The sequence below is a fragment of the Tachypleus tridentatus genome, chromosome 2 (assembly GCF_004210375.1).
Source record: "Tachypleus tridentatus isolate NWPU-2018 chromosome 2, ASM421037v1, whole genome shotgun sequence".
In the NCBI taxonomy this organism is placed as follows: Eukaryota; Metazoa; Arthropoda; class Merostomata; order Xiphosura; family Limulidae; genus Tachypleus; species Tachypleus tridentatus.
In genome coordinates, this window is record NC_134826.1 from 86712052 (window position 1) to 86834647 (window position 122596).

Consider the following 122596-nt stretch of genomic DNA (forward strand, 5'->3'; position numbering starts at 1 on the left):
TTTCTGTATCTGACATCTTATTATCTGTATCTGGTTCAAAATTCAATTAATTTCTCATTCACATTACGTTTATAGTTAATATATGACAGAGTGAATTCACATTTTTAGAGTTAAAAACATTTCACTTTAATGTAATAATAACCAATATCGTATCAATGTTGCATGCTTAAAATAAGTGTTGTTAAGAGCTTGAGGCATCCAAAACTACTGAAAAACATGCATTCAGAGAATCCTTAATGTTCAGAGTCATTTGAATACGTGTGATTGTTCTTCCAAAAGAGACCTATACATGTTCGATATTACTGAGGTCTGATAAGTCTGTACTCTAGTTAAACTGGTCAATCACTTCTTCAATATTATTACATGTGGGAAGACAATTATCATCCATTCAGCTGAAGCCAGAACCAAATATTACAATATATGATAATGTAAGAGGTACTTCCATTGCTATTATGTATAGCCTTAATGACATCTGGAAAACATAAAGGTCAGAGTGTCCATTCGTGATTTTTCATTACCACACATACTTCCACTACTGACATTAAAGTGAGTTATTTTGTGTCTTACTATAACTAAAATATACCTTTTATTTGTTAATATTGCCAAGTGTCTTGTGTTTTTTAACTGTATGTACACTGAAATGACGATCTGTTGTAACTACGAACATCAGATTCTGTTTTTAACAGTTATCACGTAATTGCAACGAATCGTTAGATAACGGTAACTTACTTAAAATGTGGATTTTATTATTCTTAGTCCAGTACCAGTGTATTTGTACCATTTGGTTACAAGTGATTCCACCATATCTTGTTAATAACACTTTGAGACATTTTACAACAGTGTCTGTTTTATAGTCAGCCAACTTTCATAGATCTGATGGACATTTAGTGAAATATCCAGTTGTCTTCTTTTAGACTTTACTAACATTATTGAATATTTTAAAGTACTATAAACTGCGTGATTTACTTCAGTATTACAACTATAAGACATATCGAAAATTCTACCTCTTTTATAATCATTTGTAGTTCAGATTACGTAACTTTTCATGTTTAATTTATACAACAATGAAATGGGGAGAACAACTGACATTTATTTATAACAGTAGTTTTATCTTGTTTTAGCAAGTTAGTATTTGTGAACTTACAAAACATAAATGTAAAACATTATTTAAAGCTATTGTCTGCTGTATATTACCTTCCTCACTATTTGGGACAATGCTCAAGATATATTTCGTAGTTTCGAGTAAACGTTTATCAGATATCTGAAACCAATTTCATAACTTTCAATTTTCATATAAACATTTATTTGTTTTTACTCATATTATAGTAAAATAATTGCTACATAAAGAATAAATTATGTATTTTTAAAATGTTTATTAACTGAATATTGTTATTAAAACATTTTTTTTTCGATTGATGAGTGTTGCCTCACTAATTATGATTTACATCTTCAGGCAGAAACACCAGCTTCGAAAAAAATAAAAGATGATGAACGTATCCAGAGGAAGGTGTCAAGCAACATCAGGCCTCCGTCTACTGAACTTGTCTACAATGCTGATAAAATTGTCACTGTAAGACTTGGCAGTAAACCAGAACATTACCAGAGACACGTTTTTATTGTTATTGAAAATGCTGAAAACCGAAACAAATTTATTACTGGGAGAGCTGCGAAACCAACACCCGTGTGCCAATTAAAACGTTGCCAAAGCAAACATAATCTTATTGGACATGAAACTAAAAATAATAATCAGGTTAAATATGTTGACATCCCTCACAAGATTGTTTTTACAAGAGATCCGAAACTGAAACCAAAACCCAAAATTAAATAATCCATGAGCTGCACTCAAGCACACCATATTAAAAAAAATTACTTTATCTTATCTCATAAGTTACTATTTTTTATATTTTACTCAGTGATATAAATAATAAATAAAACACACAGAAGAAAAACAAAGAATATAATATTCTTTTGGGTTTTATCTTTTTCGCTGTTAACTGTCATGAAACTTAAGCTCACTTTTCTGTTTACTAAAGGTATTGATACAATCAATAATGTTTTTATGTAATTAAATAATACAACTAAGAACAGAAAATAATAATACACAGAAAACACTGTCCTATAAATGTGATATCCTTTAAGAAATTAAGCTTAGCTCTCCTGTGTAATTAGTAATTTCCATCAGAAGAAATTTGAAACCAAATGATAAAATAAACAAAGCTGCGTAAAGAAAACAACAAACCAGATCGCTTGATAAATTGAAACTTTATTTTTCACTTGGGTATAAATAATACAGTGTAAAACACTAAAAGTAACTATTAGCATTTGTGAAAGATGGAAGTGCAAAAGGTTGGTCCGATTATCTAGTTAATGGTTTGTAGACGAATAACAAATAGAGCTATATCACTGTGTTAAGTTTGGTGTTAATTGAGCAAGAAACGTGGAGATGTATAAGAAACAGACACATACTCACATACTAACATTTATGTATATAGATTCAATGATAGTGAACATTTTAAAAATTCAACTAAAGCCTAGTAAAGTATGGCTGAAAGCTTCATTGTCGAAAACAATAGGTCGTAATGAAATTCCTTCTTTACAAATATAAGGTAAACCATAGAAAATTATGGCTCATACTTAATGGTATAATATTCAAATTGTTTTTATAATTAAGAATGTCATCATTATTAATTTCAGTGAATATCTTGGCAGTTTTGTCATCACTTTCATTAATAGGGTTTCTATACAGCTACTCTGCCTTTACTTTTAACGAAAGTTAAATGTTTATAGGAATTAGATAGCTCACACATCTATTTTGTTTGATATATTTGAATAAATAGTATATTTCTTTTTATGTTAAAAATGCTGAATTCATCACAACTCAGAACTCCTGTTCGTACATTAATTTGAAAACTAAGTCGATCACAGATACAAAACATTAAATATGTAATCGTAACATCTTTTTTTTTTTAAAGATTCGATGGTTCTATAAAAGACCTTTAAGTGTAACTTAGTAACTAGAAAAAATTATTATCACCTTGTACAGATCCTGTCAAACCTGTAGAACAGAAATATAACATTTTATATTTGAAAGCATTTAGGCCCTGTCTTTGCCCCCCTTTCAGCCCGCAAGTCCCATATAACTTTTAAAAGATGCTGTCATGAAGGATGTGTCATTTGATGTAAATTAGATAACATATATATTTTTATTCTTAAGTCATTATCAGGAGTGTCTTACGAGGGCTGTTCAAAAAATACGCGGACTGACGTCATAAAACAAAATGTACTTTATTTAGAAGTTACAGGTCTGGAACCCCTTCAAAGTACTCTCCTCCCCAACGCACACACTTATCCCAACGGTGTTTCCACTTGTTGAAACAGTCTTGGTACGCTTCTTTTGTAATGTCCTCCAGCTCCTTCGTCGCATTTGCCTTAATCTCGGGAATCGTCTCAAATCTTCTTCCTTTCAATGGTCTTTTGAGTTTGGGGAACAAGAAAAAATCGCAAGGAGTAAGGTCAGGTGAGTAGGAGGGTGGGGAAGAACAGTGATCGAGTATTTGGCCAAAAACTCACGAGTTCTGAGGCACAAATTTCGCAGCAACGCGATGCATCTTCAATTTTTCGGTCAAAATCTCGTAACAAGATCCAACTGATATCCCACACTCTTCAGCAAGCTCCCTGACAGTCAAACGTCGATTAGCCCGCACCAGGGTGTTGATTTTGTCGACGTGTGGGTCGTCAGTTGACGTGGAAGGACGTCCAAGACGCTCATCATCTTTAATGGACTGTCGACCATCCTTAAAACGTTCATGCCACTTAAAACATGCCGTACGATTCATAGCAACATCACCGTAAGCCGTGTTAAGCATAGCAAAAGTTTCAGTCGCAGATTTTCCAAGTTTAACACAAAATTTCAAAGCAAGTCGTTGCTCCTTCAGGTCATTCATTCTGAAATCCGCCAAACTAAAAAATCGCACTTCACTTAAAACCGCGTAGCTAATACACAAATGAAGATATCTGCAATCGGGAAATGGCGTCGTAATCAGCTGATCTGTGTGAACCTAGTGACACCAAGCGGATTCCCCTGGAACCAACTGGAGCCGCGCAATTCAAACAGTCCGCGTATTTTTTGAACAGACTTCGTTCTGGAACTGGATGGAGAAACAGCATACACTAACACAGAAAAAGCCGAGATATTTAAAAAACACCTAGAAAACACGTTCAAAACACATCATGAACCAGACATGAACAGATACTTTTATAATACAGTCACAAACTTTATTGACCAAAACAGAAGCATTTTTACACCTAAATTTCCAGTCAACAATATTACACACCAAGAAAAAACAAAAGACTGGAGCACTCATCAACTGGTAAAACATATCACTGTTACAGAAGTAGTAACTGCTATTAAAAACACAAAAAACAAAGCTCCTGGAGAAGATGGTATTCAAGCTATCCTCCTAAAACAAGGCACTCAGAGATTATATGAACACCTAACAGCGTTATTTAATCTCTCACTATCAGCTGGATATATCCCCGTTTCTTGGAAGGAAGCAATAGTATTAATGTTCCAGAAAGAAGGAAAGTCAGCGAATAAACCAAACAACTACCGCCCGATTAGCTTAACCAGTTGTATTGGCAAAGTATTAGAGAGGATAATTAGTAATCGTCTGTCAGTTTACTTAGAAGAAAATTCAAAATTACCAGAAATTCAAAACGGATTTCGAAAAACCGCCAAACTACAGACCACCTGATTCGACTTACAGAATCAATTACCGACAGCTTCAACAAAAAGAATGCACTGTAGCTTGCTTTCTCGACATTGAGAAAGCATTTGACACAGTGTGGCATAACGGCTTAAGACATAGATTGCTTGAAATGGCATTACCCCAGGAAACTATTCGCTGGCTGTCCAACTTCCTGGATAACAGAATGTGTAAAGTAAATGTAAATGGGGCCCACTCAGGGTCCTTTTCACCCGAAGCAGGAGTCCCGCAGGAGGGGTTGTTAGCCCTATATTATTTATAATGTACGTGAGTAATATGCCTCTGTCGGACCTAAATTTAGGTTATGCATCACAGTTCGCTGACGATGTAGCAGTCTGGAAAAGTGCCCCACTCCGTCAATAGCAGCAACGAACCTACAACCAGTCCTAAATAACATCGAAGAATACTGCCAGAAATACAGAATCAAAATTAATATTCCAAAAACCCAAGTCATAGTATTCAGCAGACTGAATAAGCTGAAAAATGATCTACCAAAACTCTATATGAATGGATCACTTTTACTGACTGCTACTTCTGCTAAATTTCTAGGTCTAACCTATGACTCAAAATTAACGTGGCTACCACATATTAAAATGTACTGATACGAATCTGGAAAAGAGCAAACTATGCAAGAAGTCTTTCAGGTAAAATCCAAGGAACATCACCAGACAACATACTTAAAATCTACAAAACGTACATTAGACCAACAATAGAATATGCATCACCTGCCTGGATTAACATAGCACCCACACATGTACAGAAACTTCAACGTATACAAAATTCTGTACTAACTTCAGCATACAAAGTACCACGTAGCACCTCAACCACATTCATGCACAAGTATGCAAACATAGATACAATAGCTGAAAGACTCTTGCATAATTCTCTAAAATATTTCAATAAGAATTGGCACAAAAATGACTTAATGTGTGATCTCGACAGATATCACGTACATGATGTAAATGGTACTAAATACCTCTCCCCTTTTAACATATATTTAAGAAATGTAAGACAAGCTGGCCACTATGCACTAGACACTTAGTCCTTGATTCTTTTTATTTTTATAATTATTATTTTCTTTTTTTTAATCATTATTATTATTTTTATTTTCTTCTCTTTTTGAATTATTATTCAAGTATTGAATAATAATAATTATTATTACTTTCTTTTCTGTGTGAGTGGTTGTGTTACTACAAGTAGTAGTAGCATTCTCTCAATCGAGAAAAAGGAGAAAAAATACAAAAAAAATATATATATATGAAAATACAAAAAAAAAAAATTAAATGGAAAAAAAAAAAAAAACTTCTTGTTCGTCCATGCATGGACTGAGCCCTGAAATGGACCTGAGTATGATGTTATACTTTTACTCTGGCCCAAAGCTTTAAAAAAAAAAAAAAAAAAAACCCTAAAGACAGACGCTATAATCGTTCGGGAGGGAGGAAGAGGTCAAATGTACCTGACCCTCCTGGGTATTTAACAACATCAATACCCAAATACCCACACAGTCAAACAGACTTCGTTTTGTTTCAGTTTATTTTCTTTAACCCTTAAACAGTGGGAATGTTGTAGGAAGCAGCATCAATTGATTATGGCTACCGTTTAAGGGCTAAATTTGTAGGAATTTTATATTGTTGTTCAATGTCAAACATTTTCAGGACCATATAATTCACTGATGAAAAGTTTAGGTTTCTCTATTTAATACCTTGATATGCGTTGATTTTCAGTCCACCATTGACCCACGTTGAGATGCGACCTTCATCAAATTCATCCGCAAAATCGACGAGAAACTATCCTAGAGGTGGATTGTTAGCTCCAAGTGATATATGAACGATACTATACTACAATACAGGCAGACCTAACTTTCAAATGTATTGCAAAATTTCAGTCACGCGTGAGAAGTGGTGAGTCAGCTGTAAAGATGTTCGTTTAGTCACTCTGAAGAAAATATTCATGTTGGCGCTTCCAGTGGGGAGAAATAACTCCATTGATAAGGGTAACATCAGTAATAATCTTTGCTGGATCACGCATCAATGTACAATATTATTTTTTAACAAATACTACATACATCAGCTGGGTAGCATCCATGATAGTAACACTCACTAAACTTACAGACATTGTTTCGTTCCGTACAGAATACATCTACCCTTTAATTAAGAAGTTGTTTTTCTGAACTATTCACGGTATATCTATTGTTAATCCCTTTTGATTCCCCAATAAAATCTAGCCACCGTATACTGACTGGCCTGTATGTGTTATATCCACGGTTGAGGATCAGAGTGGTGTATAATGAAGGGCTAGAGTTACTCATTTATATAACCTTACGTGAAAACAATGTTGGTAGATATAAGAGGAAATTATCATACGTTGAAAACATCTTGTCCTTGAATTAGATAAAGTACTATCGGAATATGTTATTATTAGAACGGCATATACTCTTCAAAAAAGGAAACGTAAAAGGCAAAATTTGAGACAAATTGTTAACAAGTTTATTCCGGGTAGTTCTGTATGACATGTGTGAAACTTTGCACATTCACTGCTGAACATCCAAAGTCTGCAAAGGCGAAGTCCACGCTCGCTAGTTGAAGTTTAACGTCACTCAATGTCAATAACGAGTATGCTCCCCGTGAGCATCAATAACTGCTTGGCATCTCCTGCCCATGGAAGCGATGAGATAACGAATCACATCCTGTGCAATGGCTGTCCACTCAGCTTGCAAAGCTGCTGCAAGCTGAGGTATAGTCTGCGGTTGAGGTTGTCGCCGTCGCAGACGTCGGTCAACTCGTCCCAAAGATGTTCGATGTGGTTTAAATCAGGTGATCTGGAGGGCCAGGGAAGAACGTTGATGTTGTGGTGTCTCAAGAAGGCAGTGATGAGTCGGGCTGTGTGAGGACGGGCGTTGTCATGTTGAAAATCGTCGTTGACGTTCACCATGATGGGTTGCACATGGGGCCTAAGAATCTCGTCGACGGTTGCGTTCGGTCTGATCGCAAATCCTACGCAGTCCTGGTATGGTTGAGGCAGTAGACGTCGCAGTGGTGGTCCTATCCCGAAGGTGACGTAACCGGATGTAGCGATCTTGTGCGGGCATGGTCACACGAGATCTGCCAGATCGTGGACGGTCACGAGTTGATCCATGTTGTTGGTGACGATTCCATAGCCTTGTGATGGTGCTTGGGTGGACATTCACAGCTCTGGCAACATCTGATCGAGATTCGCCTGCTTCCAAGGGACCAATGGCGTTGTTGCGTTGTGCTTCAGTCAGTCTTGGCGTAACTGTATTGCGTGTCGGTGGCTTAACACTGAGCTATGGAAACCGAGAACCCGTCACTTTTATAGGGATTTTGCACATGTTGCACTTTCAGAACATGCAGATCTCTCAAACAAATTTATTGGACACGCATGCGTTTTGGCGAAAAATCCGATGTTTTCCTCCGTTTTCAAAGTGCACAACTTTTATTGTCATTTTGGTCTGACAATCAGTGCCTTAACACGTGTAACATCACATACTCTGAGCTTGTAACGTTATTACATATATTTCTCTTTAAAATAAAAAATATCCCTTTTACGTTTCTTTTTTTGAAGAGTATATGTGAATAAAAACAAAGAAACAAAATTAATTATCGGTTGTTTATGTACATATGTTTTAAACATGTATAAAAATTCAGTGACAAAATATCTTGAAATTTCAAGTTAAATATCAAAATATTTCCTGTACATTTGTTTCTGGAAAGCAAAGATGTAACTTTCCTCCCGTTACTATCGATGCCATTCCAGGAATTTCGAAGTACTGTTGTCATGGTGTCTTATGAATAAAGTCTGATGTTTGCTATGAGTCCCTGACAATTATCTACGGTTCTTCTGTGTAACAAATATAGGAAATATTCCTTCTATAATTTTAGTAGAACAAAGGTTTTTGAGAACACAGCTAAAGCTACAGGAATAAAACTGAGGTTGTTAATAATCTCGAACTTGTATTTTATCTCCACTGAATAAGATATTTGGCTTCGTGTAGCTTTGTGCTTAACGTCAAACACACAAATTTATTGACAAGTGGCCTTGTTAGTTTCTACTTCTTGGCTATGAATGGCATACACTCCTGGCCATTTGGAGAAACAGTCTACCATAACCATGATGTATGTATTTCAATAGTTACTTGTTGAGAACAACTTTCTCAAGTGATGCTCCAACACAATACTGTTGTAACTACCCATGTTTCTTTCATATACTTTTTTGCTCACAGTATATTTCACAGGAATTACTACAGATGCTTGGCACCCAACCCAACAAAAGCACTCTCTCTTTGTTGTCTTCTTAACACCCAAGTGTCCAGCTGTTGGAATTAGAAATAGACATCTAAATAATGGTAGTTCCAACTATTGTTGATATTTTTGTTCACTAGTCTTCTTATTTTTGACATAACAAGCCCTCTTGTAGACATAATGAATCCCACTCTGGTAAACATATCTGTCTTCAGGTTGTATGGCACAACTAATTTGCTATCAGGATTTCTCAGCAATATTCTAGATCACTCTGTAATTGGTTTCAATATCATTTATTTCTCGAGCATCTTTTAGTTGAGTGTTGGGCCATATTCATTCTTCTTTGTCACTTGTGGATATTACATCTTATAATTTGTTGTACCTCTTTTCAACATTTATACTCTTCATTAACATACGGTCTTCAGGATAATGCACCAGGATTTTCATGATTACATTCAAGGCAATGCACTACTGAAATTTCCACAGTTTTCATCAAGAAACCTATAAACTGGTTCAATTAAATATTGAATCTCTCATTGCACTTGGTGCAGATGTGGTATTGTCAGCTAAATACATCGAAGTAATTTATGTTTCTCAATGTTTAGTTAACCATTTGTTGTTTATTTGATCTGGTCGTACTTAAAGGCTCATCCTTTTAGTATTGTCTCATTGGCGTGTTAATAAATGTTAGTTCCTTAGAGCCTTGGCTGTAATGGCCACATTTAGTATATTCATACCATTTTTTACTGACATCCTTTGAGATGACTTGTTTTTCTCTATGAGTTTTTTGTACACAATTCCTGGCAATACATTATTTCAAGATACACTTTAAACATTTATGGTCTGCAGTTTATTTCCTCCATGTTGTATAATTAGTTGAAAACTCCTTTTGGTTCTTCTAGATCAATCATCAGTTAGAGTTGGTGTTTGAGAACTGTTTAATCTAGCATTGTAAATTCTGAATTGAGCCAGATATATCTCCAATGGTAACATTTTTATCATAGTCCATTGTTTTCTCAACTCTTTTCAATGTTATTGAATTGGCTAACCAAATTCTGGAACCATATTTGGTAGTGATATGGCTGGATTATTCTAGGAAGGTCCTTGAATAACAGATGGCACAGAAGTAGTAGTAATAGGTGTAGACCAATGAGGATCTATTAAATATTTAATAATAAATAGTGTTTGCATTGAAGCTCTTGAGCAGAAGCAAAAAAATGTATTTAGTTTGATCTTTGCATTTACCAATTACCTTTCTAATGTTTTTTATTCTGTCACTGATGTTCTTTTATACCTCACTGATTTTGCTGTTATAATCTTTCTATACTTCAATATTTTTGTTCTAATCTCTATACATATCACCAACAGTTTCATCACCTTCTATTACTCATCTTCGTTCTTGATTTTTCTTTAAATACTACACCTCTTTCTTTTAACACCTCCCAAATTCCTATTTCTAAATCTCTTGATTTTATTTCAACTTTGTTTCATTCTCATTTTTATCTTTCAGTTCTTTCAATTCTCTCTGTCATTCTGTTTGTTCTTGTTTCCACTGTATTATTGTCTATAGTAGGTTTTCTGTTGGGCACAAAGCCATCTTGAAACTTGAAATTTAGTCAAAGTTCTATTTTATTTACACCAAAAGTAACCTCCCCTCATTGTAACAACAGTTTTGTAACATTCTACTACTGGGCAGTGTTCAACCCAAACATCACAGACAGAGTTTGTATCAAACTTTAAAACAGTAAGAAAAAAAAGTTAACTTTTAACTGTTCACTCATAAACAACATAAAACATACCAAGTTTGTTTCATTCCCTTTTATGCCAGAAATTGCTAATGAAATTACTAGCCTATTTAATAATTTAAACATTGGTGTAAAAACTGTATTCAAACCTTTCACATAAAATCAATCCGATACTACTAAAGTCAGACGAATGTTTTTTTGAAATATATAGTATGTTCAATTATCAATAAACACTCTTGCCTATGTTTATAAATTGTTGCTTGCCTATGTATGATTATTACATTAAGGTTAGGAACTCTGTCTAGGATAAATTTTAAGTTATAACAGAAATTGTTGCTTATAACACGTTTGGTATGAGATGAAACAGAAAAATGACAAATTTCTTATCTTTAATGGAAATTTCACTAGATTTTATTTATCATAGTAGAAAAAATACATGCACTAGGAGACTTCAGTGTCATAATCGATACTAATAAAGTGTTATGTGTTTGAGCTAATATAAAACATTATAGAACAAACTTCACATGTTAGTCTTGAATCAACTCAACTATATTTTATAAAACAAATGTGTAGAGATCAACACTAAAAGTTCAAAACTTCCATACAATGACTTTAGTATCATAGCAACATGGACTTCACTTAATCATAACAACAGAGGTAGAAAAGTAAAAAAGATACATCCCTCAAACACATTCTTTGAAATAGTTTGTGATTAACACCAAGAATAATGTAAAACAGAAAGAAAATGAAATGACTTCACTTATTTTACAAGTTTGATCTAGTAAACTTAAATTATGCAGTAACCAAACATAAGGCTTCTATATCCTTCCCAATGTATTGTACTTCCAGATAAACTTTTCCCAATGCATTGTACCTCCAGATACACTCTTCCTAATTTATTGTACATCCAGAGATACACCTTTCCCAATTTATTGTACATCCAGAGATACACTCTTCCCAATTTATTGTACATCCAAAGATACACTCTTCACAATTTATTGTAATCCAGAGATACACTCTTCCCAATTTATTGTACATCCAAAGATACACTCTTCCCAATTTATTGTACATCCAGAGATACACTCTTCCCAATTTATTGTACATCCATGGTGGAAACAAAAGTTATCTTTACAAATATTGCATAGAAATGCTTTACAATATTAACTTGTTCTGAACATTTTTAAGCAATTCAAACATCATATTCACACACAATTATTTTATGTCATTTAGTTAAAACCAATTAAAATTAATTCTATAGTAAAAAAATAGTTTTTATGTAAAAACTTCAAAGGTAGAACACTGAATTAATGTCTGCCTGTTTTTTACTATACACTTGTACTTTTAATTTAGATCTAAAAGTTCATAACATATTAAGAACTATGAAACTGAAAACTTCCTGTGAATTTCAAATTTACAAAATGATAGTAAATTTTGAAATTATAAAAACATTTGTAATCAGGATGTGTTTTTACACATATTTTGGTAAAAATGTACAAGAGTTATGAGAAAATACTTAACATTATGAACAAAAACCGAACAGATCAGTAGTTATTACAGTGTGGTCACAAAAAAAAGAAAACCTGATCTGTTAAAAGGTACTTCACATTAATGAGTTAAATATACCTTTGATGAAATACATGAATTACTGATGGTTTCAAAACTAAAGCTAACTCATAACTGTTAATAATTGGATGGATTCTATTGGATTATTTGGTACAAATAATTCCAGGTCTGATTCAGTAACAATAACAACTTCATTTGTTTATTTCTTAACATTTACCTAAAGCTACTGATACAAAAGTTGTGCCAATTTACTTCCAGGATTTCCTTGCTAAGCAATCAATTAAACATACGTGACAGCTTGCACTGAAAACAGTTATCATTTCTCAGTAAATGAACTGACTTACTCAGTAATTTCTCTGACACTGAACTAAGTCACTCACTAATTTCTCAGTATATGCTCATTCATTACTCAGTGATTCACTTTACTTACATATGTGCCTCTACTTGCTACAAGAATTTCCCATGTGTGCTTCTACTTGCTACATGAATTTTCTACACGTGCCTTTCTACTCGCTACATGAATTTTCTACACGTGCTTCTCTACTCGCTACACGAATTTTCTACATGTGCACAGAAAAAGTATAAAAAATTAATAAGAAAATGGTTGTATCTTTATGATTCTTTTTCCTTAGAAAAGGATTAAGTTTGTAATATTAACTATAGAAAATGGCAATAACTCTTCCAGCTAACTACCACTTGTGATGTTACAGTTATTGTTCATTCACTACAAAATTATACAAGATAAACTAATGATTACAAACCAGATACTTTAATACTGAATATGTATCCTCACCACAGGTCTTCACTATTGTAACAATTCTAATTCCTCTGAAATGATAGCTAACTAAATTAGTGAACATTGAAAATCAGTTTACAATCTGACATAGAAGTAAGGACCATTATAAATCAGTTTTGAACCTGAACTCACATTTTACTCAATGATTTACATTTTTGGTGAAAGATGTAGTTACTCAAGTACTTTTAACCTATTCTTTTAAATTCTCAGTAAAATAATTAATAATATTCAAATGGATTTCAAGATAATTTTATTTCTTAAAAACTTGGATTGCTTTTTTTTTGCTGAGGCTGTAAATTTTACTAACCTTGAAACTGGTGATTGGCTGCCTCCTCCAACAGTTCATTCCTATAATAGTGCTCACAATAAGATGTTGAATCTCCTCTTGCTTTTTATTAGTTATGGTCAGTAAAGAAGTATAAAGTTCAGCCTCTCTCTGATGGATGTACTCCAGATGTTTTGGTGTCATCGTCATGTCTCTTGTCATGTCAAATGCAGTGAGGATGAACATCTGTAGACAGCAGTTGTGGAATTCATTCAGTAATGTAGAAACTTTAGCAAGTAATAATTGTAACACGTGATGAATAAATAATAGAATGCTGAAATGCACAAACATAATATTACTCAGTCCTTGTTTCACTTAAAAAAATATACAGAGAAAGTATGCATTCAGGAGTATCAAGTTACAATAATAAAACATTGATGGGTTTGTAACATACAAAGTAAAAACCTAAAATAAATACTAGTTACAATAAACACACCAAAATAAAAATTATTTAACTTTAATTCTTGAACTTTTTAAAGTATTAATAATAACCAAGAAACTGTTTTACTGTAAGTCAGCAAACTACAGAAAAATATAACACAAGAACAATGAAAATCATTTACAATAAAGTGTAAATTCGCACTAACAGAACAAATACCACATTTATATAAGTCATTTCTACATGTAAATTGCCATTTTCAGTCAAAAACTAGACTGAAGAAGATACATGAAACGTTAAAACTAGTATAATGTACCAATTTGAAATTGTACTTAGTGCCAATTTAAATTTTATTGTAAACTTCTTTAAACAGTATAGCTTATTTACCTATTATTTTAATAATACCCATTCTTTACAATCTAGACATTAAAAATTGGTCAATAAATAATGCAATAATAATTCTTCATTAGCTGGATATTAAGTTAAAATAATAATGTAAGATTAACTATTCTCTATTACTTGAACACTAGGATAAAACTGAATCTGTAATATAGGGAAGTGCAACATTATTTTCTAGAAGTTCAAAAACTAACTAAGGAAATACAACCATGCTGTTTTCAATACATTGTAGTCCAATTCAAACAGTTTTTACTTATGTGTCTAGGCTTCCAAATGTTCACCATTTGTTAGTACTTCTAACTAATATTTAATTTCGGTCCATATTCACTGTAACATGTCCACAGTTACAGTAACAATGGCAACTGTTATCCCAGTCTTTAGCTATCTGATGTTTATTTATAGGTATACATGATGTCCTTAACATACCCTCTATACTTCTTTCACGTAACGACACCTGTAATTACACTGCACCACAGTCATTGGCTTGGCCTTTGCAAACCAAACAATGCATTGAGGCTTTTTTTGCACAGATGCAATTTCATAGAGTAATATTAGTTACTAGAAACAAGATCGCTAAAGAGCAACAGGAGGTTTGATCTGGAAAAGCGTGTTGTGATGTTGTTCACTCCAGATTGACTGCCAAATGGCATAAAGCTGAGCCTTTAAACATGGGATAGGCATAGTTGGACAGCACTACAGCAGACAGGATGAGCTGCAATATTGGTGAGTTCAGTACTAGAAATAACAACATGCCCAGGTATTGAGAAAACTGGATGGAAACAGAAGATAAAGAAAAATTGGCCAGTCATTTTTGAACATTGATAAGAACAGGGTAAGAATAAATGCGAAGTGATTATAGGGCCAGTAGCAAACTAAGAAAGTCAGTGTAAATTGTACAATCAGAGTACTGCATAAATTCTGCATGATCCAAAACAAGAAAAATGACATACAAATTGGCAGTGAACACAGAAACTGTAGAGGGGATCCTATGAGCAACCACTGAACCACAACAAACCACAGCATAGCCCCCAAGAGTCATCTGATTTTGAACCATCCATACAAATGGAAACAGAAGAATGGGTCGAAAGATGTTTGGCAAGTAGAAAACAATACTTCCATTCAGGAGTATTTGCCTTTCTCAGGTGACTCAAAGAAAGGTTACAGGTGGGGATGGTAATAAGCCCTAGTGGGATGGGCTGATCAGTGGAGAGAGCAACGTCATAAAAGAACAGACACAATTCAGCCAACTACACCTGGATACAAAGGCCTTTTGGCAGACTGTCTATTCCAAAAAAGCATAACCTACTGAAAAAGGAAGACACAACCCCAGGTGGGATGCTGTGGCAAGGATCAAAGTTTACAAGAACAATGCAAACAAAGATGCAAACAGTGGAGGTGAAGAAGAGGGGTTCATTGGATATATGTACAAACTCTGGACTGGAGGAGTGCAAAAAGCCTTTCCCTCCCTTGTGGAGAGCTGAAGCCCCCAGATGGTGAATGGAGTCCAGTGTCTTCAAGGTTAAGGTCCTGACAGAACCCTAAATAGAGACCCATAGTTTGGATTAAATGAGGGCATGATAGATCTTGAGCACAAAATATCAATCTGCTCCCCAAGAGGTGGAAGAGAGGACACAGTAGATGTTCAGTGCCTTCATACACTTGACACATAACTGCTTTAAGTGAGAAATATAGGTAAGCTCCAAGAACTTTGTCACAGGAACCATGAAAAGAACATCACCCCCAAGCTCAGGATTGGAGTTATACCCCAACAGTAACAAAAGTGCATGCAAATAGTTTTGGAGAAAGAAAGTTAAAATCATTTTCTTTGGTTCACTTTAATAAACGATTGAGGGTAGTATGAAACTGCCTCTCAATAAATCTCATGTTCTTATATCCACAGAATGCAAAGATTTTTTAAATGGTGTAAGAAAAACACTGAAGGAGGCACAGAAAGGTCCATCTGCACTCCCACTGTAGCAGCAACATATGTCTGAGACTGAGTAAAAACAATAACTTCTGAACCTCAAGGTAAGAAATGCTAACAGTTTTCAAATGCTCTTTCTTCTACATCCATTTAGGGAAAGAACAATAGTGAGAGGGATGGGACCACCACAATTAACACAGTAAGGATCCAGTTCACATTTGCAGGTGGTCATGGTCTTTGCAACCACAATGAGCACAAGTCACAGATCCATAACAAGATGACTTTGAATGACCAAACTGCTGACACTGGAAACATATATATCATTAGCAGGTGGACATGGCAATGTAAAAGTCAAAATAGGAGGATTTATAAGTACCATAATTCTTTTTTTTGTTTTATGAGTGAAGATAGATTGCATTTCAGAAACTACTTGGCTGGAGAAACCAGACAGAATATCTGACTCGAGGATGTTCTTCAAATCCATCTCAACAATGACTCCTCATGAGAATTTCTAAGTAGCATAGGGAATAATCTCAACAGGTATATCCCCAATGGCCTTTGATTTCAGTAGAAGTTTCCTGTGTTTTGGTGTAGATGTTTCCACAAAGATGTCCCAAGACCATAGCTTCTTAATTGACTTTGAAGAGGTGGCAGGCCTCTCTAATCTCTTCTGAATGAAAAAGGGAGGCATCAGCCCTAAAGTTTTGTCTGAAAAGGAATAAGGAATGCAATATAAAAAAATGAGGTGCATGCTCAGAATTGGTTGAAGATTGTTGGTCAGTCTTCAAGACTTCAGCATTTTCCAATTAGCTGTTATTTTTTTCTATTTTATTTTTTTGAGAATTTGGGAGATTCAATGCCCACTGAACCCATCCATCATGAAGTCCTGTGAGGGGACAGACTAGAATACCAAACAAGCCTACTACAGCAATGCCAAGGCTTTGTGAGCACTATACCCAAACATCAGCATCAGACACAATGTCCATAACACCCATAGAGAATGTTCAACACTGGTACTCAGTTGACCCTAGCTCAAGAGGGCAGCCAATTGACTCTAAAGGGCCATCTATCTACAGGAATTCAAGGCCAAAAAGGTGTTTTGCAGCATCCCAGACACCCCTCAACTAATATAATCTCTCTCCTCCCCTTCATGGCTTGGTAAACATAGCAAACATACGAGTTGATGTTTAGATCCTAGAGAAAATAACTAAATATAATACAGAACCTTCCCTGGGACTTCCCATCATCACATAATAGGAATCCACCTCAAGAAGTTTAAAATAGGAAAGATAATGTTGAATCACCCTGTATAATAAAAATGGTTCTATAATTTTCCTTTTCTTATCTTGTATCTATCCTGAAAACATTCAAGGTGTGATGGAAAATTGTTAACTTACCTTAGAATATTTTTAAAATTGACTACTAGTTTGCTTTCCACTTCATATGGTTCACTAAACCATTTTTGATGTTTCTGTTTTGATTGCACGTGCACATAAGAAAGGTAACCTAATCCACAGAGCTGCTGATATACTGAACTTCCTTTCTTTGGAGAAGCAAGCCGAAATTCCTAGTGAAACTGTGAATGAGTACATAACAAAGCACTTCTGGCATGTTGTTCAGATTCATTTAACTCACATGTTGGCAAAGGTTGAGAGCAAACAAAAAACACTGGATGTGTTGGTGCAATCTTTTTAGGGTAATCAGATCATCCAGTTCCTAGAAATGAGTGATTCCTTCATAATCTAAATTCCAAAATACAAGGTGAATAGAACTAAACAGCAAGTTGTTCAACTTAATTGAATAAAAGAAAAATGGGGAAAGATACACACTCTTTCTCAACTGAAAAGAAATCAAAATTTTGGTCACTGTATTTAATTTGAGTTAATGATAACATATTTACCACTTTAACACATCAAACAAATACTTTACAAAAATCATTGTTTTAGAAATTAGTAGAGTAAAAAGTAATTATATTATTAAATGATAAACACTAATAGAACAAATAACTATTCTTCAAACTAACAAAAAAGCATTGCTTCTGATTACATAATGTAACAAAACTTTTACTTTTTCTTGTTCCTGGACAGAAAGTGTTATTTCCCAATTGCTTATGCCTAAAGTAAATGGAAAAGGCCTATTTTTCTCTTCATACTTTGCTTTTGTGACCTGGGAGGGTATAATGAAAAATGTGATGGGAAACTATATTTGGGGGCTGATGCCTGAAAGTGATTTACATTATAGTCACAAATCTCGTAAAACTACTTACTTCTAAACATTTTTGTTTATTTTTGTATAACTTTAGTATAAATACATGTAAATCTTGATTTATATATTGTTTTATTCAGACCTTATGTATATGAAAATGTGCAAATTTGCTTGTTTTTATTATCCAGGTCACAAAAGCAAAGTTTGAAGGGAAAAATTGCCATTTTCTATACTTTTACAACATAAGGAATTAAGAAATAACACACTATCCAGGAACAAAATTTGTGTTACATAGTGTTATTGTTCAATTAATAACAAATATCCCATTTTCAATCATAATTTTTAGACATATTAACTGCTATTGTTTTGTTAATTAATTTTTAAAGGTGCAGAGAAAACTAGTTAGCATCTCAGACTTTAGGCCATTACACAATGAATTTTGTGAAACATTGTACCATTAAAATATATTATATAAAAACAAAAAGTGAAATTAAAAATAAACTGCTAACGTTTCTTCTTTTTCTGCTAACATGTCTTCCTTAAAACAGTAAATTATGACTGGAGTCAGTCCTTCGCAACATTTTTCATACACTTCGCAAAACTGGGTGTTATGACTGGATGGAGAGACTACCACATGAACATCATCTCATAAAAGAGCATGTCAAAGATGGATTTGTAACACAACTGTATTTATGTCAGGATCTTCATTCTGTAACAAAGAAATCTGAACATTAATACTTCAATATACAAACACAAGTAAAAAGGCAGATAGTTGAAGAACAAAACAACATATAAACAAACACGTATACATTATTTTATCACGCTTCCTTTTCCCACTTGTTTTTAAAACATTTTCTGTTCTCTTGGTTGATTTATCTATATTATTTTATAAACTGTTAAAAAACAACTTTTAGGATCAGCAGTAAAATAAATAACAGTAGTTTTCAGTTTTATTATACTGTAATTTTCCAATTACAACATAACATTTTTTTAGAAAGAAATAACTGCTATGAAAAAAACACATGGAATGTGTGTGAAACATTTTCATGTAAGCCAACAAATAACTTTACAAAGCTATGCTATGGACATGATTTAACAAAAAGTTTGTTCTTTTATTTCTTGGTAATATTTACTTGTAGAAATAACTGCATGTAGAAAGTGCACTTTATAATTCAAATATTATGGTAAAATATACCAACACTGTCAATATTACATGAAGAAAGTTTACTCACAAAATATACTTAACTTCCTACTTATACTGACTTAATGTTTACTCACCTGCATTTCAAGGTTGGCTGTAGGAACAGTATTCAAGGGTTAGTCAACTAAATGATCTACAAGTTCATAGCTGTTGGCTAAAGCCAGAATAATCTGTGTCTGGCTACCGTAGGAAAAGCGGACCTAAAGAAATCAGAATAACATCAAGAAACTGGTTACAACTGGTACAACAACTTATAACTACCAGACTTAAACCCAGGTAACCATACCACCAACTAAACTAAATGGTTAAACTCTAGCTATCTGTTAGTAAAGCACTTTTAAAATCAAATTCTTGCCCACTCAAATAATGAACTACTGACTCAGAAGAGAATCTGTATGTATATCTAAAGGTTACAGTTTACAAGTGGACACACTGAACTACTAACCCAGAAGAGAATCTGTACATATATATCAAAAGGTTAGTTTACAAGTGGACATACTGAACAACTGACCCAGAAAAAAATCTGTATTTATATCTAAAGGCTACAGTTTACAAGTGGACATAACAAACTACTGACCCAGAAGAGAATCTGTATATCTAACTATACATATCATTCTCTGGCTAAGAGATTTCTCCTCATGGTCTTGTGCTGGAAACAGCATTGGTAGAAGGGGCTGTCCAAACAATTCATTCACCATGGATGCTTTAGCCCAACAATTCTGTCCAAGAATAATCAAACCCAAAGGTTGTTCAGTAATCTTCCGAACAAACTCTTCTTCCCGAGTTGAAAGTTTGACTCTAAGTAACTGACCTAAAGAAACAAGCACAGTCTATAATAGTGAATGAAACAATGTTATATGCTGGTTCTTATTAGTTTATTTAAAGACTACTGAATTTGTATGTCGACAGCATAAAGAATAAGTAAAAATGATTTTGGAACACAAGTAAAAGATGCCATCATTCATTTCAGTTCTAACAGCTATGTTATATAGTGATCTGGTCCAATCAGTTCTAACAGCTATGTTATATAGTGATCTGGTCCAATCAGTTCTAACAGCTATGTTATATAGTGATCTGGTCCAATCAGTTCTAACAGCTATGTTATATAGTGATCTGATCCAATCAGTTCTAACAGCTATGTTATATAGTGATCTGGTCCAATCAGTTCTAACAGCTATGTTATATAGTGATCTGATCCAATCAGTTCTAACAGCTATGTTATACAGTGATTTGGTCCAATCAGTTCTAACAGCTATGTTACATAGTGATCTGGTCCAATTAATTCTAAAAACTATGTTATATAGTAATCTCGTCCAATCAGTTCTAAGAGCTATGTTTATTGACTTGCACATATTTTGAGTCTTCACATCAAACAATACAGTAATAATAAAGAATTTAATGTTGTGATATTAGAAACATTACTGAATTGATGATAATACCAATGTAACATGATTTAAAAAAATTACACTGTATTAAAACTTCTACAGAATGTTTCTATGTTTAAATTAATAAAATGTAGTGACACATGCAAGTACAGTTACACCTAGTAGTGTAAAGTGTAGTAACTACTGCAAGAACAGTTACATCTAGTAGTGTGAAGTGCAATGACACATGCAAGGACAATTACATCTAGTAGTGTGACATGTAGTAATGCATGCAAGTACACTTACACCTAGTAATGTGAAGAGTAGTAACACATATAAGTACAGTTACACCTAGTAATGTGAAGTGTAGTGACACATATAAGTACACTTACACCTACAAATGTGAAATGTAATGAAACATGGAACTACAGTTACATCAAGTAGGATTAAATGTAATGACACATGCCAGTATAGTCATACCCAATAATATAAAGTTTAGGAACAGATTAAATTATAGCCATACCTAGTAATATAAAGTATTTGTGACACGAGAAGGTACAGCTACCCCCAGTAATATGAAGTGTAGTGACACATACAAGCAAGGTTGTTAAACAATGCAAAAATAAAAGATGCAACATTTCAAAGGAAAATTATTTTAACATTGAAAGCAGACTTCAGGACAGCTAGAAACATTAAAGCCATACAACAACACAATCCAAAGCACTGCACTCATGCACCAAATGAAGATTATGGTTACAAGGAAACAACAACACAACTCAAAGAACTATTCTGATAAAGGTAGACATCAAATGAGACTTCAAATTGAAAAGCTTTCACAAACACCTTAAAACCGTGTTCATGAAAAAAAGTATTGAAGAAACAGAAATCACGGCAACCCCATCTCTTCAAACACACATGAAAGTCTACTAATGCAACTATATTATGAATTTCTGGTTTGGAGGTCGACATTCTTAAGTGGTCTAGAAGTGACCTCTGTTGTTTATTTTTGGCAGAAGCTCATTAAAATGTGAAGTGTTATCAATTTCAGCATAACGATTATAAGTTGCATAACACTTACAATACTGCTGTATAAAGTGTAAACAATGATTGCTTTATAAACACATAAAGATTGTAATATCCAGTACTTATTATATCTAAATCAGATACTGAACATGCCAGTATAGTTACCATGTGTAAAATGATTCATCTAATGACACATGCCAGATACGTTACCGTAGATAACTGTAGTCAAATTAGTTTCTTCATTGTAACAGTACTTCTCAAAATACGAGATTTAAAAAATAACCCAAAAGAACTGCAGGCGTCAAAATCTCTTTTAGGCCTATCATAAGCCTTTATTGAGAACGGCTTATAATCAACAAATTAACTTTATAACTTGTGTAGGCTTTCGGCTTAAGTTTAGGTAGGACTAAGCTCTACCAAACTTAACAATTTCAACAAATAAACAGTCTAACAAATTAACATTAAACGTTTTTAAATACTTTATTAAGCTTCTAATAAATGTATATATTGAAATTTCGTTTTAAAATTAACAAATTTTCTCTCGTTAAGTTTTAATACACCCTATGAGTATTAGCCCGTCATTTTTGAAGGGGCAAGAACTACCACCACCCACCCGATGGAATACCCTAACCTAACAGTCAAATATCGCTAAATTCCTTTCTAAGCTAATCAAAATTAATGTCACTGAGGAAATGAATTCATGGCGTATTCACTGAATAATTATCGGTAAAAATAAATGATATTAACAACTTTTAATATATAGAAAAGCCAGTATGTTTTGATGACACTACGTCCCAACACGGCTTTTTATGTCATATTACTTAGCAACTAAAGTATAACTTAATAGTGTTAGTCTATAAACTAAAAGTATAAAATAAAGTGTATAGATAACAACTGGAAAAATATTTGTTGATTTCTTGATTTAGAGTCTTCGTTGATTAAAGAGGTTTGTTTGCTTAATTAAAAACGTTGGTGATATAACAGAAAATATCTTAATTTGGAAACGATTTAAGTTTGATAAAATTGAACCAGTATTTTTACTTTCATGATAAATTTTATGTGCTTGGCCTTAGGCTAGGTAATTGCACACTACGTCTTTACCTTAGTCTTAGTGTACCAACACTCACTACATTTATAAGGTTTCTCATCAAACTCACGGCCCCCCTTCATCCCCCGTCACTAAAAATCGTAACATGCAGACGGTAATCGAACTATTCTATCTGGATAAATGCATTTTGGAGTTTACGACTCTCCCATTTCGAGAAGTAAAGCTTGACGTAACACACACTGGGTTTTATATAGGTTAGATAATTTATAAAAGGTTCTCCACCTTTGTACATACATGCACGTGTCTGGTTCAAAGTAATACAATACAAGAGGTTTGGAAAAAAACGTAACTTTTTAGATCCGGAACTTGTGAGATCCGGAGTTTGACCATTCACAGGCCAAAACATAAAGGCCTTTTCAGAAACATAATAATAAAAAGACTTGTATATATGTGTGTGTGCGTACATATATATATATATACATTTTATATGACTTAGGGGTCATTGTTCAAAAAAAAGTTATGTTTTTAAAAAAATGCATAACATTTCAAACTACTGAATTAGTTTCCATAGTTACGAAGCATGAATAATATTCTCATTAGAAATACTGGCCATTTCGTATCCCCAACAGTGGAAATAATAATAATAATAAAAAAGAGGCAATTTCAATAGTCACAGCACTTGAAATTCTTTTCAGCAGGGTTAGAGGTTTTCTCTCTTCTTCTCTCTCTCTCTATATATATATATATGTATACACACACACATATTTTTGTGTCCCAGCAATACCAGGCGTGAGGCACGCGCATGCTCGATTCAAATATATTACTCATCAGGATCTCTACCAGCCAACCCTGAAATTTAAATTATTTGAAGCATGTTAGAATAAGTTGATCTACGAGTCCTTGGACGTGGCCAAATACACTAACCAAAAGAGATGACCTCCTGAGTCCAAAACTACAACTAGATCTCAAATCGGTTCAAGTGAACTAAAGGTCTGTACTTGAAAAAAAGAAATGAAAAGGGAACCATCAATACCCACGGCTATAATTAGATCTCAAAACGATCAATAGATGAAGCTTTGAGCTAAACGTCTGTACTTTGAAAACTTGGAGCCATTCTATGAACCGCTATGCCGCGGCTGAAAACAGCAACAACTAAAAAAATAAAAAAACAAACATAGGCGTTCTGGCCACTGTTTTGCGACTAACAAAAACACTTTAATCAATAACTTCATGTCACGCAGGCACCAATATCGGTGGAATACGTGGAGCTTTCTTAATATTCAGACAATCACGGAGTAGGGTTTGATGTTACCACTATGCACGTCAAAGGCCGAGCGTTACCGTCACGTCCGTGCTCATCAAATGTATGTTATCCTCACAGCAAGTGGCCGTGCGATTACATTAGTTCTAAAGCACACTACTAATTATTTCTTCACTCCAGAACCACAAGGATGAAAGTTCATCCTGTCCGAAAGGTCAACATACAAATCCTGGAATGCCCGGCGTGGCCAGGTGGTTAAGGCGTTTGTCTCGTAATCTGAGGGTCGCGGGTTCAAATCCCCGTCGCACCAAACATGCTCGTCCTTTCAGCTGTGGGGGCATTATAATGTTACGGTCAATCCCACTATTCGTTGGTAAAAGAGTAGCCCAAAAGTTGGCGGTGGGTGGTGATGACTAGTTGCCTTCCCTCTAGTCTTACACTGCTAAATTAGGGACGGCTAGCGCAAATAGCCCTCGTGCAGCTTGCACGAAATTCATAAAACAAACAAGCATATCTTGGAGCTTGCTCACTGAATGCATGTAGATGATAGTTTTATCAGACACTTATGAAAACACTATGAAAGTGTTTATATGGAAATTATTTTGATATTTTATTATTGCAAGTGCTTAACTCTTAAATAACTTTACAACTTCTTTTCAAGGTCATAAACAACTCATGTTATTTATGTAATTCGATAATGTTCACTTCTTATATAGCGAGTGAAGAAACTTACAGTATTAGTTTAATATGAAGTTCAGGTATTTGACACGTGGCCTGTTTCTCCTATTTTGCTATATTTTTATTATTTAGTATCCCTGATTGGATTTTATGTTTTTTTAAAGGGGTTTGACTAGTTTTAGTTTATATGTTCTTTATCAGTTACGTTTAATTATATATTTTCTTTTTGATTTGTTAAACTTCTTGTCATTTTTCTGTTGTTTTTTATAATTGTTTCTTTCTAATTTTTTCCAACTTTTTCGTCTGTTTTTTAAAAACACGTTTAGCATTCGTAAAGATTTGAATGATACGTTCTCCAAATACACAGGATTTAAAGTGTGGTGGCTGTAGTTAAATATTACCAAACTGGTGCAATTTGAAATGTCTTTATTATAAAATACTCGTTTTCTAAACAAATAATTCTATCAACACTTTGTATAAAAAGAGTGGTTCAGTAACAATAAAAGTGTTAAACAATTATATTATTGTTTTCATTTTAGGTACCATGGTAATAATGTTACTTACGTTTCCGTTGATATTTTTCAAGGTGGAATTACCACTTATGGTACTTGTAGCATGGTAAGCACAAATTTTCTGTTGGTAAAATTTGTTTATTGTTAGGAGGAAAACCATCCAAAAGTTTCGAACTTCTAACTGTAATGTTATTAACCTTCTAGTTTACAGCTAATTGGTTTAACTGTCTAACAGTTTAGAAATACTTCAATCTATTTAATGTTTATTATCATGATTTTTAAACTGATTTCTTATTATGAATGTTTGTAATGGTATTTACGATTTTTATAATGATTAAATGTTTCTAACTTGAAAACGACTTACGACCCAGGAAGGTGTGTAGCTTAAAACTATATAATTAAACTCGAATTTGTTAACTGGCACTTAAGCAGACAAAATAATTTACATTTAAATACTAATTGTTGGTGTTAGTGTTACGTAATAGCCAATCAACTAATTTACAATAAAATTGGTGTTTTCATTTTTATTTCTTCCTCTCTTACCCTGATCTAGACTCTAATTTAAAATTGTTCTCCTATAATGAAACTTTCTTATGTTGATTTAATAGAACAAGAATTCTTTCAGTTAAACGTGCCAATTATTCAGTGTACTAATATATTACTGTAATATTATAATGACGCTAAAGTTTAACAGGTTACATTACAATTGTTGTTATTTGCCGTTTAGCTCATGTTACTTTCAATATAAATGTATATCTACTGTCCCCCACTAGTACAGCGGTATGTTTCCGGACTTACAACGCTAAAATCAGCGGTTCGATTCTTCTCGGTGGGCTCAGCAGATAACCCGATGTGTCTTTGCCATAAGAAAACACACGCATGTATATCTACTGATGTCTGTAACTATAAAGATATTTATCAAAGCTACATCTTTTTCTTTTAGTTTTATGTTTTGGAGAGAATCCAGGTCAGATATATTTCGAGGTAAAATGAGACGAATAAAAATGAATCAATCAGTACAGACAGAAAATGGTTCCATAGAAAATCCAGAAGAATGAACAAAAAATGATGACGTCAGTATTAACAAACTATTTAGTTCAAGGTTTTTTAAAGTAATATTTATATTTGAAAATTATGAAATAAACACAGATATGCTGTTTTACTTTTGTTTCTTTCTGTGAAGCGTAAAGCTACACAACTGGTCATCTGTGCTGGACCACACCGGTAAAGAAACTCAGTTTCAATGTTATAATCCTTCAGATTTACCACTGGAGATAAAAACTTATGATGAAAGCAAAAATCTTTACTTTCTGTAAAACGAATTTTGTATTATTTCAGATTTACTGAATAATGTTGTTTGTATTATTATGTTATATTAGTTGAAAAGCAGTATTTGTATGTTTTTCTCTTAAAGTTTCTCAGTAGAACTATTTCTGAAGAGCGAACTTTGGAGTTACAAAACCAATAGAAAAAATTAATAATAAAAAAGGAAATACAAGCTAGATATTCCAATATTTTGTTATTCGTATCCACGAGAGAGTCTTTTTTTATGTTTTGGATATGTATCCCAGTGGCACAATGGAAAATATGAGGAATTACAACGTCAGAAACCTGGTTTATATACCAGTAATAAGCAGAGCACAGATAGTCCATTGTGTAGCTTTGGCTTAAATTTAAACAAACGAAGAAATTTTTGGTTAAATATACATATTTTTTGTTTCATTAGAATTACATGAAACCGACAACCAGCAACCAACCTGAAATTGAAAACCGTGTGTTCACATGTTTCAACGAAGAAGGTAGAACATATATTTTAAAGTTTCAGTGAGAATCTTTCTAAAACATTTGTATTATTTGTAGACCAGAAGAAAAACCTCCTCTTCTCCCCCCTCTCAAATTTACCTCAATTGCAGATCTCAAATACTCTCTTTTCCTGAAGATGTACGTATCAACAACATTCACGTTCTTCTAATGGTTATCGTAGTTTAAACACCAAACTGTGGAGCGTGAATTCAGTGTTGAGTTCTTACACAACTCATAACATTTATAAACATTATTGTACAGTGTCTAACAAGTGTATCTCATATAAAACAAATACATTATGAGAAGTCTTTTACAAAGAAATACGTTTGACCTTCGTCTCTGTTTCATGATTCATTATATTTGTTTCCTCTTTCGTATTTCCAGTGTTTCACGAATATCATTGGTTCTAATACCTTACGGTTAAGCCCACAATGACTACCTTTACTCATAATATTTTAATTATGATTGTTGTAAATAGTCTGCTATGGTCGAATTATCATTATTTTTACTTCTTCTACATACTTAATGTAAACGATATTTTAGATCACGTTCTGTCTCTTTATTACAGTTTTTTTCCATGTCAACATTTAATGCTTGAGTAAATAACATCATTAGGCAAATACAACAATGAGCTGATATACAAAGATTTATAAATATAACGAAGTGATCTTAACACATTCTGATGGGATACCATGTATGTGTCTTGTTTTGTTCCTGTAGTAGAAGTTATTCAGGGTTAGGTAATAAGGTGTTTATTTTATTTCAATGTTTAATGTCAATGCTCAAGTTATTCTAGAGAATAGTAATTTCTGGCGCATAGAATGGAATGTCAGTATAGAGTTAATGTAATATTTTGTAAGGTTTTGAACTTTAATAAGTGACCCATTTATTATGTATAGGCTTAACCTGTAGACAGTGTTACATTCTTTAATTATTTCTATTAAGTTTCTAAGTCTTCTTTGTGGATACAAAGTTGTAATAAAATGTAATAGTGAGTTTCTAAATATAGGGTTTTCTCCCTAAAAGAAAAAAAAAATATTTACTTCACGTCTGATATGCGTATCTTGATGTGTGTGTGTGATTGTGTGCATAATAATTCGTAAATATATCAGTTAGAAGCCTCTTAGAAATGAAGTTATTAATGACAAGAATTTTATTATCTTTCTTTTTCAGATATTTTATCAGAGAAAACGGACCAGCAGGAAGTCAATGAAACTCCAAATTCCTGCCATGAGACAACTTCATCTGTGTCAATGAAAATTGTTGACTTACCGAACGAAGACAACAAGCTGTATGAGGTACCAGAACATTCACTTATTTCAAAAATTACCGCTTTGTGATTATTATACTGGGACGATTATTCTTACTATGTATAAATCAAAAGTAGGCCATGTCTAATTCGGCCCGGCATGGCCAGGTGGTTAGGGCGCTCGTCTCGTAACCTGAGGGTCGCTGGTTCGAATCCCCCTCTCACCAAACACGCTCGCTCTTTCAGCTGTGGGGGCATTATAAAATGATGGTCGATCCCACTATTCATTGATTGAATAGTAGCCCTAGAATTGGCTGTGGTTGTTGTTGACTAGCCGCCTTCCTTTCTTCTAGTCTTACGCTGCTAACTTAGGAACGGCGAGCACAGGTAACCCTCGTGTAGCTTTGGGTCAAATTCAAAAACAAACAAACCCATGTCCAGTTCTGCATATTCAAAATCAAGACGAATAGTGAATATAACTGTAGCTTCGAACGAAAACAAAACGATTAAAAGAGATATCTGTGTTGTTCGTCCTTAGTTTTCAATTGATAGACTAGAAATAAATAACTGGTGAACACCGTCCGCTACAAACGTATGAGCTACTATACTCGAATTACGTGATGTCGCCATCAATCTTATAACAAACTCACAAGAAAGAGCTCAGCAGATAGCCCAATGTAGCTTTGTTGTAACAAAGGACTTAGCAGATAGCCCAATGTGGCTCTGTTATAAGAAAGGGCTCAGAAGGTAGCCCAATGTGGCTCTGTTATAAGAAAGGGCTCAGCAGATAGCCCAATGTGGCTTTGTTATAAGAAAATGCACGCTCAGAGACTCTTTAGTCACTTTATTAATTCTGAATCGAAATAATAAGAAAGTTGTTTTACTTAAATGAAGACTGTAATGAATTATTTATATTTTAAATAATATTAAATAATTCAATATCTGACAGGTAGAAACTTCATTTACTGTTTTGGTACGTCCACCTCACAAGAGACAAGACCACATTGATAAATACAACAATTAATCAGAAAACAAAGACAATTGATAACAAATGATGAATAAACAATCATAAAGTTTCTAAATTTAAAAGTAAGAAAACTATGTATTCTTGCATTTGTACAAAATGTTAAAAGTCGTGCCAGTGGAGTAATGAGGTTACTTGTTCAGTAAACGTGCTGGTGATATTCAAACTTGCACCATTCCTCTGGTAATTCAATATTGTCATGTAAAAACAAAAATTGTATCTTGTTAATTATTCTGGTTTGAAAAGAATAAAATATTTTACTCTATTATTTTTCAGTTTCCTCTAGTGTTAACCATATAGGCTAGATTGTAAAGATATAAAAATGTCTACCGACATTGAGACATGTCTTTCGTCGTTTGAAACGGCTGTTACCGATTCTACTAAACAAATAAGAATGAAACTTCAACAGGAAATACAGAAACAAGAAATATTAAGAAAAGAATACGAAAAACTAAACCACGAAACAGCTGAACTACAACAGTCCATCTCTCAACTAGATGAAGATACCAGAAACACTTACAAAACTTTTACCAATCAAGAGAAACTTGCGAAGCATTTCGAAGATCAAACGAATTCCTTCGGAACCATGTTAACAGTTTAAAAGATAAACTTGAAAGACAAAAATCGAAATACGTTGAAGAGACTGCAAACATGAAACAAATGTGGATCATTATCAGCTGAAATGGAATGAGTATTATGTGAGATATGAAAGACACCCTCTGGCACAAAAATTAGTTAAGAAAAAAAAGGAATTAGCGAAAGTGGAAGAGCAAAATAAAATCTACCAATCTGAGCTGAGACAAAGTCAGGCCGATATTTTTCGTATGAAATGCGAACGAGCTAGAAGAAACAGTGAAAACGTTTTCCAACATCTTGAAAATTTTGTTTTAACGTTAGCTTCAATTAAATTAGAAACAAACAAGTGTTTGGCTGACATTGCATTAACTAAACAGGAAGTTGGCCATATTACTCAGGTCATTAATTCACATAAACACACTCGAGAAAATTATAAGGTTCTTAGACCATCTTCTCAAATGGAAATCGTTACAGATAACGAACCTTCTCATATAGAAATAATTAAAAACGACGTAGTTTCCCAAATGGAAATCGTTACAAATAACGAACCCTTTCATATGGAAATAGTTAAAGACAATTTAATTGGTCAAATGGAATTCGCTAAAGACTGCGAATTAAAGGCCATAAATGAAGAGAAAGAGATAGGGCAATCTTCTGTTTTTATCGACAACGGGAAATGTATTGATACAATAGGAACAAAACAGTGTCAGTCATTGTCATACACTCCACGTGTAAACAAACCAAAGCTTACTAAAGAGAGCAGTTTTCAGCTATTTATTCCAAAGCTTACTAAAGAGAGCAGTTTTCAGCTATTTATTCCACAGTTACCTCTATTACAGGAGACCAAGACCTATTCCATAAAAAACCTTCCACAAGAACAGGAGTTCAAGGAAGTTTCTGATGGGAGGTTCTCAAGCTCCAAGGTGGATGAAGATGAAGTCAGATTAAATGAATCGTGTAAAAATAGAGATAAGATTTCTAAAATAATCAACACCTACCTTACACCATTTTTAAATTCTAACAATTATGAAACACCTAAATGTACAAAGAATACAGCTGATATGATACATGAAACTCAAGATAATGAAGAACAAGTTATCAAAGCAAAAGGAGACATGACATCGAGTCCTCACTCTTCTTTAAATTTTATGAAATGCCAGGAAATCTTGAATCAGTTGAAAAAGTCGCCAGGTTTTGTATACAAGAGTAGAAGCATGATTCAACAGGATGAAAAATGTAAAACACAAAACGTTCAAAAAGTTCCATCTTCATTTGTTAACACTTTAGATGGAATTAACCAGTTTCAAACAGAAGTTCGTCAATTGAATTTGAAACCATCTATTAGGTTTGAAGAAAGTTACCAACGTTCCTTCGATAAATTAGGAAGTGTTTCAACAGCACAAGAAGAATCTGGGAAACTTTCAGGATCGCACTTCGTCACTGATTGTTAATCATTAAACCTAACTACTGCAAAAGAAACCCTTTCTGTTACAAATAAAGCCACCTTTCCACAAAAACGAAGCAGCGCTGTAACAGATTCACCAATATCTTCTCAACAAAACAGACCTGCGAATGATGCTGAGTCGTCTAATGAGCCAGATAAATTCAGAGCTGTGATGTTTCGACACCAGAACTATGAAGACACACCTTCGACTTCCTTTTCCCCACCTTCACCAAACCCATCTTTGTTTTTTGATTTCGGAAGTTCAGAAACAACCAAGAAGTTTAATATTTTTGGTTCCACAAACCATTCATCCTTGGTGCTGGATTTGTTTGGAAGTGGAAATGCTTCACTTGGTTCTTCACAAGCACACAAAGATAATGGTGAATTTTCGTTTTCTTTTACCAGTAAAAACGACAAATCGAGTTCTAAGCTATTTAACTTTCCATTCTAAAGCCTTATCGTAGTGTTAAAATTTTCTAATTATTACAACATACTGAAAATGGCTTTCGTATGTGAGTTTATGTACTACAGTTTAAAAACGTGTTATATATACATATATATATATACATAATTCAAGTATGACATCGAAGTATATGTTTTACGGCTTGTTTTACTTATACAATTAAATATTTTATTCGTTTGTAAATTTTATATTTATAACTGTTAAATTAAATTTGGTTCTCTTTCAAAAGTTTATTGCAGAGTTTAGCTTGTTAGTTAACTTCTTATTAGAACCTAAGAAAACTTAATTTGTTTATGTTATGTATTTACATAAACTTTCTCACGAAGGTGAAAGCAAATTTATTAAATACGTTCTATGTATACTGGCTGATAATAAACAGATATCTTTAGTATTTAGAACGATTCGCGCCTAGAAGATTGTCTTTAAAAAAATTAACGTTTTCAGGAAAGACAGCCCGAAACGTTGTGAAAATTAAAAACAGCTGTTTCTCATTTACTGTTTTTTGTGGCGTAAATATTCTACTTTTATTTCGGTTTCATCGCACCACGTGGCCTCTTTGTGAGCGTTGAACTATGTACGTTCATTTAAGGGGTGCACGACAATTTGAATTTTCATTTATTGTGAACATATGAAACTTGTTTTGGTTTGTTTGTTTTGGAATTTCGCACAAAGCTACTCGAGGGCTATCTATGCTAGCCGTCCCTAATTTAACAGTGTAAGACTAGAGAGAAGGCAGCTAGTCATCACCACCCACCGCCAACTCTTGGGCTACTCTTTTGCCAACGAATAGTGGGATTGACCGTCACATTATACACCCCTAAGGCCGGGAGGGCGAGCATGTTTAGCGGGCGCGAACCCGCGACCCTCGGATTACGAGTCGCACGCCTTACGCGTTCGGCCATGCCAGGCCACCATCTGAAACTAGAAAAGATCGACATACATTGGACGTCAGTAATAAAAGGATTGTTATATGAAAGGTTGAAATATTGTACCATTATCACAACAAGGGTAGAATTGTTCACGTGATGTGTAAACCGTTTTCAACGTAACGATAGGCTGGTGTGCTGCACATTATGCGTTTATAAGCGTAAAAAAGTTTAATCACGCAATTACTCTAACAGTTAATGAGGCCTTCTCTTTGCGTTGTTAAACTTGTGTCAACATTAACTCAAGTTTCTCGAGCGTGTAACGTTCATTGCACCATTTCAGTGTGGAAAACTAGTCTGAGATTTAGGAATGGTTTGACGTCCAAGTACTTGACATGAGCATTTCATTTCGACCTGTCGTTTCTACGTTTGTTTGTTTTCTTTTAGCAAAGCCACAAAGGCTATCTGCTCAGCCCACCGAGGGGAATCGAACCCCTGATTTTAGCGTTGTAAATCCGGAGACATACCGCTGTACTAGCGGGGGGCATCGTTTCTACGAATGGTAGAAATTAAATTTTTATATTAAAGTTATTCTCAACAGTAAGTTTGGTTATCTATACAATTTACATCATCTTTATTTGTGAAGATCGAACTGTCGTTACGAGGTAAATTTTAACGATCATTTTCACCTACTGTTAAAAATCCTTAAATTCACGAATAACGTAAGCTATAAACAGCAGTACTTTTTATAAAGATATATAATTTTGAAACCAACTCAAATTAAAATGATACAAAGATTATTTAAAAGAAGTACAGATATTTAAACAAAATCTGATTCAAAAACAACATGTAAGTAAGAGAAATATGACATCCTGTGTGTATTTTATTTCATACATCAGTGGTTCTTAACCTTTTTCATCATCTTACCCACTGAGACTCTCCAGGGTATTACCGTGACCCCTAAAATAATTTTTTTAATGATGAACTTTGCATAAAGGTAGAATAAAACAAAACTATATAAAGATCGTAATTTATTGAAAATGTTACAAATAAATTACCTTGAGAAATGCTACAAGTGCTAAACAAATGCAAAATCCATGGAATTACTGAACATCATACAAAACCTACTTATTCACTCAGTGTGAGGATTGATATTGTTTTGCAGCCATAAGTACATCAAAGCGAGGAGCAGTGCTCGACAGACAACATCTCATGTCGGCGTCAATCACAAGCCTATTGCATGCCGTTGTTTTCAGAGCCATCATTGCTGAGAATCCAGCTTCGTAGCGATAGGTCGAGGGGGACTGGATCAGCATAGTCAGTACACGCATCGAAAGAAGAGGATAGTCGTGCTTCAGTTTTGCCAAAAATATAGGAAGCTCTTGTTCAGAAAAATCGACTTTCATCTGAGTATTCTCACGAATTTGAAGAAATTTTACCTTGGCAGCAACATCAGTATTACTGATGGTACTCTCCTTCACTGAAAATGGTCTGAAGATCCACACATCAGTACAGCAACAAACAAACAATTCTAACTTCCCGAATGTAATTGTTAAGCTGAGTTGATTCCTTAATTGTAGGTAAAAGCTTAAGCTCCTCTTGAGGTCATGCTGTCATTTCCCACACTTTATATTTCTTTTTCTTTATTTCCTCAGCTTTAGCTAGGCCAGTTTTCAACCTGCTAACTCTACACATTAATTCAACATCCTCACTACGAGCTTCCTTTAAATTGCCTAGTAGTCCGGATTTCCAAAGTAAACTTTTTTGTTTGTTTGTTTGTTTTGGAATTTCGCACAAAGCTACTCGAGGGCTATCTGTGCTAGCCGTCCCTAATTTAGCAGTCTAAAACTAGAGAGAAGGTAGCTAGTCATCACCACCCACCGCCAACTCTTGGGCTACTCTTTTACCAAAAAATAGTGGGATTGACCGTCACATTATAACGCCCCCACGGCTGAAAGGGCGAGCATGGTTGGCGCGACCGGGATGCGAACCCGCGACCCTCAGATTACGAGTCGCACGCCTTAACACGCTTGGCCATGCCGGGCCCCAAAGTAAACTAAACCTCATGATAAGTGCACAATATTTCGTAATACATTCTCAGTTGTTACTTTTTTGTAATATTGCAAAAATAATGTGTTTATAACGCGCAGAAATCAGGGGCTTAACACAGTTTTTATACACTTAAATTTGACATGAAAATAAGAGGTACACTGAATCGAACTTTTCTAAAAAAAACCAAGTATTTGGCATATAAATATATTTGTTAATTTTGTTCATTCATTATCATGAAATTCGCAAAATCACCGTAATTAGTACGAATCATTTCATGCATTCAGTCCTTTCTACTTTGAGTTTGTTCGTCAAAAGAAAACGAAAATACGTTCGAGTAGTGAATTATTATTATAACGACATTTATAGGAGGGATAATTGTTATGGATCAATATTCATACTTTGTTAGTTTTATATCTCAGTAAAGCACATTCTGATAAACTATGCATCAATGTAAAGCTATTCTATTTCTAATACTTTCTTTATAAAATATTGACAGGTGGGAAAAAAATTAACGTCTAAGTATTCCTAACAAATGACTCACAAATAGTTGAAAATACCGAGGTATTCGCGATAAACATGTTATTTGCTAAAGCAGCTAATCATTTAAAGCGTTTGTCTCATGAACGTATCACATTACAGTTTAGGTACTGACTGTTACGACTATACTCATACTTTCATCCAATGGATAAATGTCACTAGATTATTTGTGTGGGTGTGTTCATTTTAAATTTTTTGGTTTGTTTTCGAGGGATCTTGCTTTTTATCATTTTAAGCACAAAAATTAAAATTTTGCACGAGACCCCTGAATTTTACCATATTACAAAAAGCCCTGACAATAGTTGAACAACACAAGAATAGGGCCAAAACTAAAAAAAAATGTCATTTCTCGATACAGTTTTAAGCAGCATACGTGATTTTTTTCTTCTGTAACCGATTTTAAAACAGAATTAAGTTAACTTATCTTTATAAGCTTGTCTTTGATATAGTTGACGACATTGGCAAGAAAATGTGACTATCAACTATTTAAATAGCACTACTTTGTTATACACTTCTGATTTACTATTTTCCAGGAACATGTAACTAAAAAAGCCTGACGTACGTATTGAACGAAAAACAAACATGGTTCGGAAGATTGGCTGAAGTTCCTCATTAAAACATACAGTCACCTTTAATACTATTTTAGAAGATATTTAAAGAAGTCTCACTAGTCTTTTACAATATACGTAATTTTATTAATTATGTGTATTGATTTACAAGCAGTGCAACGTGATCAGAAGTAATTTACGCTAACCGTCTCTGAAAGAAACCAATTTCTGTCGCACGTGTAACACATCTACAGTCCATAAACGTGGACCATGTTTTTAGTGTGGGTAAGGAAAAAGCGAGTGGTAAAAGGAAACGTACCATGAAACCTCGAAGGGTTATGCAGTTTATGTAGTTGACATCGTGAATTAAGTAAACGCTAGTCTAATAGTACAGATATATGCGATCAGGTATGTGAAGTAACAGATATCATACAACAAAACACAGTATTAAAATGAAGAAGAAGAAAAAAAGCCGAAAAATAAACTGAAGTTTTTGAGGGGAAAAAGAAGCTTACTTTTAGACTTAATTTTTTTTCGCATCTCAAAGCAACGATAAGATGTATTTTAAATAACAGATTTACAATTAATGTGGAAATGTCATATCATAAGATGATAAGGAATGATCAAAGAAACTTAGAGGATTTCCCTATTTTGTTATCTGTCTGTTTATTTTGTTCTTTACATACACTGCTGGCCAAAATCTTAAGGCCAATGAACATAAAGAAAAAAATATGCATTTTTGCGTTGTTAGACTCAACCACTTATTTGTGTAGAGCTTCGAAAGATGAAAATAAGAAAAGGGGAAATAAAAATAAACTTTTTTAGCATTTAATAGGGAAAATGTGAACATTACAAAATTAGCACAAATACTAGCTGGCCAAAAGTTTAAGATCATACCAAAAAGAAGTCCTAAACAGGGAAGGAAATGTCCAACAAGAAGTCTCAGTTGTAAGTTGCACGGCTGTCATTGCGAATAACTGCAAACATTCGCTTTGGCATGGTCGATATAAGCGTTTGCAGAAGGCTGGCTGGAATGTCATTCCAAGTGGTGAAGATGGTTTCACAAAGGTCATGCACTGTTTGGAATAAACGTCCATTTCTATAGACTTCCCTTGCCATCCACCCACAAACATTTTCCATGGGGTTCAGTTCGGGAGAACACGCTGGATAGTCCAAAGGAATCACGTTATTCGCCATGAAAAAGTTCTTTGTCCTGCGAGCATTGTCCTGCTGAAAGATTCAGTTATTTCCACACAAGCGAGGACCTTCAGTCAATAAGAATGCTGTCTCCAACATACAATGTAGCCAGCTGCTGTTTGACGCCCCTGTATAACCTGAAGCTCCATTGTTCCATGGAAGGAGAAAGCATCCCAGATCATGATGGAACCTCCTCCACTGTGTCGTGTAGCAAATGTCTTCAGTGAGATATCCTTATCGTGCCAGTAACTTTCGAAGCCATCTGGACCATCCAGGATAAATGTTTTCTCAACAGAGAACAAAACCTTCTTTCACTTTTTTACGTCCCATGTTTGGTGCTTCTCAGCAAGGTTTAACCAAGCTGTTTCGTGATGTGAAAGGAGGCGTGGCCTTTGAAGACGTTTACGATTTTTAAAGCCTTTCTCTCGTAGATGCCGTCTTATTGTTCTTGAGCTGCATTCTGCGTCCATAAGGGCCTTAATCTTGTTCGACGATCGGTATCTTGCCAAACAACCTGTCGAATCGTCCTGCTCAACGCCGGCGAAAGTTTCTTAGGTCGAAATTCTCATTACGTATTTCTCAGGGTCTTTTAAGAAATTTGCAACAGCAATTTTACTTCGCCTAATCTCACCAACAATGGCACACTGAGAGAGACCTTGCTTTTGCAGCTCGACAATTCTTCCACGTTCAAACTCTGTCAACTTTTTAGCCCTTGCCATGTTTTTATCCATTGTAACACAGGAGATGTCAGTGGGAAATATTGACAACGCTAATACTTGGACACAAATGACTAAATTTTCTTACTTGTTTACCGATTAATGCTTCGTTTCAGTACGGTCTTAAACTTTTGACCAGCTGGTATTTAAGCTAATTTCATAATGTTCACATTTTCCCAATTAAATGCTAAAAAGGTTTCTTATTTTCCCTTTTTTATTTTCATCTTTCGAAGCTCTACTCAAATAAGTGGTTGAGTCTAACAACGCAAAATGCATATTTTTTTTAAACGTACCTCTTTATATATTCGTCTTCCTCACTCCTGTAGATCTTCAACACACTAATTATACGTAGATTAAAACTGGGGCTGAAATATTCTAATGCTTAATTTCAACTCGTTATAAAAAAATTAACGACATTTGCTACCTCATTTCTTTGGTCAACCTCCAGAGATAATTCCTGTAGTTTACGAGAAATTGTTGAGCACTAGTAACCCTGGGTATCTGCGAAGTTTATTGGCAGCTGTTTGTTTTTTTTGGAATTTTGCGCAAAGCTACACGAGGGCTATATGCGCTAGCCATTCCTAATTTAGTGTAAGACTAGAGAGAAGGCAACTAGTCATCACCACCCAACGCTAACTCTTAGGCTACTCTTTTACTAACAAATATTAGGATTGACCGTCACATTATAACGCCCCCACGGCTGAAAGGGAGAGCATGCTTGATACGACGGGTATTGGCAACTGAAAATGTTTGTAAAAATATTTTGTAGTAACAGATATCAAATAAAACATTCTTTCAAAGTTACATTCTGTATAATATTTTTTTAAATGTGTATTTCAGTTTGGGTCTAGTTCATTATTGTAGTTTATATAAACTAGGTCATTAAGAGATTTAGCATTACTATGTGATCAATATTTTGGTTTGATCTTCAGTTATGAAGTTCATCTGTCCGATATCGCTAATGGTAATCAGTATTTTGGTTCAGTCTCTATTATGAACTGAATCTGTTCAATATAGATTATAGCAACCAACTTTTCGATTCATCATTCTGTCATCAAGAAAATGCTGTTTGTTGAGAAAAAAATTGCGAAGTCTTAGTTTCTAGAGAATTGCTGTCAGAAAGAATTTCGGGCTCTTTGATTTAAAATTACATATGCATTAAGAATAGCTGGTTACACAATAACCGATAAGCATCTATTCTCTTATACTGCGAAAAATAGAAATAGGTAGGAGGACAAACAATATAGATAAGTATACCTGCAATGACACCTCCAAGTTTAGGCTTTGTAGATCTCACGAAACCTTACTAACATCAAACGGAAATTAATGTGAGATACTACAGTAATTAATTAAAATAAAAAAAAAAACGTTATTATCCAATTTGCCAATAAAATAGATAATCTAAATAAAACAAAAGTTTAAAAAAATCAATGTAATTTTCGAAAAGTACACAAATAAGCTCTGTGCGAATTAACAAAGTCATGGCATGGTCTAGTCGTTATATTTAAAATCGCCGATTTAAACATTCGCAACTTATCAGCCAAGGTAGTGGATTCTTTATGATAAGTCTAACACTCTCTTGTATAGGAGCTGGCGTTATTGTTGCCGAGTAGTTCCCTACCCAGCGATTTACATAGAGAACTCGATCGAAAGTGTTACTCTGACGAAGAGATAAAAATGAAGACGTTATTTTTCTCTTCTTAAAAACAGTAAAACATTTACATATTATCTGAAATCAATAACTCTGAAATACTCTGAAAGAATCAGAACCCCGTGGAAAGAGTTAAGCTAGATAATAGACTGGACTACAAGTTTATTTCTAATAATGTTGGACAGCTTATCTTTCTTATTAATACACAACAATTAACTAGCATGGTGATGTATGCATATACGTATATTTTCACTCAGATAATGGGTTAGTGTAGGAGAGAAATGTTTAAACACACAACGCATTTAATAGACACTACGACGCTATATGTGGACCACTCCTAATCTTTTACAATGTTTGTGATAATATACTGATGATATTTGGAATTAAATAAAAATAGTATATTTCAATATCGTGTAGTGAATCAAAACACTTATTGGGTCATAATTAATATTTTAAACATACTGTAGAATGGAGTAATGCATAAAAATAAGTTGGTAGTATAAAGTATATAAAACCAAGAAATTCCTACAAGTACAGAGTTACAATGTGATAAAATGTCATAAAACAATACACTACTACTGATGAAACAATTTGTACACTGAGTCAGTTCTATGAAATTATTTTTGAATATTTAATATTCTTTTATCAAATATAAACTTCTATTCACTCGAGTAAGCTGACAATCAATATTATTTCCGACTGTTGTTTTATATAAATACCTTAAAGTACTATCTATACAAAGTTAATAGTGCTAGTATGAGAAGGATGATTATTGAGATTTAGAATATTTCACCTTCTTAATAGTTTGGCGTTGAAATATGTATTTTCTTGTTTTATGAAAGATTTCCTTAAGCCAATGTTTTGGTTTTCTACTCTCTCTCGTGGTTAGACAAAATTGCTCCTGTCTTATAATACTTCATTCGCAACCAGTGTTTAATAAGAATCGCAGTTTTCTGATAAAAAGTGATTCTTATCTGTGTAAGTATAACTATTGATTTGTTTTGATTAGGAATATTTCTGTTTCCTATACTTTAAGTACTGCTATACTTTGTTTGTTTATAAAATGTTATCTTAAACACAGATTATCATTTGTTTGAAATACAAAATTACAGAATCATCCTCTCATTATTAAGAAACTTCTTTTCAAGAAGGAGAAACAACTGTAATATTTGATTTAATCAATCACGTTTTTTTTTTTCAACATTATTATTTGTTCTTAAATGCAACCATTCTTATTTCAGGAAATTAGTTAAAATGAAGCTTTAACACCTTAGTATATCACCTTTAACTTTGTATATAAAATTAAAGGTATGTGTTTAATCCCTCGTTTGACACATGAGTAATCTAGTAGAGAATGGTTTTTCATTTGAGATTGCGTAATAAATAGATGGGCTATTGTTGAATCTATTAAAGAATTTTTGCATTTTCTTTTGAGAACTGATTAAAATCTTGGCTTTGTATGTTTTCTGATCACGTATAAACGTTGTTGAATAAGTTTCATTCATGTGACATGAAATAATCTAAAGTACTTTAAACATGCTACGCACGTAACCTCAAGTAAAACAGTGAAATGTTAGATAGAGAAAGTGAACCTCAGGAATTTTGTAATTTATCGTTTTTTTATCATATATAACTATACTACGATGAAGAAGACTTTAAACTGTTAATAATATAATGACATACACTTACTAAACACGAAATATATTTTTCACTTCTCAGAAAGGGTACACTTTATGTTTTGAACAAAACAAGAGTAAGAAACATATCACATTTTTGCACACTTTTTTAATATCGTGCAAAGCTGTTAGAGTGCTAATTGGATGAGTCATTGTTGTTGTTTTTTCAAGCGATTGACAAGAAATACTGCAGCTTGTGAACAACATTTAGCAACAGCTCTTGGGCTTCTTTTATCAACTGAAAAGAAGTAAGTTTAATTTGAATTAGATTACGTCATAGATGAATGAATAACTATGCCCTACATTCTACAATTCCGATGTACAAAATTATTAATAGTGTTGCGGACATATTTGTAAATTTCAGTTTGTTTGTTTGTAGTTACGCACAAAGCTTCACATTGGGCTATCTGTGTTCTATCCACCACGAGTATCAAAAGCCGTTTTTCTGTGTTGTAAGTACGCAAATATTCCACTGTGCCACTGGAAAGCTTTTTAAACCTATTACATATGTAATAATACAAGCTATGTGTAATGTTCCTTTTATTCTATTGACAATTTAAAATATTCTATCGAAATAAAGCAATATACAATTAATGATTAAAATATGCCTGAAACTAAATAAGTAGCCATAAATTGCACTTTAACAATTATATTTCAATGTTAAAAGATCTTTAGTAAATTTGCTATTTTATTTATTTTTCTTAATTTTGTTTTAAAATTTTAATAAACGGTACAATTTGCTGTCAGCTATTGATAAAAAAGTTAATTTATACTGATAAATGTAAACAATAGAAAATATTGTTTGTTTTTGAATTTCGTGCAAAATTACTCGAGGGCTATCTGCGCTAGCCGTTCCTAATTTAGCAGTGTAAGACTAGAGGAAAGGCAGCTAGTCATCACCACCCATCGCCAACTCTTTTACAAACGAATATTGGGATTAACATGACATTATAACGCCTCCACGGCTGAAAAGGCGACCATGGCCAGGTGGGTTAAGGCGTGCGACTCCTAATCAGAGGGTCGTAGGTTCACATTTCCCTCGCACCAAACATGGAAAATATTACAAAGAAATAAAGGAGTATACTTTTAATAATAAAAATTAGAAATACAGTTACAGTAGCGATTATAGATGTCACTTTAACGTAACAAGTTTACTTTATAAAAATGACATTTTTTTACCTTTGATTCAATTTTCATTTTATTTCTGGTGTGTCGCATGTGTTCATTTTATTAATTATGTAGGTTTTCTGTTTATTTGGATTTAGATGTAAATAACTTTCTTTAAGTAATTTTTTAGTGGTTATTAATAAGTAGTAGTAACGTTTCTTTCTCAACATAGTAGAAAACAGTACTGAATTAGAAACTGAAAATAGAGTTAAGTAGGCCAACATAATTGAAGAACAACCACCATAGAAGTCTTATGAATGAATAGAAATATATTTAGCTACATGACATTAATGAAATAGAACAGTACCATACAAGATAAGAAAATTGAATATTTAGAAACTAGTATTATAATTTAGTGATCAACTAGGTAATGGGAGAATTATTAAAATAAGACAGTACCATATTATAAATATCAAAGGGACGTTTAGGACAGTAGAGAATATACAATACTATAATTTGAAACTAGTTCTAGTCTTGTCAAATTGTTTAAACTACACATTTTTAAAATATATGTTCAGTTGGATGTAGCATTTGTTTATTATTCTGAATATTCGAAATTTAATCTCATTGTTCCTGAAAGAGTTTGTTTTCAAAGAGAATGCTGTAGTTAAATTGTTGCTTATAATGAAGTCCTTCGTATCTATTTGTCTTATTTAATGTATTTCAAGCTGAATATATAAACAGTGGTACCTCGGTTCTCGAACGACTCCCTTTTCGAACAATTCGGTTTTCGAACATATTGTTTAAGAAAAAAAGTCTCGGATGTCGAACATAAACTCGGTTTCCGAACCAAACTGTCGTGGCCTGAACCCCCGAAATAATCGGACTGATGACCCGAAGGGCCCTTCGACCATTTTCGGCCCACGCCAAGCTTGCTCAAAACATTTTACCCGCACCTGTCGCTCAGTCCACACCCCCCGCTAAAATCTGCCGTGAACGTTCTCGTTTTTCTCTTTGTTTTTCTAAATATTCTGATTAAATAAGCCACCATGGTGTCAAAAAAAAATAATGAAAGCAGCAAACCAAGAAGAAAAGTTGTTAGAGCCACAACAGAAGTGAAAAAAGATCTCATAGCGAAGTATGAGAGTGGTGTTCGAGTGTCTGACCTTACTACACAGTTTAGTATGGCGAAGTCTACAGTCTGCACCATACTGAAAAATAAAGAGGTCATCAAAGGAATTGATGTTGCAAAAGGAGTGACAGTGCTTACGAAACAAAAATCACAAACAATGGAAGAGGTAGAAAAACTGTTGTTGATTTGGGTAAACGAAAAACAGTTAGCTGATGATAGCATTTCTAAGACCATCATCTGTGAGAAAGCAAAGCAGTTGCATGCTGACTTCCTGGAAAACACCCCTGCAACGAGTGCTGATACAAGTGATGCCTTTAATGCTAATAGGGGGTGGTTTGAAAAAGTTAGGAAGAGAAGTGGCATACATATTGTGGTGAGACATGGGGTGCTAGTTCTAACAAAGACGCTGCTGATAAATTTGTTAGGGAATTTAAGGTATATGTAGAAGATAAGGGTTTTATTCCCCAATAAGTGTTCAACTGTGATGAGACAGGCCTCTTTTGGAAGAGAATGCCAAGAGGACCTACATTACCAAGGAGGAGAAGTCACTGCTAGGACACAAGCCAGTGAAGGACAGGATGACTCTATTGTTATGTAGTAATGCAAATGGGGACTTACAACTTAAGGCTTTGCTTACGTACCATTCTGAGAACCCGATAGTTTTAAGAAAAATAATGTCCTGAAAAGTAAACTAAATGTCATGTGGAGGGCTAATAGTAAAGCATGGGTAACCAGACAATTTTTTATGAAGTGGGTCCATGAATTGTTTGCCCCAAGTGTAAAAAATTACCTCACGGAAATACAGTTGCCACTCAAGGCCCTTCTTGTGATAGACAATGCACCTGCTGACACACCAGGCTTGGAGGACGGGTTGATGGAGGAGTACAGTTTCATTACGGTGAAGCACTTGTTCCCTAACACGACTCCTCTCATTCAGCCCATGGACCAGCAGGCCATATTGAACTTTAAGAAACTCTACACCAAAACACCGTTTTAAAGGTGCTTTGAAGTGACCTCTGACACAGAGTTAACCCTCAGAGAGTTCTGGAAAAATCACTTTAATATCCTCCACTGCTTGAGGATCATAGACAAATCTTGGAGGGAAGTGTCTTTGAGGACTATGAACTCAGCCTGGAAGAAATTGTGGCCAGACTGTAGCAGAAAGAGACTTTGAAGGCTTTGAGGCTGAGCCTGTTGTCGAGGATATTGTCTCACTAGGCAAGTGTATGGGCTTGAATGTGAATGGTAATGATGTGGATGAGTTGGTGGAAGACCACAACATTGAACTCACCACGGAAGAACTCCAAGACCTTCAGAAGGAGCAGCAACAGAAGGCAACTAAAGAAGTTTCTTCAGATGAGGAGGGGAGAAGGGAGGATGTTCCTAGTTCACTGTGGAAAATGGGGAGAGTTACAAAGTTCTGTGGAAAACTTTCACCCTGACAAAGCTGTAGCAAACCGCAGCATAAATCTTTTCAATGACAATGCCATTTCTTACTTCAGAAACGTTTTAAAATGCAGGCAGAAACAAACCTCATTAGAAAAGTTTTTAGTGAGAAATAGGTCCAATTAGTCTCAAGCAGGTTGTAGCGGTGCAAAAAGACAGAAAAGAGAAAGAATCCCAAAAGGAGAGTTACCTGACGTTTTTATGGAAGGCGACTCCCCTTTCAAACAATAATAACTCTCCTACTCTCCACGTTCCTCACCACCTTTCACTTACGCCATCAGCTCTCCTCAGTACAGGTAAAGTGCAGTTAAATTTTCATTTATTGTTTTTTTATTGTGTTTATAGTTTTTGTGGTTAACTTTATGCATGTAAGTATAACTATGCAAGTATAAATAAGCAATATGCTTACTTAAAATGTTTCATAATGCGTAATTTTTGGAGGTTTGTAACGGATTAATTTAATTTACAGTAATCTTTATGGGAAAAATTGATTCGGTTTTCAAATAGCTTGGCCCGGTATGGCTAAGCGTGTTAAGGCGTGCGACTCGTAATCTGAGGGTCGCGGGTTCGCATCCCCGTCGCGCCAAACACGCTCACCCTTTCAGCCGTAGGGGCATTATAATGTGCCGGTCAATCCAACTCTTCGTTGGTAAAAGAGTAGCCCAAGAGTTGGCGGTGGGTGGTGATGAGTAGCTGCCTTCCCTCTAGTCTTACACTACCAAGTTAGGGACGGCTAGCATAGATAACCCTCGAGTAGCTTTGTGCGAATTTCAAAAACAAAACAAACAAACAAACAAACAGCCTTTTGGAACGGATTAAGTTCGAGAACCGAAGTACCACTGTATCAGTTTAGTGAATTATAATACATTTTCATTGATTTTTTAAAATTATCTCATTCGATTTTTATGGTATGATTGAATCTTTGTTACCATTTATATAGTTTGAGGTTTCCTTAACGATTTTTATCCATAATAAGGAGGACACCATACGGATTCTAGGCCATGAAGTATGATACCAATTTTGAATTTATTTACAACAATAAAAACATTACAAAAAATCATTACAATTAAAAAAATAATTGTCCATACTATGTCCTCCAGTGGGCAATACAAATGGGCAGCTTAAGACATAGAAATCTCACAAATCTGATGAGATGCGACTCTCAGAAGTTTCCTTGCCTTGAAAGAAAGTCGAGAATAAGCAATACAGAACAATTTGCCAAGCTGACTTATCAAAATAATTGGGAACAAATCTCAAGAAACTGAAGAATATCAATGAATAAAGATTCTAGTTCTATCATCCCAAAAGGAATTAATGTGAGCCACATAATGCCTCAGGGCTTTGACAGAACATAAATTATCTGTGTCTGATTGGTCATAGAGATGAGAAACATCTGTCCAAAGAAATTGTGAGAAAGATTTATCCCATTCCTTGGCTGTCACAGTTTAAGATGGTCTCATGAGAAGCTGACCGAGTAAACACAGGCACTGGAAAAAAAGAAAATCCAAATTCTTTTTAGCTTCAAGAACCCCCTAGAGAGACATCCCTAAACCAAATATACATTTTCATTTCACAATGAATGAGATCATAGACAGCTTCAACTGAGAATGACTCCTCTGATCTTTGATAGATACTAGATAACAGAAGTGGAACAAAGGAGGGCTGATTAGCCTTCATGATAAAAATTGTAACCTGTGAATTCATGCCTCAAAATGGTATGTCGCAATTTTGTTTTATGGTGACACAAAAATCACAACCAAGTACATTAATTATTGCAACACTTATGTTTTGTTTGTTTGAAATTAAACACAAAGCAATACAATGGGCATTCCTTGTTCTGCTCATCATGAGTATTGAAACCTATATTCTAGCACTGTGCCACCGGGGGGAAACACTTGTGTAAAGAAAACTGTGTCCAAACATTCTGTCAAGAAAAACTTATAATATTATTTAAATGAGGTGCTTATACAGAGTACCAGTATAGAGAGAGCATTGATGTAGGAGGATGGTATATTTCCAAGTGTGGTATAAAAGACTGAAGCAAGCGAGAAAAAATCATACTGATGCTTAGATGGGTAAAGATTGAAACCCTGGTGGTTGAGTAATAGCTGTTAGTGGGAGCAGAAGTAAGTGTATTCTTTGAGAAATTGTTTAGGCAGAGTATTCATGATGAAACTTTGTAGAATGGACAGCAACTGCCTGTTGTGGAGACACCAGTGTAGAGAACGACGCTTCGAAACTAACTTGGTAGGGGTTTAGAAAGAGAGAGAGAAGTCTGAAGAATTTTCTCCCCAACAGGGATGGTCAGGAACGTTCTGGTTCCTCTTTGTTCCCTCTCGTGAAAGATTATTGAACTTTACGTGGAAGTTTGCCTTTACTTTGTTTTAACTTATTTAAGGTGAAGTAGTGAGGTGGGGGATATGAAAGTGACGCGTGAGAAGGGAGACCTGGACAAGGGCGGCATAAGGGAAGTAAGGCAGGCCAGAGCCTGTGGTCAGAATAATCTGACAGCTGGCAATTACTAATCATTGACTTAAGATTGACTTGAACGGCTCTTTTCAGGACCAGGCAAGAATGTTGCCTTGGCTAGGATCTAGAGATCTGGAATCTCTGTTAAGTGAAGATTTAATAGTGTTAATATAAAACAATTCTTTGATTTTTCTTGTCTTCCAGAATTTGTCTGTGTTGATGATTCTAGTTTTATCCCAGTTTATTTTGTCTCCAGTTGACGTGGGGTGCTTTGCAATGGCTGAATTTTGTGTTTTTATGAGTCTTGTACTATCTTTATATTCTTTTATTATTCTCGCAAGTTTTCTTCCTGTTTATCCAATGTGTTGCAGAAATACGGAATTTCATAGATGACGTTTTTGAGATTATTTTTGGCAGGTCGCTGTTTGTTTTTTACCAGAATGAAACTTAAGGTATTCTAGAATTTTCACCGGACTTCTATGTCGAATTATTTGGCTATGCGTTCGGGTTTTTCACTGAAATGTTGTAGGTGTGGTAGGTAAATGGTGGTAGTTGTTGTAACTTTCTGATCTTTTATTTCTGTTGTGGTCTTCTTCAAGACGTTTTTGATAAAGGACAAGGTTTAACCATTCTGTTTAAAACTCTCTACGATCTTTTAGCATTCTGCTTTGATGGATGTCTTATCTCAAATGTTTTTACTCTCTTGTTTAGGCATTAATTATACCACACATTATCGAGGTTGGATGATAGGTTTGTTTTTGTTTTTGAAATTCGCACAAAGCTACTCGAGGGCTATCTGTGCTAGCCGTCCCTAATTTAGCAGTGTAAGACTAGAGGGAAGGCAGCTAGTCATCACCACCCACCGCCAACTCTTGGGCTACTCTTTTACCAACGAATAGTGGGATTGATCGTCACATTATATTGCCCCCACGGCTGGGAGGGCGAGCATATTTGGCGCGACGGGGATGCGAATTCGCGACCCTCAGATTACGAGTCGCACGCCTTAACACGCTAGGCCATGCCGGGCCTGGGTGATAGGACTGGAAGTGTAGGTATCTGTCTCTGTGGGTGGGTTTTCTGTATACATTTGTGGTTATTTGTCTTGTTTGTTTGCTGATGAGTAGTCAAGAAACGATAGACTGGTTTGTTCCTCTATTTCCATAGCGAAGTGGATTCTTTTGTCTATGGAATTGAAATGTTCTATGAAGGCTGGTAAGTTTTCATGGCCGTGGTGCCAAATAACGAAGGTGTCGTCAACATAACGTCTGGAGAAACTTGGTTTTATCGGTGTGGATGAAAAGGATGTTTCTTCAAAGTCTTCCATGAAAATGTCTGCTAGGATTGGAGAGAGTAAGTGTGTTTTGGAACTAAAAGGTAATATGATGAATAATTTATTATATTTGGGGCATTTAGTACTTGTGGTCAGAGATATCACATAATAAATCTTTAAGTATCAATAAACAACTACCTGGGAAATATGCAAAGGTTTTCATATTTATATAGACTAGAACCATTTTAAAGGACTGTATTTAATTGTGGGTAAAGCACATTTACTTTTTATTTTATAGAACTATGTAACTATCAAGTAATCTGTTTACATTTGAAAAAACTTATAGGTCAGTATCAAAACATACATAGATTTGAAAATACAATATCAAGTTGTTAGGGTGAAAGTTTGAAAGTCAACCACAACAAACTAGCTTTTATACCAATTAACTGAATGTGCTGTGATTCTGTTGAGTGCATTCTGTGAAATACTATTAATCTGTGAATCAATGTTATGAAGTTATGTTGTATCTCTACTTCAAACATCACCATCCTTCCCTCTTCTCAGTCCTTTTTCAATAATATTACTGACGATGTTATTTTCATGTCTGATTTGATGTTTCAGAGACTTTAAAATGTCAGGGATCAGCCAACAAATTAAGTGATGATAAAAACAACAATCTAAACAAAAAGTAACACAATTATTTTATAGAATAAGTTTAACAGGAGCAGTTTTTAAAACACGATCCTTTTACATAACATTGTTTAACCTGTACAGATTATTAAACTTTATGAACAATGATTAAATCATGAATTTTTCTTAAATTACTAATGAGCATGTATAGCCATTCAGAACAGTATCAGTGCTACACAGTTAGAAAAACACTGTACTGGATAAACAGAAGCCACAAGAAATTTAACACTTATAGAATTGTGTAATAAAAATGATAGTTTTATAACAAAAATTATGAATTCATCCATTTTGTGAAGGATAACTTTTTAAATGCTACTGAATATTTTAAAAACATTCTAGGATTGTCCTGGGGCCTGGCATGGCCTAACGCGTTAAGGCGTGCGCTTCGTAATCTGAGGGTCGCGGGTTCGCGCCCGAGTCGTGCCAAACATGCTCTCCCTCCCAGCCGTGGGGGCGTTATAATGTTACGGTCAATCCCACTATTCGTTGGTAAAGAGTAGCCCAAGAGTTGGCGGTGTGTGGTGATGAATAGCTGCCTTCCCTCTAGTCTTACACTGCTAAATTAGGGGCGGCTAGCACAGATAGCCCTTGAGTAGCTTTGTGCGAAATTCCAAAAACAACAACAAGGATTGTCCTGGCTGTATGAAAATGTACTACCATAAATACTGCCTATTTATGTTGTTTCATAAAAAACAACTGAACATAGTTGTAATGTTTATATATTTTCAGTAGCAGTAAATGTTAAAAAGTTTAACTTCCCTGAAGTAAATTTAATACAGTATTTCTCAACTGGTTCTGTGAGTTTATGTACACCAAAACATTAGTTTAGCTTTCTCAACAAATTTAAATTACAAATAAAAGGTGATTTAATAAAAGCTATTCACACTCTATATTTGTTTTGAAAACTTTGGTTAAATAACGTCTTTTGGGATGATATATACACACACACACAAAGATAAATTTTTACAAAATCTTTGAAAGTCTAAGGTTAGTTCTACATAAGCAAGGAAGATAATTCTAAATGTCAACGCAAAGATAAATATAAGTTTGTTTGCTAGATAAATGTCAGAAAATAATTCTATAGTTTCCTTCCAAAAGATGTTCCTTTGAAATCATATTGGGTGAGGAGATTTTGCTGGAAATTTATGACTCCAATGTCTGGGAATTTTTAACAAATTTCTACCAGCAGAAAAGTAATAACAACATCAAAGTATTCTGTCTTCAAGTTCTATTGTGTTTTAAATAAACAGTATTTGCATATCAATCCTGAAATACAGTCATTAAAAGAGTAGTTGTAGTTGTTTCAAATGTTGCTGAAGATAAAGTTAGTAATGTTTTCTCTCTTGAAGATGTATAACTTTTGTACTGCACACAAAACAGAATCTAGAAGCAATCCTTCCATTTTCCTTGATGAAAAAATACATTAAACGTTTTGTACAAATGTTACTTCTTTTAGAATAAAAAATGGAACCAGTGGTGAATGTTATGAAATCTCTCATAATTATTTTTTTATATAGAAGGATAATAAAATTTCTGTTTAGTACTATAAATAATTATATAATTATATTACATTAAAAAATATTAAATAATGCACTTAAATAGAATTGTAAAACTACTTTAATTTGTAACTAACATACAATTAGGTTTATATATATAAGTGAGGTACAGATTGAGAATTTACTTAAACATTTGTTATTGAAATCAAGAAAATAAAATGCATGTAATAAATTATAAATTGTGTTTTGATACAAAGTTTATTAACACTGTGAGAGAGCAAACTCTACTTTCATTTTGTTATAATTTTATTTAGTGTTTTTTTATTATTCCTTCTATTGTTTAGTTCAACTATGAACTTTTAGTTAAAGTGTCAACTTACCTTCTAGCTAGAGCATGTTGATGTTAAGTATGTATCTATTATTAAACTGACACAAGCTTCCCATAATGGTGAGTTACGTACGTTAACGTTGTGAAAGAGCAGATGGATTTATGGTAGTAGCCAGTAACATGAGATGTACCCTCATGGTCTGGCCATGTCATAAAAATCCTTCCTTGACTTAAATGAATTAGTTTATGATGCAGTTCGAATTATTTCCCAATATTACAGTTGATCTTAGGAAGTAGTTTAAATTTGAAATATCGTTTTTTTAATTAGTTTTTAAATTCTTCTGCTTCTTTTTCCTAATTCCTTTATTTATTAAAATTAATAACACTGAGGACTAGGTTTACTAACAGTACTCATATGAGTGGTAAAATCTGTAGTTATTTAAAAGTTTTATTCTGGATTTTTTTTATGTTTTAATATTTTTTTAACCATGGTTGTACTACGATTTTGCTTTAGTCTGTTTCAACATGCATAGATCATTAAAAGTAATTTAATTAATGTTTGAATCAATGTAAAATAGTTGTGACTTGTTCACTTTGATATCCCATGTCAGTAGGGTTAATGTTTGAATGTATGTAAAATGGTTGTAACTTGTTCACTTTCATATCCCATGTCAGTAGGGTTAAAGAGACATGAAACTGGTTCTTAATCACATATACATTGTTTTCTATGCTCTGTTACTTTAAAACTATAAAACAAAATTAACACTTATTTACAGTATTCAACACTTGTGTTGGTTTCAGGAATTATATTCATATCAACAGAAAAGTCACTGACTTTGAAATCTGACAGAGTAAAGCTCAGAAATTCATTCAGTAATCCATCTGGTGAAATGAAAACCTAATAGAATATTTGATTAACAAAACTAGAAGTAAAGGTGATGATCAATGCCTGAAAAGTAAGAATATAGAATTGATAGTTCAGAAAATACCATACTGTAACATTATTTAGTTTGATAGTGTAGGAACAAACCTTATTAAGTGTTTCACATCATGAAGTAGATTTGACAATGTAGAAAAAAATATTCACATATGTAAATGTCATAGTACACAGTTAACTAAATTTGACATTGTGGATAATAATAAAATTCAGTGTGTTCAATGTCTATTACATCAACTTTTTAAATTAATTAATGTAACTTTGTTTTCTAGTATTATTAAACTATTTAATTCTAAAATGTAATAGGACTACATTGCTCTGTAGAGGAATTACGAAGGTTAAAATGATTTTTTGTTGTTTCTACAAACGTTAATATGTTCTGTACTATCAACAACTTTTATTTAATTGTGACAGTAGCAATTAATATTGTACTAAAAACATGACTGGATAGTACCATAATTATTTTTTAATTCTATCATTAGAATATTAATGACATTAGCAGTCAACTTATTAACACTAAATCTCCTCTAAAAGTAGTTCAATATCCAGGAAATTACAGTCCCATGCAAAACATTTAATACAATGTAAAAAAATTAGATTTGAGGCTACTTTCAAAAAACTTTTGAAGGTAAATGACAGGAAAAACATCAAAATCTTTGTATTTAGTACAACAGAAACTCACTGGAAGTGCTTGAGTTCAGCAAACAGTTGATATTAAAGCATTTTTCTTTTGCTTTAATAACTGTAAACAGTCTTTTAGGCATTCTTGTAATACATTTAATAAATGTTCTTTGGGATTTTGCTCTAAATGTCTATAATACACTCCCATACAATTTCTCTGGAAGTAACTTTTCATTTGTCAAGCTTTAGATTTATAAAATCCCAGATCTGCTTAACTATGTTGAGATCAGGGCTCTGTGGGACCATTGCATCATTTAAATGACTTCAGCAGTTTCTTTCTTAGCTAAATAATTTCTACATAGGTTTGTGCCAAATTTGGGATCATCGTCTTGGTAGTAAAATCTTTTACCAAATCACTGGGTATATCATGATGTGTCAGTATCTGGTTGTACTCATGCTTGTCCATTATTACATCTATTTTATAATATCTCTTATCACCTCAGCAGAAAAACATCCATAAACCATTACACTGTCTCCTCTTATGCTTCATTGTAGGTGCTATGCATCAAAGTAAGTATCCTTCTTCTGCTGGAAGTACAACCTAGGCTTTGAACTAAATATTTCAAACTGAGACTCGTCCATCCATAACACACTTTTCCAATCATCAAAAGTCCAGTTTTTGCACTTGTTAGCAAGTTTTAGCCTCTCTATAACAGCTGGGAGATAAAAGTAAAGGTATTTTAAATGCTACAGGACCAAATATTTTATTTTCATTGAGCCTTCTTGATACTGTAGATCTGGGTCATTCAGTTGTCAACAGGGATCAATGAAACATTACCATAGTGTTGAAATTTACATACTATAATGACATGGAAACATTAGCCCTAACATGGAAAGACTGACAAAGTTAATATATTCATAATCTGAAAAGTATTTCCAACAATACTTATAACTACTGACAATATAACTACTTATTGATCTCCAGGGTTTCTACACTGCCCATCTAAGCATTGAACATGCATGCTCCAATATCTTATACCACACTCCAACGACCTTCACAAATTTAAATTTGCAAAACTCTCTACCAACTTCAATGCACACTCTATCTATAAAAGCACCTCATTCAGATAATATAATCACTTTTTTAAGACATAAACCAACTCCTAACTTGGAGGTAGGGCAGAAAGTGTGAGTGGAGGTAGGTATTACTGGAAATACATTTTATGAATAGAAAAATGTTAATTTCCAAAATACAGCAAAAATCCAACATTGAGAAGGTGGAGGGGCCAGTGCAGATATGATATATAAAGAAACCATCTATATAGAACAGGATTGTACCAAGATAAATATGAAAAAGAGTGGGGGAACCATACTACACCCAGAACAGGAATACAAGTATCAGCTTGTCCAAACTGGATAGCTGAAGTTCTACAACTTGAGGTTGGAATTAAGAGGTCATAGTACTATATCCCATGTTATTAACTAAAGCTATTGGACTGCAGTATTATGTATATTTATATATACATGCACTTTTGATTAGATCTGAACCTGTAGTCATAGAGCAATTTCTTTCACACCACCAGAAGCATAACAAGAATGTAATCAACAGAAATGTGGACATACTTTATCCTCCACCTGATGAAGTAAAAATGCAACACTCCAATCTCGTAATGATGGGATGTATACTGCACTCAACTAAAGAAAAGGACTCATCTGGTCTGGAATTACAAGCATTCATTCTCACTATCAAACCAAATGAACAAGGAGTATTCTGTTTGCCCCTGGAATTATGGAAGGGACATAGAACCTGAGCTCAACCAAAAACCTAGGATAGGACCACTTTGTGTTCAGAATTATGAGGAAATAGTGGACTTCCTTCCATAAACAACATATGAAACCAACAATGATGAAAGAGAAGGGCCATTCATGCACCAATCAGAGAGCAAAGTTTCAAATCTTAGCAGGAATTATGAGTAGGATCCATCAGTGGCTGGTTCCACTTCTACTAACATCTGGAAAAAAACCTCTAGAGACATGAGTAGGAAGGCCGCCAACACTGCCCTCTTTTCCAAGAGTGGAGGAACACACTCTCTAACACTGGAGGAAAATCCTCTGTCCACCAACCCAGGGACTATAAAGTGGGAATGGTAAGAACTAGGGGGTTAATAAACATTGGGGAGTCCTGAGAGACAGTGCTCTAAAAACTGTGCATCAGGTGAATCAAGTTATCTACATTTTTAAAAGCAAACCAACTGAAGATCAGTAGGGGTGGGCAAGATTCCCATTAGATTTCCTCACGATAGTCTAGGAGTGGTGTTCCATAATAATAAAGTAATACCATCTTGTTAGCTTATAGATGGTCTTACAGAACACCTCTTTGGACAGAGCCTGTTGAAACCTGTGGTAATTATAGAGAAATTGGTTGCTAGTGCAGAATTTAAAAAAAGAAAGCATATCTTTGCCTGGGCAACACTCATTACAGAGTGGGATCCAGTGAAAAGTAAAGTGACCTTGGAAATAAGAGAGTATATAATTCAGGAAAATACTCACCTCTCGTAAAAGTCTAACAGATGTGGTCAAAATAGTGATATAAAGTAACCAAAAACCCTCAGAAGAGGAATCTGCTGACAGACCAATTAAATAATGAGACAGAAAAATATTAGGAATGGTCCAAATACCAGCCTGCATAATGTCTTCCAGAAGGCAATTAAACCAGGCAGCTAATGATGAAGAGTCACAATGAATCAGGTGAGATGTGACATGCAAAAGATTCCTCTCCATGTAAATCAATCTGTGAAGTCACCTCATTAGTGTAATGGAAGATAAGCCACAGGAAACAGATGAAACAAATGAATTAATAATCAGTTTCTAATACCTCAAACTGAGTTAGTACAAACCACATAAGACTTAAGACCCCTGACAGAACATAACAAATGATTAGAATTGAAGCAGACATAAAAATGAGAAATGAACTGGTGAGAAGGATTTATCCCCTTCCATGACTGTCAGAATCTTGGAAATAAAAGACCTACTGGGTTAAACATGGGCAAATGTAGAATGACAAAGAGTTTGATGCATGTGGATTGCAAACAACTCCAATCAATGATGTCCACAAACCAAAAACAATAAAAAATACAATTTAAGTTAAAGATTAAATAAAGAACCTATATCTAAAAGCTCAAAAGAAAGATGTGACAAAACATCTAAAACAACTGTAAAACCACAAATCACTAATTTAAAAGGTCATTTGGGCACAAACAATAGGAAAGGATTTGAGTAGACCTGATATACTGGGGTATAAAAAAAACCTTCTGATATTTGGAATACCAAAAAAATAGTAGATAAGGATGTCTTATACAAAGTCACCATAGATGAAGCAACACCCCAATCAAACACTCAAGTCATAAAACAGGATATGGTTGATACTTTAGAAAGTAGAGGGTTTAAATTCTTTTTTAATATGCCACTGACAATAAGTATTCCATTTCTGTGGGTAAACTGCCATGGTTGGCATGCATAGAGATTTAGTTAAAAAAAGAGAGAAATCTTAGAAGTCAAACCCTTATGTTGGGTAAAGTACTTCATAATTTCCAAGCATGAAGATTGAATTTCAGAACATCTAGGTGAAGAATGTCTATTTGAGATTGTCTCAACAGAGAAAGCCAATGTGGAAAAGATAGAGGTGAACATTTCTGTAGTTACTGAAAAAATGGAAACCACACATGAGGTGGCCATTAAGATGCAACAAAGAGAACTTAACAAGGAGTAGAACAAACCATATTAAAAACCCAGGATAATAGCCAATTTGGAGGAAAGGCATAGAGATGTAAACCTGTCCAGTCTTAACTGAACACATCTACTGCCTATGCTTGAGGTATATGAGACCAAAACAACTGCAGCTGAGAATTCCAATGAGTTCCAAAGGCATCGACCGATTGGGTCAAAACAAGTAATCTGTAATTAAATTCATCAATCCTAGAACACAACATGCTAAAACACTAATACAATGGGAATAAGCCCAGTAGAGAAGATCCAAGCTACACAAACAAAGGTTTTGAGAATACATGCCTCCTTGACAAGAAATCTGAGTTACTACTGTGGAATTGTCAAAATGTATCATGAAAAAGTTTCCCACCAAGACAGACCTTGAACCATTGCCCAGTGTACTGCAAAAATTTCGAGAATACTGACGTGGTGGGTAGACTCGTCTCCTGTCCAAATACCCTGGAGCTCCTGATCTTGAATATAAGTCCCTGAAGAGATGCATCTGTGAATAGATGGATTTCAGGACAAGATGGTGGAATGGGTACCCCAGTAGTGGATTGTTCCAATCTAACCACCTTTGCAATTGACAGTTTTGCTTTTGGGTAATGAGGCAGGATGATCCAAAGGACCAGAACAGTGACCACTGAAGGGACCTCATATGTGCTTATCTCAAAGGAATGAGAAGCTTGAAGGATTCTCAAATCCCCCCAAAAAATAAAACCATCCACACAGAAGGAGATGGAGACGGAAGTAAAAGCCTGAAAGGGGTTGGTTGAGTGTGACTTATGTGAGTATTGAAAAACATACCCAGATGAACGAGATATTGCACTGATAACAGAATGGATTTCTTCCAACTGATAACTAAGCCCATTTATGGCTTCTGAAAAGAGAATCTGAGTGTGTTGTTTTATTGGTTGACTAAATGGAGCCAGAAGGAGCCAGTCATCTGTATAATGATATGTGCACAGGCCCAAGGAATGCAGGCAATAAGAAAAACTTGAACAACTCTGCAGAAGATATAAAGTGCTCCTGCAAGACCAGAAGGTAAAGCCCTGAATTGCAGCACCTGACCCTTATGCACAAATATGAGAAACTTAGAGGAAGATTCTGCTGTTGGAATAAGTGTCAGTAACATCGAATTTGATTATCCAGAGCCATGGTGCAAAGTGTCATAGTAGGTTGAAAAAGGAATACATTGTAAAGTGAGGAGGATCTTAAAACTGGTTGAGTTGAGACAGAACAATAACTGGATGCCAATCTCCTGTCTTCTTGGTTATACTGAATAAATAGAAATAAAATCTCGAAAGAACAGGACTCACTTTCTCTACTGCCCTTTTGACTAATAACTCTTATAGCCTAGGAATAAAGCTCCATTTACTGTGATTCTCTTGGAGGTTAAAAGCAACAGGTTGGGCAGATAATGGTGGATCCCTGGTAAAAGAAGTTTAGATGTCCATGAAATAGTCACTAACACTGTTGTTGTCAGTCTGCCCAAGCTGAAGAACCTCAAGAGAAAGGAATCTATTGTGGGAACCAATAGACCTGGGAAACAGGTGGGATTGAGAAACAATAAGGGCCAATACTCCCAAGTTACTGCCAGATGCTAATGAAAGACAAGAAGCCAAAGACAATAAAGAAAAATGTATACGGACTGTATCAATTCATGATTTTAACATCTCTGGAACTCCAGTAAACAACATGTAATGGAGAAAAGGAGCTTCACATAACACCCTGAGGGCAGAAAACGTAAAAAAAACCTTTTCTAATTAAGCATCTCTACTCAATAAATCACCAGAGCAAACAAGCCAGTAAACCAAACAAAGAACTGAAAAATACAATCTTACAGAAGCAGATATCAACAAAAATCATCAACTCGTCCTCTGTATCTTAACTGTAAATCTTTTAGTGTGAATAGCAATATTACAAAGAAGAAAAACCAAGTAGTCAACTGTTGTCCTTTTCACCAACCAGACAGGAGTAGAGTTAAATACAATTGGAGGGATCCCTAAAACCTCACAAGCTCGAATAACCAACTAAAGGGGATAGAGAAAGTTGATCAAAACGATCCTCTGTTGAAGCCAACATCTGAACATGTGGCAAAACTAGTTTAGGTGTACAAAATCTCAACTAAATTATTGTCTTCACGCAGCCAATAAAAAGATAAATTGTTTGTTTGTTTGTTTTTAATTTCGCACAAAGCTACTCGAGGGCTATCTGTGCTAGCCGTCCCTAATTTAGCAGTGCAAGAATAGAGACAAGACAGGAAGTCAACAACACCCACCACCAAACTATTGGGCTACTCTTTTACCAACAAATAGTAAGATTGCCCGACACATTATAATGCCCCCACGGCTGAGAGGGTAAGCATGTTTGGTGTGACATGGATTCGAACTTGCGATCCTCGGATTACTAGTCGACAACTTTAACAACTGGCCATGCCGGGCCAGCAACAACAGCGCCCAGAGATCTCGACACGTGCAGCGCTTCTTCTAGAAGCCAGGAATCGCTAACCAAGACGCCCATTTATCCTTCAGAGACAACCAACACTATACCCAAGTAGCCAAAAGACAACTCCAAAACCTAACCTAACAACGAGACAGAAGACATGCACGAAACAAACAAGCAGAAGCCACCAGCTATAATTGTCGAAGGCATACCGGTGACATTCAACCAGACCGCGACAGCCAAAAGGTTACTTTCACTGAAGTTCGACGTCTTGCCCGCGGCGGCCTTCTCATCAAATGCCATCACTTCAAGAACTACTTCAAGCTATGCAAACTCTAAGCGGCCAAAGCCTTCGAAGATGCCGATCTCAACATTCGCGTTCTAGGTGAACGTACCGCGACGAAAACCATCATAATGAGGGTCATCGACCGAGACATCATTCCACAAGAAATTATAGAAGAACTTCCGAGTCAATGAATTTAAACCACCAACTTGGGCAGTATCAAATAATTCAAAACGGGCCAACCAACGTTGTCAGCCTCAAGAACGTCACTCAGTCCACCTACATCATCATCAATCAAAGAATCCAAGCATGCAGCACCAATCAAAGTACTTCAGTGTTTCAATTGCCAGAAATTTCAGCATACCTATGTAGCCTGCACAGTGTCTTCCAGATGCGTCAGAGGTAGTGGACTTCACCAAGTTACACACTGTTCCAAAAAGAGAGAGAAAACGACCCGTGTCAATTGTGGTGGAACACACGCCGCATCATACAGGGGATGCCCAAGTTTTCGCAAATCCTTATCCACAAGAGAAACAGATTCACCCAAATGAAGAAGTTTCCACCAACGACCACAGAAAATTCACCTAACAACATCGTCAGCAATCCAAATTAGCAGGCTTACCAATGTTCCAGGGACCCCGACAACTCGTCGAACAGATGTTCAGACTCAGAACAGATGTTATTGCTGACGCCACTGTCAACCCACGACCAAGGACACACTCTTCACAAACTCATCGTATACTGATGCAGAAATTCGTAGCTTTTGTCACAGATGTGGTCAACCGGTCAGCGACAGGCGATATCCTGTAAAGGGACAAAATGATTTTAGACGTGGTCAAGTCAGTTCCATATGGCTTCATGACAAGTAAAGCTGAAGCACTCAGATAATTCGTCTTCGCTCAGATCTACCAGGTGGATGATCAGATATGTTATTAAATATACGTTCAATTAGCGTGCAAGAAAATATAAACTATAGAAAAATATAAACTGTTTGATCTCTGTCCAAAAGAAAATATAGACCTGTTAGCTGTATTTCCAAACAAACAAAAATGCAGCTTCCACTTTTCTCAGTGATAAAATGTATACCAAACGTCAAATAAGTCGACATAAAGATGCATATGCCGATAGAATACTTGTATGATATTGTTTTAGTTTATTCTGGAAACGCGTCGGCTTAATACAATTATAGCTGGTGTTGTTACGGCTTCCTCCGTTATGTTTTTAAATATACATCTGTTCTATATGTTGCTCAGCTCATGAGTAAAGATCTGTGCAACTGCCAGCTGTTAACCAAAAACGAATAACTCTGTCCAGAAACGTTGGTTAAAATATTGTGTTTACTAGGTAGAAGTTATCTTCTCACTTTGATGTTCGGCAGTGAGAGAAAAAGGTTGGACTGGAAGTTGGTGCAGGTTGTTTACTTTTGTTCTGATCTCCTAGCAGCCAGTGTATTTCTAGAAGCCAAGGTAAAGTTCCTTATGTTTGGATATTAAGATGTTATAATCAGAATTAGAGTTGCTTTTGACAAATACCGTCACATTATAACGCCCCACAGCTGAAAAGGCAAGCATGTTTGGTGTGACGGAGATTCGAACCCGCGATCCTCAGATTACGAGTCCAGTGCTTTAACCACATGGCCATGCCGGGCCGAACCTATTGGTTTTTCCATTCCTGGTAATATACTGGAACAGGAATCACTCCAGTTGACTTTCTCCATCTGAAATATCTCTTAACACTATTACAGATGATGAATTCCATTTCAGACCACAGATCTCTCTGAATTCTTCAATGTTGTGTTATTACTTCGTGCCTTCCCCATTTGTTGTAACCTGGTGCTCAACTTTTGGTGATTAAATTCATGTGTAGCGTATAATGGTTTGGTATTTATAAACCGTGAAGCAATTTGGAGCATTATGTAAAACAAACAATACCTTTGTGATCACACACAGTGGAAATATTTGGAGCAACTCTTTATTTCGGTACAACATCTTTTACCAGGAAGAACGCTTCCTTGATATCAGTTACTCAAGTATAGCATTGTGTATAGAAGCTTCCAGCAGTGAGGAATATTTCAAACTTTCTCTCTGCTGAAACTATATGATCCACCTAATAAGAAAGTTAAATAATAATATTTTAAAATCCACTAGTCTTTTTCACTATGTAAGGGTAAAGTTTATTGTTAATTTTCTTATGAACATAATGTTACCAATACATCAAAATAGTTAATTCTTCAACATACCATATTTTAAATTGTAGTGTGAAAGCTTTATACAAACAGACGAAGAATTATTACAATTATGCTTAAAGACTTTAGCGTTGATCTTTAACATTTTAAACACTACATTCTTAATGTAGTCTTTGGGTGTTTTACAAAATTAGTATTATGTATAATAACAACATTCTAACCACACTATCTTTGTAATATCCTATGTAGACGACGCATTTTCCTCAATTCAAGGGTTCGACTGAGCTACAAGAAATACTTGACGAAGAAAGTAGTGCTTGAAAATATAACGAGATATTGTCTTAAGGCAAATATAATTCTTGAAGTCAGTGTGGAAGCTGTTAGATATTTTTAACTTAACATGTATTATCAGAATAAAAATTAAAGTAACTTGTACATTTCATAGTAAAATGCTGTGAGAGTATAATTAAGTCGTTATTTTATGTGTGTTTCAGAATGAGAAAATTCGGAACTTCGAAACTTTTGAAGCTACAACTGCCGTCTATTTTACTGGGACTGTTTACTGGACTTATTGCAAGCCTTTTGGTGCATCGGGTGGTAAGACGAAGTTATGACAACCCATTTCCAAACAGACTTGAGCCTATTTCCAGTTTCCACATAAGTCATCTTCGTGCTCTTATAGAGGAAGTCTCGTGTCGTTCCGTGAAAATCGGAACCCGGGGAGGATTTTGTCTCTCACCAACGGACCCGATAAAAGGAGGTAATAATATGTGGTGTCCAAAGCTTTCAGCAACCTTGGACAATTTATTTAAACATCAAACTATTGGAGATTTTGGGTGTGGATTAGGACATTACGGCCGCTACTTTCTAAGACGAGGAGATCGCCTCATGCCATATAGTCCAACAGTGGAGGAATCGATATTTTTAAACAGATCCGAGGTTGTAGCTGTCTTGAAGGAGCCACAGAAGATTGCAAGTTGGACTGGTAAAAGTATACAGTCAATAACAATTAGAACTTTTGATGTCACTCGAAGCATGAATAAACTACTACATGAGCAAGTGTGTAAAACTACTGTTGCCTGTAATAAGCGTTAATAAAATTTAAATCTGAATATTAAACTAGTCAGTGCAGAGAAAATTTGACCTCAACCCATTATTTGTCGTTTACCCTCTTTTGAGTGAAGGTTTTTAATTATATTAATTTCTCTGTAAATCGCGAGGTATGAAGGACAATGAAGTAGTTGTTAGAAATGAATATAAAATTCATTTCTCCCCATGTTTATTTGAATGTTAAAATGAATACAACATTTTATAATTATAATGTCACGTATTACAGTATTGTTCCGAAGCCCCCAGTGTCACAGTGGAATATCTGTGAACTGACACAGGCTAGAAACAAGGATTTGATACCCGTGGTGGGCAGAGCACAGATAGTCATTGTGTAGCTTTGTGATTAACTCCTAACAATCAGGCCCGGCATGGCCAGGTAGGTTAAGGCGTTCGACTCGTAATCTGAGGGTCGCGGGTTCGAATTTCCGTCGCACCAAACATAGTCGCGACGTTCAGCCGTGTGGGCGTTATAATGTGGTGGTCAATCCCACTATTTGTTGGTAATAAAAGAGTAGCGTTAGAGTTGGCGGTGGGTGTTGATGACGAGCTACCTTCCTCTAGCCTTACACTGCTAAATTAGGGACGGCTAGCGCAGATAACCGTCGTGTAGCTCTGCGCGAAATTAAAAGCAATCAAATCATGTTTAGAACGTTATACCATTGTTTGCTTTTTGATATAAAACTATTATAAATAGCTTCACTGAGGCGCATTTCATTGTACAATAGTGTTATTTAATTTGTGTATTCATCTCTTTTTGTAAAGTACGTGATTATCAGCCCTCTTGTGGAGGATTCTTTAATAAATACATACACCTGATTGGTAGAAAAGAACAGCAAGACAGACAGCATGTAGCAGCTTGAACAACTCTGTGTTCACCTCCTAAAATATATTTATATTTGAATGAAAACAGAGGCGTAATGATGAATATTAAATGGTATATTCAAGTAACGTGGGAGTAAACACGTGCGACTTGTTTTCAAAGTATATCATAATATCAGTTATATAGTTTTATCCCTGGTGGGAACACCACAGATTTATCGGGAATATTGTCAGTAGAAATAAAAAACACATACATAAAATTTTACTGAGTGTGTATGGAAAACCTTCCACACTAAATGATAAGGACACCATTTCAGACCATGAACACGTTATAATGGTCGATTTTAAAAACCGAGACAAAAGAATGAAATGAAAAGGTAGCAGAGAAGCCTGAAATATAACATATACAAAACGTAAGATATACAGTACGTGTGTTTACACCCACAAAAACTTCGACATTTAGAACTCACGATTTTTGTTCCTCGCCTTTTAACTTGATTCGTTGGAAATTTTTAAAAGCTTTGTCATGAACAAGACTGATATTATATATGAAAGGAGGTCACATGTACATAATTACTGACGAGCCAAGAAAGACTCTCGGGGGGCCTGCAAATAATTGTGGTGGAAATTTTGTCGCATTGATTCTATTCTCATATTTTGCATTGTTATACTTATGTTTCTGTTGTTTTAACTGTTGTCGCTTTACGTCTATTCTGTAATTTTAAATGTCATCCTCTGATTCTGTTCTGTTAAACTGCTGTCCCTTCTGTTCTGTAATCTTAAGTGTTATTCTTATGTTCTGTTCTATAAATCGAAATGTCATTCTCTGATTCTGTTCTGTTAAACTTCTGTCCCTTCTGCTTTGTTATCTTAAGTGTTACTCTTATATTCTATTCTGTAATTTTAAATGTCATCCTTTGATTCTGTTATATTAAGTGCTGTACTTGTTCTTCGAGCAGGTTTTGATGGAGCAGGTAACATAGAATCCGTCATTAAAAACAGATTTATCAAATTCCTTGACCTTTCCGAAGAGCAGCATCTTCCAGAAAAATACCATTGGGTGATGAGTTTGGAAGTGGGAGAACACATCCCAGTTGTCTTTGAAGACATTTTCTTTGAAAATATTGCTCGCCATGCATGTAGAGGTAGGAAGTTTACTTGTTATCACCTCACATCAGCAATATATTCGGTGTCTTACTTAACTGTGATGCTTACAGAAGGTGATGTACATATCTTATGTCTAACCAAAACTGTAACATATTCTCACTCATTTTCTCTCCACATACATAACACAATACATTAAAGTCTCTTGCAAAAATTCCGTAATCAACATTTCTCCACTTAGATGATAACTGTCTGCCTAAGTAATTTTTATTTTAAACTGGCATTAAACAAAAGAAAAGCTGGAAGACAATACGAAAGAGCCTATACCTTGTGATCTCCAATAGTCCTGGAAGGGATTATTTTGGTTCATTGTGTATTCAATTCGGAAGAACATTCACCTGAACATGTTCAAGACATTCACACCAAGAGCTAATACAATAATTGTGTGCCTCATCTTGATCACAAGGGAGTCATACCAAAAGGTCGCCATCATTCGGTGAGCTGGGTGTGACATCATGGCTACACCATATTAGAATATAATACATAATGTAAGACAGCTGAGCCCAATATGTCGCCGTGAAGGGTCAACTAAAATAGACAATGTCGACCTGTGTGGCGTTTAGGTTTAGGCTTTGTGACTCTTTGTCTTAAAGGTAAATGTAGTGTCAAACCCTAACCGTTTCTTGGAATACACTTTTCTTCGAACATTCTAAAGTCCGCATCAAATTTTTATTTATTTATTTACTGTTTGACAACAATGTGCAATATTGTATTCACAGGTGTAGTTTTGTCCTGGGCAGCACTTGGTCAGAAAGGACATCACCACGTGAACTGCCGGGATAACAAGTACGTCAAAGCCAAGATGGCAAAGTTAGGATTTTACAATGACTTGAAGACAGAACAGATGGTTCGTGCAGCTACACCAGTCAAGTACTTTAAAAAAACGTTGATGGTGTTCCAAAGAACCTCACCACTAACTGACGAGAGTTGTGTTAGAAGAGCAAATATATAAAAAATCTTTGTATCTTTGTAATTGCATTTAAGTATATTTCAATTACCGCAGTGATAACTATGTTGTTTAGTAATATGATTTCTAATACCAGCTGTCTGTAAAAGTCTTACACTTTAACTTAACATTATAAGTTTCGATAGTTATTTTTATGTTTAAGAAATGCTTATTGGGCGTTAATTTGTTTTTATTCATAAATGAGTTCATGCAAATATAAACAGATTTTCTAACATCCAAACGTTTAGTTCTAAATAAAACGTCCTCATGGGTAAAGTATGTGTCTCAGTTTGTAAAGTTTGGTAAAATTACTGCACCATTCGGTCTGTGTTTTAACTATAAAAGTTTGTGTTGATTTACAAATTTTAAATGTCTTGAAAAATAATTATTAGATTTTAACGATATTTCTCAGAGTAAAGATGAATTTAGATGAAAATAAAAAACTGTTTTTACCAATAACAATGAAATATACAATTAATTTGATGGTTCTTAAAAGGAATTTTTAATTTATCTGAATAAATGACCTTTATTTTCTTCATGAGGTAATTATACGTCTTCTCCCTTCTACATTCTCACAGTATATGATCACCTAGGAAACACGATATTGTTTCTGTGGAAATCCAGTGACGTAGTTTATAATATCCATGGGTTATCAAGATATCCAACCGCGTGACTCTACAAATCAAACAAACTTGCATAAAAATAACACACGGAATAATCTCCAAAGCGATGGGTATGAAGACATGTCATCCATCTTTAAATGTGTGGAAAACCAAAACAAAGAAACAAAAAAATAATAATAATTGTACATTTTAATCGACAATTTTCAAAAACCAGACACCAAATGCAAGCTAATTTTATTTATATCGTAAATGTCAAAACGGACCGTGAGCACGTAACCTTTTATGTTGTTACTCATTGGATGACGAGTGCTGTATTACCAAACGACTGGACGTCTTTGTTATTAAAGTAAATTTAGGAAAGCAAATTTTAAAATTAAGGTGTATATAAACAACATGTTCTGAACATTTGTGGTATTAATGAACTAAGTACATTTTGTCACAGCCTTTGATAAACACAGGCAGAAAAGTATCATATTTTTAACCTATAAAAAACCATGAACATTACAGACATGTTCTGTTGTAAGGTTAATTGTAAATCTCATACAGAAACAGATATGTCATGGTAATATGGTTGTATAACACGGTTGTTGATTCGGGTGAATTTAGAGTAACAACACATGGTATTTATGAATATCATATTCGTTGATTATGGTGCCAAACAATATAAAAAAGTTTCCCCTAATTCTTTGATAGATTTTACCTTTAATTAATTATAAAACTGTCTCTGCATATAAAGTTCCTTATGTTGGGATATTAAGATTTTATAATCAAAATTAGAATAGCTTTTGACGAATACCAATATCAGTGTTTATAAATATTGAAGTTACGGTCGGTAAATCCCCGTCACACTAAACATCCTCACCCTTTCAGCCGTGGGAGCGTTATAATGTGACGGTCAATCCTATTATTCGTAAGTAAAAGAGTAGCTCAAGAGTTGGCGGTTGGTGGTGAACACTTGCTGCCTTTCTTCTAGTCTTATACTGCCAAATTAGGGACGGCTAGCGTCCTAATTTTTAACATATTAATTGTTGGCCCAAAAAATTTTGATTTACTACACATTATTAATTATACTACTATAAAGCAATTTCACCTGTCATAAATAAATTATTGTAAAGTGTTAAAACTGGTCCTCCAATAGTGTCGTACTGTACGACTAGTGTATCTAAACGCCTTCTACTACGACACTAACCCATTATCACTATTGAAAATTTAACGATATCTGTATATGACCATACGAATTAATTCTTGTATATTTTTAGCAAAATAAACTGCTCAAAATTTTAAGAAACAGACGTGCAGTTCGGTCTGTCATTCAGATTAAATTATTTCACGGATTTATGATTCTTTTTTCAATTCTCATTATTGATCTAAGAGAATACTTAAAGTTTTTTAAAATTTTTAGAAGAGAAAAATTTCGTCTTCATTCTTATCTCTTCTTCAGAGCACAACTTTCGATCGAGTTCTCCAGGTCGATCCCTCAGAAGAGGACCATTCGCGCCAACAATAGCGACATCTCGTGTAAAACGACTATTAGACTTGGTATAAAATTATGATGGCTCCACAACTTTTTCTCATAGTGTGTGAACGTCTATTTTGTCCTTAAAAGGTAGACCATACCATTTTATTTAGGTCATGTATTTTATTGCCACAATCGGTAGCAACTTTATATTTTGTTTGATTTTCTTTTCTAATTAATTACCATAGTATATCATATTAATTCTGTTTGTTAGTAATTTTCAGTAAGACTCCACGGATTTTTAGCTAATATGCCCCGATTTCAAATCGAGGTTGAATTTTGTTATTATATTTTATACCGTGTTTTTTTTTTAATTTCGCTCAAAGCTACTCGAGGTCTATCTGTGCTAGCTGTCCCTAACTTAGCAGTATAAGAAGAGAGGGAAAGCAGCTAGTCATCACCACCCACCGCCAACTCTTAGGCTATTCTTTTTCTAATGAATAGTGGGATTCACTGTAACATTATAACGCCCCCATGTCTGAAAGGGCGATCATGTTTCGTGTGACGGAGGTTTGAACCCAGACCCTCAGATTACGAGTCGAGAAAGCCCTCGTGTAGCTTTGCGCGATATTCAAAAAACAAGCAAACAATGCATTCTAACTTATGTAAGCAATAACGTAAAAAAGGTGATATACTGTACTCATTACCAGTTTGATATTTAGTTTCGCTTTGAAAATACGACATGCTTTTATCGAATATTATCTACGCTACCTTTCATTAAGTTTGAGGTGTTTCCAGTTTAGAAACCTTCCAGTATTTGTTCTTTTTAATATTTTTCACACACTTGTCTATTTTCTAAACTCAAGGAAAGTAAATAGCCCACAACGGCTACAGTGAAAGCCTAGGCTACTCTTTATCAATGAATAGTTTGATTGACAATAACATAATTATAATGCTACGATAGAAAAGACAAGCATAGGAAAGGACAGTGTCAGAGCGCGAATTTTTTTTTGGTAAAATAAATAGCGAATAGTCACAATAGAAGTGATGACTACATTCGGCACAATGATTGGCATCCAGATTGTAGGCTATGTTCAATGAGACAGGACCCGGCATGGTTAAAGAACTCGCTTCCAAGTCCGAGGGTCGTGTATTCGAATCCCAGTCATACCAAAGACGCTCGCCCTTTCAGCCGTGGGGGCGTTATAATGTAACGGTCAATCCCACTATTCATTGGCAAAAGAGTAGCCCAAGAATTGGCGGTGTGTGTGATGATGATTAGCTGCCTTTTCGAAATTAAATAAAAACAAAACAATAAAAGATTGAGACAAGTAATGAATCAAAAATTCATCCATACTAATCATACAATTTAAAAGTATTATAGACATTTCATCAAAAGTCGATTCGAATATAGCAAATGAAGAGAAAAATGATACGATAGTATACACTGAAAGAAACAAAACTGTGTGAAGAAATAGTAAAATGGATGACAGACTGAGCTACACGACTTTTTCTTACAAAGTTGGACAGCTTATCTCTATAAATAATACACAAGAATTAATTAGTACTGCCATATACGTATATTCTTATATATTCAATATAAATATTTGGTTAGCGAAGTAGAGAAAACAACTCGAACACTCCAAGAGTTCGTGACAGCTCTTCTTTGCGCTTTTTGCAATCTTCACTGGTTGTAGCTGGAACTCCTTGAAAGATAAGGTTCAATTATCAGTTGTGAATTAAAAGACGTATTTATTATAAAACCTTACATCATTGTAATATCTACTGTTATCTACAATGTGGAGCATAAAATGTTAATTGCACTATTCCTTAGTAGACAACTAGTCCGATATTTAGCGATGGATAAATATCTAGGTTTTATCATGAGCTTTTTAGTTCGGCCTGTTGGTTTTACGAACGACAGAAACTGTATTTTGATATCAGAACTATTTTGAACAATAAGTGTGACTGTCGATACCATTTCAGACATCTTTAACTATAAAGATTTCACTGTAGTTACAAAATTAATAATTTACCATTCTTTAACTCCAAAATCGAAAATTCTTTAATTCTACAATAAATTCATCTCTATACAGCTTTTCATTTTGTCTCGCTAAACTACGTTATAACCAACTCAGAATCAAATGGTTCAGATGAGAAAGTGTAAAAGAATTACAGACATTTGTGAAGAACTGATTCCAAAAGAGCTTCTAGAAAAAGGAAAACGACATTACATGTATATTTTAATACACGTAAATACATATCTAATAATTACATATTCTCTGGTATCAGTAGTACGAGCCCAAAATTTCTGAAAGACGCTGTGAAAGAATGTTAGTATGAATGACAGATTGGTCTACATGTTTTCTCTTACAAGGCTGTACTGATTATCTCCCTGAATAATACACAAGAACTAATTAGTACAACCTTATACATATATTCTGAAATACTCACTGTAAATAATGAGTTATTATTAGCGTAAAAAACGTTTAATCACACAATTAATCTATACGCTAATAGTTAATGAGGCCTTCTCTTTGCGTTGTTAGACTTTTGTCAACATTAACTCGGGTTTCTCGAGGGTGTGACGTTCATTGTACCACTTCATGGTGGAAAACAATACAATTTAAATCATCTTTACTTATAAAGATCGAACTGTCGTTACGGAGTAAATTTTAACGATTATTTTCACCTACTGTTAAAAATCCTTAAATTCTCGAAAAACGTAGGCTATAAACAGCAGCACTTTTAATAAAGATATATCATTATGAAACAAACTCAAATTAAAATGATACTGAGAAGATAATTTAAAATAATTGCAGATATTTAAACAAAATCTGATTCAAACACAGTAAACATTTCAGGACCACGCTTATGTATGTGAACCGTGAAATGCAAATGTCAACGTCCAGTGCTCTCCCACCAAAAGTTCCAGAAGCCTTTACTCAGTATTCATTAAGAATGTTCATCTTTCTAGAACTCCAGTCGAAATACAACATTCTCTGGAAACAATTACTTCCTCGAAACTTCATGCAGCTCACAGAATCCACTCCAAGATTACAGGCCTACCAACTCATTGTGTAAAAAGTCGTGACTCGGCACAAACAGGTAGCTGATTATATACTAAACCACGGATTCACCCTACACTATTTTATTTTAGTGCCGAACGACCCCGGCGTCGACCAACTCCACTTCAACATGTCAAGTCTGTCAGTCAGAGTACCCATTGTCCAGTAAGCTTTTCTACTTCATTGATGCCTATTATCTCTGCTGCCAGCAACATATCCACACTCAATTCTAAGAAGAAAGAGAAGAACACTCTGACCGACTTTAACAGTAATCTTCAACAGCGATCTAATCCAAAGAAGACAGCTTCAAGCCAGACTCAAAACACGCAAGTCAAGACTACAGATGCGTCAATCGCAACAGACATCAAAGTCACATTCAGTAATGCGACACAAACCAGATTAGCAAGAAGACACAAATCTTTCCAGACAGAAATAGAACAACTGATCGAATCGGATAGAATCGAGTATTCACGTTTATATCCAGGAACGGCTCACCTATATCCTGGTGCCCTAAGCTAGTCTGATGATGATCCATAGTTTCTCTAATTCATAAGTCTTTTTGTTGTTTTTTCTCCTTAAATCTTTACTAACCACGATTTCCTCTTCAGCAACTTCCAGGCACGGTCAGGGTTGATTATTCGGCGCCCTGTTCCTGAAAGTGGATTTTCTTGGGTACTCCCGTTTCCTCCCACAACAACTTCTGAGGCTTTTGGATCTACAGATCCCTCCTGCCGCCCTGAATGACCCTAAGTCATATATTAGCCGTTGATCTGGTCGCTCGATCTAATTCTTAAATATGCAGTTAGGTTAATAGAAAGTATCTTTCTGAGCACCCCCGGTTATCTGTATTTCCTTAGGGAAGAGGGAATTCAAACCGAAACAACTGTCAGTATTTTATTTTTGTCTTACCCTAACTTACGGAATGTCATTGCTAAACTGAGCTGTTTCCTTAATTGTAGGTAAAATTTTAAGCTCCTCTTGAGGTCATGCTGTCATTTCCCACACTTTGTATTTCTTTTTATCTATTTGCTCAACTTCCTTGAAATTATCTTGTAGTCTGGATCCCCAAAGTAAACTAACGTGATAATGAATTCACAATTTTTCGTAATGTATTGTCAGTTTTTACCTTTTTTGTAATTGAGCAAAAAATAACGTGTTTATAACAGCCAGAAATCAGGAGCTTAACACATGCTTTTTTTATATACACTTAAAATTGACATCAAAATCTAAGAGGAACAATGAATCGTATTTAATACTTTTAACAATATGAAACATTCACTCGAGAAAATAATTGAAGGTTATCAAATTATCTGGTTCTGAATTAATTTATTTTACTAAGGAACCAATAATTTGGTATATCAATATATTTGTTGATTTTATACAATTATTACCACGAAATTCGCAAAACCAATTTAATTACAACGGGTCATTTTATGCATACAGTCCATTCTACTTTGGGTTTGTTCAAAACGAAAAGAAGTCCGAGTTGTCGACACAGTGGTAAATTATTATTATAACGACGTTTGTAAGAAAGATAATTGTTATGGATTAATATTCATACTTTATAGTTTTATATCTCAGTGAAGCACATTCTGATAAACTGTATATCAAAACACTGAAAATAGTGAGGTGTCCGTGATAAACATGTTATTTGCTAAAGCAGCTAATTAAAGTGTTTGTCTCACAAACTGTCACATTACAATAAAAGTACTTTTACGACTATACCCATACTTTCATCTAATGGATAAATGTCACTAGATTATTTATGTGGTGTCTTCATTTTACATTTTTGGTTTACTTTTGAAAGAACATTTAAACACAAAAATTAATGTTTTGCAAGAGACCCCTGAATTTTGCCATAGTAATGAAAGCCCTGACGATATACGAATAGGACCACAACCCAAAAATGTCGTTTTTCGATATAATTTAATACAAAATACATTTTCTTTTTTCAGTTACCGTTTTTGAAACATGATTAAAATAAATTATCTTTATAAGCTTGTCTTTGATGTAGTTGATCACTTTGATAAGGAAATGTGAGGGTCAGCTATTTAAATAGCACTACTTTGTTATACACTTCTCATTTACTATTTTCCAGGAACATGTAACTAAGAAAGCCTGACGTACGTATTGGACGAAAAACAAACATGGTTCGGAAGATTGGCTGAAGTTCCTCATTAAAACGTATAGTGACCTTTAATACTATTTTAGAAGATATTTAAAAAAGTCTGACTAGTCTTTACAATATATCTAGTTTTGATTAATACATGTGTTGATTTACGTGTAAAGCAACGCGATCTGAAATAATCTGCAACAGGCATCTCTTAAAGAAAAGCCAGCTGATTGCTTCCCCTCTCAACAAATTTATATTGCACACGTAACACATCTACAGTGTATGAACATGAAGCATGTTTTTCTTTAGGGCAAAGAGAAGGCGAGTGGTGAAAGGAAACGTACCATAAAACCTCAAAAGGTTATGCAGTTTATGTTTCTTTTGAATTTCGTGCAAAGTTTCACGAGGGCTATCTGCGCCAGCCATCCTTTGTTTAGCGTATAAAGTATCACATTATAACGCCCTCACTGCTAAAAAGGCGAACATGTTTGGTGTAACAGGGTTTCGAAACCGCGACCCTATGATTACGAGTCAAGTGCCTTAACACCTGGCCATGCTGGGCTGTAGTCTATGTACTTGACATCATGAAATAAGTGAACGCTTGCCTAATGGTACAGATATACGCGATCAGTGATGTGAAGTAACAGATATTATACAACAAAAAACAATATTAAAATGAAGAAAGAAAGCCGAAAAATAAACTGAGCTTTTCAGGGGTAAAAAAAGAAGTTTACTTTTAGGCTTAATTTTTTTTTCATCTCAAAGCAACGGTAAGGTGTATTTCAAATAACATAATTACAATTAATGTGGATACGTCATCTCATGAGAGGAGATTATAAGAAATGACGGAATACACTCACGGGATTTCTCTATTTTGTTACCTGTTTGTTTATTTAGTTCTTTACATATATCCTTAAACATACCTCTTTATATATTCGTTTTCCTCACTCTTGTCATTGAGAGATCTTCAACACATTAATTATAAGTTGATTAAAACTGGGGCTGAAATCTTCTAATGCTCGATTTCAACTCGTTATAAGAAGACTAAGGACTTTAATTAGTACACGTTCCATTGGTAGTCGAGAAAGCCATTCAGTTCATTGCGTCCTCGCTACTGTATTTCTTTTGTTTGCCCCCAGAGATAAAGCCTGCAATGTACGAGAAGTTGTTAAGCGTTAGAAACCCTGATCTGCGAAGTTTATTGGCAACTGATAAAGTTTGTAAAAATATTTTAAAGTAATAGATATCAACTAAAATATCCCTTCAAAGATACATTCTGTATAATATTTAAAAAAAAAATGTGTATTCCAGTTTGTGTCTAGTCTGTTAGGGTAGTTTATACAGACTAGGTCATTAAAAGATTTAGCATTACTTTGTAATGAACATTTGGTTTGATCTTCGGTTATAAAGTTAACCTGTCAGATACCGCTAATGGTAATTAGTATTTTAGCTTAGTCTTTATTATGAACCTGTTCAATGTAGTTCATAGCAACCAACATTTCGATTTATCCTCCTATCATCATGAAAGGTGTGGTTTGTTAAGGTAAAAATTACGAAGTATTTGTTTTCTAGAGTATTCCTGTCAGTTAGAAAGAATTTCGAGCTCTTGAATTTAAAATTACATACGCAATAATAATAGCTGGTTACATTATAACCAAAAAGCATCTATTTTTTATATTGCGAAGAACAGAAATAGGTAGGAGGACAAACAATATAGGTTAGTACACCTCGAAGAACACCTCCAGTTACTCTCCCAAGTTTAGGCCTGGTATATCTTACGAAACCTTACTAACACTCAACGTGAATTAATGTGAGATACTATTGTAATCAATTAGGAAAAAAAATTGAATAACAAAAGGTTTTTATCCATTGTACCATTAAAATAGATAATATAAGTAAAACTAAAGTTTAAAAAATCAAAGTTATTTTCAAAAAGTACACAAATAAGCTCTGTACGAATTAACAAAGTCAATGCGTGGTCTAGTTGTTAAAAGTAAAATGTTTTTCAGCGGTTATTAATAAGTAGCAGTAAAGTTTGTTTCTCACTATAATAGAAAAAACAGCGGAAACACTGAACTTAGACATTAAAAATGGAGCTAAGTAGGCCTAACATAATTGAAGAACAACCACCATACAAATCATGTGAATGAATAGAAATATATTTCGCCACACCACACGAATGAAATAAAAAGTACGACACCAGATTTGAAAATTGAATATTTAGTAAACTAGAATTATAATTTGGTGATAAACTAGGTAATGGGACAATTATTAAAATAAGACAGTACCATGTTGTAAAGATCAAAAGGTTGTTTAGGGCAGTAGAGAAAATACAGTACCATACGTAATAATTGGAAACTTAGAGAACAAAATAAAAGCAGTGGAGTTCGAGTCTTGTCACATTGTTTAACCTATACGTGTTTCAAATATATGTTGTTTATTATGATGAATATTCCACTGTCTGTGTTTCATAAGTACGAAATTTAATCTCTCTGTTCCTCAAAGAGTTTGTTTTCAAAGGGAAAGCTGTAGTTCATTTGTTGCTGATAATGAGATCCTTCTTATCTATTTGTCTTATTTAATGTATTTTAAGCCGAATATACACACCATTTTTATGAATCATAGTACATTTATATTGATTTGTAAACATAACCTCATTAAGTTCTATTTAAGGTTTTATGGGACAATTGAATCTTTGTTACCACTTATACAGTTTTGTGTTCTCTTAACGATCTTTATATATTTTCTTCTAATTTTTCGTTTCATCAAAAGTGAATTAGGAGATGTAGGAGTGTTCTTTTGAATTAAAAAAAAATTGACATGAGCCACTAAGTTTCAGCTGGTAATATCTAGTTGACTAGAATCGTGCAAGTAGCATGTTAAACTTGTTATCAAAGAAAGATAACAAAGAGGTAACAGAAAGGAAGAAATATAAAATCCGTTTTGGGAGGTTACTTATTCCTGCCATAAACTTGTACTTGTTTTTCATTAGTTGACGTACGATTTATAATTGTGGCATATTTTACTAGCTTATTGAGAAGATCGTGATAGTAAAGTGATTTTGGAAACCCACTTACTACACTTTATGAAAAAGAGAAAATACTTTCTTCTTTTGAAATATAAATAAAATCTTAAAATACGAATTTTAACCACAGGCACGTTATTTGTACATACAACAAATACCTCTAGTGATTGAAAGAACGTTTTAATTCTATTTTTAAATTGCTTCGGGAACCAGCAATGATGGGGTGGTTCCTCCTGGATGATAGAAATACGCTGGAGCGATGATCATTCCAACAACCCACACTTTCCGCCTCCGCCCCAACTCACTGTGTATGCACACAATTGATAACCCCATCCCACGCATAATTCTTACAAAAAATCAATTACTATTACCTTAATTTTAAAAGATAGTGAGGAAAGAAATTCCTGCTTCATCGCAAGGTTTAAGTTATATTAACACTATCAAATTGTATCCAAAAATAAAGCGGGAAAATGAGCTTCATGAAAAGCCCGTAGAATTGGCATTCTCTTTTAACCGCATGAGAAAGCTTATTAAAAACACAATTGAAATTGGCCAGTGTCTTCAAATAAACTTAATCAAGATTTTGTGTACTTATGTACTTTTTGAATGTCTGTTTTTGTTCTTATTTGTTATTTATAGCGTAAACAGTATAATAACTCTATTCACAAATGTCTTACTTCCCTCGAGTCAAGCAAGTATAACGTTCCACTCAAAAATTATATATAATTAAGGAAATACGTGTTCACCATGTATAAGCGGAAAGGTTTGGTACTAAAAAATGAAATAAAGTAAAGTAAAATCAGACATTAATTTCTAATTCACAAAGCTAGCATTTGTCTGAAAATTCAAGCTGTTTCATAAAAATAAAATTATTTTAAATGTTTCTTTCTTAAAGTCTACTTTCTCGATATTTCATTTGTACATTGAAAACAAACTCGTCAAGATAACCTACGTCTTGACTGCCTTGCCATGTAATTTACGAAATATGAACTGCATTCAGTAAAGTATTATTACTTTTGCAAATGTGCACTATCAACGTACTGTTACAATAAGTTTTTTTATATTCTAAATCATTATGTAACTTCCTATTTCTTTCATAAAAAATATCCTTTTTGAAGTCATTAGAAGAAGGAATAAAGATTGCTGGTATTCTCAGTCAGCATCAGGAAAAATAATTTTGTAAAATTTTATTCGTTAATGTTGTAATTTGTTAAAATGTAATATTGGAGAAACATTAAATTGTGTTTTACTGCAAACAACATTTATTTTTAAAAGAACTCATTTTTTTACTTATTTAGCATTCAGCCATGTTTTTATATGTCTATATATTGCCGCATTATAAAATCTATTACTGCATTATTATTCTATTGGGTTGAGAAATAATTCGTGAGCGTTTTCTCAAGTTAAAAAGAATATATTCATAAATGAAACGCTTTCGCAAAATATTTCATGTTATTTGGTAGATAATTTTTTGCTCTAATAGATGGTGTGTTTGATTTTCATATGTCTTTAATGTTTGCTTTCATTTTCAGCTCATTAAATGGAATGTCAAGTGGACAAAATCGAGCATTTTCGACACCATCTGCTTTTCGCATTTAATTTCTTGCAATTTCGTTTACAACAATGCATACTATATACCTAGGTATTACATGAAATAAAGTATCATAATAAATGTGTTCATGCATTGAAGTATTGTATAGTCTTGCATGTAATGCTTGAATGAAATTATTTAAAAACGCTCACGAATTATTCCTCAACCTAATAGTTTATTAAATGTCTGAATACACTACCATACTGTTGTACTTCATTAATATCGTGTAGCTAAGTCTGTCACTGTTGTGGTATTCATTCGCCAAACTCTTTAGCTTATCTGTTGTTGTAGGTAATTTTATATATATTATGCCATTTATATTTTGTTTAAAGTATTTTGAAATGTATACATAATGTTTCAAATCTTTGATGTCTCATTTTAATAAATGGAACCAGAATTATAGTTTCAATTTATCTGGTTCAAAATCTAGAGCACATAACTATAATTAAATCGTCAATCATTTTATTGATTTATTTTATCAATCAGAAATCATGTTAACATACCATACGAAAATGAGGAAAATATGAAAGAAGATTGTAAATTGACACGACTTTTATAAATAATTTTATTCTTTTGAGGACTAGTATGTACTGTGTCAAAGGCAAAATTCTGTTTTACAACGAGATTTAGCAATAGTGAAAAATGTCAAAAGATAGAAATAGCATGATATCTTTGTAATTTTCTTGGAACTTATCGTAAATGGGATTGAAATCTGTTATTGTTTCTGTATATACCTATTATTTTTATAATAAACGACCGGCCACTGTAAATCTTCTTACACAAGTGAAATATTATTTAGCAGTGGTGTACTTGTTTCTCTTTCACAATATATTTCAAAACAACTATTTAGCTATAGTTACAGTTATATTATCGTTTCTAACATAACTGTTAAATAACAAAACTCTCACGAATTAAAAATGAAACAAATGATATAAAATAAGATAATAAATGGATGGATTTGAAAATAATAACTATGAAAGTGCTGAGGTTGTTTTTATCCTTTTAGATAACAAAAATTAAGGTTTGAACGTAACCCCACAATATTTACATATTATTGAAATCCTCTATATAGTTCAATAATATGAGAATAGGGTTGAACGAAGAAAGAAAAAGTTTTTTGTAAACACAATTGTAAGAAGAATAGGTTTTCTCAGTTATCGTTTTTAAAATAACAATTGTAAGCAGAATACGTCTTCTTAGTTATCGTTTTTGATACACAATAAAGATAACTTATCTTTGTATGTATGTCTTTGATATCAGTGACGACACTGGCACACAAATGTCACTATCGGATATTTAAATTGCACAATTTTGTTACAAACGTCTGAGTAACTAATTTCCAGGATCATTATATTAAAAAAATCGGTGATTCTGATCGAAACCAGATATTTTTGAAACACAGTTAAAGCGTCATAACCATGCCGCCATAAACATTATTCGCATCTTTGATTGTAACACAGATGTTTTAAGGTTGCAGGTTCCAACCTCAAACATGAGAAAGTCCCTAACAAAGGTGATGAGGATAATCCGATAGACAAAAATTTATTCCGCTTGTACATCTCACTTCCTTTTATGAAATAATGATTAATTATACGTAACCTTGTTAAAATTATAATAGAATGTACTTCCAATCGTGAAATACATTATTAGCCAGTAATCCATTTTTAAAACTTTACTTCTTGTATAGGGTCATCTGCAAGTATTGATAATACATGAAAATAAATTAGTCTATTCATTCTACTGTGTGCATTTTGTAAACAGTTTTTATAAAAGTCCTCCATTAATTGTTTTAACTATGTTTGCGAATTTGTTAAAAATGAACAGCGATAAGATAAAACCTACAGTAATACAAGTTGTAAAGTGCTTTCTGTAGCATAATTGTAATTATCATAACTCGCCAGGAAGACTAACACGTAAGTTCAAAAACTACCGTCAGTTACCTGAAGTTGGCCTTTCCAGTCCTGGTTATTTGACGTAATGGCCATTTTCAGAAAGTAAAGTAATAAATTTTAGTCGCACCTAGTAGAGTTTGGCCTCAGTTTTTGCAGTATCTTTCTTCAATAATACTTCTATGAATTTTAAACAGCGTTTATCTAATACAAACTTATTCCCCTTTATTTTTTTATCTATATTTAACTTTAATACTACATGGTATAAGACACATCTTCTTGTATCTCATTAACATTTTAATTTATTTAGTTATCTTCTCAGTTTGTTGAGGTCCCGACCTTCTTTCTTTTCGTCTTCCATTATCAAGACCAACACTAGAACTTACAAGTCGTTCACAAGTTGTTCGCTCTTCTATGTAAAAGTGTTTTCTCAGCCCAAACGAGCCGTTTTTGCATATAAAAGTCGTTCACCTCTTCATAACGTCGCCGTTTGCAACAGGAACCATTAGGATTTTGTTTTTGTTTTTTTTAATTTTGCACAAAGCTGCTACTCGAGGGCTATCTGTGCTAGCCGTCCCTAATTTGGCAGTGTAAAACTAGAGGGAAGGCAGCCTAGTCATCACCTCCCACCTCCAACTCTTCGCTATTCTTTTACCCACGAATAGTGGGATTGACCGTTCCATTATAATGCCCCCACGGCTGAAACGACGAGCATGTAAGGTTAGGTTAGGTTAGGATGCGAACCCGCGACCCTGAGATTATGAGTTGCACGCCTTAACACGCTTGACCATGCCGGGCCAAAACCATCAGGAACCGAAAGACTAACTCGACGTTATGACAGTTTGTAAGTAATTAAGTATGACTTGGTCTCTTAATGAATACTTATTATTTCCATACTATCATAAAATCTTGTTGATAACAAAACTCATCACGTAATACATACAGTTCTTAACTAAAATATTTTAAATAAAAAGTAATAACACGAAAATCAACATTTCTTACGTGCACTAATATTTATTTGTAAAGCATTAAAATACAAGTTAAAAACTTTCAAAAATATACGTGTTTTGGTGGACATAATTGCACTATCTATAAGACAATAAACCATGAATTATACATGAAGTTACTTGTAACCCTAATGCATGTGTGTATCTAACATATTCACAATGGCCCATTTACTGCAATGATTTCCAAAATTCTACTTCCAGAATTCCTGGACCTAAATCTCTATTTATACTACTTTTGACTTTAACAATTTCTAAAGATTTATTTAAATGTAGTTCTTCTTTTTTTCCAATTACATGCTTATGTATTTTTATATTATCCCAGTTCATATCGTGTGTAGAATTCACCACATAGTCTGCTAAAGTTAATTTACCACTTTTAAATTTGTCAATCGCATGTTGAAGTTCTTTTACTCCAATTTTTAAGTTCTATTTCTCGGTCGTGTTACAAATGGTCACAAAACACGTCCTCATTTTCATCTTTTGTTTATTCAGGTATTAATGTTTTATCATATGATGAAATCCCTCCTCAAAATATTTTCTGGTTACGTAAGTGCAGTAGATCAAGATAAACCAACATTAAATTTTAATATACAGCATCCTACTCTCGATAAAGCAACTAATTAGTCTTAAGCTAGATCGTTTATTTGCAAAACAAACCGCCCTTGTCAGGGCTAACATTATGCGTCCTCAAATCATGCGAACAAAAACCGACACACTGCCGTTATCAATTCATTCTCATATGGAAGTACCCTCTACCATCGCCGAAGAAATTACTAAATTTGACTCAACAACAGTGTTTGTTTTGAATTTCGCGCAAAACTACACAAGGATTATCTCCGCTAGCCTTCCTTAATTTAGCAGTGCAAGACTAGAGATAAGGCAGGAAGTCAACACCATCCACCACTAAACTATGGAGCTACTCTTTTACCAACAAATAGTAAGATTGTCCGACACATTATAATGCCCCCACGGCTGAGAGGGTTAGCATGTTTGGTGTGACAGGGATTCGAACCTGCAATCCTTGAATTACTTGTTGAGCACCTTAACAACTGGCCATGCCGGGCCAGCAACAACAGCTCCCAGCGATCTCAACACGTGCAGCGCTTCTTCTAGAAGCCAGGAATCGCTAACCACGAAGTCCATTTACCCTTCAGAGACAACCAACACTATACCCAAGTAGCCAAAAGACAACTCCAAAACCAAATCTAACAACTTGAAAGAAGACATACACGAAACAAACAAGCAGTAGCCACCAGCTATAATCGTCATAGGCATACTGGCGACATTCAGCCAGGCCCTGATAGCCAAAAGGTTAATTTCACTGAAGTTCGACATCTTGCCTTAGGCGGCCTTGTCATCAAATGTCATCACTCCAAGAACTACTTCAAGCTATGCAAACTCTAACCAGCCAAAGACTTCGGAGATGCTGAGCTCAATATTCGTGTTCTAGGTGAGCATACCGCGACGAAAACCATCATAATGAGGGTCATCGACCTAGACATCAGCCCACAAGAAATTATAGAAGAATTTCCGAGTCAATGAATTTAAACCACCAACTTGGGCAGAATCAAATAATTCAAGATGGGCCAACCAACACCTCCAGTCCGTGTCAGCCTCAAGAAAGTCACTCAGTCCACCAACATCATCATCAATCACAGAATCCAAACATTCAGCACCAATCAAAGTACTTCAGTGTTTCAATTGCTAGAAATTTCGGCATACCTATATAGCCTGCACAGTGTCTTCCAGATGAATCAGTGGTAACAGACCTAGCCAAGTTGCACACTGCTCCAAAAAGAGAGAGGAAACGACCCGTGTCAATTGTGGTGGAACACATGCCGCATCATACAGGGGATGCCCCAAGTTTTCGCAAATCATCATCCTCAAGAGAAACAGATTCACCCAAATAAAGAAGTTTCCACCAACGACCACAGAAAATTCACCTAACAACATCGTCAGCAATCCAAATTAGCAGGTTCACCAATTTTCCAGGGACCCCGACAACTCGTCGACCAGATGTACAGACTCAGGACAGATGTTATTGCCAATGCCACTGTCAACCCACGACCAAGGACACAGTCTTAACAAACTCATCGTATTCTGATACTTGACGTGGTCAAGTCAGTTCCCTACTACTATGGCTTCAGGACAAGTAAAGCTAAAGCACTCAAATAATTCGTCTTCGCTCATATCCACCAGGTGGATGATCAGATATGTTATTAAATATACGTTCAATTAACGTGCAAGAAAATATAAACCATAGAAAAATATAAACTATTTGATATCTGTCGAAAAGAAAATATAGACCTGTTAGCTATATTTCCAAACAAACAAAAATGCAGCTTCCATTTTTCTAGTGATAAAATGTATACCAAACATCAAATAAGTTGACATAAGGATGCATATGCTGATAGAATACTTGTATGATATTGTTTTCGTTGATTCTGGAAACGTGTCGGCTTAATACAATTATAGCTGGTGTCGTTACGGCTTCCTCTGTTATGTTTTTACATATACACCTGGTTCTATATGTTGCTCAGTGCATGAGTAAGGTTATGAGTTACCACACTGATAACTATATTGTTTAGTAATGTGATTTATGTAAGCTGGGATGCTTTTATCTTTTCAGTCAGCAGTAATTTTCCATCCAGATTAAGAAATTAACTGTCATTTTATAATACACCAACAGTTTATATAGCAGGATTATTTGGTGGTAAATCAAACAAATCCAAACTATTGTACTTTCAGAATCCAGAGTTCTACAACAGGGTCAACCAATGTCATTTACATATCTTAGATAGATATATCAATTAAACTAAACAAGCAACAAAATTTACATAAAACAAGGATGCAATTCTATAAAAAATACATGTTCAAGTAACCTGTTTGAATCTTTGGAATTTAATACGATAAAAGTATAAATTTTAAGGTGCCAGAAACTACATCTTAAAGTCTTCTTGGCCTAACAATAAGTGAAAAAAATTGTAAAAGAATGCTTTTTTGTATGAGCAATCTTCCCTGAAAATCTTTAAAATTTAAAACATGTTACTTTTTACAAAAAGGGAATACACCACAAAATTAAGAACAATTAAAAGTACTAAGAAAATTAAAATGACAAAGTTATTTTAACAAAATACACATAAAATACATATCTGATTCTCCCCTTATTACAAAACCTTTCAGCAGCTTGGTTCATTACAATTACTTTCAAACATGTTTTAGTATGAAAACCTTAATTCACTTTTCTCAAACCCACAGTCTGTACCAAATTAAAAAAACCAAAAACTACTTCACCACTTGTGACATATTTCCTTTACTGTAGAAATACATGGAAATGCACACCAAAGAACTTCCAAGAATAAAAGAAATCCCAAGATCTGTTTTGAATATCAGGCTGGAACTGAGAGATGTGAGAACTATTGCCGTACACGAAGTGAAGATTTTGAAGATGTTATCAAGGTATCCAATGACAAGTGAGGCATACAAGCCACCAGCTCCAGAAAGACCTAGAAGTATGAAAATTACCTAAATATTTACTTCTAGTTTAAACCAATTTAATATAAAGTAATAAACTTGTACTCATTTTACAAAGACCACTAAACAAATAAAAAAACTTATGAAAACAGAGAAACATCAAATTACTTTTTTATTTGCAACTGTCTGTACCTTGAATTCTGGTGGATGATAAAATATGCTCAAGGTTTAGCATCCATTGATCTGTGATAAGTGCTGAAACATTATTAACATTGAAAATGAAGTTTTGTGTTGTTTATAAGGAGTTACACAGTTTATGAGTTTATAGCTGCAAGTGACTTTATCGGTGATGAAAAAACCTTGATGTTTATTTATCTCGAAGCTACATATTTTTACTATATTTGTTTCCAAAGAACCCAAGACTTGTTGCTACAGTACCTTCTGTTAAAAATATGATCTTTTACTAGTGCAAAATCTGCATATTTTTATTTTTCTTCACTTCCAAAATATCCCTCTCACTGCCTTAACTGATTTCATTATTCTACTAAACCCTGAAGCTCTGTCAGAGAATACATATTAACGTAATGTATCATAAAGTTCATTGTAATGAAAGTAACATTTTGAAAAATCATGTGTACATGACATATATTTACACTATCCTCATTAATGAAACTTGACCTCATCAGATATCATGAATATTTATGTTAAATCTTACCCACAATTACCCAGACAGCTGAAGTATATCCATAAAAAAAGCCATTTTCTACAATGCTGTCCAAGTCATAGCAGATAATTCCAATGGCAGAGGTAAGAAGGCCCCACAGATACATTTCCAAGTTTCTTATCCAGAAGGGAACACTTGTCTCTTTCAGAAGTTTTTCAAAATACACACCTGCAACAGATAAAAAAGTCCATTTTAATTCAAAATAAATTTAATAACATTCATCATAAAGAAACTGTTCAGTCTTCTACCATAAAGCAACAACAAGATATTGCCATTTTTTAAATGAGCAGGGAGAAACTGTAAATAAAATTTCAAGACTATCTTTAGTTGAAAAATAAGCTTAAGACTACTTAAGACAAAAAGAAAAAGTTTAATTATTTTTCTATCTATACAATAAGTATGAGTTCATACAAAGATTCAAATCATTATTCTGTTTGCACAGTAACTCTCTGAAAAATGTTTTCCAAGATCACATTATTAACATTAAATCTCCGAGCCAAGAGTAAGTTTTGATAAGTTCATTCCCAAAAAACATTCCAGTACTCTCTTTCTTCTCATAATTCTGAACAGAAATTTCAGCCCCTTACAAAAAGTTGGTGTCTGAGCTGCCCACGAGCTTGGCCAAATTTGAACAAGTTTCCAGGTTACAAGAGAGTAAAATCCATACACTTGAAATAAAAATGCATCTCAGAATGCTTGGTATGGGTATTAACACTTTCAAGTTGAGATGACGTACAAAGGTCGAAACATTGTTCTCTCTTTATCAGTAAAAGTGTTAATACCCATAACAACCATTCTGAGATACATTAAAATCCATACACCCATCCAACTTACCACTACAAATAGCTAAAGAGGCCACACATGTTGAGCAATACAAGATCTGTTCCCACAGTTCCATAAAACTGTTTTCTCTGTGGTTTTCTGTCATTAAAGATGGCCAAGTAAGGCATACAACACCAACGTGTGCAAAAAACAATACTGCAGCATGTCCAATCATTATTATTGTTGTTGTAATAATTTCTAAGTGATAAACAAATACTTGCTAGTATGGTGTGTTTAATAGGAGATAGCAGTATAACATAATGAACAGTAGGGCAATAGTTGTAGTAGGAGGCAGTAACAGAGATAGCACTAACAATAGCATCAGGACAACAACATGAACACAGCATGGTGGAATACAGACCAATCAATACCTAACATTTACAAGCATTTTTATTTAACCAATCACAATATGCTAACATTAATCCTTCTACTATTTTGAGAGAGAGAAAAACACAGTCCTGTCAAAACCCTAAACTCCACATGTTCACAGCTAGACACCACTAATATGCAACCTCTTCTGGCAGTAAAATGTTTTTATTTTCTCAAGTTAACAGAATCAGAATTTGAGAAAAATACATTTTATTTCTTCAACGTTGAATATCAGCAACTACGACGTCCATCTTTAACCCACCAGTTGAGGAAATCTCGACTGAATGTTAGTAATAATGGATTTTTCCATTCAGCATATTAGCACACAACATTTTAAAACAGAAAATTTTCCTCAAGTTTTTGTCTCTTAAAATGGGGGGACTTCATGATGCTAGAGACAAATCTATGCAACAAAACTAGATTAAAATTGTAGCATCCTGTAAAAGTACTGCTTTGAAAATACTTCATAGACTCGGATTCTATTAAATTAAGAACGTCTACTTCACAGCCATTGTCTGTTAACAAATAATGATCAAAATCAGAGCACTGAGAAATTTCGATTGATAAAAACAAACCTAGAACTTTTGTGAGATGTTTGAAATCAGTCAATAAGATTAAAGGTTCAAGTGATATTGTTAAGTAGCTGTTCAACAGAATGTAATTCAAACAACAATTTAATCTACAGTAATTTCCAACAGCTGTTTATCAAAAATAAACTAGTCTGAGATTGGAATTTAGTGTATAATTATTATTCTCCACCTTAAACTCTATAGAATTTAGAAGAGATAGTTCAAATAAAATGACTGGAATGTGAAAACAGCAACTCTTTCAGCTACTGTATTTATTGTCATGGTTACTGGCTAGTAGCTACCAGTATTACCTAAGTAAGACTTAGTAAGTAGTCAATAAACCTCATCCATGTCACTAGTAAAGATAGCAACAATAAATTAGCAAATATCCTACACTTCAACTGCTATTCTACTGTCTTCTACCCAGGAGTGCTGAAAAGGACCAAAAGTCATAGCAAGAGGGGCAAAAAAAAAAGAAAACTACCAATGAAACAAAACAGAAGACCCTTCACCCTACAAAAAAAATCTGAGGTTGAAGATCTTAATAAATGTAATGAAAACAAAAGAAGAAAAAAAAACCCATTACATTCACCCCATCAGTAGCACCTCACCAACCATCATCCGAGCTAAGGGATTGACTGTTACTCCGATAAATCACCCAAGTCTTAAAACGTACGAAGTTCTTGTGCTGTTGTTAATATAATCAGTTCACCAATGACAAAAACATGACCAATTACAAAATCTTTTTTTCTATGCTTTAAGACTAAAATTTTTTTTTCCTTACAGGAAATGGTTTCATTATTATACACCTAACAATTTTAAAACAAAACAATGATGATTAAATCACAATACAAGGTCATTCCACTTGTTAGGTAACCAAGTAATCAAAAAAAAAGGTTTGAAGTCCATGCTTTTAACATATGTGGGACATTTCCCATAGAGAACAAGACCATTAGTTTTTCATATGTGGAGAAAATTTGAAACCATAATTTATTTGCATCAATATAGTATAAATAAAGTACAATATAAATAATATCAATATAGTATAAATAAACTACATTCATTGCAATTCTTCTTAGTTACTATACTTTTTCTTATTCTTCAAATGAAAAACAGCAGCCTGTAAATCTCATTGCACATTATTAGATATTACTTGTTTCAAACAAGTCAAGCCAAGGTCAACATACCAGCAATTAATTCATTTAGCACAAACTTAAATGCACATGAAATCTTCATACCAGCAAATCCAGCACAAATACAAATGATTATGACAGAGGTTAAACCCATTAAGTAGTGTCCACTCTTTGAATATGAAAATATCCCTGCATGTAACTGAACAAGAACAACACCGAAGAACAAAAGACAGATAGCAGACCACTGGATCCACAAAAACTGACGACGAAGAATCGCACGCATGAAGACAACAGTTGTAAACACCTTCATGTGACTTGTAACCTGGAACAAAGTAAAGTATTTAACATGACAACAGTTGTTAATAACTTAGAATAGCTATAGACTGTGATAAAATATTCAATATAACAGCTGTTAATAACTTTAGATAGCTAGAGACTGTAATATAACAGTTGTTAATAAATTTAGATAGCTATAGACTGTAACACTATACAATATAACAGCTGTTAATAACTTTAGATAGCTATAGACTGTGATACAATATAACAACTGTTAATAGCTTTAGATAGCTATAGACTGTAATATAACAGTTGTTAATAAATTTAGATAGCTATAGACTAACACTATACAATATAATAGCACGCATGAAGACAACAGTTGTAAACACCTTCATGTGACTTGTAACCTGGAACAAAGTAAAGTATTTAACATGATAACAGCTGTTAATAACTTAGAATAGCTATAGACTGTGATAAAATATTCAATATAACAGCTGTTAATAACTTTAGATAGCTAGAGACTGTAATATAACAGTTGTTAATAAATTTAGATAGCTATAGACTGTAACACTATACAATATAACAGCTGTTAATAACTTTAGATAGCTATAGACTGTGATACAATATAACAACTGTTAATAGCTTTAGATAGCTATAGACTAACACTATACAATATAATAGCACGCATGAATACAACAGTTGTAAACACCTTCATGTGACTTGTAACCTGGAACAAAGTAAAGTATTTAACATGATAACAGCTGTTAATAACTTAGAATAGCTATAGACTGTGATAAAATATTCAATATAACAGCTGTTAATAACTTTAGATAGCTAGAGACTGTAATATAACAGTTGTTAATAAATTTAGATAGCTATAGACTAACACTATGCAATATAACAGCTGTTAATAACTTTAGATAGCTATAGACTGTGATACAATATAACAACTGTTAATAGCTTTAGATAGCTATAGACTGTAATATAACAGTTGTTAATAAATTTTGATAGCTATAGACTAACACTATACAATATAATAGCATGTTGTAAACACCTTCATGTGACACTGATAACAGCTAATAACAGAATAGCTATAGACTGTGATATAACAGCTGTTAAGATAGCTATGTAATATAACAGAATAAATTTAGATAGCTGTGAATATAACAATAACTAAATAGCTATAGACTGTGATACAATATAACAACTGTAACTTTAGATAGCTATAGACTGTAATATAACAGTTGTTAATAAATTTAGATAGCTATAGACTAACACTATACAATATAATAGCACGCATGAAGACAACAGTTGTAAACACCTTCATGTGACTTGTAACCTGGAACAAAGTAAAGTATTTAACATGATAACAGCTGTTAATAACTTAGAATAGCTATAGACTGTGATAAAATATTCAATATAACAGCTGTTAATAACTTTAGATAGCTAGAGACTGTAATATAACAGTTGTTAATAAATTTAGATAGCTATAGACTGTAACACTACAATATAACAGCTGTTAATAACTTTAGATAGCTATAGACTGTGATACAATATAACAGCTGTCAGTAACTTTAGATAGCTATAGACTGTAATATAACAGTTGTTAATAAATTTAGATAGCTATAGACTAACACTATACAATATAATAGCACGCATGAAGTCAACAGTTGTAAACACCTTCACGTGACTTGTAACCTGGAACAAAGTAAAGTATTTAACATGATAACAGCTGTTAATAACTTAGAATAGCTATAGACTGTGATAAAATATTCAATATAACAGCTGTTAATAACTTTAGATAGCTATAGACTGTGATACAATATAACAACTGTTAATAGCTTTAGATATCTATAGACTGTAATATAACAGTTATATACACCTTCATGTGACTTGTAACCTGGAACAAAGTAAAGTATTTAACATGATAACAGCTGTGAATAACTTAGAATAGCTATAGACTGTGATACAATATTCAATATAACAGCTGTTAATAACTTTAGATAGCTATAGACTGTGACACAATATAACAACTGTTAATAGCTTTAGATATCTATAGACTGTAATATAACAGTTGTATACACCTTCATGTGACTTGTAACCTGGAACAAAGTAAAGTATTTAACATGATAACAGCTGTGAATAACTTAGAATAGCTATAGACTGTGACACAATATTCAATATAACAGCTGTTTATAACTTCAGATAGCTACAGACTGTGATACAATATAACAGCTGTTAACAACTTTAGATAGCTATAGACTGCGATACAATATAACAGTTATTAATAACTTGAGATACACTGCTGGTCAAAATCTTAAGGCCAATGAACATAAAAGACAAAATATGCATTTTGCGTTGTTAGACTCGACAACTTATTTGAGAAGAGCTTCGAACGATGAAAATAAGAAAAGGGAAACTAAAAATAAAAAACAATTTTAGCATTTAATAGGGAAAATGTGAACACTATGAAATTAGCCTAAATACTGGCTGGTCAAAGGTTTAAGACTATACCAAAGAGAAGTCCTAAACAGGGTAGGAAATGCCCAACAAGAGGTCTCAGTAGAGAGTTGCACAGCCATCATTGTGAACAACTGCAAACATTCACTTTGGCATGGTTGATAAAAGCATTTGCAGAAGGCTGGCTGGAATGTTATTCCAAGTGGTGAAGATGGCTTCAAAAAGATCATGCACTGTTTGGCATTGACGTCCAGTTTTATAGACATCCCTTGCCATCCTCCTCTAAACATTTTCAATGGGGTTTAGTTTGGGCAAACATGCTGGATGGTCCAAAAGAATCATGTTATTTGCCATGAAATAGTCCTTTGTCTTGCGGGCATTGTGGATTGCAATGTTTTCCTGCTAAAATATCCAGTCATTTACACACAAGCGAGGGTCTTCAGTCAATAAAGATGCTCTCTCCAACATGCCAGTGTAACCAGCTGCTGTTTGATGCTCCCGTATAACCTGAAGCTCCATTGTTCCATGGAAGGAGAAAGCACCCCAGATCATGATGGAACCTCCTCTACTATGTTGTGTAGAAAATGTCTCCGGTGGGATATCATTATCGTGCCAATAATGTTGGAAGCCATCTGGACCATCCAGGATAAATTTTTCTCATCGCAGAGAACAAAACCTTTGTCCACTTTTCTACGTCCCATGTTTGGTGCTTCTCAGCAAAGTTTAACTGAGCTGTTTTGTGGCATTTTATTGTTCTTGAGCTGCATTCTGCATCCGTAAGAGCCTTAACCTGGTTTGACGATCGACTGGTGTATTGCCGAACAACCCTTCGAATCCTCCTGCTTGACGCCAGCTAAATTTTCTTGGGCTGACCACTTGAAATTCTTGTTCCAAATCCCTCAGGGTCTTTTAAGAAATTTGCAACAGCAGTTTTCCTACACCCAATCTCACCAGCGATGGCATGTTAAGAGAGACCTTGCTTTTGCAGCTCGACATTTCTGCCACATTCAAACTGTCAACTTTTTAACCTTTGCCATGTCTTTACCCAATGTAACACAGAATATGTCAACATCTCCCACACACATATGACTAATGCTTGAACACAAATGACTAAATTTCATTACATGTTTACCGATTAATGCTTTGTTTCAGTATGGTCTTAAACTTTTGACCAGCTAGTATTTAGGCTAATTTCATAGTGTTCGTATTTTGACTATTAAATGCTAAACTTTTTTTTTCCCTTTTCTTATTTTCATTTCTTTTGAAGCTCGACTCAAATAAGTGGTTGAGTCTAACAACGTAAAATGCATATTTTTTCTTTATGTTTATAGGCCTTAAGATTTTAGCCAACAGTGTAGCTATAGATTGTAATATAACAGTTGTTACTGACTTTAGGTAGCTATAGACTGTAATACAATATAACAGTTGTTAATATATTTAGGTAGCTTATAGTGTGTAGCAAAATAAAAGGTCCATGATGACATCAATGCTACACACAACTGCAACGTTGTTCATACTGTTACAACTCTAATTTTAAACCCTCTCATGTGGTTTATTCACAGGCATACACTTTACCGTTTTTGAAAAGCAAGGTAGAAAGAGGTTTATTCTAGAAGAACTATATCAGCATATATACCAAATTACCAAAATTATCCAGACAGAAAAGGAGAGGAGATTACGTTAAAAATCTAAAACATCACATACGTGACATTTTGAGCTGTTTCTAAGCAGTAAGCTGAAACCTCTTGCTTATTACACATTGGACTGTTTCTATGCATCCATATGATTCAAAAATCCAAGTGTGACGTCAACAGATGCTTCAGCTAGCAGTACTAATACATTCATCAATTAAAGTTGATGGTGCAGCTATGGGATTTTCACGAACACTTGAAGATAAGGGTTATAAGGATTTTAAACATTTCAGAAGTTGTATAATTCTGTGATAGCATCAGGGTTAACTATGACTTGAGATTTCATGAGCAAAGCAAACTGAGATATGAACCTTAGAGTATAATTGTCAGCATGAAAGATTCGACTAATGGTAAGAAAGTAAAGGTTATGTATTTTTCCTGGTCAGCAAATCACACAGAAGGTTGAAGAGAGGAGAACTTCGGGTACAGTAATGCATCTAATTCATTGTGTCCTGCACTCATCCTTACTGATAGAGTGCAAACAATGTACAATATCTTGGAGGTAAGTCTACCTCATTTCAATCCACCATTTACTGTTAAGAAATCATCCATTACTCTCTTAAAATAGCTATAAACAGTCCTTTTCTGTTTTACCAAATTTTAAAATAGTGTTCTCTCTTGCCTTTAGAATACAGCACAAAGAAATCAGATTTCTTTATCCTAATAGTCCCCAAGATAATCTTGTAACCCTAAATAAGATTATGTCTCACTGTTCTTTTCTAAAGAGAAAATAAGAAATCTTAACTTTTCAGTAAAAAATGTGCTTTTTGTCCCCAGATAACTGTAGTAAAACTTTTTTGTGAATCCTTTAAAACAAGTCAATAACTTTCTTCAACAAGGAGACTAAAATGTACACAGCATTCCATGTGAGACCTAACTAGTGATTTGTCTGGATAAATATTTCTTTTAACCTTTCATTACAGGTTGGGTGAAATCTACCCAGCTCGTAAACAAGAAAGTATCAATAAGAGTAATTTTACTATGATTTTTGATAATATATGCATTTGTTTACAAATTTTTGCAGGTTATTAGTAAATATTACATGGCTTTTAAACACATAATATGAGATATTTGAATTAAGTATTAAGATTTTATCATAAGATATTATTCTAGAAGAATGTTGACCATCAAATATGCAGAGTGATTTTCAACTTAAGACTGAAAATATTTTATCACATTAAAAAGTTTTCAAAATTTCATTTGTGAAATATCCAGATAATTATCAAAAGTTTTTTTAAGGAGTAACTCTGTATTTCATCAGTAATTTTCCCCATCAAACTAGAATCTCTGCACATCTTTGGCAGATGTGACTGTCTCAGAACCACCATAAAAAATTAGGAAATAAAATATAAATTATACTTTTGTATTTCTAAAATGGTTACAGATTATAATTCAAAAACACAAATGTTTAGTCTACATAGCTTAAATGTCATAACATTATACATTTATATATATTTATTACTTTTATTATATTGACTTTTCAGCCATTGTTGGCTAACAATAACAATGACGCAGGACATGAATACCCATGTTACCATATCTGAGAATATAAAAGTTACTTGTCTCGGACGTGTTTTAGTGGACTAGTATTTTGTAAAAATAGTTGCATTTCAGTTATTATAGGTCTTTAGATTATTACTATTTACAAACAAGTTTTTACACTTTTGTTACAACAGAGAACAGAGAACAATTATGTCTTCTACTTACAATGACCTTTGTACTCATTTGCTGCTTACTGTAGGTTGTTAAGCCTCATAAAATTTTGCATGTGGAGAATATGAAAGGAAATGATATACATTTGAAATAACCAACAAATCATAAATTACTATATTGATACCACAAAATTCCACTATAATTTATCAACTTTAGTAATTAAGTTGTATTTGAGTCTAAAAAATTATGAAATTTTTACAGACCAAAGACTCAACTTACCAGCACAATGTTTTGTCTCAAAAGAAATAGAGGACACCATTATATTTTAAAATGGCTAAGAATGCCATTAGGAAAACACTCTGAGCTTTAAATTGGTTATCCACATCATGCACAGAAGTAAGTGTATATAAGGAAGTGTTTCCAAGTATGGAAAGAGGTGAGCTGGGCTGCTGTGTTTAATTCAGCATAAGCAATATCTCAGCAACTAGAAAAGCCAGAAGGTTATTACTTTATGTTGAAGCTCGTAAATATTGGTAATTTGACTGCCTAATTAGTGTAAAATTACAGACTTTATATTTTGACATCACAAATATCTAATGTGTACCATTGCTGCATTCAACACATCATACACAAAAATTAATGTTTTTTTCAATATTTGCTTTTAAAGTAAAATATTAACTAATGCATAATACTAAAATTTGAATTATTAGCTACAAGCTGATATCAAATTCATAAATAGTCATTTAATTAAATTTTTAATGCAAGTCCTTAAACACAATTACATGGCTTTTGACCCATGACCATAGGAAGACCTATCTAAGTAGGGTTTACTTGTAACCAGTGTGTCTATACATATATACGACGGCTGTTCAAAAAATACACGGACTGATGTCATAAAACAAAATGTACTTTATTTAGAAGTTACAGGTCTGGGACCCTTTCAAAGTACTCTCCTCCCCAACGCACACACTTATCCCAACGGTGTTTCCACTTGTTGAAACAGTCCTGGTACGCTTCTTTTGTAATGTCCTCCAGCTCCTTCGTCGCATTTGCCTTAATCTCGGGAGTCGTCTCGAATCTTCTTCCTTTCAAGGGTCTTTTGAGTTTGGGGAACAAGAAAAAATCGTAAGGAGCAAGGTCAGGTGAGTAGGGGGGATGGGGAAGAACAGTGATCGAGTGTTTGGCCAAAAATTCACGAGTTCTGAGGCACAAATTTCGCAGCAACGCGGTGCATCTTCAATTTTTCTGTCAAAATCTCGTAACAAGATCCAACTGATATCCCACACTCTTCACCAAGCTCCCTGACAGTCAAACGTCGATTAGCCCGCACCAGGGTGTTGATTTTGTCGACGTGTGGGTCGTCAGTTGACGTGGAAGGACGTCCAAGACGCTCATCATCTTCAATGGACTGTCGACCATCCTTAAAACGTTCATGCCACTTAAAACATGCCGTACGATTCATAGCAACATCACGGTAAGCCGTGTTAAGCATAGCAAAAGTTTCAGTCGCAGATTTTCCAAGTTTAACACAAAATTTCACAACAAGTCGTTGCTCCTTCAGGTCATTCATTCTGAAATCTGCCAAACGAAAAAAATCGCACTTCAGTTAAAACCGCGTAGCTAATACACAAATGAAGATATCTACAATCGGGAAATGGCGTCGTAATCAGCTGATCTGTGCGAACCTAGCGACACCAAGCAGATTCTCCTGGACCCAACTGGAGCTGCACAATTCAAACAGTCCGCGTATTTTTTTAACAGACCTCATATGCCCTAACCTTCTCTTCCCCTCACAAATAGCAACAAAGAACTACTTTGATGGCAATTGAGTAACTTATCCACCACTACTTTTTTTTTTCCCAATCACATTTCTGAATTAGATCCCATCTATACTAAACACCAAATCCAAATTATGATAATCTAAATGCAATACCTAACACTTCCTGTAATTAAAAATGTCATTTTCCAAAGAGTTGTCCAACTTACTAATTGATTCAAGTCATTATTTAATATTCCAATATCTTCAGTAAGCGTAGAATTAACTGAGTTGAATTTCATCAGCAAACTCTTCTAATTTACTAAATGTACCTTTATCAGTATCATTAACTTAAATAAGCAAAAGCAACTGTAATTGAGGAAATAAAACCTTAGTGTCCATTTCTCACCAATAATTTTTGTCAATCCTTGAATAGTGAGCAAGTACCAAAGGATTGGAAGTTAGCTAATATAACTCCTCATTTCAAGAGATGTGATACATACTATCCCAGTAATGACAGACCCATTAGTCTTACATAAGTTGTGGATAACGTATTGCTAGCTGTGAAAATGATGCTTCTGATTTACAAAAGGATTTAGATCATTTAGTATGTTTGTTTGATTTTAATTTATTGTGAAGCTACATGAGGGCTACCTGTACTAGCATCCCTAATTCAGCAGTGTAACACTACAGGGAAGGCAGCTAGTCATCACTCCTAACTCTTGGACTACTCTATTACCAATAAATAGTGAAACTGACCTTCAAATTGTAACAGCCTCATGACTGAAAGGGCAAACATATTTGGTTTGATGGGGATTCAAATCCACGATCCTCAGCTTGCAAGTTGAGCACCATAACCACATGGCCATGCTAGGGCCTCATTTAGTATGTTGGGCAAATAAATTATAGATGAGTTTTAATTTTAACAAATACTGGACAATACATGTGGGTTATCATAATTTGAATTACAGATATAATTTGGATGGGAATAACCTTAACAATGTCATGACAGAAAAGGATCTTGGTATAATGATTGATCAGTCTCTGAAGCCATCCAAACAGTGTGCTATTGCAAGTGGTAGGGCAAACAGAATTTATGTAGTATCTATAGAAATAATGAACAACACATGTCTAAAGATGTTATAATTTCATTGTACAAGACACAGGTTAGGCCACATTTATGTTAGTTTAGTTTAGCGTGTGGAACAGCCAAGATGAACCAATAGATCCTATGTTGTCCCTCCCAAAATGTTAACATATACTAAACAATAACCACTTTTATCTTTAATAATAATAAAATAATCCTAACCTTAATTATTGAGAAAGATGTTCTCAGTTGCAACTATAAATGTTTCTAAGTTTTCTATTTCAGAGCTCATAATTATTCAACCATTCATTCTCAACAGCTTCCACAGATTCTGCTATCAAACTATCTACCTTAAAAGTAATAACGTTTCTTTTTGTTTTTACAAAGTCTTACTTCAGCCATAGATTTATAAGAGCCACAGCAACAAACATTTGTATCTTGTATTTTATTCTATTCATTATAGCTCGGTAAATATGAAATAAGTATGTTACCATTTGAGAAGTTTCAAATGCTTGTTATTATTGTAATTGTACATTTATTTGTCATTAAAGTCCTACTTTGTGTTGAAATGATATATTAAAAGCACTCTACTCATCACAGTTATCCACACTTGATTTTAACTTGGACAAAAATGTGTAAAGAAAATTGTAATTAGTACAACTAGTTTTCATACCTGATAGGTTGCAGGATCTAGGTTAGATAAAGCAACCTGGACTAGATTATTCTGAATAGCATAAAGCCCAGCAGGTATTGCTAATTTCATGAATTCTTTTGGTTTATTCAGTATTTCCTTTCCAAATAGTACTTTCAACCTTCGTACACTCCACGCACAAGAGCGGAACAACATGACCACAGAAACACTCAATTTCACAAGTTCTGCAAGAAACACCAGAGTTGTAGGAAAATATAGAGGTCCTTGGGTCATCTGACGAACATATGATGTGAGCAAATTGTATAAAACTATGTTAGAACACATAGTGATGAGAAGACATGCCTTGACATTTGTGTCCTGATTACCTGCAAGCAAAATAAACACATTAGTCCTAAAATATACAAATCATTCACGTTTTATGAACAATCTTACCTTATACTAATCTCAATTATCCTTCAACTCTTATCTGGTTTATTAATGTTTACCAGTTTAGTTTGAGCAACAACAAGAATAACTTTTTAAAATAACAGTTACAATCATTGATGCTGCTGAAACTTAGCTCTATATAACATAACATTTATGTAGCAAGAGCCATTTGGTCCTATATGGTTTTCTCTGTATTAATCCTCATAAAAAACAATGAATAGAAAATATATTTATTAACAATTTAATTTCATACCAAAATACATATAAATATCCATTTCAAGAAACTTATCAACACATTAAATGAGAGCTAATAACCATCAACACAATCAAATGGTAATCTGTGATGACAAGAAAACCCACTTGTAGAGAAAAATATATAGGTAAAAACAGCTGGTAGAGCTTTCTCTACCCATATCAGCTGTTTTTACATATATAACAATCAATGGTAAATTCTAAGAAGTATCTTGAAATGGGCATCTGTATACAGAGCTCTCACCAACAATTAAGGCAGTTTATTTTTTCTTGATAAAAGAATTTGATTAACTGTTTGGAATTGAGCACAAAGCTTCAGAATGGGCTATCTTTGCTCTGCCAACCACTGGTATCGAAACTTGATTTCTAGAGGTGCGAGTCCACAGACATACTGCTGTGCCCCTGATAGAAAGTGATCTCGCTATGTTTATCCAAGGGATCAACAGAATAAACACCTCTCATCTATTCATACTTTCCTCTAAAACAAAATGACAAACCACAACATTTTGATTTGGGAAAGATGGGCTATGCTCCAGTAAAGACAGTTTTATTTTTATAACAAGGTGGAGGTCGGCACTTTATGTGATAATTTCAACAATTTCATGAAAAACGAAGGGGGCAGTCTAAACCTGTATTTACAACAAGAGTGGACGTGCAAGGATAGCCCTGATAGGACTATACATGGGACACATCTACCTCGTTATTTCAACTGTACATTTTTCTTTAAGCAACACCTTTTAAGCAAACAACAAAATACATATTGTGAAATATATGAGATTACATGAAATAACGTAATGTTTAAGGGCAGTAAAACATCTTTTGGCTCATCTAGATTATCCTGTACACTAAACTACATGTCTATGTGTACAGACTTATAACTAGTCCTTATCATTCAAGTATTTACTAAGCCTCCCCATAAATTAACTCTTTCCAGCCCTGTTAGAAATGTAAAACTGTCTTCTAAAGATGATTTCTAACCTGTCAAAATACATATTTTTTATCAACTGGTCTTACTGTTCTCACTATTATGAATACAAAAATAGGAAGAAGAAGACACATTAACACTAACAATTCTCTTAACAATACTATTTACCTAAACCTTTAACTATGCTATTATCACCTTGGCATAGTGATTTGTAATTTTGGCTCATACAGTAAAAAGTTGAAACTTTGATAAATCCACTGTAAATAGAGTAAGAGTGAAAATATGGTATTCTTAGCAACTGAAAATAGAAGGTAGTTTTTATATATAGTTAAGAAACCATACATGTACAAGTTGAGTAAAGGAAGATATGAGAAACTTGAAAAATAAAAAGTTGGAATTGTGTAGATGGTTACTCACAAAATAAAGACATTCTGCATGTGTGGTCAGTACTCTTCCTTCATAATACAGGTCAAAGGTTATGAGATATCTGAAAAGTAGAATGTGCAAAAACAATTTATTATAGATGAACATTAAGACAAAACAAATTCACTATCAAAATTTAATGATAAAGTAATGCATACTTATTATAAAGCAGTTTCCACTGTTAAATTGAAATATGTTTGAGATATGATGTATATTTTGCTTTCTTTATGTCTATTTCTATCACAGACTTCTCACATCAGTTTTTCTGCTAAGGTAAGTGGTAATGTCAGCCATAAATTGAAGACATTTTGAACAGTTGTCCAAAACACAGCCATTGATCAGAATTTAGCTGTCCTGCATAAAAAATGGTCATATGTTTGATATCCACTCATGCTTCCTCAAATAACTTGAGCCCACATCTTGGAAATATCATAAAACACTTGTCAACACTCTGATAAAAGAAAAAAATAATCAAAAACATTGAAAATTACCATACACAAGCCAGCTCAGGTCAAATGGTCATACACTCATGAAGTGTAGCTGAACTGACTGCTTGCCAAGTGTGGTACGTACAACATGCACAGTTTATAACAACAACAAAAAACAAAAAAAACTGATGTTGAGGTATTAATACACAAGTATAGATGAATCTTTAAAAACAAAGAATGCTAGTAGTGTGTTGTTTGGGCTGATGTATATTTCATTCATGAAAATATTACAGTTTTTTTTTTTTTAGTGTGAGGGTCCTTATATACTCCAGCTGATGAAACATAATAGCTATCACCACTCCTGACTAGTGTGTGTAGCTTTTACAGGTTGTAACAACTGTAGCTTGTTACAAGGGCATGATAAATTATCAAGAAATCATTTAACATTAAGATACCTCCACCTTCCAACATTATTAATCTGCAGAAAATAAAATTCCAATGAATGAAACAACATAAAACACACAATGTTAACAAATCGCACACTGAAAAAAAAAAATCATAAAAATGTGCTGACGAGTTCTCCTGTTTTCTCTTAAAAACATTGTCAGTTGAACTGTCTTTATATACTGAAAAGTTGAGATACCAAAGTACTTCATGACAGAAAATCTAAGGTGCAAACCAACAATAACATAATTACAAAAATGTTATAGTCAACAAACAGTTAAAATTAATAATTCATTGTTTAATACTGTACTTTCAGCATAGAGTGGTGGAGATTTTATGTCAAGTGAGAGGCAGAAAGGTCATTCTGTGCTTCACAGGTGGGCATCCTTTAACCATAGAGGTGTTGCCCAATTATGCATTGTCCTCTTCCCTAAAGATATTTGATATCTTCAGCCTGAAGGCTTTTCTGTAATAATTCCAAAGCATAGGCTTGCACTAGTATTTCTCAAGCTTAATAGGGTGGAAATACACTCCTGTATCTATAGTAGAAAAGTACCAAAATTTAGGAGCTATTTACACTTATGTTAGTGATTAATTTAAACTAAAACAGAAATGAGCAATTAAGAAAGGAAGTATTGTAGGAGAAAAAATAGAACTTAGCTCACATAATTCACAAAATTCAGACAAATAAAGCATGACTGACACTTGGCTTCTTTGATTATGGTTGGTTGGTTGATTTAGTGTTTTATGGCACAAAGCAGCTAGGCTATCTGCACCAAATATCCGATAAAAAGGTAAAAATAAACATAGTAAAATTCATAAAAGGAAATGAAGGTAAAACAAAACAGCATTGAAAAACAGAAAAAGCATAAAACCAATGTTGACACCTAGTCTACAATGTTAAGAGAGAAAGCAGAGTAAGGAAAGTTGTAAATGACTCTCTAGCATAATGGTAATGATCATAACCCACCAGGAAGACTAACAGATAAGTACAAGAACCACCGTCAGTCACCTGAAGTTAGTCTTTCCAGTCCTGGTTCTGGTTATGTGTCATAACAGCCATTATCAAATGGTAAAATAAAAAAAAGTTTTAAAAGACATGTAGCAAAATCGTAATAATAATTAGCCAAATGTCCAGTAAAAAGGTAAAAGTAAAGTAAATGTTGTAAAATTCATAAAAGGAAATAAAGGTAAAAACAAAACAGCAATTAAAAGCATAAAGTGGCATAAAACCAATGTTGACATCCAGTCTACAAAGTTGTAAAGGACTTTCTGTATCATAATGGTAATGATCATAACCCGCCAGAAAGACTAACTGGGTAATGTGTTATTATGGCCAGTACCAAAAGGTAAAGTAATAAAAGTGTTAAAAGATATGCAGCAAAATTGTAATAACAACTCGCCAGGACGACTAATGGGTAGTTCAAACGGATAGTACAAACAGCAACATTAGTCACCTGAAGTTGGCTTTTCCAGTCCTGGTGTCGAGTTATTTAATGTTCTGTCCATTTTCCAATTTCAAATTGAGCTAGAGAGATTTAGCCTCTAAAAGGGAACCACAATTAAAAAGGTGTAATGAATAAATATCAAACACTTAAATGAGATCAAAAAGATCAAAGGCCATTAAAAAACTAAAAACTTTATCAAGGTGGAAAGTGTCACCATCACCAATAACACTGTCCAATGTTACAAACAAACCCTGAGACAGAACATGTTTAAAATAGTGCTGTCGTTGAGAATCGTAAAGATCGCAAGAAAGTAAAATGTGGCTTACAGTGATCTGAGTGTCACACAAACTACACACTGGTGCATCAGTTCCAGATAAAAGAAAATGACAAGTCAAAAAACTGTGACCAATGCATAGTCTAATTAGAACAACTTCCTCCTTCTGAACCTTACGGAAGCTAGACGGCCAAAGCCCAATATAGGGTTTTATTTGGAAAAGCTTGTTGTCGCGTTGCTCACTCCAAGTGGACTGCCAGCTGACACGGAACGAAGCCTTGAATACAGGACCATAATCCATGTATGGAATAGGCACAGTGGTGATAGTGCCAGAGCAGATAGATTCAGCTGCCATGTCTGCAAGCTCATTCCCACGAATACCAAAGTGACCTGGTATCCATAAAAACTGGACAGAAGTAGATGTTAATGAGAAATGGGCCAGTTGGTTTTGAATATCAGAGAGAACAGGGTGCAAGCAAACGTGAAGTGATTCCAGGGCCAGTATAGAACTAAGCAAGTTAGTATAAATAGTGCAGTTGGAGTACTGCTTAGCTTCAATATGATCCACAGCAAGAGATATGGCATACAGTTTAGCAGTGAACACAGAAGCTGTAGAGGGGATTCTGCATGCAACCACTGAACTGCAACAAACCATGGCAGAGCTCACAGAATTACTGATTTGGAACCATCCACATAAATTGGAATGGAAAGATTGTTCGAAAGATGTTCAGTAAATAAAAGACAGTACTTCCAATCGGGAGTATCTGCCTTTCTCAGATGACTTAAAGAAAGGTCACATTTGGGGACTGTAATAAGCCATGGTGGGATGGGCTGGCCAGTGGATTCTGCAATGTTATCCAAGGACAGACACAATTCATCAAATTGCACCTGGATGTAAAGGCCAAAAGGAGCAATGGCAGATTGTCTGTTCTGAAAAAGTATGGCCCACTGAAGAAGGAAAACACATCTCCAGGTAGAATGCTTTGGTAAGGAACAAAGTTTCAAAGAATATTGTAAAGACAGTTGCAAACGGCGAAGGTGCAGAGAAGTTTTATGAGATTCTACGTATAAGCTTTGAACTGGGGAGGTACAGAAAGCCCCAGTGCAGAGTCAAAGTCCTTGATGATGAGTGGGGTCAGTAAAACTTCACCAATATGGAGTTCAGGATCAGGGTGAATATCCCGTTGGCGGCAAAAGTGCATGCAAACGGTTTTAGAGAGAAAGAAAATAAAGCCGTTCGCCATGGTCCACTTCAGTACGTGATTGAGGGCAGTTTGTAGTTGCCGCTCAATATATCTCGTGTTCAACGACTGACACGAGATGTGAAAGTTGTCGACATAGAGCCCGTTTGCAACAGTGAGAGGTAGTTATTCAGTGATGGCGTTTATCTTTATACTGAAAAGTGTGACATTCAAAACACAGCCCTGAGGGACCCCAAGTTCCTGTAGAAAAGAACAGGAAAGTGTCGAACCCACATGAACTTGGAATCTCCTGTCCATTGAAAAATTTTTAATAAACATGAGTAAATGGCCACATAACATATATATATGGAAATCTCACAAAATGCCATACCTCCATGTTGTGTCATAAGCCTTCTCAATGTCAAAGAATATTGATATGAGATGTTGTTTGAGAAAGGCTTCTCTGATTGATGTTTCAAGTCGATGGTGATGTAAATATAAAAACGAAGATATTTTTCAGCAGTGTAACCCCATCTTTGCGAGTGGAAATGCGCTTCACTGCAGAAACTCCTTGAGTGGCGAAACCAGCGAGAATCTCTCACTCAGGAACATTCTTCAAATCCCTCACAACAATAACTCCTCGTGATGAATTCAAGATAGCATGAGAGGTAACCACAATAGGTACATCCCCAATTGCCTTTGAATTCAAGAGGAGTTCACTCTGTTGGGATGTGGATGTTTCAACCAATATGTCTCCAGATCGAAGCTCCTTTACTGACTTTGGAGAGCCAGCAAGTCCCTCTAGTCCCTTCTGAATAAAAAAGGGGGACATTTGCCCTAAAGGTAGTTTGAAGGAATCTTGGGATCTTTCCCAACCTTAGAGAAAGGTAAGATAATAGCCTGGCACCAGGCATTAGGAAAAACATTCTCCTGTCAGATCCAGTTACAAACAATTAGAAGAATATCAAGAGAAGCAGGAGACAGATAGCGCAGCATGTCATAGTGTAATCATCAGGTCCAACAAATGTACTGCCAGACCGATGGAGAGCCATTTTCAGTTCCACCAGTGTATTGGGACGATTATAGTAAAAAAAAAAAAAAGTCACTTCGAAAATAAAGAGGTGAACGCTCTGCCCAAGTCTTGATGGCCAAGAAGGTGGAGAAACAAGCAGAAGTGCTAGATACCGGCAAAAGCTTTCACCTGGAGTATCGGCGATGCTCTGGACATCAGGTACCTCTTGGCCATCAGAGAGTAAGATCGAGAGGGGGACAGAATTGTAGTGTCCACTGACCTTTCAAATCCTGTCCCATATGACCTTGGAACTGGTGGTAGAAGATATGCTGGTTGTGAACTTAATCCAAGACTCCTTCTGGCTTTGAAGTCTTACCGACAAAGCATGTGCATGGGCCCATTGGAAAGAATTCCAGGCCCGTTTTTGAGCCTTCTGTGCAATGTGGCAGGCAGGATTCCACCACGGACGAGGATATCGTGGAAAACGTGTCGAGGTTTTAGGAATACACTGAGCAGCTGCATGTGTAATACAGTTAGTTACCACTGCTACACAGTCGTCTATTGATGGCTGATTTACGATGGCAGGATCAAGTTCTGCGAGAGCAGTGAAAGTGGACCAGTCTGTCTGATCCAGCTTCCACTGGGGAACGCGGGTAGGGTAGCATCGACCACGGCCAGTCTCTCTAACAGTATAGGAAAAGGATCACTGCTTAGTGGATTATTGTAAACCCTCCATGAAAAATGGGAAAATAATGAAGGGGAGCAAACTGAGAGATCAATAGCAAAAAAGGACTGACTAGGTGCATGAAAATAAGTGGAAGAACCAGTATTGAAAAGAGAAAGATTGTGATCAGAGATCATACACTCTACAGAGCGACCCCTCCTATCAATAACAGCACTTCCCCAGAGGGGATGATTCCATTAAAGTCCCCCAGGATTAGAAATGGAGATGGCAACTGTTCAATGAAAGCATCAAGGTCTGATTGATCATATGTCTCTCTAGGGGACAGGTAGAGAGAACAAACAGTGATGGTGTGACCCAAGGAAACATGGATGGCTATGGCCTCCAAAGGTGTGTTGAGCACATGCTGATCAACCAACAGTGCCATCTCTCCATGTACTCATATATCACACAGCCGTCATTTCTGTACAGAGAAAATTGCTTCTCTGTTTGTTTGTTTTGGAATTTCGCACAAAGCTACTTGAGGGCTATCTGTGCTAGCCGTCCCTAATTTAGCAGTGTAAGACTAAAAGGAAGGCAGCTAGTCATCACCACTGCCAACTCTTGGGCTACTCTTTTACCAACAAATAGTGGGATTGACCGTCATATTATAACGCTCCCACGGCTGATAGGACGAACATGTTTGACGTGATGGGGATGCGAACCCACGACCCTCAGATTAGGAGTTGCACGCCTTAACACGCTTGGCCATGCCGGGCCCAAAGAAAACTGCCAAAAGGTGACTGTATCAGCAGGTTTCAGAAATGTTTCTTGTAAGGAAAGACATACAGGATGGTAGGAGGCAATCAATGTTTTGATGTCATCCAGATTAAAAAACATAAATCTCAACAGTTCCATTGTACCAAAGTGGCCATTTTTAATGGCGGGTAGGTGAAGTGGCTGGAGAACCCTTCTGTTTACAACCATGTCTTTTTTCCTTACTGTCCTTATTAGGAGGAGGTCTATCGACCTCCATAGATCCTACCCTTTGTCGATTGGGCAAGTCTTTGTTGTTGGAAGGGGATTCCAGTGACTGAGGATGCGAACAAATGATTGTTTTGCATCTTGGGGTGGGAGAAAAAGATGTATCTGAAGAAATGGCTGTATTTGAAACCAAAGGATATGGATCTTGGTGTTTGTTGGAATGTATGGGAGGAACAGAGATGGGTGTTGAAGTTGATTCATCAGTCTTTTTAACCATGGAGGACAAAAGGCTTTTCATTTGTTTTCAAAATGATTCTCTTGGAGAAACAGAGAGATCTATCTGCACTCCCACTGTAGTTGTGGAATGAAGTGCAGCACCATATGTCCGAGATCAAGTGGCAGACAGCAATTTCTGAGCCTCAGGATAACTCATGTCATGAGTCGTTTTCAAATGCTGCACCTCTTTTTCCTCCAACCATTTTGCGTAAGAACGAAAGTAGGAAGGGTGAAAACCATTGCAGTTGACACAATGTGGGTCTGTGTCACACTCATAGGCATCGAGCACATGACAGGGAACCATGACATGACGTCTTTAAGTGGCCAAACCTCTGACATTGGAAACATCTGAGAGGGTTTGGAATGTAAAGCCATACCCTGCAATTTAGATAACGTGCCTTGATGATGGAAGGTGCACGTGGTGATGTAAATATCAAAATGAGGATATTTTTCAGCAGTGTAACCCCATCTTTGCGAGTGAAGATGGACCTCACTGCAGAAACTCCTTGAGTGGAGACACCAACAAGAATCTATGACTCGGGGACATTCTTCAAATCCCTCTCAACAATAACTCCTCGTGATGAATTCATGGTAGCATGAGAGGTAACCACAATAAGTACATCCCCAATTGCCTTTGAATTCAAGAGGAGTTCACTGTGTTGGGATGTGGATGTTTCAACCAATATGTCACCAGATCGAAGTTTCTTTACTGACTTTGGAAAGCCAGTAAGTCCTTCTTGTCCCTTCTGAATAAAAAAGGGGGACATTTGCCCTAAAAGTTTTTCTGAAAGAGAATGTAATATAAGAAAATGAGATACAAGTGTTACAGATGTTGAAGATTGCTGCTCAAAGTCTTCAAGATGTGGTCGTTTACCTACTGACTGTGTTTTCACTATTTTATTTAAATTTTTCGTAGGAGGATCCATAGGAAAAAAGAGGAAAATTTCGGTACCCACTGACCCCACCCACCTTGGAGACCTACGAGGGGATGTACTACAATGTCATGCAAGGACAGTGCAGCAACACCAGGGTTTTGTGAGCGCTATACCCAAACACCAGCATCAGACACAATGTCCACAACACCCATTGAGAACTTCCAACACTGGTACTTTTTTGACTCTAGCCCAAATGAACCAGCCGATTGACCCAAGGGGGCCACCCAAAAGCTGCCCGTCTACAGGAATTCAAGGCCAAAGTGGTGTGTTAGGGTTGGACCCCTCAACCACCAGGATCCTCTCTTCCCCATCACAGGTTGCCATGCATGGCAAACATGTGGGTGGATGTTTCAATCCTGGAAGAGGTAACCAGAAATAACAGAACCTTTCCAGGGAGGTCCCCTCATCACATACAGAAATCCACACCAAGGGGTCTATGATTATGACAACTTTTATAATATTTCGTGATTGTGTGATAAAACAATAAAAAAATTATAATTTCAAACAGAGAACTTAAATATATTGAAAAATTTAATTTAGGTCAAACAATTGGCTATCTAGTGAGATACACAAGTGCCTCGATTATCCACAAGTTTTTCTTTGCTTTCCCCTGGATCATCATGGATAATCAAGGTACCACTGTGTATTTATTTACTTTCACAGCAATGAGTACACGCTAACTATCACATGATATCAACAACACTTTGTAATATTGCCTGAACAAACTGCCTTTGGTCACATCTGAGTCTGAGCATGTTCTCTAATTGGTTGAATTTAGAGAAGAAAAACAAAAGTTTTCAAAGTTGGTAAAGTATTGTACAATCTGGGAAAGAAAAAAAAAAGTGCTGAATTTAACACCACACTCCAAGAAAAAAAAGAAGTTTGATTTAGGTTTCAAGAAACACAAAAATAGTTTCAGATTTCCAAGAAACAAGAACTATTCTAGATTCCAGTTCAATTTATCGTAGCTTTACACATGAATAAATGGGATAAAATACCACATGTTGTGAAGAAATGTTTAGTCACAAAGGTGACCTGACACCCAGAATTTGTTTAGGTATACATTAAATACACAAGTTTTTACATGCATAAAAATGCAAGTATAGTCTTGCTTCTGAGAAGGTAAATACATTGTCACTGTTAACACATTATAATTACCTTCTGAGAAGCAAGACTTGAGCAAACAACTGGGATAAGGTCAAAAATAATATTCTTAAATAATAAATATCCAGTTAACACAGTAATATAATTATAACTTATTAACAACTTAAAAAACACAGTTATGAAATACTTGATGTCACTATTTGTAAGCTTTTATGATTGGTTAATTGTAATAAAGTGATGAGTCTGATGGATAACCAAGTAGAAAATTCCAATAACCACCTAACTTCCTTTCAAAATCTGTCTCCACCTGAGATACAAACAGTTGTAGAGATATGATAATGATGCTACATTGTACAAATTTCTAAGTATCAGTCAGGTTTCATGTTCTTAAGTTTTAAACTAATGCATTGTGACTAACCTTAGAACTTATAAGTAGTGTAGAAATGCATGTGTCTCTGCTATACACCTAAGACTAGTTGCAGGATTGTTTTCAATTCCTATATGTTTTGAAAGCAGAACATTTTAACTGAACCCATTACAAGTTTGGATCATTAGAAACTACAATGAGTGGCATTTCATTAAAAAACAGGAACACTGTAGCATTATTAAGGAATCCTATATTTTAATGAGGTTAAATGGTAAAATTTAAAGTATCATTATTATAAAACTTGAAGTTTGTTTTTACTTGTTGATGAACACTAATTCTGTGTCTACATCAGTTATTAAAACTTCCACTATGTATCTGTGTCCCTATTTCTCTCTCTCTTTAATCTTAACTACATGTTCATAATTTCCATACAATAAAAACTGAAGGCCATTCACTTGGTAGTAAGTACCACAAAACCCTAGAATTTGTTTGATTTGTTCTGAATTTTGCACAAAGTTACAGAGGGTTATGGGTACAAGCTGTCCTCAATTTAGCAGTGAAAGACAAGAGGGAAGGCAGCTAGTCATCACCACCCACCACTAACTCGAGAGCTGGTCTTTTATCAATGAATGATGGCATTGGCTGTTATACTACAATGCCTCAATATCTGAAAGGGCAGGCATATATGGTGGGATGGAGATTTGAGCTTGCAACCCTCAAATTATGAATCAAGTGCCCTAACCACCTTGCCATGTTGAGCCATAAAATCTTTAGAAATAGCATAAATAGATAAGATTTCAAACTCTCTCCATACTGTTACACTCCATTTTAAAAATTACTTCAGTGTCTTATTTCCATCTCCAAGCAATTTCCTCTAAAATCCTATTAGGGTGCCAGGGAGAGTCAAAGTTTCTCAACCACTTTTATGTCTGTAAAACTATGTTTCATCCCAGAGATTGATTCATCCACTTCTCAAAATTCTTTGCTTCTTTTATACTCTTAAATGACTGTATTTTTATGAAATATTCTTTAAGTTTAATTTTAACAAAACAGTGAAATTAGACAAGTTCAAATTTACAAAAAAGAATTCATTCTCTATTGGATTTGTAAAAACCCAAAAGTTTGTGTGTTCAAAATATCTGCTACTATTTAACATAAAGATTATCCTAGTATATATATATTTATAATGTCATCTGAAAAAAAATAATGTTGATATCAAAGCTGTTTTATGTGAGGTTATCATAACTGAATTATAAGTGCAATTTTAAGACCCCTTTTTGTCCCTAAACATTATATCATAGAGGAAGCCATTTAAAACAGAAAATTAGCAACAAATTAATTTTCAAAAAAGAACTAGTTTTACATGGAGTTCAGAATCCAATCCTTTTACACTATTTGTATTTGGAGGGCAGGGTGGAATATGTTTTAAAACATAAAAAAGGCAAAGGGTGTATATAAACAATGTGGAGACACTCATAATTTGTAGAATTGTGGGATTCCTGTCTCATCCTGGTTCCCTCCCTTCCCCCTTAAGATTACAGATGGTGTAATTTTAAGTAAGAAAAAATAATATGGACTCTTAAAATGTTTGCCAATTTCATTCGTTTACAACATTTTGGAGATGTACACTTTTATTTCATTGTATACATCATTAATTATATTACATTTAGAGTACTGTGTATCAAAATGGAAACACCGATTTTCTTTTTTCTTTTTTTACATACTTAATGATATAACAGTAGTACTAAGGGATGGAAATATAGCTTTTGGTAAGATAGGAATCACCTTCAGCTAATATTTTTTTCTAATAGGGCAGATGGCATTTATAACTAGTTACCTTCCGATGTGGTGGATGGAGAAAATTTAAGTTAAAAAAATTATAATCACAAAGCTGTCTTTATATGTTTTTGTTTTTTAAAGTTTAATTTGGTGGGTGGAACACCAAAGTAGGGTGCCAACACGCCCCTTAACCTTAAAATGTTAAATTTATGTTAGCCACAAATTCTTATTTTTGATAAATTAGGGGTAATATGAGCAGATACTAATTTAAAATGGATTAAATGATAAAAAAGCGATGATAAGCACATAAAAATAGTGGAACTTTCCTAAAAGTCTTAATGTATGGCTACAAAATACAATTAAGGATAAGAAATATGTAACAAGCTTCAGGTTTCTACATTTTCCATTAGTATTACTCTATGAGGCCGAAGTCTTATAGCTAACATCTTACGATAAATGCTCTAAACAAAATAAAACTAACAAATGCTATAAGGATTTTAGTCTGAAGTTCGTAACTAATTTCTTCTGAGAAATGATAACTAAATAAAATATCGAGAAAACCAAACTGACAGATAGAGATTAAATAACAGTTCATGTTAAAACACAAGAAAACAACATACTGTATAAAAAGATTAACGGCAAATGTTAAATAACCTGTTAAAACAAACCCCACGTTGACCTAGCTCAATTCTTAATCGATCCCGCCTCGAACACGGTCAAAACCTCTACACTTCGTTCCACATTGCGAGATATTCCAATATCACCCGGAACATAACATATATATAATCTTCATTTTGTTGATTCGATAAAGTTCTCACTCGCTTCTAACAATAACTGAAAATTTATCCTACTTTTTCAACAAAATAACTTCACCTAAACTCTTCACGTGTACTTCATGAGCAATGATGTATTTTCAGATCGTGAAATAAGTGTTAATTTTATTTTAAAAAATGGTTTCTTAAAGCTGTAGTATAATTTTCCGTATTTAATATTTTAGCAGTAAAGTTAGAAAAAATACCATTACTGTACAGATAATAATAATATTTTATATTTCAGTCAACATTTTACTTTTTCGGTAGTCCTGACATGGCCAGGCGGTTAAAGTACTCACTTCGTATTCGAAGGATCACGGGTTCAAATCCTCATCGCACCAAATATACTGACAGTTTTAGCCGTGGGGGCATTATTATTATATAATGTCGCGATTAATCCCACTATTCAGTGGTAAAAGAGAAACTTAAAAGTTGGGGGTGATACACTGCTAAACTAGGGATGACTAACGTAGATAGACCTCGTGTAGCTTTTCTCGAAATTCAAAAACAAACGAACATGTATCTCAGAACGACTGATATGAGTATTAACACTTACTGATAAGGAAAAAACAACGTTTCGATCTTCCTAAGTCATTTTCAGGTTAAGAAACAGAGAGTGTTTGAATGTGACCGTTGACGGACACGCATCTTAGAACGAAAGTATAAACGGGTATCGGATTTTAGGGGACGTTGCAGGTGATTTTAGGTTATTAATTAGTTTCTTTGTTTTTGAATTTCGCATAAAGGTACTCGAGGGCTATCTGTGCTAGCCGTCCCTAATTTAGCAGTGTAAGACTAGAGGGAAGGCAGCTAGTCACCACCGCCAACTCTTGAGCTACTCTTTTACCAACGAATAGTGGGATTCACCGTCACATTATAACGCCCCCACGGCTGAAAGGGCGAGCATGTTTGGCGGGACGGGGATGCGAACCCGCGACCCTCATATTACGAGTTGCACGCCTTAACACGCTTGGCCATGCCGGGCCATTTATTAATTAGTATCGGAATAATAGTGTTCCCTTTTTTTGGTTTAAGTTGCTGTATAAGTAGGGCTTTTTGATTTTGCGTTTGTTTGTATTTGTTTACCTCATTAATATCCGAAGTAGATCAGTTTAATCAAGTGTTTCATACTGGGATAAGTTCTATATATGGGAATATTAATTAGTTCCTTACCACCATAATAGGTTTCTAAGGGATTTAGGGTTCCTGTATGTATCGGTGAGACAACAACAAGCAGTGCGTTGATTTTTTTGTCGTCGTCGTCATCTGTGCCCGATACGGGAGTTCATGTATGTTTCACCGTGTGCTGCATCGTGTTCCATTAAGTGTGTGCAGGGAACTGCCGTGTGTGCATAGACATGAGAATGCCGGTTCCAAACTTTATTACTGTTCACGTCTTCCAGGTAATGTGTAATTACCCAGGCATGTGGCTGTTGTGCCGCTACTGTGGCCTCGAGGGCCACCTGCTCAGTGACTGCCAGACTCTGCGGTGCGACAAGTGTCTGGCATATGGACACACAGAGAGTGACTATGACATCAAGTGTGAAAATTGTAATGGTGACCACAAGTCATTGCATTTCCCGAGGCGTAGGGCAACATACGCCGTGGTGGCTGTGGGGCAGCTGCGTGTTAAGAAGGGGGAAGGAGTGAGGGCTTCCACCGTCCTGCCCCCAAAACCAATACCTACCGGGGGTGGGGCCTCTGTGAAGGCTCAGGCCTCAGAGTCAGGTGGTGAGAGGGTTGGAGCTGCTTTGACACTCACACTCTTGCTGCCCCAGTAAGTGTCAGGCTGGGATTCTCTGAGGAGGGTCAAGCCCCTCTGTTCAGGGCATGTCAGCTAGAGGAGATGGTGCCTCCAAGGTAGCCCAGGCTTCCCCTACTGGTGAGGATGTGGCTAGGGGTTCTGAGGGACCCCTGCTCAGACCTTGGGTGTTGTGGGTCTTCTGGCCCTTTTCCCTGCAACCATTGCAAACACCACTCCTGCGTTGGATGAGCTACCGTCACCTAGCTCGTTCAACTGTCTAGTCAACTTCCCCAGTCTGGACTTACCTGTTGTGCAGCAGCAATGGTGGTGTCTGATGGCCTCAAGAAGCCACTCGGCCTCCACCTCAGTCTATACAGTTGAAGCACCAGCATCACCGATTCATCCCTCAGGACTGGTAGATGGGTTTCTCCTACATCAGTTTGAACATTCGGGGAATGCGTAGCATTGCCAAGTAATTCTATGCATTTTCCCTCTTCAAACTCTTTGTGGTTGATGCTATATTCCTGCAAGAGACTCATTTTGCCTCTCAGAGGGACCACTTTTCGTTCCTTTCACGCTATCCTATCTGCGCCTTGTGGTCGTTTGGCACAACACGTGTGCATGGTGTGGGCATACTTTTTCACCCACACTGGCACCATCCTCGCGTCACATAGTGATGCTGAGAGGCAGGTCGTGAGCTTTGTTGTGTCACTGTGGTCGTAAAATTCGTCTTGTTAATGTCTATGCACCTGTTCAATCTGGGAATGTGTAACCCTTTTTCTCAGGCTTGGACAGGTTCTTGATAACGCAGGCCAATACCATTCTCGGTGGTGACTTCAGCTACATCCTGGATCCCCACCTCGACAAGATTGGAGGGAATCCTCTTTCTGGTGATTAGTATACGCAGCTCTGCATGCAGTGCTGTCAGATTTTGAATTTTCCAATGTCTGGCGTGTGTTGCATGGATCTGCCTTTATAGCCACTTGGACTAGTCAGGGCGTTTCTTGTCGCCTTGACAAGTTCTATGTAACACCTGCCCTTCAGCAGAGCCTTAGCAGGGTTGCAGTTCACCGGGCTAGGGATGTCTCATTTTATCTGTCCAACCATCAGACACTTCTCACCACATTCCGGGGTTTACTCCCCGTTTTTTGGGGCCCTGGTATGTGGAGACTCAATGTCCCCCTCCTTGCTGAAAATGAGTTGATTGCCTTTATCTGGGAACTTTGTTTTGTCGAGTCTGTTGATGGGTCCTGGTAGGTGGGTTGCAAGGAAGCCTCTGCCTCCTTGTTGAGGCAAGTTGGCATGCGGCATTCGCGAGCCCGCCTCTTGGCATTGCAAGGTAATCATGACATCTTAGCTGCCTTGCTCTGGGGCAGGCCAATAGATTACTGGGTTATCTCAGACACTGAGAACCTTTGCAGTGAAATAGATTTGGATTATTCCAAACTATTCCATGCAGTGAGTGTCTAGTCTGATGGAATCTCTTAATCCCAGAAATGTTACACGAGTTCCACTGTGCAAGCCACAGGAGATGGCCAAGCTCAAACACATCTACAGTCTGGTGTTGGAGAATGGTCAATCATCATCTGACATTTCTGACATTCTAGACGCGTGCCTCAGCTATTACTACTGTTTATATTTGGCCTCACCCTTGGACGAGGGGTTGTGGAACAACATTACTCAGTTTTTGCCCTCCCTCAACTGGACTGCTGATGGAATTCTACCGTCACGTATGGTATGTTGTCGGACCCTATTTTGTCAGACTTTTTACCAGCTGTCTGGTCACCTGAAATGCTGAATGGGTTTATTACTCTTATCTGTAAGGATTTCAGCCAGTCTAAAGATCTTTCCTCGTGATATCCCATATCTCTCCTGCAAAGATTATTTCTCAAGTCCTGTGTGCCTGTTTGGGTGTGGTTATGCCTTCTTTGGTTTACTGCACACAGACATGTGGCGTGCAGCGCAGAAGCAGAAAACAAAATATGGTGCTTCTCAGGAACCTGTTCCATTACATCCCTTGACCAGAGCATAACTTTTGATCATGTTAACCACAAATTTTTGTGGTTCTTTCTGGAGAGGTGGGGCCTTCTTCCTGTTTTTGTTCAGTACGTGCAAGCAGGCTCTTGATTAACAGATACCGGACATCTTTCTTTCCCATTTTGCAGGGATCCCATCAAAGTTGTCCATTGTCCGCTTCACTCTATGGATTGGTGATCCACTGTCTGCTCTCTTATCTGTATCACTCGGTCTCGGTACGTGGCCTCCAGTTGCCGGGAGATACGAATGTCAAATATGTTTCTCATGCAGACAACATGAACCTGTTCCTTAAGAACTCGACATCCTTAGGTTTGGCACTGGCCATTGTCCACCATTAATCTCAGGCCAGCACTGCCCAATGCAACTATGCCAAGTCTCGGGTTCGGTGGTTTGGCAAATGGGCCTTCTCTGCCGACTCCCCATTTGGACTGGACTGGACCTCCTCCCCAGTCAGTTGCTTTGGGGTTCGTTTTCTCGCATATCTCGAAGTTGCTTGAGGAGAGGTGGTGCAGCGTGTCAATTCGGAAGTGCACGATTACCACTACTGCCCTGCTAACTTGTTTGGCAGAACAGAAGTGATGAGGAGGGTACTCCCCTTGGTCTGGTACCTTGAGACTGTTCTCCCTATAGATAACTTCACTGAACGGACTGTTGAGCCCCATGTCTTCACCTTCCTGTGGGGTGACAAGCCTTGGACTATATCTCGGCTTTCTTTGACACTGCTGCCTCGCAGGGGAGGACTGAGCATACCATGTGCCCAAACTCAGTGTCTTTCTCTCTTACTGTCTACCACCTTTTGCTATCTGTCCTTCGAGGGTCATCCATGTTGCCACCTCATTAGATTCTTGGTTAGCACGGGACACAGGCTCTTTGTTGTTCCACTGGGCCTGCAAACACCGGTGTCGTTTGAGCCTTCTTCCTGGTGTGTCGACGCTGCTGCAGCGTTACGGCGATGTCGTGCTGTTTCAGCCGATGTTCCGACGGACTCCCGTTCCCTCTACCGTCTGCTGGCCCCGGAATGTACCCACAGGATTGAGCAACACCACCCTGCTCTGTCGTGGGACATTATTTTAGGCCGCGTCGCGCTGCGTTATCTTCATAGCATTCTCTAGGCTTTCAACTAGCGCATTTTGTATAAAATCCTTCCGGTGAAGGATTGATTGATTGATTGATTTAGTGTTTTATGGCACAAAGCAGCGAGGCTATCTGCGCCAGACATTCGGTAAAAATGTAACAAAAAATAAATAAAAAAATGTAGTAATAGACATAAATGGAAATGAAGGTACAACAAAAAAGTATAAAACCAATGTTGACACCTAGTCTACAATGTTAAGATAGAAGGCAGAGTATAAAAAGTTGTAAAGTATTTACTCTAGCAAAAAGGTAATGATCATAACCCGCCAGGAAGACTAACAGCTAAGGTCAAGAACCACCGTCAGTCACCTGAAGTTGGTCTTTCCAGTCCTGGTTCCGGGTTATGTGTCATAGCAACCAGTATCAAAATGTAAAAGAATAGAAGTTTTAAAGGATACATAGCAAAATTGTAACAATGAGTAGCCAAATGTCCAGTAAAAAGATAAAGTCAAGTAAATGGAGTAAAATTTGTAAAAGTAAATAAAGGTAAAAACAAAACAGCAATTAAAACAGAAAATGGTGTAAAAACCAATGGTGACATTCAGTCTTCAAAGTTGTAAAATATTTACTCTAGCAAAATGGTAATGATCATAACCCGCCAGGAAGACTAACAGGTAAGTTCAAGAACCACCGTCAATCACCTGAAGTTGGCCTTTCCAGTCCTGGTTCGGGGATATGTGTCATAGAAGCTATTATCAAAATGTAAAAAAATAAAAGTTTTAAAAGACACTCCGCAAAATGGTAATAATGAGTAGCCTAATATCCAGTAAAAAGATAAAAGTCAAGTAAATGGAGTAAAATTTGTAAAAGTAATTGAAGATAAAAGCAAAACGGCAATTAAAACAGAAAATGGCGTAAAAACTAATGTTGACATCCAGTCAACAAAGTTGTAAAGGACTACCTGTAACAGAATGGTAATGATCATAACCCGCCAGGAAGACTAACAGATAAGTATAAAAACCACCGTCAGTCACCTGAAGTTGGTCTTTCCAGTCCTGGTTCCGGGTTATGAGTCAATATGGCCAGTACTAAAAAGTTAAGTAGTAAAAGTGTGAAATGATATGCAGCAAAAGTATAATAACAACTCGCCAGGACGACTAACGAGTAGTTCAAACAGTAGCGTTAGTCACCTGAAGTTCGCCTTTCCAGTCCCGGTGTCGAGTTATTTAATGTTCTGGCCATTGTCCAATGTCAAATTGAAGGAGAGAGATTAAAACTGTAAAAAAAGGAACCACAATTAAAAGGTGTAATGAATAAATATGCAACACTTAAATGAGATTAAAAGATTAATGGCCATTAAAAAATTAAAAACATTATCAAGGTGGACAGAGTCATCATCACCAATAACTCTGTCCAATGTTACACACTGACCCTGGGAAAAATATGTTTAAAATATTGCCGTCGTTGAGAATTGTAACGATGGCAAGAAAGTAAAACGTGGCTGATAGTGATTTGAGTGTTACACAAACTACACATTGGTGCATCAGTTCCAGATAAAAGAAAATGATGAGTTAAAAACTGTGACCGAACTTTACGGAAGCTAGATGGCCAAAGTCAATTTTGGGTTTGATTTGAAAAGTTTGTTGTCACGTTGCTCACTCAAGCGAACTGCCAGCTGGCACGGAGCCGAGCCTTGAACACAAAACCATAGTCCATGTACGGAATAGGCATAGGAGTGATGGTGCTGAAGCAGACATATTTAGCTGCCATGTCTGCAAGCTCGTTCCCGCGAATACCAACAGGCCTGGTATCCAGAAAAACTAGATTGAAGTAGCTGCTAATGAGAAATGGGCCAGTCGGTTTCGAATATCAGCGAAAATAGGATGTGAGCTAACGTGTAGCGATTCCAAGGCAAGTATAGAACTAAGCAAGTAAGTATAAATAGTGCAGTTGGAGTACTGCTCAGCTGCAATATGATCCAGAGCAAGAGATATAGCATACAGCTCAGCAGTGAACACAGAAGCTGTAGAAGGGATTCTGCGCACAACTACTGACCCATAGCAAACCATAGCAGAGCCCACTGAATTACCTGATTTGGAACCATCTGTATAAATGGGAACTGAATGATTGTTTGAAAGATATTCATTGAATAAAAGACGGTGCTTCCAATCTGGAGTATCTGCCTTTTTTAGGTGACTGAAAGAAAGGTCACATTTGGGGGGTGTAATAAACCATGGTGCGATGGGACAACCTGTGGAATCTGCAATGTTATCCAAGGACAGACCCAATTCATCCAATTGCGCCCGGATGCGAAGGCCAAACGGAGCAATGACAGATCGTCTGTTCTGAAAAAGTACTGCCCACCGAGGAAGGAAAACACATTTCCAGGTGGGATGCTTTGGTAAGGAATGAAGTTTCGAAGTATATTGTAAAGATAGTTGCAAACAGCGAGGTGTAGAGAAGGTTCATGAGATTCAATGTATATTCTTTGAACTGGAGAGGTACGGAAAGCCCCAGTGCAGAGTCGAAGTCCTTGGTGATGAATGGGGTCCAGCATCTTTAAGGCCGAGGGTCTGGCAGAGCCATAGACCATTGATCCATAATCGAGTTTCGATCTAATAAGAGCAAGATATACCTTTAACATTGAACAGCGATCTGCCCACCCAACTGGTAGAAGAGAGAACACGGAGGATGTTCAGTGCTCTTGTGCATTTGACCCGAAGCTGCTTTAAGTGTGGTATAAAGGTCAGTTTACGATCAAAGATAAGCCCCAAGAACTTGGTCTCCGGGACCACTGACAGCAAAACTTCACCGATACGAAGTTCAGGATCAGGGTGAATACCCCGTCGACGGCAAAAGTGCATGCATACAGTTTTGGAGAGAGAGAAATTAAAGCTCGTTCCGTACACAATTGAGGGCGGTTTGTAGTTGCCGCTCAATATATCTCATGTTTGACGACTGACATGAGACGTGAAAGTCGTCGACATACAGCCCATTCGCAACAGTGAGAGGGTGTTGTTCAGTGATGGCATTTATCTTTATACTGAAGAGTGTAACACTCAATACACAGCCTTGAGGGACTCCAAGTTCCTGTACAAAAGAACGGGAAAGTGTCGAACCCACACGAACTTGAAATCTCCTGTCCATTAAATAAACATGGGTAGATGGCCACGTAACCCATATGTATGGAGGTCTCGCAAAACGCCATACCTCCATGTTGTGTCGTAAGCCTTCTCTATATCAAAGAATATTGATACAAGATGTTGGCGGTTGAGAAAGGCTTCTCTGATAGATGTTTCAAGACGAATTAGGTGGTCTGTGGTGGAATGCTGTCGACGGAACCCACACTGGGTGGGCGAGAGGAGGTTGTTTGATTCAAGGAACCAAACAAGACGAGCATTAACCATCCTTTCTAATGTCTTACAGAGACAGCTCGTCAAAGCAATTGGACGGTAGTTTGAAGGAATCTTGGGATCTTTCCCTGGCTTAGAGAAAGGTAAAATAATAGCCTGGCGCCAGGCATCAGGAAAAACATTCTCCTGCCAGATCCGGTTGAAAACAATCAGAAGGACATCAAGAGAAGCAGGAGATAGATGGTGCAGCATGTCATAATGAATATCATCAGGTCCAACAGACGTACTGGCAGACCGATGAAGGGCCATTTTTAGTTCCACCAGGGTAAAGGGACAATTATAGTCAAAGAAACAGTCAGTTCAAAAGGAAAGAGGTGATAGCTCTGCCCGAGTCTTGATGGCCAGGAAGGTGGAGGAACAATAAATAAAAAAAGCAAAAGCTTTCCCCTGGAGTGTTAGCGATGTTCCGAACATCAGTCACCTCCTGACCATCAGAGAGTAAGATCGAGAGGGGGACAGAATTGTAGTGCCCATTAACCTTTCGAATCCTGTCCCACCTGATCTTGGAACTGGTGGTAGAAGTTGTGCTGGTTGTGAACTTAGTCCAAGATTCCTTCTGGCTTTGACGTCTTACCCACCTAGCATGTGCACGGGCCCGTTGGAAAGCAACCCGGTTTGAAAGTGTGGGATATCTACGAAAAGTATCCCAGGCCCGCTTTTGAGCCTTCCGTGCTAAGTGGCAAGCAGGATTCCACCACGGACGAGGATATCGTGGAAAACGTGTCGAGGTTTTAGGAATACACTGAGCAGCTGCATGTGTAATACAGTCAGTTACCGCTGCTACACAGTTGTCTATTGATGGCTGATTTACGATGGCAGGATCAAGATCTGCGAGAGCAGTGAAAGTGGACCAGTCTGCCTGATCCAGCTTCCACCGGGGCACGCGGGTAGGATGGCATCGACCACGGCCAGTCTCTCTCAAAAGGATCGGAAAATGATCACTACCTAGTGGATTACTGTCAACCCTCCATGAAAAATGGAAGAATAATGAAGGGGAGCAAACTGAGAGATCAATAGCGGTAAAGGACTGACAAGGTGCATGAAAGTAAGTGGAAGAACCAGTATTGAAAAGAGAAAGATTGTGATCAGAGAGCATCCGCTCTACAGATCGGCCCCTCCCATCAATAATAGCACTTCCCCAGAGGGGATGATGTCCATTAAAATCCCCTAGGAGTAGAAATGGAGATGGCAATTGTTCAACAAGAGCATCAAGATCTGATTGATCGTATGTCTCTCCAGGGGACAGGTACAGAGAACAAACAGTGATGGTATGACCCAAGGAAACACGGATGGCTACAGCCTCCAAGGGTGAGTTGAGTAACAAAGACAGGGTGAGCACGTGTTGATCAACCAACAGTGCCACCCCTCCATGTATTCGACCATCACACAAACTGTCATTTCTGTACAGAGAAAACTGCCGAATGGAGACAGTATCAGCAGTTTTGAAAAATGTTTTTTGTAAAGAAAGACAAGCAGGATGGTAGGAAGCAATCAGCGTTTTGATATCATCCAGATTAGAACGTAAACCTCGACAGTTCCATTGTATCAAGGTGGCCATTTTTAACAACGGGTAGGTGAAGTGGCTGGAGAACCCTTCGGTTTACGACCACGTCTTTTTTCTTTACTGTCTTTAGTCGGAGAAGGTCTATCAACCTCCATGGATCCTGCTCTGGGTCGGGTGGGCAGATTTTTGTTATTGGAAGGGGAATCCAGTGACTGAGAACGCGAACAAATAATTGTTTTGTCTCTTGTGGTGGGAGAAAAAGATGTATCAGAAGAAATGCCTGTATTTGAAACTGAAGGACGTGGATCTTGAGGTTTGTTGGAAGGTGTGGGAGGAACAGAGATGGGTGTGGAAGTCGATTCATCAACCTTTTTAACCACGGAGGTCAAAAGGCTTTTCATTTGTTTTGAAAACGATTCTCTTGGAGGCACAGAGAGATCTGTCTGCACTCCCACTGTAGTTGTGGAATGAAGTGCAGCAGCATATGTCCGAGATGGAGTTGTGGACAGCAATTTCCGAGCCTCAGGATAACAAATGTCATGTGTCGTTTTCAAACGCTGCACCTCTTTTTCCTCCAACCATTTTGGGCAAGAATGAAAGTAAGAGGGGTGAGAACCATTGCAGTTTACGCAATGTGGGTTCGTGTCACAGTCATAGGCATCGTGGTCCTTGCCTCCACAACGAGCACATGTCCGGGAACCACGACAAGATGTCTTTGAGTGGCCTAATCTCTGACATTGGAAACATCGAAGAGGGTTTGGTATGTATGGCCGAACCCTGCAAATGAGATAACCTGACTTGATGGTGGCAGGTGCACGTGGTGAAGTAAATGTTAAAACGAGGGTATTTGTTGGCAGTGTAACTCCATCTTTGCGAGTGGAGATGCGCCTCACTGCAGAAACTCTGAGTGGAGAGACCAGCGAGAATCTCTGACTCGGGAATGTTCTTCAAATCTCTTTCAACAATAACTCCTCGTGAAGAATTCAAGGTAGCATGGGGTGTAACCTCAATAGGTATATCCCCAATTGCCTTTGAATTCAAGAGTAGTTCACTGTATTGGGATGTGGATGTTTCAACCAATATGTCACCAGATCGAAGTTTCTTTACTGACTTTGGAAAGCCAGCAAGTCCCTCTAGTCCTTTTGAATAAAAAAAGGGGACATTTGTCCTAAAGGTTTTTCCGAAAGAGAATGTAATATAAGAAAATGAGGTACGTGTGTTACTGATGTTGAAGATTGCTGTTCTGAGTATTCAAGACGTGGTCGCTTACCCATTGACTGTTTTTTTACAATTTTATTTAAATTTTTTAGAGGATCCATTGGAAAAGGAAAAAAATTTCGGTACCCACTGACCCCACCCACCATGGAGCCCTACAAGAGGACGCACTACAAAGTCACGCAAGGACAATGCAGCAACGCCAGGGTTTCGTGAGCACTATACCCAAACACCAGCATCAGGCACAATGTCCACAACACCCGTTGAGAACTTCCAACACTGGTACTTGGTTGACTCTAGCCCAAGTGGACCAGCCGATTGACCCAAGGGGGCAACCCAAAGGCCGCCCGTCTACAGGAATTCGAGGCCAAAGTGGTGTGTAAGGGTTGGACACCTCAACCACCAGGATCCTTTCCTCCCCTTCACAGGTCGCCACGCACGGCAAACACGTGGGTGGATGTTTAGATCCCAGAGAAGGTAACCAGATAGAACAGAACCTTCCCTGGGAGGTCCATTCACCACGTAGAGGAATCCACACCGAGGGGAATAAATAAAGAATGTAAAAAACAAGATATTTAACACTTACTTGTACTTTTTCAAATTTCTGGTATCAAACTTTTGATGAAACTTAACCTTACTTTTTGGTAGGTTTGGTGATTGTAGATAAGTTATTTTTATTTAGTTCAAACATGCAATTTAAGACATGAAAATAAAAACTGACTGGTTTTCTAACTAAGCTGTGAGTAGATTAAAATAATTCATTAACTAGTCAAGATATTACAGCGATAGTAAACGTCAGACGTCTCGCATCTCTGTGCATTGGTTGGGGATCGGGTCGTACTTGGGTTCCCTATATCCACTCTCGCCTCTTTTATAGGTGTATATATATTTTTCCTCAATTATTTTTTTTCTTTATTGCATATATTTACTTATTAACTTTCCTCTGCTTTGTATATATTTAATTATTAATTTTTTTT

General features: G+C 35.4%; 2 protein-coding genes and 1 long non-coding RNA gene across 19 annotated transcripts; 1 reads left to right on the forward strand and 2 right to left on the reverse strand.

Annotated features, from left to right (window-relative positions):
• Positions 1–18901: 18901 nt before the first annotated feature.
• Positions 18902–20682, reverse strand: LOC143236132 (uncharacterized). The gene is made up of 3 exons (XR_013019500.1): positions 20140–20682; positions 19640–19762; positions 18902–19070 (listed from the first exon to the last, which is right to left on the reverse strand). It is a non-coding gene; the product is annotated as an uncharacterized LOC143236132 (long non-coding RNA).
• A 27792-nt stretch (positions 20683–48474) lies between these two features.
• LOC143236140 (uncharacterized) lies at positions 48475–65980 on the forward strand. Of its 2 annotated transcripts, none has more exons than XM_076474436.1 (4): positions 48475–48778; positions 61919–62409; positions 64313–64498; positions 65237–65980. In XM_076474436.1, exons 2-4 carry the CDS (start codon positions 61920–61922, stop codon positions 65467–65469), a joined length of 909 nt encoding a protein of 302 aa, XP_076330551.1. In that variant the 5' UTR covers positions 48475–48778; position 61919; the 3' UTR covers positions 65470–65980. The 2 variants fall into 2 exon arrangements, with proteins under 2 accessions (XP_076330551.1, XP_076330544.1); XM_076474429.1 differs by lacking the exon at positions 48475–48778 and adding an exon at positions 60541–60705 and having other exon boundaries at positions 65237–65977.
• Positions 65981–68877: 2897 nt separating this feature from the next.
• Positions 68878–111138, reverse strand: LOC143244412 (CMP-sialic acid transporter-like). Of its 16 annotated transcripts, none has more exons than XM_076489015.1 (10): positions 110475–110797; positions 100110–100265; positions 99086–99281; positions 98922–98991; positions 96923–97266; positions 87381–87648; positions 84425–84601; positions 83530–83741; positions 73647–73871; positions 68878–69248 (listed from the first exon to the last, which is right to left on the reverse strand). In XM_076489015.1, exons 4-9 carry the CDS (start codon positions 98932–98934, stop codon positions 73821–73823), a joined length of 1065 nt encoding a protein of 354 aa, XP_076345130.1. In that variant the 5' UTR covers positions 98935–98991; positions 99086–99281; positions 100110–100265; positions 110475–110797; the 3' UTR covers positions 68878–69248; positions 73647–73820. The 16 variants fall into 16 exon arrangements, with proteins under 16 accessions (XP_076345130.1, XP_076345125.1, XP_076345127.1 ...); XM_076489010.1 differs by having other exon boundaries at positions 99086–99378; XM_076489012.1 differs by having other exon boundaries at positions 99086–99378; positions 110441–110797.
• Positions 111139–122596: the final 11458 nt, after the last annotated feature.

Bases quoted from the DNA above. Each gene is read 5' to 3' on its own strand.
- LOC143236140 (XM_076474436.1), top strand. From the start codon at position 61,920: ATGAGAAAATTCGGAACTTCGAAACTTTTGAAGCTACAACTGCCGTCT. The intron at 62,410-64,312 runs GTAAAAGTATAC...TTCTTCGAGCAG, and splicing joins GAAGATTGCAAGTTGGACTG to GTTTTGATGGAGCAGGTAAC. The intron at 64,499-65,236 runs GTAGGAAGTTTA...TTGTATTCACAG, and splicing joins TGCTCGCCATGCATGTAGAG to GTGTAGTTTTGTCCTGGGCA.
- LOC143244412 (XM_076489018.1), bottom strand. The intron at 84,602-87,380 runs GTATGTTGACCT...TATCTGTTGCAG, and splicing joins GCTAAATGAATTAATTGCTG to GTGTGTATTTTGAAAAACTT. The intron at 73,872-83,529 runs GTGAAGTAGTTT...CGTACATTGCAG, and splicing joins AAGGAAATATGTCACAAGTG to GCTTTATCTCTGGGGGCAAA.